Source organism: Pristis pectinata, chromosome 13, assembly GCF_009764475.1.
Source record: "Pristis pectinata isolate sPriPec2 chromosome 13, sPriPec2.1.pri, whole genome shotgun sequence".
Taxonomy (NCBI): Eukaryota; Metazoa; Chordata; class Chondrichthyes; order Rhinopristiformes; family Pristidae; genus Pristis; species Pristis pectinata.
The window spans coordinates 10326949-10471127 of record NC_067417.1 but is presented as its reverse complement, the minus strand read 5'-3'; positions in this window follow the sequence as shown (position 1 = coordinate 10471127).

Here is a 144179-nt window from a genome sequence, read left to right as displayed (position 1 = left end):
CTGCCCTGCTGAGTGTTCCCTGCAGTTTTTTGTATTTGCATTTAAAGTGAAATTGAAGTACCCAGCAACATCTGTGGTAAGAAAGAAGTTCAGTCAAGTCAAGTTGAGTTTATTGTCATGTGCACAAGTACGTTGAGGTGCAGTACAATGAAAAACTTGCTTGCAGCAGCATCACAGGCACGTAGGTACAGACAACACCACAGAATATAAATTATACATGAATTATACAAGACAGTGAAGATAGAGAGAAAAAGTCTGTGCAAAAACAATACAGTGCAAAAAAGAGACACAATCAGAGACAAGTCCACAGTAGTGCAAAAGGTGGTCTGTAGTGTTCCATTCCTGAGGTAGGATTAGGGCTGTGAAGGTCAGTTTAAGATCCTGATGGTTGTAGGAAAGTAACTGTTCTTGAACCTGTTGGTGTGAGACTTCAGGCTTCTGTACCTCCTGCAAGATGGTAGCAGCCAGAAGAGGGCATGACCTGGATGGTGGGGATCCTTGATGATAGATACCGCCTTCTTGAGGCAGTGGCACCTGTAGATGCTGTCAATGGTGGGGAGGGCTGTGCCCGTGTCGGACCTGGTTGTGTCCACTGCTCTCTGCAGCCAGAGAAGTTAGAGTGGGAATGGGAGAGAGAATTAAAATGACAGGTGACTGAAAGCTTAGTCTTTCTTTTGCAAACTGAATGAAGGTTTTCTTCAAAGCGGTCACCCAATCTGCATTTGACTTCAGCAGTGTGGGGGCGACCACATCATAAACATCAAGTATAACTGTGGGAGTCTGGAGATAACAACAGATGTTGGTTGATAACCCATCCCCTGAGATGGAGATATTAAAAAAGGGAATGGAAGAATCAGATATGGACCCCATGTGAAAGTGAGAGTAAAATGGAAGTTAGCAGCATTGAGTTTAGCATGAGAGCAGGAAGCAGTACCTATGTTGTCACTGATGTAACAGAAAGAGAGTTGAGGCTGAGATAAGGAGACTGAGTAGGACTGAAATAAGGAGCTTTCAGGGATCCAGTGAAGAAAAAGACAAAAGCCTGGGCCCATGCGAGATTCACTAGCTACACCTTTGACTTAGGAAAAGAAAGTGGGGTCACTCTTTTTCTGCAACTTTCTCTCAGTTCGAAGGGTCATCGATCTGAAAGGTTGCTTCTGTTTCTCTCTCCACAGATGCTGGCTGACCCAAAGAGTGTTCCTGACTTTTTCTGTTTCAGGACATAGAACATTACAGCTCAGTACAGACCCTTCGGCCCAGGATGTGCCGACATTTTATCCTGCTCTGATATCTATCTAACCCTTCCCTCCCACATAGACCTTCATTTTTCTGTCATTCATGTGGTTATCGAAGAGTCTCTTAAATGTCCCTAATGTATCTTCTCCCACAACTTTGGCCTGCAGTGTGTTCCACATACCCACCACTCTCTGTGTAAAAAACTTACCTCTGATATCTCCCTTATACTTTCCTCCAATCACCTTAAAATTATGCCTCCTCATGTTAGCCATTTTCGTCCTGGGAAAAGTCTCTTACTGTCCATTCGATCTATGTCTCTTAGCATCTTGTACACCTCTATCAAGTCACCTCTCATCCTCCTTCTCTCCAAAGAGAAAATCTCTAGCTCACTCAACCTATCCTCATAAGACATGCTCTCCCAATCCAGGCAGCATCCTGGTAAATCTCCTCCGCACCCTCTCAAAAGCTTCCACATCCTTCCTATAATGAGGCAACTAGAACTGAACACAATATTCCAAGTGTGGTCTAACCAGAGTTTTATAGAGCTACAACATTATCTTGCGGCTCTTGAACTTAATACCCCAACTAATGAAGGCCAAAACACCATATGCCTTCTTAACAACCATATCGACCTGCATGGCAACCTTGAGGGATCTATGGACATGGACCCCAAGATCCCTCTGTTCCTCCACACTGCTAAGAGTCCTACCATTAAACTTGTATTCTGCCTTCAAATTTGATCTCCCGAAGTGTATCACTTCACACTTTTCCGGGTTGAACTCCATCTGTCACTTCTCAGCCCAGCTCTGCATCCTATCAAAGTCCTGTTGTAATCTGCAGCAACCTTCTACACTATCCACCACACCACCAAGCTTCGTGTCATCAGCAAACTTCCTAACCCACCCTTCCACATGCTCATCCAAGTCATTTATAAAAATCACAAATATAAAAACCACATCCATTTGCCTTGGATTTCCAGTATCTGCAGTACTTTTTTGCTCCAATAACATTTCATGTCACTCACCAGTCAGTTCAGATGGATGGCTGTCACCCTAAGGTGTTAACTCTGTTTTTCTTTCTCTGTTTTATTTTGCATTTTCAGCATTTGAAGTATTTTGGTTTTGGAGACCAAGTATTTATTTTGTCATGTTGCCATTTAGTGGGTTTATAAGATAGGCTCTCAAATTCCCCACTTTTACTGAGGTGAAAAGCCGGATGAAGGAATTTCATGAAACAAAGAAGCGCTCCCAAACCTGGAAGTGGGGACTGCAGTATGCTCCTGTTCATTGTGTTGCAAACAGCATGTTAAATAGGTGTGGCCTACTGTTTGACAGGAAAGATGATGTACCCAATGCTACCCATCACTTCATTGATTGGAGCCACCAACAAACCTTGGCAACAGTTAAAGACAGCCCTCAGTTTTTAATGGAGGAGAAATTCTGCTGCAAGGAATGGTAGGAGTCCTTTATGATGTGAGTCAGTGCTCTGAGAGATTGAAAGGTTTGAGGGTTTTGTAGAAATGCATGGGGGCGCTTCCAGTCCCACATCTTCATCTTCTATTCCTTTTTGCATTTCCTTTTCCTCCTTCTCCTCAACTTCCTCCTGCTCAGTCTCATTCCCTCACTCCTCAACGTCTGATCCCTCACATTAGCTGGCATTTACAGCATTCAGAACACCACCATCAATCTTGTAACCGCTCCACCAAGGACTGCAAGTGCCCTGCCAGAGGAGTCCAGGCAGCAGATGCTGTTGCAACATTATATTCTGCATTTACAATGCCACATTCTGCATTGCAATACTATGTTCTGCATTTACAATGCTATATTCTGCATTGCAACACTATGTTCTGCATTGCAACACTACATTCTGCATTTGCAACACCATGTTCTGCATTGCAACACTATATTCTGCATTTACAATGCTGTATTCTGCACTGCAGCACTATGTTCCACATTTGCAACACTACATTCTGCACTTGCAACACCATGTTCTGCATTGTAACACTATATTCTGCATTTACAATGTTACATTCTGCATTATGTTTCCTTTTTATTACCTCAATATAATTATGCATGGCATGATCTGTCCGCAAAACAAAAGCTTTTCACTGTATCTTTGTACACGTGACAATTATAAACCAATGCAATCCTTCTGCCATTTACACTGGCCTCCTGATGCTCCTTACATGCAGGCAATCAATGCTGCCCAAAATGCTCCTTCTCTTTTTAAGAGCAGTAACGTGCCAGGATTCCCACATGTTTGGTGGGGCTGTTACACTTTTTCAAGGAGGCTTTGAGAACATGCGGTATTACAAGGAAGTAAAAAACAAGGATTCTGACGTCATGCAATGAGATACTGGTAAAGGTCACATACTTTAACTTCTCCTTCCACAATCTTAATGGAAGCAGCCATCTACTGATGTGTTAATACCGAAGTAAGAAATTCTACACAAGGGTATTCAACCTTCAAATCAGGAAAATTCTGCCATTATATAGCACCATGCAGAGAGAGTATACAATATAGAACATAGAACAGTACAGCACAGGAAAAGGCCCTTCGGCCCACGAGGTCTGTACCAACTATGACACCAGATTGAATTAATCCTATCTGCCCACACATGGTCTATATCCCTCCATTCCCTGCGTGTTCATGTGCCTGCCTTAATGCCTCTTAAACTCCACTATCATTCCTATATTTTTCTTCAAGAACACTTAACTTCAACCTTTGAATATCCATGTGTATCAGACTGATCTTTCTCCGTTACTCTCCATAAACACCTTGTGATTTGAGTCAGTTAGCCAGTCTCTGTACATGGCCTGGTGTTGTATCTTTGGACAATTACTCCGTACACTGTTCCAATAAGATCGCGTCCCACCACACCAGTTTTAAATTTAATAAATAAATCTGGAATTTAAACAAAAAACTTGCATCAGGACTGAAAACAGTAAAACAGCCAGATTGTTCTAAAAACCCAGCTGGAACAACAGGAGGAGTGTTCGTGTTTTTATTCTGAGTCTTTCTAAATGCTGATCTCATTATTCACCGTGTAACCAATAACATTGTGCCCATGACGTTGGTGGATGATCGTGAGGAGAAGATGTAGTTCACTACTGTCCTTCATGGAAGGAAATCTGCTATCCTTGCTCAGTCATAGTCACATAGTTATACAGTATGGAAACAGGCCCTTTAGCCCAACTCGCCCATGCCGACCAAGATGTCAGAATCTGAATCAGGATCAAGTTTATTATCACTGACATATGTCGTGAAAGGTGTTGTTTTGTGGCAGCAGTACAGTGCAAGACATAAAGATTTATGTAAAAATTACTATAAGTTACAGAAATAAATAGAGGAATAATGAGGTCGTGTTCATGGGTTCATGGACCATTCAGAAATCTGATGGCGGAGGGGAAGAAGCTGTTCCTGAAATGTTGAATGTGGGTCTTCAGGCTCCTGTACCTCCTCCTCCTCCAGATGTCTCCAGCAGACCCATTTGCCTGCATTTGGCCCATATCCCTCTAGGCATTTTCTATCAATGTACCTGTCCAAATGTCTTTTCAACATTGTAATTGTACCCGCCTCTACCACCATGGTTCCACATACCCACTACCCTCAGTGTGAAAAGGTTGCCCTTCAGATCCCTTTTAAATTTCTTTCCTCTCACCATCATCTATACCTTCTAGTTTTAGACTCCCTTACACTGGGAAAAATACTGTGACCATTCACACTATCTGTGCCCCTCATTATTTTATATACTGCTTTCAGATCACCCCTCAGCCTCCTACATCCAGGAAAAAGAACAGCCTATTTAGCCTTATAACTCAAGCCTTCCAGTCCTGGTAACATCTCGTGTATCTTTTCTGCATCCTTTCCAGCTTAATGACATTCTGTCTGCAGCTGGGCAACCAGAACTGCACACAGTTTGTGTTCTATTTGATTCAAATGCCAGAGCAATGTGGTTGGGTCTTGGAATCTGAAATAGCCTATCAGGCCACTCAGTTCAAGAGGTGAATAGGCTAAAAGTGATGTTGACACCCTGTGAACAAGGGAACATTCAGAATTTTAAACTCTTGCTCAACAAGATCTGAGCTGAGACTGCCACAAACGTCAGTTTTAGAAACATAATGCATAAAATTGAGATAAAGCAAGTAAAGAGGAGATTTTAAATACTCTCTGTTCCATCACACATGGGTTCCTGCTCAATGTCTCTATATAAAGGGGTTGTGGTCATTTTGAAAAAAGCAACAGATAAAAAAATAGCAAACACTGGTCCGCTTTGGCCTAAATACTATTTATTTTAAGGGTGAGTGACAGGACATTTATAAACAGGCTTAACTTACTTTCCCAGATTTGGTCTCAGCTGCCTGACAGAAAGCAAACACCCAGTTATCTGAGAGATGTTTAGAGAGTGGGGGAGGAGCTAAAGATGCCTGAACATACGAGATTCACACCAGTAATGGGATAGGGAGGAACAGTTCCAGCACTAGTATTGATGTTGAATAATATTTTGTCATATAATATAATTTTATCTAGGAGCATCTATCAAAACACTTGCTGTGTGTACTCAAAGAGCTGAACAGTTACCATATAATGAACATTCTGTATTTGTGGGGAATAATGAAGTACATATCCTGGTGAGTGGTGTGCTCTGACATCCAAAATAAATCTTCAACAACAAAAAATTTTAAATAAAGTTATTCTACATTTAATTACCTTCATGTGAATTGGATGAGATGAAAAGAGTGCAGATTTTGGACAGCATTAATTTGACAACTCTTTGTGCCTGGGCTAGCAAGTAGCAAACAACATTTAATATGGATGAAATTTAAAATGGACTACATTTAATATGGTCAATATGGGAAGACACGGTAGTGTAGCAGTTAGCGTAACGCTTTACAGCGCCAGTGACCCGTGTTCAATTCTGGCCACTGTCTGCAAGGAGTTTGTATGTTCTCCCCGTGCCTGTGTGATTTTCCTCTGGGTGCTCTGGTTTCCTCCCACATTCCAAAGACGTACGGGTTAGGAAGTTGCGGGCATGCTATGTTGGCGCCAGAAGTGTGGCGACACTTGCGGGCTGCCCCCCCAGAAGATGCATTTCACTGTGTGTTTTGATGTACATGTGACTAATAAAGATATCTTATCTTATCTATCTTATAAATCTATTCCACCTTAAAAACAGATGTCATGTGTATTCAATGGGTGGGATAGAATAAAGGGAGCTCTCCATATTCAGACAGTAATAGGTATACCTTCAGGATGGCGAAGTGGTATTTCTAATTCAATGTCTAAACTCTCACAAAGGCTAGAGCTGGAAAGATGTGAGGTCACACATGGGCTCCTGGGTCATAAATGAGCTACCTAGGGTCTACAGCTGACATAAAATAGAAGTAACCAACAAGATGTACAGGTCCATGGATTCCTGAAAGTGGCAGCACAGGTAGATAGGGTGGTAAAGAAGATTTACAGGATGCTTGCCTTTATTCGCTGGGATATAACAACAGGGAGATCTTGGTACAACTTTATAAAACATTGGTTAGGTCACAGGTGGAATATTGTGTGCAGTTCTGGTCACCACACTGTCGGAAGGATGTGATTGCACTGGACGGGGTATAGAGGAGATTCACCAAGCTGTTGCCTGGGGTGCAACGTTTGAGAAGAGACTCGGTTTGTTTTCCTTGGGGCAGATGCTGAGGAGGGGATCTGATGGAGGTATACAAAATTATAACTGGCATAGAAAGGGTAGATAGTAAAAACTTTTCCCTATGTCAGGGGTTTTTAAGATGAGAGGGCATGTTTGAGGTTTGAGGAATAAGAGGTTTAGAGGGGATCTGAGGAAGAAGGTTTTCACTCAGAGGACAGTTGAATTCTGGAATGCACTGCCTGAGAAGATAACGGAGGCAGGTACTCACACAACACTTAAGAAGCACTTGAATTGCTAAGCTATTGTAGGCTATGGCCAAGTGTTGATAAATGCGATTAGTACAGACAATCCCATGGTCAGCATAGACATGGTGGGTTGAAGGGTCTGCTGTATGTCTCTATGACTCTTTAACAAGGACTTATATTTATGCAGCAATTTTAAAGTAATAAAATATACCACAAAGCTTCACAGAAGCATTATCAAACCCAACTTGGCACTGAATTACATGAGGGAGGTATTAGGATAGATGGCCAGAAGCTTGCTTATAGGTTATGTTTTAAGAAGCTTCTTTGGGGAGGAAGGTGAAGAGATTTAGGAAGGAAATTCTACGGCTTACAGCCAAGGCAGCTGAAGCCACAAATGATCATGGAACAACAAAAATCAGGGGTGCACTGGAGGTAGGATGTGAAAAAGCACGGACACCTTGGAAAGTTGTGGGTCTGAAGGAGGGTGGACAGAGGGCGGAGCAAGTCCTTGGAGAGATTTAAAGGACTGACACACTGCCAGACCAAGATACAGAAGCTGACTCCAAGTGTGAGATTGACAGTAGCGCTTCATGTTTTATTTGGAAGAGATGAAAGCTGCGAGTGTTATCATCTGTTGAGCGGCAGGAGCGTTAAACTGCATCAGGCAATCTACACAGAAGATTGCAGATTGCTATCAGGCTTTTTATAGCATTTTTACATGTTAGTTTTAGCCTAAGAGTTGCGATACAAAAAAAGGAATCCAGGAATAGACAGCAAAAAGCTTTTTTTTTTATTATGGGATTGGAAGAATCAGATTGCATGAATCACAATCTTTAAATTGATTTATTTTCCCACTGTGCATACTTCTCTCATCCTCAATCTTTGTAGGATGATGTTGCGGTTCAGACACATGTTCAGGAGTAAAAGGGAAAGAAAGAGAAGCAAAGCATCTCGTTATAGCAAAATGATCCATTACACAGCCAGACAACATTAATATCTGGTTTCCCTGACCCTACCTACCCACATTTTGGAAAAAAGATACATCCGTCAAGAATGAACTTGAATTTCATACAATCCAGATAAAATGGCTCAGGCCATATCCGTGGATAGAGTTATTTTTATTTATTTATGCCAAGATTTATTTTAAGAGTTGGACTATTTTTAACACAAAAATCGCTATCTGACCAGCGAATAGATTAATGGGAAAACGCTCCATTGAAATATCTCCAGTCTATACCAGGAAAATTGATCTATGAAGCTCTGAAGGAATATAGCAATTAAATTCTATCATAAAAAAGGCTCAGTGAGTTGCTGTGTACAGAGCTACTTGGCTGCCTTGTGACCTCTACTGGGCTAAAAATAATTTTCACTCAGTTCGTCTTGCCTGTCCCTCTGCATCTCCTGTTACTCCTCTCCTCTCTGTCAGTTGCTCTCCATCTTTATCACATTGCTATTTGTGGGATCTTGCTGTGCACTGATCCACTGCTGTGTTTCCCACAATACAACCATGAGCACAAGTACTTCATTGGTTATAAAACATCCCAAGGTGCATTAAGGCTGTGAAAGATGCTACGTAAGTGTGTCTTTCTTTCTTCTTCCACCTCTCTTTTTCCCAGCTTCCTCCTCCGATCTCCTTCCCCTTCTTCAAACTGTGAGTAAACTCAAATTCATCGTCCAAGGCCATAGCTCCCTGAAAGTGGCTTCACAATTTGCTAGGGTAGGAAAGAAGACGTATGGCATGCTTGCCTTTATTAGCAGAGGCATTGAGTTCAACAGTCAGGAATTCATGTTGCAGTTTTATAAAACACTGGTTAGGCCGCATCTGGAGCATTGCATTCAGTTCTGGTTGCCCCATTTATAGGAGGGATGTGGAGGCTTTGGAGAGGGTGAAAAAGAGGTTTACGAGGGTGCTGCCTGGATTAGAGGGCATGTGCTGTGAGGAAAGGTTGACATAATTGGGTTGTTTTCTCTGGACTGGAGGAGGCTGAGGGGAGACCTGATAGAAGTTTATAAGATTATGAGAGGCATAGACAGAGTAGACAGCCGGTATCTTTTTCCCACAGTTAAAATGTCTAATACTAGAGGGTATGCATTTAAGGTGAGAGGGAGTAAGTTCAGAGGAGATGTGCGAGGCAAGTTTTTTACACAGAGTGTGTGGAATGTGCTGCCAGGGATGGTAGTGGAGGCAAGTAGGATAGAGGTATTTAAGAAGCTTTTTGATAGGCACATGAATATGCAGAGAATGGAGGCGTATGGACTTGTGTAGACAGAAGGGACTAGTTTAGTTAGGCTTTTAATTACCAGATTAATTAGTTCAGCACAACATTGTGGGCCATAGGCCTGTTCCTGTGCTGTACTGTTCTATGTTCTATTCAAAGCCTTGTCAAATATAACTGCAGCTTCCCACTTGCCTCTGCTGCTAGATGTGGACTGGGTTCCCTATATGCCATCAGCTTATATTAGCTTCTATCAGTTTATATACAATATCAAATTGACCTCATACCTGTCAGGTGAATGAGAGAGATAACAGCCAAGCTCTACTGCATCAGAAATCTATGGATTTAATGCCTCCTGGAAAAACAGCCAACTATCTTAACCTAACACAGAGAGACAGCAGATTCTGGAAACCTGGGGCAATGCACATAAAATGCTGGAGGAACTCAGCAAGTCAGGCAGCGTCTATGGAGGGAAATGAACAGACGATGTTTTGGGATAAGACCCTTCATCAGGACTGGGAAGGAAGAGGGCAGAAGGCAGAATAAAAGGGTTGGGGGAGGAGCACGAGCTGGCAGGTGATAGTTAAGTCCAGATGAGGGTGGGGAGGTAAATAGGTGGGGGAGGGAGGGTAAAAGGGAATGATGTGAGAAGCTGGTGATAGGTGGAAGAGGCAAAGGGCTGAAGCAGAAGGAATCTGATAGGAGAGGACAGTAGACCATGGAATAAAGGGAAGAAGATGGGCAGGTCATAAGGGTGGGGGAGGGGAAAGAGAAGGGGTGAAGGGGCCACAGGAATGAGGGAAAACAAAAGTTGGGGGGGGGGGGAGGAAGGAAAACACAGGGGAGGGGTTACCAGAAGTTAGAGATATCGATGTGGATGCCGTCAGGTCGGAAACTCCCAAGATGGAATATGAGGTGTTGTTCCTCCAACTTGCGTCTGGCCTCAACATGGCAGCAGAGGAGGCCATGGACAGGCACGCCAGCGTGGGAGTGGGAAGTGGAATTAAAATGCTGGCCACTGGGTTTCAATTCCAATCCTCAGGATGCTTGAATATTGGGTTTATGTATCTAACTGACTCAATATCAGTACACTCCAAACGGCCAGTCCGCATCATGAAATAGGCCACAATTTTAAAAATACCTCTTCTTTTCAAGTCATCTCCAGTGAGGACACTTTTTCTCCTCTTCTTTGAACTAGGACCACGGAATATTCTGTACTCATTCAAGGCCATTGAACTTCACACCCAATAAACGACACCTTCAACAACACTTTGCCCCCTCAGCCCTGGAATTTATTCGAATGAGAGGTGAACCCGCTGCCACACTGGCAAGTAAGTCATAGTTAATTCCATAAACAAAATGTTGTCTTTATTTTGAGGAAATAAACTACAGAGCATCAGTGTGCCTTAGGAAATCTATTATCAAGTGGCATTGGAAGCACTACTGCCTTGGGTAAGGATGAATGTTCTTTTAAGAAAACTGATGCTTGCCAGTGCAAAACTCAGTGAGCATTATTAGTAGTCCCCTCGCTGTGTGGTTTTGATTGGTTAATTCCAAAGGTGATGATTAATTTCATACAAGTGTCACATTCTTTTTCCCAGCCAGGTAAGAATTGATGGGATCCAGTAAGATGATCCATCACTCGAGGCAGATAGCACTGTATTGGAATTTTCGAGAACTACTCCCCACCACACCTCCTACAGGATGACTCGCTAATGACTCCTGTTCACAATGTAATACCAGAAATCAATGCTCTATTTTCAAGGTCAACTTTTGGTTGGAGAACTCATCAGGATCAAACGGACATATTGTGTTTGTTAGAAGTAAGTATGAGGAGTGAATGACAGCTCATTGTCCCTGTATCTGGAGCAACAATTAAATACGATTCTTTTCAACAGAGCAAAGCATTAGTACTACAAAACAAACAAAAAAAGATACTATTGAAATCCTTACTGATCTCTCTTTTCTCTTGAAACCTTTTCATTCATCAAATTCCTATGGGAAAATCCCTGATTGTATCAAGTTCCCTGTCACTGCCACAGAACTTTTTTAATATTATTTTATAATAATGAGTTTGTGAATTCCCTTTCCTTCAAAGTGCTGGGCACTCTTTCCCACTATAGACCCTCAATCCTGTATCCAATATTCTCTGATAGGTATTATCACTGAAAGTGTCAAAGTAAAACTAACCTCTGTTCCCAACCAGGTTTCCTAATCTTCACTAAAAAGCAAAATAAAACTGCAGATTCTGGAAATCTGAAATAAAATCAGAAAATGTCAGGGCTACTCAGCAGGTCAGGCAGCAGCTGTCCCAGTGCGAAAAATTTTTCTTTACTTACTCCATCTGTGTCCGTCACAAATTTGAATACGTTGATAAGATCCTTTCACAACCTTTGCTATTCTCGGGAAAATAACCTAAGCTTCTCCAGTCTATCCACATTTCTTATCTCTGGAACCAGTTTGGTAATACTTTACTCCACCCACTCTAAAGCTTTCATTTCTTCCCAAAAGTATAATGTCCAGAAATGTATACAGTACTCCAACTGTGGCCAAACCAATGTGTTCTAAAGGTTCATAGGACTTCCTTACTCTATGCCTCCATACACAAAGTCTGGAATTTCGAATCAGTTTTTAACTATTTTGCCTGCCCAGCCTCCTTCAATGAATGATGTAACATATCCCCAGATGTCTCTGTTCTTGCTGCCCCTGTAGAACTCTCTCTCGTTTGCATGTGTTCTTCTCATTCTTCCTACCAAATTATAACATTTTTCATTTCTTCGCATTAAATTTCACCTACCACTTACCTGCCCATTTCACCATCCTGTTAATCACTCCTTGAACCCTTTCACTACCCTCCTTATAGTTCACTATACTTCCAATTTTTGTGTCATTGGCACAGCTGGAAATTATTCGCTGTCTACCCAAATCCATATCATTAATATAAATAAAAAACTGTGGCCCTAGTACTGATCACTGAGGAAACACGAATGTCCACTTCCCTATACTCTAGTGTAGCAGTTAGCATAACGTTATTACAGCGCCAGCGACCCGGGTTCAATTCTGGCCACTGTCTGTAAGGAGTTTGTATGTTGTGTCTGCGTGGGTTTCTGCCGGGTGTTTCAGCTTCCTCCCACATTCCAAAGGTTAGGAAGTTGTGGACATGCTATGTTGGTGCCGGAAGCGTGCTGACACTTGCGGGCTGCCCCCAGAACACTCTATGCAAAAGGTGCATTTCACTGTGTGTTTCGATGTACATGTGACTAATAAAGATAGCTTAATCATTATTGGTATTGGTATTGGCTTATTTTTGTCACAATGTACTGAGATACAGTGAAACACTTTTTGTTTTCGTGCCGTCCAGATAGATCATGCCACGCATAATTACATCGAGGTAGTAGAAAGGAAACAGAATGCAGAAGAACGTGTTACAGTTACAGAGAGATTACAGTACAAGTAGAAAAATAAAGTGCAAAGTCAAAGTCAAAGTCAAATTTATTGTCATATGCACAAGTACATGTATGCACAAGTGCAATGAAAATTTACAGCAGCATCACAGGCACATAAGCAGCATTCACAAGAAAAACATAAATTAAACATAAATTATACACAATTTTTACAAGAAAATAAACACAATTAGAACAAAAGAAAACAAAGTCCATTTTACTGTAAAGTGATCAGAGTGGACGTAGTGTTCTTAAACTGTCGTGGTGATTAGAGTTTTGCTGGTTGGTTCAAGAACAGAATGGTTGAAGGGAAGTAGCTGTTGATGAACCTGGTGGTGTGAGACTTCAGGCTTCAGTACCTCCTGTCTGACGGTAGCTGTGAGAAGATAGCATGGCCCGGATGGTGGGATCTTTGATGATAGATGTTGCCTTCTTAAGGCGACATCTCCTGTAGATACTACCAATGAGGGATGTATCCGTGATATATTCCAGTCTACAATGAGGTAGGTTGAGAGATCAATAGTTCAAGAGTACATCCTTTAGCATACGAGAGGTCTCTTCAAGAGCCTAAAAGGAAGCTGTCCTTGAGTCTGGTGGTTTGTGCTCTGAAGCTTCTTTATCTTCTGCCTGATGGGAGAGGGGAGAAGAGAGAATGACTGAGCTGGGAGGCGTCCTTGATTATATTGTCTGCTTTTCTGAGGCAGCAGGAAGTGAGGACAAAGTCAATGGAGAGGAGGATGGAGATTACCACTCTCTTTCCTGTTACTGAGCTAATTTCCTGCCCATGTTGTTTCAGCCTCTTTCATCCACAGCCTTCAAGCCTGTTTTGTGATGTCTTATCAAAAGCCTTCTAGATGTCCCTTACTATTATGTTATCAAAAAATTTAGCTTGACGTGATTGACAAATTCATGATGTCCTTCTGTAAGCAATCCACACTTTTTCAAGTGACTTGCTAATTATTTCCTTGATTATTGTTTCTAGAACCTTCCCCACCATAAAACAAAACCAACAGCTCTGTGTTTTATTTTGTTCATTCAAGGGATGCAGGCAGCATTCAATTGCCCGTCCCTAGTTGCCCTTGAGAAGGTGGTGGTGAACTGCCTCTTGAAACACTGCAGCCTTGAGGTGTGGGTGTCCCCACACTGCTGTTAAGGAGAGAGTTCCAGGACTTTGACCCAGCGATGGTGAAGGAACGGCGATGTATTTCCAAGTCAGGATGGTGTGTGACTTGGAGGGCAACTTCCAGGTGGTGGTGTGCCCCATGCTTTTGTGGCCCTTGTCCTTCCAGCAGGTAGAGGTGGTGGGTTTGGAAGGTGCTGTTTAAGGAGCCTTGGACAATTGCTGCAGTGCATCCTATAGATGGTACAAACTGTTGCTGCTGAGCATCGGTGGTGGAGTGAGTGAATGGTTATGTATTGGGTGCCTATCTAGCGGGGTGCTGTCCTATATGGTGTCGAGCTTCTTGAGTGTTGAAGCTGCACTCGTCCAGGCAAGTGGAGAGTGTTCCATCACACTCTTGGCTTGAGCCTTGTAGATGGTGGACAGGCTTTGGGGAGTTAGTGAGTTACTCACTGCAGGATTCCTCCAAACAGCTCTTGTAGCCACATCGTGTTGCTGAGTTTATCCCGACACTCTCTTTGGAACAGAAGTGTAACATTTTCAAGTTTCCAGTCCTGAGGCACCATTCCTGAATCTTCAGGTGTCCAGTAATTTTTAGGCAAGTCCTCTGCTATTTTTCTCTCAACTTCTCTCAGCAACCTAGGATGCATTCCATTTAGGACAAATAACTTATCCTCTACCAAGCCTTTTAAATACTTTAAATACCTCCCCTTTCATCAATTTCTAGCCAGCTAGAACCTCAAATATGCGTTCCTTTGCAGCAGGATCTTCTTCCTTACTAAAAAAGATACAAAGTGGCCAGAGAGACATGGAGTCATAGAACATAGAACATCGAACAGTACAGCACAGAACTGGCCCTTCGGCCCACAATGTTGTGCCGACATAGCTATTCCCTCCTAACTACAGAATGCCCATATCCCTCTATTCTCCTCTCATTCATGTGCTTATCCAAGCCCCTCTTAAAAGCCCCCAATGAATTTACCTCCACCACCCTATCAGGCAACGCATTCCAGGCATCCACCAATCTCTCAGTAAAAAACGTACCCCTCACGTCTGTTCTGAACTTACCCCGTCTCACCTTAAATGCATGCCCTCTCAATAATGGGAAAAAGATATTGCTTGTCCACCCTATCTTTCCCCCTCATAATTTTATACACTTCCAACAGATCACCCCTCAGCTTCCACTGCTCCAGAGAAAAGATCCCAAGTTTGTCCAGCCTCTCCTGATAGCACATGCCCTCTAATCCAGGCAGCATCCTGGTAAACCTCCTCTGCATCTTCTCTAAAGCCTCGACATCCTTCCTACAGTAAAGTGACCAGAACTGCATACAATACTCTAAATGCGGCCTAACCAGAGTTCTATAGAGATACATCATAACTTCTTGACTCCTATACTCAATGCCCTGATTAATAAATGCAAGCATTCCATAAGCCTTCTGAACCACCCTGTCTACCTGTGTAGCCACTTTCAATGAGTCATGGACTTGCACCCCAAGGTCTCTCTGCTCTTCAACACTGTTAAGGGTCTTGCCCTTTAGAGTGTACGGCCTTCTGACATTTGTCCTACCAAGGTGTAACACCTCACATTAATCCTGGTTAAACTCCAGGAGTCACAGATTTATACAGCACCGAAACAGGCTCTTCGGCCCACCCTGCCCATGCCGACCAAGATGCCCATCTAAGCTGGTCCCATTTTCCAGCATTTGGACCATAACCCTCTAAACCTTTCCTATCCATGTACCTGTCCTAATGCTCTTTAAATGTTGTTATTGTACCTGCCTCAACCACTTCCTCTGGCAGCTCGTTCCATATACGTACCACCCTCTGTGTGAAAAAGTTGCACCTTAGGTTCCTATTAAATTTTTTCCCTCTCACCTTAAATCTATGCCTTCTAGTTCTTGATTCCCCAACCCTGGGAAAAAGTTCTTTCAGTTTGACTGACTGAAGACTTATAGTTGCTCACAGATGTCACAGGTCCTCTGCAGAGGTTAGACATAGGAGCAGGGAAAATCTCTACTAACAAGCTACAGAAAAGTTTTCAGAAAATTAAATGCTAATTGAAAGGTAGATGTTAGTCCGTTTTAAACACTCTTCTGTCACTCCTTCATTTCCCCTACAGTCCTGATCTTCCCTCTACCCCACTCTCTGTTCTGGTTATGTCTTGACAACATCCAAAGAGTGTGAAATTGACTTTGCAGCACAGTTATTTACTCAGTCTCCTGCTTTTAAATAAACCTGAAAATATTTGTAAAGTTTTTAGGTTAGATTAGATTAGATTAGTTTATTGTCATATACATCAGGGTGCAATGAAATTCCTTGCTTGTGTGAAGCTCACAGGGTAAACAGTATACACAGTAATAATAAATACTACAATAAATACAGTGACAACTGCAAAACAACAGAATGGTGCAAAGATTGTAGTACAATCAGAAGTAGTGCAAAAAGTGACAATAACGGAAAAACCGAGAGGTAGAATCAATAGTCTGAGAATGTGGTAGCATCACTGGGAAGGGGATGTGAAAGAGGTGATTTGGTTCAGAAGTCTGACAGCAGTGCGGAAGAAGCTGTTCTTGAATCTGGTCATCTGGGCTTTCAAGCTCCTGTATCTTCTCCCAGAAGGTAGGAGAGAGAAAAGGGAATGACCAGGGTGGCAGGCGTCCTTGATGATACTATTAGCCTTCCTGAGGCAATGCATGGTGAAGATGGTCTGGACAAGCCTGTGATGGACTGTGCAGTGTTTACCACTCTCTGACCTGGTTAATAATATGAGGATCCTAGATAAAATAAGAAAGAAGTAACCATTTCCACAAGCTAAGGTGTCAAATACCAGGGAGCATTGTTTTAATGTAATTGATAGGAGCTTTAGAGGGACATGAGGAAAAATATTTTCACTTAAGGGTCTGAAACTCACTGCCTGAAAGGGTGATTGAGACAGAAATCCTCACCACATTTGGACATGTAGTTGAAGACCTGTGACATGCAAGGTGACAGATCAAGTGCTGGCAGGTAGGATTAAGATGGGTTGCTATTTTACAGCTGGAACAGATATGATGAGCTGAATGGGATCTTTCCAGTTGTATATTTTCCATGAATCTATGATTCCAACTGTTTCCTTTCAAAGGACAAAGTAATAATTTCCAAGCAATAAAAGAAGTTTCAGCAAAATAGGTGAACCTTAAACAATGAGACAGGTGTCCGGGGGAAAATAAACATCTATAATATATCAAAGAGTAAGTTATCCCAATCCCTGTGTGTTTAACTGTTCATTTTGAAATCCAAGCTTATACTAGCCTCAGGCAACACCAATTAATCACACTTTTGTATTAGCTGGTTATTTTGCTTCAATAGCCCTTACCGATTAAATGAAACATCCAATTTACTCAACAAAATTAAATCAAATTAAGAAACATAACATTAGCCAGTCTCAACACCCCAACATTTTTGAATTTCTTGCTTTACCTGTGGAAAGAAATTTTGATGTTTAAATAAAATAGGCCTGTGATCAGTTTGTACAGCTTTCAGTGCAAACCTGTCAACTGTGGTCATGTCTCAATTTAATTCAACAGATATTACATATATAAGATTGTTGTCCATACTATTCCATGAAATGAAGCCCCCTCCATTGGTATTTGATTACATCACCACATAATTTACATAATTTCACATTTAGACTTCCACTTAAATTGGTAATTAGTTCAGTGGACTCTGCCCAGTACCTCACGAATACATCCCTCCCCACCATCAGTAGCATCTACAGGAGGCGCTGCCTCAAGAAGGCAACATCTATCATCAAAGATCCCCACCATCCGGGCCATGCCATCTTCTCGCAGCTACCATCGGGCAGGAGGTACAGAAGCCTGAAGTCCCACACCACCAGGTTCAAGAAGAGCTACTTCCCTTCAACCATTCGGTCCTTGAACCAACCGACAAAACCCTAATCACTACAGTTTAGCAACACTATGACCACTTTGATCACTTTGCACTAAAAAGGACTTTGTCTTTTTTTTTGTTTGAATTGTGTTCTTTCTTGTAAAAATTGTATAAAATTTATGTTTAATTTCTGTTTTTCTTGTGAATGCTGCTTATAAGATGTTATGTACCTGTGATGTTGCTGCAAATAAGTCTTTCATTGCATCTGTGCACACATGGACTTGTACGTATGACAATAAACTCAACTTTGATGTTTCGCATGCCATTTAGACAGATCATAAGTACAACAAGAAAGTACAAAGAGAAAAGCAATAACAGAATTCAGACTATAGTGTTACAGTTACAGAGAAAGTTCAGTGGAGGTGGACAATAAGGTGCAAGGGCCATGATGAGGAAGACTGTGAGATCAAGAGTTCATCCTTATTGCACAAGAGGTCCATTCAAGTGTCTTATAAAAGCAGGATAGAAGCTGTCCTTGAGCCTATTGGTGTGTGTTTTCCAGTTTTTGTATCTTTTGCCCAATGGACCAATGGAAGGGGTGAGAAGAGAGAATGACCGGGGTGGTGGGGTATGTTGGCTGCTTCCCCAAGGCAGCAGGAAGTGTAGACCAGTTTTCCTGATAGACCAGGCTGTGTTTACAGCTCTCTGAAATTTCTTATGGTTTTAGGCAGAACAGTTGCCATACCAAGCTGTGATGCATCCAGATAGAATGGTCTCTATTGTGCATCTATAAAATCAAAATTCTAACAGGCAAAGTATCTAAATAGGCAAGGCATAGAAGAATACCATCCTAATGCAAGCAAATGGGATTAGTGTAGATGGGCAAAAGGTTGGCATGGACATGGTGGCTGAAGGACCCATTTCTGTGCTGTACAACTCTATGACTCTATAATCTATGAGGAACTTTGTCATGTGTCCAGAGCAGTTTTGCCTCTGAGTTTGGCATCAAGTTGCCACACTGGAAGATTGAGGTCTACATCAACTTCACAAGGTGGGAAGGTCTCAACTACTTTTTGACAGAACAAACCAGGAGGCAGAGGAGGAGAATGTTTTATATAGGGCGCATTGTTGTGATGTGGAAACCATTGCGAATAGGGTGGTGGAAGGAGATAGGCATCTAAGAATACAAGAATGTAAAAAATAATGAGGTAGAGTAGGCTGCAAAGCTCCTTGAGCTTGCTCCACTATTTCAAATCATCATGGCTAATCTGATAGTTAGTCTCAACTTTACTTTGTTGCTCAGTTTCCAAAGCCTTTGATTCCTCTGAAACCCAAAAATCTTACCCAACCTCTGCAGCTCCCTGGACTAGAGATTTCAAAAGATTCTCAAGCCTCTGAGAGAAGAAACTTCTCCTCATCTCTGCCCCAACAGATTAATCCCTTATCTGAGATTAGGCCTCAAGTAAACATCCTCTCAGCAACTGTCCTCTCAACTCCCTCAGATCATGCACATTTCAAGGAAATCACTTCTTTCTTCTAAACTCCAGAGAGTACAGGAAAGATCTGTCCAATGTTTCCTCAGAAGACAATTACCCCTTCCTTGGAATCCCAGGTTCAACAGTAACTTCATAAGGGTATTGGAACATGGAGAACTGCAGGCCGATGGGGAATCCAGTCGAGCGGCACAAATTAGACAACTCTCAAAGGCCCAGCGTGGGTTGAATGACTTATTGTTGATTCTATAATTCAATGGAAAATAATGTCACAGGTTTGCAGAGAAATGAACTGAAAATGATGAAGGGACAAGATATCCATAAATGGTGTTTAAAAGAGATTATGCACATCCAATAGACTTTTTTAGTGATGTAATGAATGATAAAGTCACCACATACTGCACTTTCTACACAGACCGTATGAATAGCCAAGCTGCCCCACAACGCTCTTTACTTTGGATAGAACAGAGCATTGTTACAGTTCAACTCGTAAGAAGGTAACCCAACTCACTGCCTTATTCTTATTCTTATTCTTTTCAGGCAGTTCCCTGGCTTTGAGGAAGCTTACTTCCATTCTGGTCCTGTGGCTTCCAAGGTGACTGATGAGGTCCATGTGGGACTTGCAGTCTCTGTCATGGGGGAAGGCAGGAAGTGCCTGATGGGTGGATAGTATGGGTGATGGTGCACTCCATCTGCTGTTTCCACAGGGAGGCTGTGTGCCCCCAACAAAGCTCTTAATGCCATTCTGATTGGCACTTCTCCAATTTGAGTGGTCATGTGCCAATGATTCACATTGGGATCTGCTTAAAGGAGAATACCCTCAAATCGATTCCTCTGTTCTCATGGTGCCGTGCCCACTGAGTCGGCTGAGCAACTGCAACCTCGATGGTGTTGATATCAGCCTAGGAGAAATTGCTGACATCTGTATGCTTATCCTGCCAGTGGATTTTCAGGAGACAGCTATTAGCACTGCCTCTACAGTGTGTGCTGTGGGTGGTCCATGTCTCTGAAGCATGATGGAGTGTGGGATCACTGCTTGCCTGGTAGACCATATGGTTTGAGGTCCTAACCTTCAAACACTTTTTTTCTCAGATGGCCAAGGGCTGTCGTGGCACACTGAAGGTAATTGTGAAAATGGTGAACTTTGGCATTGGTGGATCCACAACAGACCCACTCTCAGTGGATGCTGGCAAATAGGCTGTGGTGCTTGTTTTCCAGAGTCCTGCCATAGGACCTTTACTGTTAAAGATCCAGTGTTATGCACTGGAGACAGGTTAGTAGAGGACCTTTGATTAACAGATTACGTGCAAGGTCTTTCTGCTCCGACGCTTCATTGAATGAATAGATGATAACTTCAGCTCAGCCTCTGAACATGCACAAATCCAAATATTGACACGGCTTGTAGTAACTTTGGTTCTGGAGTTAAAGTGATTCAGGTTGAATAGTTTCTAATTTGTCCTGTAGATTATCTACAGTTCAGTGGGAGGCTTTCTGGGGTTGAGGTGCAGTATCACCATGAAAAGGACAGAGAAAAGTGTTGGGGTGATGATGCGGACTTCTTTGATCCCAGTCTGCACTAAGGTTGGATCTGCAGTGAATAAATTGGTTAAAATTATGGCTTCTATGCCATTATGCAGTAGGTGTGGCATGGAGACTTATCACTAATGGGATCCAGATTTGAGAAGGATAGTCCACGGTTCCTCTCCATCAAAGGCTTTAGTCAGGTCACAAAAGGACATGTATAATGATTGATGCTGCACCCTGCTTTTCTTTTGCTGTGGAAAAACTCAATTCATTATGCCTCTAGATTGATGGAATCCACACTGCAGTTAGGGGAGCAACTATCCAGGTATTGGGAAGAAGTGGTTGAAGAGGACCTTGGTGAGGACCTTCCTGCAGTGATTGTAACCACTGTAGTTACTGTAACTGGATTTTTCTCCTTTCTTGAAGACAGTCACAATGATGGTGTCTCTGGAATCCCTGAGCATGTCCTCCTCTCCACAGATGTGGGAAATGTGGCTGTGAATGTGTGCCTGGAGCTCCTTTCAGCCAGGCTTTAGTCAAAGTCGAGTTTATTGTCATATGCACAAGTACATGTGTGCACAGGTGCAATGAAAAACTTACTTGCAGCAGCATCACAGGCACAGAGCATCAGATAAGCAGCATTTACAAGAAAAACATCAATTAAACATGAACTATACACAATTTTTGCAAGAAAGAACACAACTAGAACAGGAAGAAACAAAGTCCATAGGATTTCATTACCCTGCTCCTGAAGCCTTCCTGTTTTCATAGAACATAGAACATTGCAGCACAGTACAGGCCCTTTGGCCCAAGATGTCGTGCCGACATTTTATCCTGCCCTAAGATCTATCTGACCCTTCCCTCCCACATAGCCCTCCATTTCTCTATCATTCATGTGTCTATCTAAGTCTCTTAAATGTCCCTAATGTATCTGCCCCCACAACCTCTGCCAGCAGTGCGTTCCACGAACCCACTACTGTCTGTGTAAAAAACTTACCTCCGACATCCCCCGTACACCTTCCTCCAATCACCTTAATTTATGGCACCCCCTCATGTTAGCCATTTTCGCCCTGATAAATAGTCTCTGACTGTCCACTCGATCTATGCCTCTTATCATCTTGTCCACCTCTATCAAGTCACCTCTCATCCTCCTTCTCTCCAAAGAGAAAAGCCCTTAATCACTCAACCTATCATTTGATAAATGGCCTTCTCAACATCTGGGGTAATAGTGAGGCTGTAACAGTGGGTTGAAGTCAAGGACACTTGTGTCAAAGACAAAATTAGGATCAAGGAGTTTTTCATTGTATTCCTTCCAGTGGCTCTGACTGCTTCTCTATCCCCGATAAGCTCACCTCTGCTCTTGGCTCTCAGCGAGGTGGGCCTCTGAGTGTTTGGACTGTAGATAACTTTGGCAGCGCTGAAAAATCTGCACATGTCAGAGAGTTACTGGACCTCTGGTGCTTTTCCCACCCACCATCTGTTCATTAGGTCACATGTTCTCTGTTGGATTATGGCTGTCTGGTGCCTGGAGAGCTGATTCCTTCAGCTTGAGTCCGTGGTGAAGTTTCCAATCCCAGAATGCCTTGAATTTGCAGGTTACTAGGTTCTTGGATCTCTTGATCAAATCAGTCCTGGTGTTTTCTGGTTTAGAAGCCAAAGATGCCAATAATGGTGGACTTCTGAAGAGTCTAAACACTGCAAACAATCTCCAGCTCCTGTTAGTTAGAGAGTGTCAGGTTGTTCTGATATGGTGTCTGAGAAGACCTATTGTTACAGGGTATTCGAGACATGGAATTTCTTGCAGCAAAGCTTCCACTAAAACTGTTGATCTGAGGCCAGGCTGATGGAGATAACAAAACAGGTCAGACAGTCCAATAGTTTTCACTGCCTGTCATTGCACTGGTAACGCAAACATGCTTGTAGTCCCTTGTTTGGACGATGATCTAACAGTGATGCTGGATCAGGGGATATTTGCTATGAGGCCTTATACTTGTCCCTCTCTGATGAAACGAGTGTTGACAATGGAAAGACTTGTTCCGAACATTTTGTCAAGAGGAGAATTCTACTAGAGTTTTATGACCTTGCATCTTATATCTACCTGCATTGCACCATCTCTGTAGCTGTGACATTTATTCTGCATTCTGTATTGTTTTACTTTGTACTACCTCAATGTACTGTGTAATGAATTGATCTGTATGAATGGTATGCAAGACAAGTTTTCCACTGTACCTCAGTACAGGTGACGATAATAAACCAATTCCAATTCCAATCCCTCCTCTTTCCTTGCCAATCACAGCTTTCCAGAGGACTATATCCTTCCCAATCCTGACATCAAACCCCCCCCCCCCCCCCAGAGGATCGGTTTGCCTCCTTCTAGGACATTGGGTTGGGATCTTTCAAGGTCAGTGCAGACTCTGACATCATCTGTAGTTTGAGGAATGAAGTGTATATGCTAATGACTGTACTGTGCTGAATCCAGGTTAGAGTGAGTTAGAGAGTCAGTAGGTGCTCACAAAGACAGTGGGAGTTGCTGAGATGACAGACGAGCTCATTCTAGATGGGGAAACCCAGCTCAGCAAGACAACCTTCCTCTTTAAGTTTGCTTTCCAGCAAAATGCTTTGTTCTTTGACTTGGCCATTTCTTATACGTTTGGTCTCACTTAAGGCAATGAGTTCACTCTCAGGGTGTCTGGCTTTCTGGGCAATGATAATAGAGTAGCGTTCAGGTTGTTCATTGTTGGGGGCTATCCTCCCTTCCATGCCTTGAATTTGGTATCAGGCAGTCAAAGCTGCCTATGTGTCACTTCTTCTAAGCTGGGATGGCTGTGGTACACCAACTACCATGAAGGCTTGACAGAGTGAGGTCTTGATCCATTGGCAAGAGGGTCCCAGATGACTGGAGGGCAGGATATTAGTGAACACCCATATAAGTAAGTATCTGTTGGCGTGTGCGCGCGCCCACACACACACACACACACACACACACACACACACACACACACACACACACACACACACACACACACACACACACACACACACACACACACACACACACACAGGCCTCAGGCACAGACATACTTGTCCACTGCTTCTTCCTTGCCACTGCCCTTTACCAACCCTCCCCTTGACCCTCTCACCCTGATCCTCCCTGTCCTGTATTGGCAAATATTTACTGACATCTCAGAATGCAAAATAAATCAACAGCTGCATCAACTAGCCATCAGCAAGACAGTCCATCCACTATCAGTTATTCCAGATATTTCAGGATCTCTTCATCCTTTGATCTTGCTCATATATCACTCACATTCTAGAACATAGAACATAGAACATTTCAACAGAGTACAGGCCCTTTGGCCCACAATGTTGTCCCAACATTTTATCCTGCTCTAAGATCTATCTAATCCTTCCCTCCCACATAGCCCCCCATTTCTCTATCATTCATGTGTCTATCTAAGAGTCTCTTAAATGTCCCTAATGTATCTACCCCCACAACCTCTGCAGGCAGTGCGTTCCACGCACCCACCACTCTCTGTGTAAAAAACTTACCTCTGACATCCCCCTTATACCTTCCTCCAATTGCCTTAAAATTATGCCCCCTCGTGTTAGCCATTTTCGCCCTGGGAAAAAGTCTCTGACTGTCCATTCGATCTATGCCTCTTATCATCTTGTACAACTCTATCAAGTCACCGCTCATCCTCCTTCTCTCCAAAGAGAAAAGCCCGAGCTCACTCAACCTATCCTCATAAGACATGCTCTCCAATCCAGGCAGCATCCTGGTAAATCTCCTCTGCACCCTCTCTAAAGCTTCCACATCTTTCCTATAATGAGGCGACCAGCACTGAACACAGTTCTCTCTATCTTCCTGCCTGCTTGCCAAGAAGCATAGCATGCCTTCTCCCACTTCAGCACTTTCCATCCACTATGTCCCTCAGTCTCTTGGAACCCATATTCACTGCCAACTGAGCATAACATCTTGTCTCATAAGATCACAAGATCACAAGACAAGGGAACAGAAGCAGGCTGTTCGGCCCATCGAGTCTGCTCCAGGAAAAGGGAAAAAATGAGAAATGAAAAATGGGGGGGGGGGGAAGAAGGAAAAAAAAACATTCTATTCGCAATTTCAGGACTTATCCCCATATCCCTTGATACCCCAACTATTTAGATATCTATCTATCTCTTCCTTGAACGCCCCCACTGATCTGGCCTCCACTGCTGTACCTGGCAAGGAATTCCACAATTTAACCACCCTCTGGCTAAAGAAATTTCTCCTCATCTCTGTTTTGAAACTGTACCCTCTAATACTAAGATTGTGTCCTCTGGTCCTGGACATCCTCTCTTCATCCTCTCTCCTCCTCTGGTCTGTGCAATGAGTTCTGACCCTGAATAACTGGGGATTGCTACCTTATTTTGTTACTTTATACTGAAAAATCAAGAAAGTAAATAAATCTTATAGCAGTAGGAGGTCACAGTGGATATTCTGATTTGATATTGAATCCAAAGTTTCTGATTACTTATCAAAGTTTTTCGATTCATCAAACTAATAAACAGGCAGTTTGGAATGTTTCTAACATCTTCAATGATTCACCTGCTCACACCATTTTAATGTTATAACAATATGTGAAGATTCATTTGCAGAGTGCACTGTGCTGATTGAGTGTTGTTTGTAGTTTGCAGATGAGACATCAAAATCTATTCCTAACTCTACAGCTTTCTGCTGCTCTGCGTAAAATCAGCCACTGTAGTGCTCTCCTAAGATGGCTTCCTATGGATACTCACACTCAATCTCTTCACTGAATCTTGACTCTGGAACTGCTTCTTTCCATTTCTTGGCCAAGCTCCCTCATTTTACAGGTCCTCTCCTATTCCTTGATTTTTTTTCTTTCTGTTTGGTAACATGCTGGTTCTGTGTAAGGACGTGCAGAATTTTTTTAACACTTTAAAAAGCAGCATAGAAATTCATGCAATTAAAATGGCGAAGAAAATAATGTCAGCACAATCTCAGAACAGAGTGACTGACAGAAGAAGAGAACACTTTGCCTTATTGTCATCTATCTTCAATCCTTTTAACAAGGATTATTAATCAAGAAACACTTTCAATTATATCAAGCATTTTTCACTAAATAAAACATTTCTCGGAATGCTGAAAGCTGAGTTGAAAATGAGAAATGCTCGAGAAGAATTTCTCACCGTTTGTCGGCACAACATGGTGGGCATAAGGGCCTGTATTGTGCTGTATTGTTCTATGGTTCTATAGTTAAGAATACTTTAAAAGAATTTGAAAGATTGGAGAAAGGGAAAAGAAAGATTTTCATTCATTCAGCACCTTCCTCAAGGTTCCCAAATAGTTGACAGCTAATTAAGTACTTCTGAAGTGGAGAATTGTTATAATCTCAATTTATTCCAAAAGCAATGAGGTAAATAACCAGCTATTTTGTTTAAACAGAGCAGAATGAAAAACAGCTTAGGAGGAGAGCTGGTCCATGGTGGGTGAAGGGGTTTCTGACATTAGCAAAGCCTTGGGAAGATGGGTTAAGCAGAGAGCATGACCTGAAGAGCAAAATGTATTCTTAAGCCTACAGAGATGTTTGGAGAGAGAGAAAAAAACAGAATGCTCGAAGAACACATTGGGTCAAGCCGCATCTGCGGAGGCAGAAGGTGCAAATTGATGTTGTAGGTTGAGTCCCTACATGAGGACTGAGAAGGAAGAGGACAGATTGCCAGTGTATAGCCGTACACAGGGGAAGGGTGTAGTAGTAATTGTGGGATGGATGCTGGTAGGTGATGAGTAGAACCAGATGAGGAGGGGATAATGGAATATTTGGAAGTGATGCATGGAGAGGACAAGGAGCTTGCTGGGTCAGGTGATGGATCAGAGAATGTCTAGTAAATCCATAAATTGAAAGTATGAGCTACAATGGTTATCATGGATATATCATCCAGCTAAAACTGATTCTACCCTTGGAACGACAACAATAACTTGCATTTATGTAGTGGTTTTAATGTAGGCAAACGACCCAAGTCACTTCTCAGGCGCATTCCCAATAGGAAATTGATACTGAGCCACATCAGGATATGTTAAAGAGGTCCATGTTACTGGAAAGAGAAAGAGAGAGGTGGAAAGATTTAAGGAGGGAATTGCAGAGCTTAGCATCCAGAGAATTGAAGGAATGGTCACCAAAGGTGGAATGATGAAAACCTGGGATTATAAAGAATTGGGGGAGGGTAGAGATCTTGGAAGGCAGTCAGACTGGAGGAGATTAATTAGAGAGATCCCAACTGTATAAGTGCAAGGTGAAGTATAATTGCTTGAAGCATGACTATGATTGTAAGAGAATCTAAATTTGCCACAAGAAACAAGATATATTGCTTGTCCATTAAATCTGACAGGATTTCATGCTCAGCTGGTTATAGACCTGTTATGCTTTTTTTATGGCAGGTGCTCTGCAGATGTTTAGACCTTTCTTGTATTCCTGCGTTAAACATCGATTGACAGCAGGATTGGTGACATGAATTGTGGCGGGGCTGGCAGGGGTTGTGGGGAAGGAGGGGAGGAGATGTTCAGGAATGACATTTCCTATCCGAGTACGCAGAGGCAGTCCACGATGGCACGGCTGCTGTCTCAGAGCTCCAGGGACCCGGGTTCGATCCTAATCTTCGGTTCTGTCTGTGTAGAGTTGATACGTTCTCCCTGGCTGGCTTTCACCCAGTTACTTCCCTTTCCTCCCACATCTCAAGCATGTGCTGGTACGTTAATGAACCACTGTAAATTACCCCTTCATGGAAGTAGTTGGCAAGAGAGTTTGGGGAGGGGTGGGCGAGGGGAGTTGTTTCGAGCGAAGGAAAATATGTGGGGGAAAGAGAACTGTTGGGAATGCTTTGAGATCCAGCATTGTCTTGATGGAACAAATGGCCTCCTTCTATATGGCCTGGGGAAATAAGATAAGATATCTTTATTAGTCACATGTACATCAAAACACACAGCGAAATACATCTTTTGTGTAGAGTGTTCTGGGGGCAGCCCACAAGTGTCGCCACGCTTCCGGCACCAACATAGCGTGCCCACAACTCCTAACCAGTACGTCTTTGGAATGTGGGAGGAAACCGGAGCACCCAGAGGAAACCCATGCAGACACAGGGAGAACGTACAAACTCCTTAAAGACAGTGGCCGGAATTGAACCCAGGTCGCTGGCGATGTAGTAACGTTATGCTAACCGCTACACTACTGTGAAATATGACAAGCAACCAAAAGCTTTCATCAGCCTAGTCGCTAAAGGGTGAGTGTATCTCTCTTCCTGGGAGGCAGATGAGAAAATATGGGACGTCCTTGGTCCTCAGTGCAGTGGCAGGTCCTGGTCACAGTTGTTGGACCCTTTTACTGTTTTCAGCACCTTTAGGCCCTGAAGAGAATTAAACAAAGTATCTGCGTCTGTCTCCTGATGCGGGTAAATTATAGGTCAACAGAGACCAATAATCCACCAACATTCACTTGCAGACTCAAGTGTCTGGGGCCTGCCAACATCACAGCTCAATTTGAATTAACATCTTCCAGAGAAGAGAGGAGAGAATATTCAAGGGCAGCAAAGAAGCAAGCAACAGGAGTGCCATGATCTCTTGTCTACTCCTCACTATCATGTTGCGCTGTTTATTCAGCAAGAATGTCCACTCGGATAAATGGCTTCATTTATTTCACTCTCAATGAGAGGGTCATTAAACAACCTGATATGTAATTTAATGAGATATATTGTGACTCCTCTGACATCCAAAACAGTACCGTAGGGTGTTCCCAGCAGCACCAGTCACTTTGACACTCCCTTGGAACCTGTGAGCTAGTTTAAATGTCACTTCATTTTAGCGTTTATTTCTTTATTCTCTGCAGCCATCTCTGTCGCTTCAACTGATACAGCTGGACCTGATTGTATCCACGGATCAGTTTAAATTTAAAATGACCCCCTTTATCTTCGGATTCAGAGACCATCAATCTCTGGCTCCATCCCAGGCTGGGATTAAATTCCGATAAAGCACGTCGTACTAATGGCACTGTGGTTAATTCGAGATTTATTTGTTGTCATGAGCGCTGATGTTGTCCATGGCCAATATATGCCCAATGTTATTTCAAACCAGAGAGACACGAGAGACTGCAGATGTTGGAACCTGAAGCAACAAACAACCTGCTGGAGAAACTCAGTAGGTTGAGCAGCATCTGTGGGGGGAAAGGAATGGTCGACATTTAGGTCCTGATGAAGGGTTTCAATGCGAAACGTCGACAATCCCACAGATGCTGCTTGACCCACTGAGTTCCTCTAGCAGAGTTTCTGTTGCTATTTCAAAGCACAAAGAGGGAGACGGAGATAATTTAGGCTTCTTTAAAATTACATTAAAGAGAAATTTGGAAGTACTAAAGGTTTGGCTTATTCTGACTTTCACTCTTTACTTATTCTTTTCTTCAGGATCTGAGAGTCATCCATCTGTGATATTAACTCACTTGTTCTTTCTCCGTTAGACCACATTGATGTGCTGGGCATATCCTACAGCCCTGCTAATAGCAACATAAAACACAGACAAAGAAGTGTAATCATCATTTAACTGCCCCATTAATCCATTTGACTGGATGACTCATTCCCCACAGCATCCTTGGGCTCACCGTATCACAGATAATCCCTTTGTCCTGCCCATCTCTCCCGCCACCTTCATGATCTTTCCTATCTCTCTTTCCCAGTTCTGACAGAGTCTCAGATCTGAAACATTAACTCAGTTTCTCTTTCCACAATGCTGCCTGACCTGCTAAGTGTTTCCAGTATTAAGTTCTTCGTGCAAAATAACATGCACAGCCCAAACTTTTAGATGATGCACATATTTTAATTAATGTCTGGTCATTATGAGTATCTGCATAATGTGAAACTTCACAAGACATGGATGCATCTACATCATTCAGCTGACCAGGTGCACTGACTCATGTTGATGTCTGGATCGCTGGTAGCAGTGTCTGTCTGCAACACACTGGTGCAGCAAGATGGCTAGCTGCCACGGCTATTCAAATTGAATCATTGTTGTTGGCATAGCCAAAGCTCACTGAGCGTGTTCTTCAAGCAGCACAAAAACACCACACCCAACGGATGCACATCCACACCATAGACATAGAAAACAGTGCGCGCGTATGTGCGCGCGCGCACACACACACACACACACACACACACACAAACACACACACAAATGTACAGCTGCAAATCCACAGCCCACTGAAAGTGGCCATGCAAGTAGATAAGGTGCTAAAGAAGGTACACGGCATGCTGACCTTTATCAGCTTTATTGGTCAGGACATTGAGTACGAGAGTCAGGAAGTCATGTTGCAGATGTATAAAACTTTGGTTAGGCTGCACTTGGGATATTGAGTGCAATTCTGGTCGTCTTATTACAGGAAGGATGTGGAGGCTTTGGAAAGGGTGCAGAAGATGTTTACTAGGATGCTGCTTAGATTAGAGAATATGAGCTATAAAGAGAGTTTGGACAAACTTGGGTTGTTTTCTACGGAGCGTCGAAGGCTGAGGGAAGACTTGATAGAAGTTTATAAGATGAGAGGTATAGATAGAGTAGACAGCTAGAATCTTTTTCCCAGGGTAGAAATGTCTATTACTAAAGGACATGCATCTAAGGTGAGAGGGGGAAAGTTTAAAGGAGATGTGCGGGGCTAGTTTTTTTACACAGAAAGTTGTACGTGCCTGGAATGGGCTGCCAGAGGTAATTTTTACTTGTCACTTGGTCAGGGGAACTCTGAGCATTTTTAGTAATTCCTCTGTGGCTCAGATCAATGACCTCTTCCATCCTACTGTGCATTCTACATCACAATAGTCCCAACAGGAGAGTAAATCAACTGAACATTCTCAGAGAAGGAAGTCAGGACAGTGACCTGAACAATGTTCTCCCTTAACTAACACATCAAAAACTGGTTAATGGTCAAGTTTAATCAGGAATATTTATCTTATAGAAGAGAGAATAGTAGTTTTAAGTGAATCAAATTTTTGGAATCAGCCTTAAAGATTTATTTTATGAGTTTGTTTACTCAACATTTTTACATCATTTTAAAAATTAGTTTAATGAATAATGCAATTTTAACAAATTCAGATTTATAATTAGGAAAACAGAATAATGAAATCTGCACTTAGATTCATCTGGTTCTTTTGATCAATATTTCCAACTTCATAAGTTGTTTAATTTAAGTTTCTCCTGCACTCTGTAATGTAGCGTATTGGGATGCAAGGTGCTGATAAGAACAAGGGGAGACTAACTGGATGGGGACCGGTTACAATTACATTGAAGACATAGTTATCAGAAAATGAAGAAAAAACATGAAGTTCAAAAATAAACCAGATGCTGGAAATCTGAAACAAAAATCAGAAAATGCTGGAAATACTCAAGAGGTTAGGCAGCATCCGGGGAAAGAAAACAAAACAGGGTTAATGTTTCAGGTCCCAGATCCTTTAACTTGCAACCTTCACTCTACTTCTCTTTCCAAAGATTGTCTGACCTGGCCACGTTTGCAACATTTTCTATTTTAATTGTATTCATGTGGAAACTTTCACAACTTCCAACACTTCATAGCCAATGAAAGAGTTTCTAAAGTGTAGCTACTTCTGCATTTTTGGAAACCAGTTTGCACACTGCAAGATCATCACAAACAGCAAAGTGATAATCGTTAAATATGTTGTTTGTGGTATAAATATTGACGTGGACATCGGAGAGAACTACCCTGTTCTTCTTTTAAATGGTGCCATGAGATACTTTTTACCTCAAATCTTTGGGCAGCAATAGTCTAAAAAAATGCGTCCATTAGTATCGCACCTACCAAGCATACAAAACACTCCCCAGCAAATGAGGTATTTTGATCAGTGTTTTAATGGAACTGGCATGGCAGGTAATGTAGACATAACAAGTTCTCTCAACAGCAATGTGATATTGAGTGCACAACCTGTTCTTTAGCAACGTTGATTGAGAGATGTATATTGGCCAGGACAGCAGGGAGAACATTTCTTCTCTTCTTCAAAGTTGTCCCAATGGAACTTTTAAGTAGCTTCAGAGAGAAGATAGGATCTCATTTTAATCTTTCTTCTGAAAGACGGCACTGCCGACAGTGCAAGCTTGGATTTCTGCACTCAAATCCTGGCAGTAGGACTTAAATCCACAGGTCTCTGACTCAGAGGTGAGAGTGCCACCCCAGGAGTCACAATTTAAAGTGGGCACTAATTAGAATAAGTGGTGTTTGCAACATCCAGTAAAGGGTGGGAGGGAGCAATGATCACTTTGTACAGCTGAGGAAGGCTAGATTGCTGTACCAAGTATTCCTTCCAGATTTGAATGAGACATGACATGTGGAGGGGCAGTGAGTAACACTCTCATCTATGAGATAGAGTATAATGATTCAAATCCCTTTCCAGACACTTAACCCATTGTGGACAGAGCAGGGCCAGTGAAGTGCTGCCTTTCAGATGAGATATTAAACTGTGGTTGCGTTTCTCTCTCAGATGAATATGGAACATACTATTTTCAAGGAGATCAGGACAGCTCTGCAGTGCGCCGGACAACATATCAGGTGATTGTCCATTTAATAAATATTGTTGCAAACTTGCTGTGTGTAAATTTGCTTATTACATTTAATGAAATACACATTTCAAAGATATCTGAGTGGCTCCGAAACACTTTGGGATGTCCCAAGGTCACAAACAGTGAGATGTAAATGCAATGGAAGCAGAAAATACCAGAAATGTTCAGTAGGTCAGGCACCATCTGTGGGGAGAAAAACAATTTATGTTTTGGGTCCGGGATCCTTCTTTCATAAATGAAAGCTCTCCTTTGTTGTAGATAGAAACACTTGCGCTCAAAGACATCATGGCAACAAGGGGTAAGGAAACAAAACCAGCAAAGGCATGAAATGCTCGGCACACCGAGTTGTATCTGTGGAGAGAGGAAGAGAAGCCTTATGTTTAATCTCAATGACCTTTCATCAGAACGGTTCTGATTAAAAGTCACTGATCTGAAACGTTAACCCTGTTTCCTGCTCCCAAGACACTCTGTGACCTGCCGAGCATTTTACTTCAGATTTCCAGCAGCTGCATTCTTTTATTTTTGTGCTTTGCTTTGGTAAGAATGGCTTTTGTCGCATTAAATTGACCTCTGGTAATGGTGACAATTTAATAGATATTAAACGGGAAGCAAATTTCCTGCGGATAATATTTGTGTCATGAGGAACAATTGAGGTTAATATTCGCTTTGTTCTTAATTAGCAATCTCAAACTCCAGCACTCAGCATTTAAGTGAAATAATTGTTGACAAAATGGGTTCTTGGCAGGCTGCAATTCAAAGTATTTGAAGAATCATGTCAAAAAAGGCATTTCCTTGTGATATTTTTCTAAAAATTAATTTTGCCTTGGTTCTACAGTCAAATTTCAAACCATTCAAGTAGATAAGATTTTAGTCACGCTTCCCTGAAATAAGGTCATCATTTTTTTTAATATCTGCATTCATTTATCAATTCATCAAGTTCTGCCTGTGAGACTTAGCATTACCAGATGCTATCAGCCTTCAGAAACATGCAGATAGATGAGAGAGCAAAACCATACTCAGTCATTACTTACCACTAGAGTGTGGGTGGTGCGGTTAGTGTTTTGTGGTCACCAGTTGGACTCTACAGCTGATTTATGGGATTGAAGACTTAGCTGTGTGCCAGTTTTATCCTCAGTGAAATGAATTAAGAGGGTTTCAACACAATTTCTTTTGGATACAAGGTCACACAGCTAAACAAAGAAAGGAGGTTACATTCAGGTCCTGCTGAGTGTGCACTGCTCTGTTAGAATTGGTGTCTTTCAACTGAGACATTAAACTGAGCCCTGTCTGCCCTGGCAGGTGGGCATAAAGGTACATGCGACTGTTTCAAAGAGGAGCAAGGAAGATATCTCTAGTGCCTTAGAAAACACTTCATCTTCAATCAATATTTCTGAAACAGATTATCTGGTCATTTCTAGACTGTTGTTTGTGGAAGCTTGCTCTACCCAATCATATATGGTGGAGCAAATTCATTTCTGCTAAAGTCCATTGGCACACCAGATGGGGTTTTGCAGAGAGTGGCAGTTTTCAGGAAAATGCTATTCAGGAAATCTGAATTCAAATTTCCCAGTTGTCATCATGGGATTTAACTCAGATCATCATTATTAGCAAGGCATATGGTATCCAAGGTCATCTCTGAATGTATGCTTCTCACATTGCACAGATAACTGCATCTAACAATTTACACATTGAATGATCAGTTAAAATGAATGTATGGATGCTCATTGAATGAGAAATATTAGGCAAGGTACTGTGTTGTTTAGGTAATACTATTGTATCTGAAACAAGAGATAAGACCAGGAGCTAATCCAAAAACATGGCTCCTCCAATAATGGAGCTCCAATGTAGCAACATTTAGCACTGAATGGATTATTTTTATTGGTTGCCTACTACCTGTGATTACTATGGAGGTATATGTACATTTGTTAGAAAAAGCCATATTATTCTGCATGTGCAGAAAGGTCAGTTAAGAGATCTATTGCTCTTGACATTCATCAAGTAAGTTATTGTCCAGAGCTGCCATTTCAGAAATATGCGCTGATGCACTTTGCGGTCCACCAGAAATATCTCTCGGGGTTCAGTGGGAGAAGAAGGTAGCATACATTAGGTATAAGCAGCAAGGTTCAGACAGGGCCCATGAGGAATATAGAGTAGCGAGGAAGGAACTTAAGAAAGGGCTGAGGAGAGCTAGAAGGGGACATGAAAAGGCGTTGGCTAGTAGGGTTAAGGAAAATCCCAAGGCCTTTTTCATGTACATGAAGGGTAGGAGGATGGCTAGGGTAAAGGTAGGTCTGATTAAAGACAAAGGTGGGAGAATGTGCTTAGAGGTGGAGGAAGTGGGAGAAGTTCTCAATGAATACTTCTCTTCGGTATTCACCAAGGGGAAGGGTCTTGATGACGCGGAAGGGAGTGCCGGTAAGGGTAATGTTCTCGAGGTTGTAGATATCAAGAGAGAGGATGTGTTGAAGTTGTTAAATAATATCAAGACAGATAAATCTCTGGGGCCTGACGGGATATCCCCCAGGCTGCTTCGAGAGGCGAGGGAGGAGATTGTTGAACCACTGGTAAGGACCTTCGGGTCCTCATTGTCCACGGGGATAGTGCCAGAGGATTAGAGGGTGACGAATGTTGTCCCCTTGTTCAAAAAAGGTAGTAGGGATAGTCCAGGGAATTACAGACCAGTGAGTCTCATGTCTGTGGTGGGTAGGCTGTTAGAAAGGATTCTAAGGGATAGGATCTATGAACACCTAGAGAATCATGGACTGATTAGGGACAGCCAGCATGGCTTTGTGAAGGGAAGTTCTTTCCTCACAAGCCTGATAGAGTTCTTTGAGGAGGTGACGAGGAAGATTGATGAGGGTAGTGCGGTGGATGTGGTCTATATGGATTTTAGTAAGGAGTTTGATAAGGTTCCTCATGGTAGGCTTCTTCAGAAGGTCAGAGGCCAAGGGATCCAGGGAAGCTTGGCTGTGTGGATTAGGAATTGGCTTGCCTATAGAAAGCGGAGGGTTGTGGTGGAAGGAGTGCCCTTAGATTGGAGGGCAGTGACTAGTGGTGTCTGGCAGGGATCGGTCCTGGGACCTCTACTTTTTGTGATATTTATAGATGACTTAGATGAGGGGGTGGAAGGCTGGGTTAGTAAGTTTGCGGATGACACTAAGATCGGCGGTGTTGTGGATAGTGTGAAGGGCTGTCGGAGCTTACAGAGGGATATTGATAGGATGCAGATCTGGGCTGACAAGTGGCAGATGGAGTTCAATCCGGAGGAGTGTGAGGTGGTACGCTTTGGAAGGACAAACTCCTGGGCAGAGTACAGGGTAAATGGGAAGGTAATTGGCAGTGTAGAGGAGCAGAGGGATCTGGGGGTTCATATTCACAGTTCACTGAAAGTTGCCTCACAGGTGGATAGAGCAGCTAAGGAGGCCTATGGGATGTTAGCTTTCATAAATCGTGGGATTGAGTTTAAGAGCCGCGAAGTGATGATGCAGCTTTACAAAACTCTAGTTAGACCACACTTAGAGTACTGTGTTCAGTTCTGGTCGCGGCATTATAGGAAGGATGTGGAGGCGTTGGAGAGGGTGCAGAGGAGATTTACCAGGATGCTGCCTGGATTAGAGCATATGGAATATGAGGAGAGGCTTAAGGTGCTAGGGCTTTCCTCACTGGAAAGGAGGAGGATGAGAAGAGACATGATAGAGGTATTATAAAATATTGAGAGGAATAGACAGAGTAGACAGTCAGCACCTCCTTCCCAGGGCTCCAATGCTCAAGACAAGAGGGCATGGCTTTAAGGTTATGTGTGGGAAGTTCAGGGGAGATGTCAGTGGGAGGTCTTTCACCCAGAGAGTGGTTGGTGCATGGAATGCACTGCCTGGGGTGGTGGTGGAGGCAGATACATTGGACAGGTTCAAGAGTTTGTTGTTTAGGCAAATGGAGGAACGTGAGATAGAGGGATATGCGGGAGGTAAGGGTTAGACAGTGTGAGGGTGGTTTGATGGACAGCACAACATGGTGGGCCGAAGGGCCTGTTTTGTGCTGTATGTTTCTATGGTTCTATGGTTCTATGGTTGTTTGCAAGTTGCAAGTTACTGAATGACCATTTCCATTTTCTGATGCAGATAATTAATGTTTCGAAGTGACTCTGACCTCATCTTTGTCCTTTGACCATGCTGATACAATGCCTGCAACTGATTGTGTGCATTTAATAGGGACATCATTCTTTGGTGATGCTGAAGGGAATGGGTAAAATATCACTTATCATCATTCCTAGTATTACAATTGATTCAGTTCATGGCTTATAATGGATGGAGTCAGGCGTGCGATTGGTACAAAAGCACATAAACTCATCTGGTCCCATAGGCAAGCAACATATCTGCAAACCAGGAGACTCAAAGTCAGCCCGTAATCCTGCAGTACTAAGCAAGAGTGGGAACAGTAGGTATACCAAACTATGAGGGACATAAATAGAGTAGACAGTAAAAAAAAACTGTTCCCCATGAAAGAAGTGCCGAAGACCAGAGAGTAATGGTTAAGTTGAGGGGTAGGAGGTTTAGAGGGTATCTGAGGAAGAATGCTTTCACGCAGAGGGTGGTTAGAATCTTAACTGCACTGCCAGAGGACGTGGTGAAGGGTTAGGGTTAACCTTCATAACATTTAAGAAGCATCTGGGCAAACACTTGAATCACCAATAGAAGGCTGCAGACAAATTCTAGGAAATGGAATTGGTATAGATAGGTCCTCGAAGGTCGGCATGGACATGGTGGGCTGAAGGGCCACTGTTTGTGCTATGATGAGGGTGTAGGAACAGGATGCAATTGTGAAGTGAGGGAAGAATACCAGTCTGACAGTGTTATAATAACACATTCTATTGAAGTGCACCCTCAATTAATATCCATTGACTGTCTTGCTCATTGCTGCTCAGTTGGTTTTAAGGAGATATAAGGAGTGTAAACTGGTTGAATCTTACTTGCCTCCTCAGATCAGGGGCAATTAAGGATGAACAATAAATACTAGCCTTTCCAGCAACGTCTTTATACTATTTAATTAAATAAATAAATTGAATCTGTCAAAAAAAAACACGATGATGCTGGAGGAACTCAGCAGGCCAGGCAGCATCTGTGGAGAAAAGCAGGTGGCCAATGTTTCAGGTCAGGACCTTAGTGTTTTTCATCTAGATTCAAGCATTTGCAGTCCTTTGTTTCTCTAATAAAATCTGTCAACTTGGCAATGAAGGACATCAGTATCATAGCCTTCCACTCAGTGCAATTTTGAGGAGGACATTTTAGCTTACAGAACCCTCCCATTTGCCTCTTAATTTTCCTTGTAGCCCATTCTTCCCATGTTCCCATAAACTCTCGCCCAGATTTCACCACTTACCTTCTAACCAGTGTCAATTTACAGTGGCCAATTAGCCCTCTCTGCAACTGCAGCACTATATTCTGCATTTGGTTTTCTTTTCACTATCTCAATGTACGGCATGTTCTGTCTGGATGGCACGCAAACAAAAGCTTTGAACTGTATCTTGATACTTGTGATAGTAATATACCAATACCAATACCAAAACTAATACCAATACCAATATCAACCCACATATCTTCTGGATGTATGAGAAACTCTAGCACCTGGAGGAAACCCACACAGTCACAGGATAATGTGAGAACTCCACACAGATAGTAGCAGAGACCAGGATTGAATCCGGGACTCCAGAGTTGTCTGCCAGCAGCTCTGCTTGCTGTGGCAATGTACCACCCCCTAGTGATGTGGGATACCATTCACTGAAATTGGGACTCACAGTGTAATCTCATTTCACCTCAGACGGCCAAGTTCTGGGGCCACAAGAAGCAGCAACGTAAGTATGGTGCAGTGAAGTGCATACCCACTTCCCTCCTCTTCTAACTCCTTGCAATGTTCTTCATTGATGTAACGTGTAGGGAGTTAAGAGAGGAGGGACGGACACCATGTCATTTGTCAATCTATTTATCTGGTGCCTGGGAGAAAAGAGACGAAGAGTCACAAACATTTGATGCCATGAAGATTATTTGAAAAAGTAATCTAATGTAACATTTGGAAGTGAGAATGTGTTGTCACCCTTTTCCTCTGCTTTCACTGCCATGATTGAAGATGGATCATCAGGCAGAGGAGGGAGCATCAGTCTTAATCCCAGATAGCAATCTTAAATGCCTCAAATGGTTTGGATGTCAACAATCGAGCAGAATCATTTTTTCATCCATGCTGCAATGTTAACAGAAGCCACATATTTATTATCCTCCATGTCAGGAGATACAGACATTTTTATGAATTACCAGCAGCTTCCTGGAGCAGTGCCATTGGCACACAAGCTGGTAGACAACCAATCTGCTGACATGAGTAATTAAGAGTTCCAATGTTAGGGGGTGATTAGCACCCTTACTGACCCTTGTTTCTGGATATGAATATTAAAAAGGACTGGAATACAAAAGGTAATGCTATTGGGACTTATTTTTATTGACCATGGAACTGGTACTAGAACCATTTAGGATACCCAATGCCATATATTGGTAGGATGGCTTACTTCCATCAGAGCGACCCACAACAGAAGTCTCCCCGCAAGCCTTGGAAATTGGTGAAAGTTGCTTCAAATCAAAATAGAGAGGAACGCATTGAACAACATGATAAGGCAAGAACAATATAAGCCCTCTATGTCCAAGTATGATATTCATAATTAAGCTTTGTTATTCACACAGAGACTGTCTCAAAGCAACTTGACCTTCCCTGTATTGGGCCAGATTGAGAGGGGACAGAAGGAAGGAATCAAGTTTCTCAGCAGTGGGAAATTAATGTACAAATGGGATTGTTCTGTCATCTGGCATAAATTCAAAGGGCAAAATGGCTTTCCCCCATCCCATAAGTAATATGGAAATATGAAATAGCATATCTGAGAAAACAACCTACTCAAAATGGCATTAAGTGAACACATAGTGGTGGATCTGAGCTAGCCTTTGGAAGGTTGGAGTTAGGGTGCAGACAGATTTGGAGATAAGGGTTGAACCAATTTTTGGGTCAGGGTTTAGGGTCATGGTTGAGCTGGGGGCATGGGAGAACCATTGGAAAGGGCAATAACTGTGGAAGGTTTTCAGTGCTGGATCATGTGATCTGAAGGAAGAAAACTTCACGTCGCTTGAGAAGACCTGGTTCTGCAGTGAGTGGTCTGTGCCACCCATGGATCAGGCAGCTGTGCTGAACATCATGGTGTGTGCTGCACACTACTGGAGCTAGTGCTCAGGTCCTGGTCCTCTGTGCGTTGGGCCATCAGATAAATCACAGTGTTCTTGATCCATGTGTTAGGTCCACAATATTCTGTACAATAGCTTTTCATTGAAATTGTATCACATTGTGCACAAGTGATCGAGTTTCCAGGCCACGTTTCTCAGTTTAACCTCTTATTCTTTGGCCAGTATTTATCTATCAAACAAAAACACTAAAAAGAGATTCACTGGTCACTAACATATTGCCACTTGTGGGAGCTTACTCTGATCTGCCACATTTTCCACATGACTATAAGATCATGCTTTAAAAGTTCCATAGTGGCTGTAAAATACTTAAGGGCATCTTGAAAGGTCGTGACCATCTATGCCTTTTAGATGTAGTTATCCCTTAATTTACAAACATTCAATGTTCAAATTATTTTCTGGAGCACAAGAGACTCTCTACAGTATGTAGCTTCAGTTTACAAAATTATTTTTCACTGTAGTGATAAGGCACAGTTTTCCATGCTTTGGGATAGATTATCCCCAAATTCACATAATGCATTTCATTCATCCTTTCTGATTTACAAATTTTCCTTAAGAAGACATTGTCCAGGTACACCACCCTTTTGTAAATCTAGGAATGGCTGTATATATAATGGTTGAGGATCTGTTATTCTCTGGAGTGGAGAAATCAACCTGTTGCCTAATAGATATCAGTTGCAAAGAAGCAATCTAATCACGGGGACAAGATGGGTTCATTCAGGTTAATCATGAGCTGAAGTTAACTCTAGAGCATTCACATTCTTCTGCTGTTTTTCCAGACTAGTTCTGATAGCATTGGTGGCATGATTTGATTCCATTTTGGCTTCTTAATCATTGTCAATTGAGTGTGCATCATGCTGGACACCAATGGGGTGGATGTGTAATGATGCTTACAGTGAGGGATTAATGATTGTAAAACAACCATTGCAAATTTATCAAGTGATAATCAATAACTTATTAAGGTGAAATATTGCAGCATAATGTACAACAAATTAACAATCAGTAAATGGTGTGTTTAACAGAAGAGAAAGCACAGATGCTTGATTTGGAGGCAGCAACCATGAAATAAAGTGATCAATTGGAGGTGCCTATACATCTGTGAAGTGAGGAAAATTTATCCTTCAATATGGTTCAAAGGTTGACTATTCAGAATGACTCCAAATCTCTGTCTCCTCAATCTTCCTAATTTGCCTATCTCAAATAGATTAGACACATAGTGAATCTAATCTTTTCATAAATATGTTCAAGACCGTAAATGAATCTCCCAAAGGATTGTGTTTTGTTGGAACCACAGTCATATATATGATTTTCTTTTCAACATTAATGTAACTGGAGCAAAATTGGGACTATTTTCTTTAGAGAAGAGAATGCTGAGGGGGATATGATAGGATTATATTAAACAATGAGGGGACTGGACAGAATGGATAGTGGGAGAATGCTCCCTTTTATGGAGGTTTCAAGACCAAAGGTCACAGGGAAAAAAATAAAGGGGAAGGTAATTTAAAGTGACATGGAGAAAAACCTTTTACACATTCCATATTCCAGTGTTTTATCCATTCCAGACACCACTGCTTGCAGATGTGGTGGAGACAGGTTCCACTCTGGACTTCAAAGAGGGAAAATTGTGAAGTAAACTTTGCAAGGCTGTGGAACTAGTGAGTTGCTCTGTTTAAAAAGCTGATGTGCATGTGAATGGCTTACATTTGTTTTGTGACCATTCTATGATTCCTTGAAAAGCTAGCAGGGTTTTAAACACTAATTACACTTGAAGCAGATAAAGTTTTGCACTGGTTCAAAACACACCTCACTGGAAGTACATCCCACTCACAGTCTGGCTCCACCCATAGGGTAAATTAATTACCAACAGGGGCTTCCACTAATTAAGATCATGTGCAGAATGTTAATAGGCAGGCTCTGAAAATTAAGCTGGAACTTTGAGGTGCAAAGAACTAATAGGTGTGTTTTTTTAAAGGTTCTGAATATAAATTTTGAAACATTTAAAAAATGAGCATTGTGACCAATGAAAGTTCCACAGGTGTACAGTTCATTAAAATCAGGCAATTCAAAGGTGGTGGGGCGATACTAATTAAATGCCTTTTTTGGTGATAATTCCATTTTCAGTTGTGTGGATCAAACTGTACCCAGTTACTTATCTTAAATTGTATCAGGGAATACATTTTACAGTTAATCTTTTTTTTTAATAAGTTGTGTGTTAGAACATTGCCAGCTTGCATTGATTTATGGCAGGTTTCACACTTTCTGATGGGCAATTCAGTTTGAATGGAAATTAAAAGGACAAAACTGCTTTCTGAAAACAGACACCATTTTCAGACCTCACTTATTTAGATGGTTGATTGCACCTGATATAGATACAAATTCTGAGTGCTCTCCAAGTCTGTTATAACACAGAGATATCACAACTAAGAATCAATCCACTGGCTTTCCTCTGAACCATTTTCAGGACCTCTATATCATGTACCATGTGGACAGAATAGGACACAGTATCTAGAAAAGACCTAACCAAGCCTTACACAACAACATTGCTCTGCTGTAGGAAGGACCTGTTGCACTGGAGATTCACCAGGATGCTGTCTAGGATGGAGTGTTTTAGTTATGAGGAGAGACTGGATAGTCTGCGTTTGTTTTCCCTGGTGTGAAGGAAGTTGAGGGGAGATCAGATAAATGTATAATGAGGGTCTAAAATAGCATAGCAGAGGTGTCTAAAACTAGAGGGCATATGTTTAGGTTAAAGGGTAATAACTTCAGAGGAGATCTAGGGAAGAACCTTGTCACCTGAAGGGTGGTTGGGATCTGGAATGGACTGTCTCAGTGCCTGGTGGAGACAGAGGATCTCACAACACTTAGACAAGTACTTGAACTGCCAAGGCATAGAATGATTTGAACCAAGTGCTGGTAAATAGACTTAATATTGACAAGGATCCCGACCATCGAGGACACGCACTCTTCTCGCTGTTACCATCAGGCAGGAGGTACAGAAGCCCGAAGTCCCACACCACCAGGTTCAGGAACAGCTACTTTCCAACAACCATGAGGTTCCAGAACCGACCTGCACAGCCCTAATCCTGCCTCGGCAACGGAACACTACGGGCCACCACTTGCACTGCCATGGACTTGTCTCTGATTGTGTCTTTTCTTTTGCACTAATGTCTTGTTTTTGCACAGTCTTTTTTTCCCTCTCTTCACTGTCTTGTATAATTTATGTATAATTCATGTATAATTTATATTCTGTGTGCAGTTTGTATCTAGGTGCCTATGATGCTACAGCAAGCAAGATTTTCATTGTATCTGTACCTCACCATACTTGTGCACATGACAGTAAACTCGACCTGTACTTGAACTATTTCAAGTGTGGCCATGGTGGGCTAGATGGCTTGTTTCTCTACTCTGTGACTCTGTCTCTATAAGTCTGTAACATGATGATGCATTCTGTTGGGCTGAAAGATTCAATTGCTCATTAAGGTGGAAGCTGCCATTTGGTGAACGATCATGGTCTATAAACTGGCAGGCAAAACACGTTACACTTTGAGAAACAAACTGCTCTTTCTCCATTACACTCTATGAAGTCATACGACTCTCTGTGATCCTACATGTTGTCCCTACCTAGCTTGTATACACAAGCAAGGAGAACTCAAGAAGACCAGTTGACTCCGCCTAGTACAGGTCCCCTCTGGTGATCCGATAGTCCAGCATTATTTTGCTCAAAATTATGAAATCATGAGTGCTGAAAATAGAAGCTATAGTAATAAAAGCAAGAGAGACACAAGAAACTGTGCGTGCTGGAATCTGGACCAAAAAACAAACTGCTGGAGGAACTTATCAGGTCAGGCAGCATCTGTGGAGGGAAACGGACAATCAATGTTTCAGGTCGAGACTGGGATGAAAGGTTTCGACCCAAAACGTCAACTGTCCATTTCCCTTTACAGATGCTGCCTAGCGCACTGAGTTACTCCAGCAGTTTGTTTTTTCAGTATTGAAAGCAGCCTGATTTCTGCAGTACTATCTTAATATAATTGCAGCTACAAGCAATTTGTAATCTGTGCAACTACCTGGGAGATTGGTTGAATTTACTTTGTATAGTAGAGGCAGTAGGGGTGGTCTATTGCTTGACAGAGGTTGTCAGTGACTTACTTCATGTATGACCTCTGCCCACCAGGTCTCAGCCTCTTTTTTCACAGCTATCAAGGAAAGGTGGTATCTGTCATGAGTCCTTCTGCTGAGGTAAATTCGACCTTGGGTCAGGATAGATAAGGTTTAGTATTTTACAGTAGAATTGCTTTACACTTGTGTTCCTTGTCTGAAAGAGTCACGTATTGCTTGATAACCAAGTGTTTGCAGTTAAAGAATAAAATATCAGACTTCTTGTGATCAATGAGACACTTAAGAGAAAGAATCTGTACACACCATGATATTCTCAGCCCTTCTATTTTTTAGCTATTTAGCTAAAGTTCACACCATCCATTAAATAAAACAGCCTCTTTTAAATTCTCCACATGGGCCCCAATCTTCAGAGGAAAAAAATGTATTAATTTCCAGCAAGTTGCTAATGTGACATTTGAAGAATTGAAACTCTAACTGCTTTTAATACTGATAAAAATTACTCTTTATAAAGGAAGTCATTTTACCAATTAAAACCACCCATGCATGAAACAACTCATTTTGTTTCATTGTATGTTTGAGTGCATGTGGGCTGTGACCAGTCTTTGTGAGAGATTCAATATCAGCAATTAGTCATGCCATTTCTTTTTCTTCTTCTTTCCTCTTGTTGTTCTTGGTTGCAAGAAGCTGCAGGCAATATCATACCAGTTGTTTGGGTTAGGGAGGTCTTGTAACCTTCAGCTTTAGGTCAGGCATCTTTGACAGAGCCAAATCTTTCTGATGAAGGGTCATGGACCTGAAGTGGTAACTTAGTTTTTCTCTCTACAGATGCTGCCTGTCCTGCTGAATATTTTTTTTAAGATATCTTTTATTAGTCACATGTATATTGAAACACAGTGAAATACATCTCTTGCGTAGAGTGTTCTGGGGGCAGCCCGCAAGTGTCGTCGCGCTTCCGGCGCCAACATAGCATGTCCACAACTTCCTAACCCGTACGTCTTTGGAATGTGGGAGAAACCGGAGCACCTAGAGGAAACCCACATAGTGACAGGGAGAACATACAAACTCCTTACAGACAGTGGCTGGAATTGAACCCAGGTCGCTGGCGCTGTAAAGCGTTACGCTAACTGCTTCCTTGCTTTTAGTTCATGATAAACTGTGCATAACTGTTAAATAAATGTTATCAATTAATTTGGTATTGGTATTGGTTTATTATTGTCACGAGTATTGAGATACAGTGAAAAGCTTTTCTTTGTATGCCATCTAGACAGATCATGCCATACATAAGTACTTTGAGGTAGTAAAAAGAAAAACAGAATGCAGAATATAGTGTTGCAGTTACTGAAAAGGTGCAGAGCAGGTAGACAAATAAAGCGCAAGGACCATGATGAGGGAGATTGGGAGATGAAGAATTCATCTTTAGCATATGAGAGATCAGTTCAAGAATTTGATAACAGTAGGATAGAGGCTGTCCTTGAGACTGGTGGACAAAATTAAAAGGACAAAATTAACTTCAGGTTATAGTGTCAGAAGTGAAACTACTGTAGCATAAATTTATCTGATTCACTGATGGCTTTTGTTAAGACAATCTGCTGTCCTTATTTGGTCCTACCAATATGGATGGCACAGAGTCACAGCTAGTAAAGCTGCTGCCTCACAGATCCAGTGACCTGAGTTCAATCCTGACCACCACCGCTGCCTGTGTGGAGTTTGCACGTTCTCTCTGTGAGTGCTTGGGTGCTCCGGTTTCCTCTCACATCTCAAAGGTGCACAAGTTGGTAGGTTAATTGCCATTGTAAATGACTCCTAAGCGTAAATGGGTTGGCAGAATCTGGCGGAAATTGATGGGAATGTGAGGAGAATAAAATGCGATGAATGTAGGATTAATGAGAATGGATGCTTGATGGTTGGCATGGGTTTGGTGGACTGAAGGGTCTGTTTCCATGCTGTATGACTCTAGTATGCGACTATAGACTCAACTCAATATGGCTGACACAGCATTCCCTGAAATGAACAAGCAAGCTACCTAAATGTACCAAATTCTCCTGTGGTTCAAGAGTTGGTAATTGGTTTATTATTGTCACATGTATTGAAGTACAGTGAAAAGCTTTGTTTGCATGCCATCCAGGCAGAACATTCCATTCATAAGTACACCGAAGTAGTACAAAAGGAAAACAATACAGAATGCAGAATACAGTGTTATATTTGTAGAGAAGGTGCAGTGCAGGTAGACAAATAAGGTGCAAGGACCATGACGAGGTAGACTGAGACATCAAGAGTTCATCCTTATTGTATAAGAGGGGGATAGAAGCTATCCTAATGCCTTTCCTTCATCCCCCTTAAATCAATTAGGGATGGACATTAAGTGTTGACCCTCCTAGCAAAACCCACACTTCAGTGAATAATGGAAGTGCAAGTTTAAAAGGGTAAGTAAAAGGAATCTGCATTTACTTCGTATCTTTGTGACCTCATATTGCTTCACAGCCAATAATGATCTATCAAAGCATAGTCATTATTCCAATTCCAAGAAATTAGGAAAATGGCCTGTGCACAGCAAGTTATTATAGTAATAAGAAGCTGATAAGATCATCTGTCTCAGTGGTATTTGTTGCATGATTCATGCTGGCTTGGAGACCAGGAAAGAGGTCTGTGGGAACTTCTAGGCCTACATGAAGGGTAGATGGAACTGTGGTTGAATGTCCCATACAGGAGGTACCAAATCTGACAGTCCAGCACTCCCTCAAAATTCCACAGGGATAGTCAGCTTGGACTTTGAGCTTGGAATGGGACAGATCCCGCAACATTTAGACTTAGATGTGAGCATGCTGCAGCTGGATTAACCTGCTGAGGACATTACTCTTGCATGAACAAGCGACAGATTTGGATTTAATGTGCATCCACTTCCAGGAATTCTCACAATAGGAAAGGGGGAGGAGATAACAGCAAACCTGAAACAGTTACACAGAGAAACATCACAGGTTTCATAAAAGCAATGCAGCATTTTTGTGTGTAGGAGAATCAGAGGCAGCATATTAATTGCTGAATAGCAACTCTTTTATCCCACAGAGGTTGTACATTCACATTGCTGGACATAAAACACAGAACCAAATACTGCTGAAAACTTGAAATGCTTGAAATACTCAGCAGATCAGGCAGCACCTGTGGAGGGAGAAAGAGTTAATGTTTCATATGAATTAACTCTCATGTGAATTGATCTGATGATATTCATTGGTCTGAAACATTACCTCTGGATCTCTCTCTACAGATTATGCCTGATCTACTGAATTCTTCAAGTATAGCCCGCATGATTTTTTTGTTTATTAAAGGAAAGTATAAACAGTAAATTATTGACATAAAAATAGATTTTCATTCAGATTCCCCAAACTCTTTTGGTTTATGGAGATACAAGGGACTGCAGATGCTGGAATCTGGAGCCAAAAATGATGCAGGGTTTTGACCCAAAACGTTGACCTTCACTCTGATTCCACAGATCCTGATTGACACCCTGAGTTCTTCCAGCTGTTTGTTATATGCTCTTTTGGCATATGTTCTTTCCCCCCTTCATTCCTTTCTGAAAGCAAGATATTGAACGGATAATATCATGAGTTTTTCATTCACAGAATGTCATGTCAATGACTGAAAAAGTGGCACAGACCCAAACTCAGCACAGTCCAAACCCAGGACTATTGATTGAACAATCCAGATTATGCTCAGAAGATATTTAAAACATCCAAAATCAAATTATTCTACTTACATCTAACATTGCTAGATTTACATTGTTTAGTTAAGACAAGTCAGCAGTCTAATCCAAGAGACCTGGCCTTGATTTCAAATTTTGATATTAACTATTGCTGCTGACTCTGAATTTCTTTGGTAGTGTAAAGCAGGTCAGCAGCTCATCTTCAAAACTTGTTATACTTTTAGAAGGGTGTGTTAGCCTTCTGGTAGCATAATTGGTTATTGTCTCAGAAAGCTGGTAGTGGGGAATCAGCTGAAGCCACCCCACCTCTCAAAAGAGGGCTCCCTACGGGCATTGAACATGGTGCTGGAGTAAGACTGCGGAGTCATAAGGTTGGACAGCAAGGAAACAGGCCCTCAAGTTCACATAAACCATCAATTACACTAAACCAATACTAATTCCATTGTTATACTCTCCACGTTCCCATCTATTCCCTCTAGATTCTACCACTCAACTATAGACAATTTTCTGTGACCAATTAACTTACCAACCTGCATACTCTGGGATGTGATGAAAACCAAAGCAGCAGGGAAAAACCCACATGGTCACAGGGGGAGCGTGCAAACTCCACACAGAGATCAGGCTTGAACCCAGGTCACTGGAGCAGGGAGGCAGTAGCTCTACTAGTTGCACTACTGTGCCACCCTAAGATTAGAATACGTTAGTTTATTGTCATATACAACAGGGTGCAATGAAGTTCCTCGTTCCCAAGAAGCTTACAGATTAAGTAGTATACATAATAATAAATACAGCGATGAGTGTTAAACAGCAAAATGGTGCAAAGATTGGAGTGCAGTCTGAAGTAGTGCAAAAAGAAATGTTAGAGTAGTCTCTGTCTATACCTCTCGCTGCCTTGGTGAAGCACCCAGCATAATCAAAGACCCCACCCACCCTGGTCATTCTCTCTTCTCTCCTCTTCCATCAGGTAGAAGATACAGGAGCTTGAGGGCACATACCACCGTAAGGACAGCTTCTATCCCACTATGATAGGACTATTGAACGGTTCCCTTATTCAATGAGATGGACTCTGACCTCATGATCTACCTTGTTGTGACCTTGCACCAGCACTGTGTAATGAATTGACCTGTACTATCCGTATGCAAGACAAGTTTTTCACTGTACCTCAGTACAAGTAACAATAATAAACCAATACCAATAACGGAATAACTGAGCAAGGTAGAGTTGGGTCTGAGAATGTGACAGCACCACTGAGAAGGGGTGTGAAAGAGGTGATTGGTTCAGAAGTTTGATAGCAGTGGGGGAGAAGCATTGCCAGGGTTTCTCAACAACAGAAGTTACAGAGTCATTGGATCATACAGCATGGAAACAGTAAACAGGCCCTTTGGTCCAGCAAGTTAATGCTGACTATCAATTATCCATCTACACTAATTCCATTTTATTCTCCCCAGAGTCCCCTCAACTCTTCCCGGATTCAACCACTCACCTACACATTAGAAGCAATTTACAATGGCCAATTAACCTACCGATGTGCATGTCTTCGGGATGTGGAGGGAACTGGAGTACCTGGAGGAAACCAATGCAGTCACATGGGGGCAAGTACATACTCCACAAAGACAGCACTCGAGATCGGGACTGAACCGAGGTGACTGGATCTATGAGGCAGCAGCTTCACTCGCTGTGTTGCAGTGCTGCACAATTTGACCAAATTTGCATCATTGAGTTACGTTCATCATTTGTGAAACTTTCATTTGAAGGAATGATGTTGACACACTGGGGAGTTTTGACCAAGGACAATTCTTGGAATAGTGGCTGAACACTTATCTTAGATTTGACTATGATTAGGAGTTAAAATTACATTTGAAGAGCCAAATTGAGGCAGTTTTTGACAATAGATTTGCAGTGCTTTGTATATCATTACTCAGTATTCTATGGCTAAACATCCTGTTTACAAAACTTTGCCCTTGAAAGGGCAATTTTAAATCCTGTACAGACTTTCTTATCAATTAACTTCCACTACTAGATTTAATGAATAAATTGTTGGACTTACGAGCCAGTTTTTTTTTTAAAAGTTCTAAATCACCAGGCATCTTTTCAGCCATTGTCAAGTTACACATTAAATCCTCAATTCCAGATCAGAATTGTGTAATTCAAGGACCTGAAATTCTTTGCACACCACAGCATTTTAATTTAAAACCCACTCACTAAACACAATCGGGACCTTTGTGCATAGTCGCGGCTTCCAAAGTTTTTCCATGTTTCTCTATGTGCAGGTCAAACACACACACGCCAAAGGTGCCTTAGCTGGGCAGTGACTTCAAACATGTCTTGCTGTCATTTCTGCAAAATGGTGCAACCCACTCACACAGAAGTAGTCAAAGACAAGGGAGATGGGGCTCTCTTCTGCATAACTTAAATGGGTCCCACATTACCAGGTCCATTGCCAGGTAATCCAACGTTTGAAACTTCTGTCAAATTCTGAGAAAGAAATAATCCAGTGTAGGTTTTCTCAACTTCCTTCACTACCAATCACACCCATATGTTTGTCCATGACCCAACTCCAGTTTACAGGATTCAACCCTGTGAAACTATATCTGTATCAAGCCCTGAGGTACTAGAAGATAAGTGGTGAGTTAAACTAACAAAGTGCATTATTCAACAGAAGAACTTGCATAGAGAGACACAAGAGACTACTGATCCTGGAATCTGGAGCAACAAACAATCTGCTTGAGGAACTCAGCGGGTCAAGCAGCATGTGTAGGAAAAGGAATTGTCAAGATTTTGGGTCAAAACCCTGCATCAGGACATAGAAAGTACAGCACAGGAACAGGCCCTTCAGCCCACAATATTATGCCGAACTAATTAAACTAGTAATTAAATGCCAAACTAAACGAATCCCTTCTGTTTACACAATGTCCAAGGACCTTACATAGAGACATGCTTTATTTCTCCACTGAGTGACCACTAAGCACAGACAAACAAGTGAAACAAAAGACTGCAGCAGGCACATTGTGTTCAACAGGCATTCTAAGTCTGACCCTGTGTCTGTCTCAACTCATTTCATGTCATCCATTCCATGGATTTTTCATTTTGAACCATTTGTGAAAATCACTTTTCCATGCACAAGCTCTTCCTCATGCACAGGGCTCACCTGTTCAGCTGCTAATTTGCCAACCACAACATATACAACATCTAGAAACATAGAAACATGGAAAAACTACAGCACAATTCAGGCCCTTCGGCCCACAAAGCTGTGCCGAATATGTCCCTACCCTAGAAATTACTAGGCTTACCCATAGCCCTCTATTTTACTCAGCTCCATGTACCTATCTAACAGTCTCTTGAAAGACCCTATCGTATCCACCTCCACCACCATTTCTGACAGCCCATTCCACGCACTCACCACTCCCTGAGTAAAAAACTTATCCCGACATCTCCTCTATATCTACTCGCCACCATAGCGGTCCTTTCCCTGTTCTTTCTTTTGTATTGTTCTTTGCTGTGTGTACTTCCTTCTGATGGCCAGGCTTTGACACGTTCCACAACTTGGCACATCCATATATCCTAGAAATAACTCTCTCCCTCATGTTGTGGCTGGTTCCTCAGGCTGGACCTCTGGACACCACAGACAATCCAGTCTCTGATGAACACTGCAAAGCCGCATATAGCTGCTAACAGAAAATGCTGGAAACAAGGAGCAACTGTGGAAAGAAACAGATTTAACATTTCAGGCCAAAGATGAGCGGCCTTCAACCTGAAATATTGACTATGCTTTTCTTTCCACAGATGCTACCTGACTTGCTGAATGTTGTTTGCATTTTTTGTTTGAATTTCAGAACTTCAGCATCTGCAATTTTTTGATTTTCTATAACTGCAAACAATTTTGGTTCAATTAAAGTTCGATAAAGGATTATGTTGGCTCTGACTGAAGGAAAAGAACAAGTGAGAGTCAACTCTAGGCAGATTCCAATGTGCTGTAATACATCCAACGCGATCTCCAGGGTCTCCTTTGAAAGTTTTACAATGCAATTCTCTGTCCTTGTGACCAATGTAACATATATGCTTTTTGTTCTGTTTTATTCTGCAAAGCTGGCTCTATAAATCATGTAAAGTTTTCTCTTCCTTTGTCTTTAAGGTAGGTTATGTGCCTGAACATCCAGTAGCTTGGATGTTTTTAGTTGTTCCTACCTCACAGTTTCACAGACAATATCTGCGTGTATATAATTGCGAGCAATCTTACCCAAGGTTCTGACACAATGACTACATTTTACAGTTTCATTGCCCAGGACCATGGCACCAAGAATCAGAGACACTGAGATACTGGAGGATAGACAGTATGTTAATCTAACCCACTACCTTATTGAACAAATGAGTTTACTTATCTGTGGATTTGTTTGGTATGGCTGCAAGCACTATCACTAACACTAAACAGAACTAACAAAAGTACATCTTTTATTGCAGGTAATCATTTTGAACTGAATGACATCTGTCTGGTATAACACTGGACCAATGTCAAACTACTTAATACTTAAAGGTACACTTACACAAAGGTACACTGCAAGAACTTACAGTGAGACAAAGAGACAATCCTTAAAGGGGTACACACCCAATAGTACATAGGGCAGGCACAGTAGTGTAGCTGTTAGCGTAATGCTTTTACAGCACCAGCGACCTAGGTTCAATTCCGGCAGCTGTCTGTAAGGAGTTTGTACGTTCTCCCCATGTCTGTGTGGGTTTCCTCCGTGTGCTCCGGTTTCGTCCCACGTTCCAAAGACGTACGGGCTAGAACGTTGTGGGCATGCTATGTTGGTGCCGGAAGCGTGGTGACACTTGTGGGCTGCCCCAGAACACTCTACGCAAAGGTGCATTTCACTGTACATGTGACCAATAAAGATATCTTATTTTATAACCCACAAATGTTATTGAATACACATCCTTCCAACCAATGATGTCTTTGACCTTAGATAAACCAACCCCCGACACCCCAACCCTCAAAGGTCAAAACCTGCCAGACCCCAAGTCCAAATGTCGTTACAACTTCATCTGTGGTTCTATGTCAGATTGCCAGCTAATTTGGTTTGACCAATCGACATGTGGATTAAGGTGACCCATGATTGGAGTTGTCTTTTGGCGTGCATCTCCAATTTTTGCTGGATTCTACTTCTTACATCACCACTACTCTCCGCGGGCTTATAGATTATCCCACTAAGCTACACCCATATAGTTTCCACTTCACGATTTTCCAGTCCAATATCCTTCCTCACCATTGTATTGATTTCCTCCATTGAGAACAGCAGCACCCTCCTTCCTTTCCCTTTTGGCTTTCCTTCCTAAACATAAAATACAATGGATGTTCAGAGCCCATCCTTGGTCACCATGCAACTTTGTCTCCATAGTAGCAACAAGAACATTACTGCATACATCTGCAGGCCATCCCCAGGTTGTGAACACCCGACTTATGGACACATAAGAATAAGCTCCCATAATATTAATACATTCAAATGTCTTACGTACGTCTATGCTTTTGTTCCTACATCTTTTTGTAATTGTTCTTTCTTATCAGTCTTATGTGCTTTTGATACCATTCATCACAATGCTGTGGAGGTATGGTTACCATATCGTGACTTTTGTGCATTTTCTGACTTATGGACAAAATTGACTTATGGATGTCTGTAAAAACAGAATCTGGGGACAGCCTGTAGTTGTGCTGTTAATTCATCTACTTTGTTGCAAATGCACAATGACTTTAGATTTGTCTTCTTAAGATTAAAGCCCATCTAGATTTTTTTTGCAGTCTTTACCTCTCTACCTTGTACTTTTGCTTCTTCCTTTTCTGTTTCATTTCTCTCCTCATCTATCCTTCCTCTATCTCCCTGCACAGGTTCCTATCCCCTGCCATTCTAATGTAAGCTCTTCTGAATAGACTGAGCAAGCAAACCCTTGAGGACATTGTCCAGGCCTTGCCCAGAAGTAACTCAACCAGATTGTCCCCTCTTCCCCAGAACCTCTCAATGTCCCAGGAATCAGAATCACTCCCCCGCCCCATCTCTCCAGCTGTTATAAATATTCATCCGTTGTATCTTCCTGTTTCTACTCTAGCTAGCAGAGCAGGGTGTAATCCTGAGATTATTATCTTTGTTGTCCTACCTCTTAATTCACCTCCTAACTCCCTATATTCAGCTTGTAATATCTCATCCTTCTTTTACCTATACTCTTGTTGCCAATACACTTCAAGATAAGATGTCTTTATTAGTGACATGTTCATTGAAACACACAGTGAAATGCATCTTTTGTGTAGTGTTCTGGGGACAGCCTGCAAGTGTCGCCACACTTCCGGCACCAACATAGCATGCCCACAACTTCCTAACCCGTACATCTTTGGAATGTGGGAGGAAACCGGAGCACCCAGTGAAACTCACGCAGACACGGGGAGAATGTACAAACTCCTTACAGACAGCAGCTGGATTTGAACCCAGGTCGCTGGTGCTGTAAAGTGTTACGCTAACAGCTACACTACTGTGCCTGCTTTAACCTGATTGATGTAAATAAAATTATGAGAGGCATCGATAGGGCAGAATAATCAGAATCTTTTAGCCAGGATGGGAAATGTCAAATACTAGAGAGCATAGGTTTAAGGTGAGATGGGGAAAGTTTAACGGAGATGTGTGGAGCAAGTTTTTTTACACAGAGAGTGGTGGGTGCCTGGAACATGCTGCCAGGGGAAATGGTGGAAGCAGATACGATAGCAATGTTTAAGAGGCACTTATATAGACACATGAACAGGCAGGGAATTGAGGGATATAGACCATGCACTGGCAGATGTGGAGTTTATGATGGGCACTGACATCGTGGGCTGAAGGGCCTGTTCCTGTGCTGTACTGTTCTATGTACTAACATGTACCACAACTAGTGGTTATTCACCCTCCTGCACAGAACATCCTGCAACTGCCCTGAGACACCCTTTCCCCTAGCCCCAGAATGGCAGAGTTCCTTTGCCACATTGCCATTCCTCTAAAGATTTTTTCATGTGAATAACTTCTTGTGTTGCAAGAGGATTTGTTGAGGAATGTCCCAGGAGGGAGGTTGGAAAGAATCTTTGTTGATAGTCTAAAGTACTAACTATTTCCACTGTCTCAGAGAGTGAATAAGGGGGATACCGAGACATGGTGTCATGTGCATGGGTTCACAAAATCATGCAATTCAGATGCCAAGCCTGAAATGGATTACTAATGTCAGGCAAGATCGCTTCCTCCAAACTAAGGTAACATGTGGATGTCCACTGAGAGAGCATAGTCTATGTGATTCAATTAAGAGAGAGCACTTTGAAACAACCAAGGATTCTGAGTGATTGGTAAGTAACCAGTCTAAAAAATGGAAGGAGGGAAAGGAAGAGTTTACACTGTATGCTATGCTGGCTGTGGCCATAAACCAGAGCACATGAAAGTAACCACATTGCTCAATGTGGGGCAGCTCTGTTTGATGATGTAATGAACTGCCAACTCCAAGAAGGTAAAGTTTCTTTTTAATTTATTCATTTTTTAGACATCACTGACGAGGTAAGAATTTATTGACCATCCCTAATTCATGATAACTGAATGTCTGGTTAGGCCATTTCAGAAGGTATTTTAGAGCCAAACTCATGGGATGAATCTGGAATCAGACATCGGTAAGAATGGCAGATTTCTTCCCTCGAAAGTCATTAGTGAACCAGATGGGTATTTACAACAGGTTTTGTGGTCATCATTTCCAAGACTAGCTGTTGCTCCAAATTATTAAACTGAAATTAAATTTCACACTGGCAAGGTGGGATTTATACTCAGATCACTTGACTACCAGGCAGCTAACTTGGTTGCTGCACTACCACTAGTGTATAGCTTCATTTATTCAACTGCAAACTAAGAGAATGACAGCTGGGCATATACTTAAAAGTGAAACACAATCCAATACACCATCCATTATAGGAAGGATGTGGAAGCTTTACAGAGGGTGCAGAGGAGATTTACCAGGATGTTGCCTGGATTGGAGAGCATGTCTCATGAGGATAGGTTGAGTGAGCTAGGGCTTTTCTCTTTGGAGAGAAGGATGAGAGTTGACTTGATGATAAGAGGCGTAGATTGAGTGGACAGTCAGAGACTTTTTCCCAGGGTGAAAATGGATAACATGAGGGGGCATAATTTTAAGGTAATTGGAGGAAGGTATAAGGGGGATGTCAGAGGTAAGTTTTTTACACAGAAAGTGGTGGGTGTATGGAACACACTGCCGGCAGAGGGTGTGGGGGCAGATGCATTAGGGGCATTTAAGAAACTCTTAGATAACCACATGAATGATAGAGGAATGGGGGACTATGTGGGAGGGAAGGGTTAGATAGGTCTTAGAGCAGGATAAAATGTCAGCACAACATCGTGGGCTGAAGGGCCTGTACTGCGCTGTAATGTTCTAACCACCATAGATGAAAAGATTAGGGTATAATGCAAAATAAAGGATAGAACATAGAACATGCAGCGCAGGAATAGGCCTTTCAGCCCATGGTGTTGTGCCAAACTCATTAAGCTAATGACACCTAGTCCCTTCTGCCTGAACATGGTCCATATCCCTCTATTCTCTGCATACTCCTGTGCATATCTAAGAGCCTATTAAACACCTCGATCATACCTGCCTCCACCACCACCCTTGTCAGTGCATTCCAGGCACCCACCACTGTCTTTGTAAAAAACTTGCCCTGCACGTCTCCCTTGAACTTTCCCCCTCTCACCTTAAATGCATGCCCTATAGTATGAAATATTTCGACCCCTCAGATAAAGATATTGACTATCTACTCTAACTATGCCTCTTGTAATTTTATAAATTTCTATCCGATCTCCCTTCAGCCTCCTCCGCTCCAGAGAAAATAACACCAGTTTGTCCAGCCTCTCCTCATAGCACATGCCCTCTAATCCAGGCAGCATCCTGGTAAACCTCTTCTGCACCCTCTCTGTAGCCTTCACATCCTTTCTATAATGGGGAGACCAGAAATGAATGCAAAGGCCAGAATTGAATGGATGAACCAGTGTCTGGATGTCAACAAGCCTAAGCCGGAAGATACTGGAGACCGCGGAAAGAAAAATAACCTTGTGATATTAGTATTCCCAGCTCTGAGGTCTGAGAAATGAACAAGGTAGAACAGGAGGTTGTGTTATTGGTCAATATAATGTAAAAGTACTACAGTACTAAGAAGTTAATAACAACAGCTTTGACAGTGCGTCATTTACTCTGCCGGTCATAGTGATATAGACCAGAGAACAGCTTTGCCATCACTCAGAACTGCTACCCTATAATCTTCCAAGCCCATATATTGAAAGTTGACCAGAAAGACTCACATCAGAAATATTGAGCATTTCTGAGTCATTTTAAACTTAATGATACTTCTGGCAGACTATGTGTAGATGTTAGAAGATGATCCCTGTTATTTTATAGTAAGGCAGAGCCCTTTAAGCACAGCACATGGATCATGTTAAGAGTTACATACAAGAAGCAATAAACAATCTGTTGGTTGTTTATTGCTTGAGGAACTCAGCAGGTTGAGCAGCATCTGTGGAGGGAAAGGAACTATCGTTGTTTTGGGGCAAGATCCTGCATCAAGACTGAGAGTGGAGGTTGAAGATAGCCAGTATAAAGTGGGGGGGGGGGGAGGGGGTAAGATGGGGGCCTGAAGGTGATTGGTGGATTGAGGAGGGTGAAAGATGGGCAGATCGAGCCAGGTGTAGGAGATGGAGGGGTGGAGTTGGGAGACAGGTGGGTGATAGGTGAAAGCAGACAGAAAAAAGGGGCAGATGGAGGCAGCTGCTGGCCCTTGTCTCACTCCTCCCCATCTTCTCTTTATACCAGCTATCTTCTACCTCCACTCTCAGTCCTGATGCAGGGTCTCAACCCAAAACATTGACAATTCCTTCCCACCCCCCCCCCCCCACCCCCACCCCCCACATATGCTGCTCGACCCGCTGAGTTCCTCCAGCAAAATGTTTGTTGCTCTAGATTCCAGCATCTGCAGATTCGGTTTCAGATTAGTTTATTGTCATATATACCAGGGTGCAATGAAGTTCCTTGCTCGCGTGAAGTTCACAGAGTAAACAATATGCATAGTGATAATGAATGCAACAATAAATACAATAACAAACGTAAAACAACAGAATGGTTCAAAGATTGTAGTACAAACTGAAGCGCTCAAAAAGAAATGCAGAAGTGACAATAACAGATAACTGAGAGAGGTAGGATTAGAGCCTGAGAACGTGGCAGCACCACTGGGAAGAGGATGTGAAGGAGGTGATTGGTCAGAAGTCTGACAGCGGTGTGGAGGAGGAAGCAGTTCTTAGTCTGGTGGTCGGGGCTTTCAAGCTCCTGTATCTTCTCCCAGAAGGTAGAGAGAGAAGAGGGAGTGGCCAGGGTGGCAGGCGTCCTTGATGATGTCATTAGCCTTACTGAAGCAGCGCACAGTGAAGAGGACTGGATGGAATGAACTGATGAGCCTGGTGACGGACTGGGCAGTGTTTACTGCTCTCTGCAGGTTCTGTCGGTCCAGAGCAGAGCAGTTACCATACAGGCTGAGATGCAACCTGTCAGGGTACTTGCTACAGCTTGTCTCCATTACATAGAAGTAGCTCGCTTTCCCATGATCCAAAATAACTTCACAAGGTTTTGTGTTTACACGTAGAAGGGTCATGTATTATTTGTCTTTCTCATGATTACAACATGATAAAGTTTTTGAAATAGATCAATCATTTTCAGATATAACTTTGTCCTTTGTAATGTTTTTGTCTCTGAATCTCTTACTGACCAAAACAATGTTGCAATAGGAGCAGCAAAATAACGTCATTTTATTGTGTTTTTCAGCTGTGCATCAGTGGTTTCAGTGCATAACCTGTACTGTAATTCTTGTGCTGCAGTATTCAACAACCTTCAATGTGAATTATTAACCCAGGGGCACATTTGCCTGTTTGGAAACAATGCCTTCATTGCGACCCCAAGATCTGTAATTCCTTCCCTAAACCTCTCCGTCTCTCTTTTCTCCTTTAAGACGCTCCTTTAAACCTGCCTCTCTCACATCTACCCTAATACTCTGTTATGTGGCTTAGCGTCAAACTTTACTTGATAACTCTCCTGTGAAGTGCTTCTGAATGTTTTACTATATTAATGGTGTTATATAAATGCAAGTTATTGTTGATGCAGATACTTAATCTTTCATGGTGCCGTTTGAAGAATGGCTGGTAGATCTCACATTGTCCTGGACAAGAGCACCTGATTTCTGGTTAGCTATTCTGAATTTACAACAGACAGCACCCTGTTGGTAGATTGTATTGTTACAAGAGAGGCTGAAATTCATTTTCAGCTCACCCAAGGGAGAGGAGGTATGGAATTCATTATGTTTCTGAAGCCTTCCAATTGCCTGCACCATGCCAAATATTTCAATAAAATTAAACAATCCAACACTGCGGCAGACACACTCCTACCCAGAATAAAAACAAACAAAACCAGGAATTGTATATAACTAATGTTTCTTTTATAAAAATCTTTCTTCTCTGTGTGAGTTCCATTTGTTTTTTGTTATTATCTCAATAATATAAAGGAAAATCTGGCAGAAGATTGAGGTTAGTTCGCTGACGGAATGTAAATTCTGTGGAAAAATTGACTAAGAGTGTGGCCATCACCAGAAGTCGATTGTTATTGGCTGTTCCACACCTTGTAATCATTTTGAGACATGGAAATATCCATCTCAGCCATGTCTTGGCACCAGTCCTGAATACAGATCTGTCATTACTTTTTTCATCAGATACTAATCAACAAAGAAAAGAAGGGTGGAAGAGAATACTTCCATAGCTGAGTTTTGGCTTTAATTGTACAGACCATTAAAAGTCTGGGTTAGTCTCAAGTCTGTGCCGCAATAGATGTTGCAGCTGTGGTAGCGCTATTGCATAGAATTACACAAAGTACACAGCTCACAACACACATCTCATCTAATCTATGCTGATGTTCGTACTCCTTGCAAGCCTTACCTCAACCTTTCACCATTTTTCTCTATTTCATCAATTCATCTACTTTCACACTTCCGTGAAAACAAGTTGTCTCTTCGAGCCAGTCACATTTTGCCCAACAATATATCAGTAAGTATCTTGTTTGCTAGTCCCCTGGTTTTGGATTCTCTACAATTAGAAATATTCTCACCACACCCATCCTGTCCAAATGACTTATCATTTTAAAGACTTCAAAAAGGCCACCTCGAAGCCTGTTCTTTTTAAAAAAGAAAAGTCCTGACCCTTGCAATCAGTAGTTGGTTAAATGCCCTCAGTGTCCCTATGAAGAAGGGGACAAATTATTTATTACTGGGGACAAATTATTTATTGATTACTGGTGTTGATAATTATACAGGAAAGAAAGAAAGGGGTGCATTTACATGGTACCTTTCACAATCCTTTCAGGACCTCTCAAAGATCATTGCAGCTATTGAAGTTCTTTTAGAAGTGTAGCCAATGTTGTACTGTGGGAAATGCTGTGGACAATATGTACATTGCAAGTTACAATGTGATAGTGACTGATCCATTTTAGTAAAGTTGAATGAGGGTTTAAAAAGGATAATTTCCCTCCTTTTCCTTGAAATACTGCTGGGGATTTTTTCACAATCCACTTGAGAGAGCAGAGGGGAACTTCATTTAATGACTCATTTAAAAATATATCAACTTCAACAACACAGCTCCTCTTCACTGCTACACTTGACTGTCAGCCTAGACTACATAATCAAATCACTGGAGAGGGATTTGAACCCGCAACTTAATAACTCAGGGGTGAGAGTGCCAAAACATCCCCTTTAGTAAGTATTTGCAGAATGCATGGATCATTGAGGTCTTGTGATGTTTGGTACTACAGTGTGATTACTGCTTATTTTTATTCTACGAATTATTAAATAACATTGAATCTAGAACAGTACAGCACAGGAACAGGCCCTTTGACCTACGATGTTGTGTCAAACCAATTAAACTGGTAATTAAATACCTAACTTAACTAATCCCTTCCACCTACACGATGTCAATATCCCTCCATTCTCTGCACATTCACGTGCCTATCTAAAAGCCTCTTGAATGCCTCTATCATATCTGCCTTCACCTCTATCCTTGGCAGCTCATTCAAGGCACCCACTGCTCTCTGTGTAAAAAACACGCCCTGCACATCTGCTTTGAACTTTCCACCCTCACCTTAAATGCATGCCCTTTAAGTATTAGGTATCTCAACCCTGGGAAAAATGTACCTGCTGTCTATCTACGCCTCTCATAATCTCCTAAACTTCTATCAGGCTTCCCCTCAACCTCCACCACTCCAGAGAAAACAACCCATGTTTGTCCAACCTCTCCTTATAGCACGAGCCCTCTATTCCAGGCAGCATCCTGGTAAACCTCTTCTGCACCCTTTCCAAAGCCTCTACATTCTTCCTATAATGGGGCGACTAGAACTGAATGCAATACTCCAGAAGCAGCCTAACTAGAGTTTTATAAAGCTGCTACATAACTTCCTGACTCTTGAACTCACTATCTCGACCAATAAAGGCAAACATGCCATATGCCTTCTTTACCACCCTATCATCCTATGTAGCCACTCTCAGGGAGCTATGGACTTGGATCCCCAGATCCCTCTGTACATAACACTGTTAAGGGTCTCTTTACATTTAATCTCTCAAAGTGCAACACCTCACATTTGGCTGGACTAAATTCCATCTGCCATTTCTCTGCCCATATCTGCATCTGATCTATATCCTGCTGTATCTTTTGGCAACCTTTACACTAAAGAGCAGAGATTAAGGCCATTTGGCCCAACTTGCCAATACCTGCTCTTTGATAGGGTTATCATTCAGGCCCACGACCTGGCGTTCTTTATCCTGGCATATCTCCACAGATAGACTACCCCTTTCCCTTTTATCCATAAAGGAATGCACTCTTTCTCAAGGCACCCTCAAGCTCCTAATATAGAATGTTTTGGGATTCTCTGACCTGCTGAGGGTATTTCATGACCTCTTTTTTGCCCTCCTAATTTCTTTCTTATATGCTCTCCTACATCTTCTGTATTCCTCAAGAGATTCCTTCGATCCCAATTGCCTATATCTGCCAAATGTTTCCTTTCTTGTCATCCCAGATTCCCTAATCTTTCCATTCTTGCTTTTCACCCACTGAGCCAGTCTCCCTCATAACTGAAAACATCCCAGTGAATCTCCTCTGCATCCTCTTCAGCAGAATCACATCCTTCCTAAGATTCTGACTATAATTCCCACTAGAGTGACAATTCTGACCAGTTTTCTCACTATAAGTCTGTAAGAAAAAGCTTGCAATGATGCATCCAGTAACTTATTGTCTAGCAAAAGGAAACGCAGAACAATGTATATGGGAAGATTGTGGAGATGATTGTAACTCAGTTCCAACACCTTTTGCTTAGCAGGAATAGTGCTTGCCAGAAATTAAAATTTAAAAATTTTACCTTGCTGTCCTCTTGGCAGTTTTAAAGATTTTGCTATCACAGGTCAGGCTGTCCACGAGGATCATATCAAAAACAGGACAGATGCTGGTTGACTTTCCAAAGTCGCAGGTTGACAGGATAATTGAGAAGACTGTTACTCCACACTGTGACCTAGAATTAATCTAATACTGCAGCTGTGGGTTTGGAGACGGTGTAAGTGTTCCTTACTGTCATGTTTTGGCAGGAGAATTGAGGTGGGAGACTTTAATCTTCTGTACTTTCAGTTGCTCTTGAACTTCCCACAGTGAACCCCTCCCTTAACATCTTGATGAACTCAAAAACCTCCTAACTTCCTCTATCCCTCACCCCCGCAGCACAGACCTTCCAACGTTTTTCGAGAAAACATTTCCAAGGGTTTCCAGCCTGAATTTATAGCCTTGCTCCACCAGTCAATCAGGTTGGCAAAGTATTAATGAAGTGACTCAAACAAGTTTTTTTTTGCCTTAGATGATGCTCTGCTGCATCCAATGTTACAAATGACAAATTTAACCTCAGACAAATTTACTTGTTAAAGCAAGCATGAACAATCATTTGGTGAGATCATGCATATATGACCATTTTAGTAGGATCAACACACATGAAATGCTGGAAGAACTCAACAGGTCAGGCAGCATCTGTGGAGGGAAATGAACAGTTGACATTTCAGGTTGAGACTCTTCATCAGGACTAGAGAGGAAGAGAGCAGAAGCTAGAATAAGAAGATCGCGGGAGGAGTACAGACTGGCAAGTGATAGGTGAGTCCAGGTGAGAGAGGGAAGGTAGGTGGCTGGGGGAGGGGGGATGAAAGGGAGTGATGTAAGAAGATGAGAGATGATAGGAAGAAGAGGCAAAGGGCTGAATAAGGAAACAGGTAGGAGAGGATAGGAGACCATGGAACATAGGGAAGGAGGTAAGGATCATGTCTGAATTTACATCAATTCCATTTTCCTATTTGATCCCCATTTTTCTTGATTCCTTTGATGTTTGTAAACACGTAGATGTGAATTTTGAGTATGCTCAGTGACTCAGCACCATCGCGCGTTGATGGTAGAGAATTCCAAAGATTGGCAACCTTCGGAAGGAAGCAATTTTGCATCTCATCCCTATGAGGTTGACCCCTTATCCTTAGGTTGACGCTTTATCCTTAGAAAACTCCCTTTGGTTCTAGACTCATCAGCCAGAGAAAATGGCTTTACAGTGTTCACCCAAATAATTGGATCGCATACACTTTTCCAAACTCCAGAGAATAAAGGCATATTCTATTCAAATCTCTTAACAGGTCAGTCCTCTAATCCCAGGATCAATCCATTGACTCTTTATTGCGTTCCTGCTAAGGCATACTTACCTTTCTTAAGTATGAAGAGCAAAGGTTTACACGGTACTAAAGGTGTGCACTTGTAAAGCCCCGTATTTCGCACCTAGACTTCCTTATTCTTATAGCACCCTTGCAAAAATACCATTTGCCTTCTTAGTTGCTTGCTGAACATGCAAGTTGACTGTCCTTGATTTGCATGCAAGGACATATGAGTTTCTCTGTCTTCATCTTTCAAATGTGTTCAGCCCTACATATTTTTTACAATATTGAATTATTTAACACTTCCCCACGTAATATTTGATGCATCACCATCTCACCTACTCACTGAATCAGTCTGTTTCCTAGACATTCATCCCCAGACATATTATACAGAAGTTTCTGTGTGTTCAACTGTTTTTCTGAAACTCAGTTGTTTTTTCACTTCAATGGACCAAAATTCAGGAAATTATTAGAAAATACTGTCAGCGCACAATAGCATGCATCACAACCCACCAATGATGAATATCTAGGTATCTCCCTCTTTGCCTTCTCTTTCTGGTGGTTCATTTTCACTCCTGACATTGAATCTTCAACAAACATGGACATACTGTATCCCACGCGGTCATTTATAGAGAAGTGTCTGAGGCTTAAGCACTGATCCTCATGACAACCCAACAGTTGCCCCCTCCTCTCCTGACAATGGCTCATTCATTCCCTCTCTCTCTCTCCCATCCATTTGCTGATCCTCAATTTGAATTAATAGGTTACCATCTCCTGGATCTTTCATATCCTACACATTCAGAAAACTCCAATAGAACCTTAATGATTTCCTTTCCCATAAAACATCTTAGCTCTGTTTCATCATGTTATGATTTTCCAATGCACCCTGCCATGTTTTTAATTATACTATTTTGCATTTTTTCCAACTTTTATTGTCAAAGTAGTTGGTCTGCTTCTTTTTTCTTCCTTTCTTAGAATATTTTCTTCCTTCCTCTCCTTTGGGACGGTACAAAAATCTGGGAATTCTGTAAGATGAAAACCAATGCGTCCACTGTGATCCACTGGATCCCCTGTCCCATCTGGTTCCATGTCCCCGTCATCTCTCCCTCAATGATTCCCACATTCCTTACTTATCAGATTACAGCACTGGTAGCCTCTGTGTCCCTGCTTATCACCCCCCATATTCACCCTCTCCTCCTTCTATCTGGCTCCATCAGCCTTTTTTTTCCTTGTCAGCTTCCACCTATCACCCACTTGCCTGTCTCCTAAATCTACCGTGTAACCATCACCATCCCCCCTGACCCCCCCCCCCCAGCCCAACACGGCTCCATCTGCCCCTCAGCCCGCACCCCTGCTCAGTTCATCAGTATCGGTCCACCTATCACTTACTGGCCCCTGTCTCACCCCTTCCCCTCTCCTTTCTATAATGGCTATCTTTGCCTCTCCACTCTCAGTCTTGATGCAGAATCTCAACCCAAAATGTTGACAATTCCTTTCCCCCCCACAGATGCTGCTCGACCCGCTGAGGTCCTCCAGCAGTTTGTTTTTGCATCCACAGTAACTCCAGATACTTCCTTTAAAACCTGAAGATGTAGTCCTTAAGGCATTTGGGATTTGTTAGCTTATAATTTTTAAAAATTTTAATATTTATTTGTCCCATGTACATCGAAACACACACTGAAACACACGCACAGTGAAATTCGTCTTTTTCCGTTAACAACCAACACAGTCTGGGAATGTGCTGGGGGCAGCCTACAAGTGTCGCTACACTTCCGGCGTCAGCATAGCATGCCCACAACTTTTTTTTTGTGGGAGGAAACCGGAGCACCTGGAGGAAACCTACGCAGTCATGGGGAGAACATACAGCGGCGGAAATGAACTCAGGTCACTAGTGCTGTAATAGCGTTATGCTAACCGCTACACTACCGTACTCAGTGTTTTATCTTTACCAATATTAATTACTTTAAGTTCCTTACTTTCATTGGAGCCTCACAATTATAAGTTTCACAGAAAGAAACCTCTTTAAAATGTAAGCATTATTTTTGATAAGCTGTAAAGGAGACAGTTCAGTAGAAGGCCATTGTGGTGTCTAATCCATGAGAACTCCTTTAATCAACGAGACTTGCTTCTGACATTAAAGCTTAAGCAAGTCTTTCTTTGAGTGATTGTGACACTGCTGTTCGGGAAGATGAAGACATCCTGCATCTCTCATGTGTGACACTCTGTCTGGTGCTGTTAAATCTGTAGAGTACTCCCTTTACTTTGAGTACAATAATGATTTGAGCGTGAAGTGGCAAATAAAGAGATTCACTCTGATGTTCTTTTCACATCGATAGTGGGGGATAATTTATTCTGTGGTGACTTCATGTGATCTATGATTTAGGAGACTTTGAAGTAAACTGCAAAAAAAGTGATGTAGATTCCTCCATAATGTTGGCATTCTGTGCTCGAAGATCATAACATTTATTGATGTGACCATCTCTAATTTGGCCCGAGATTGCATTATGTGGAAGGAAAGACCCCACAGCTAAACTTTGGTCCCTGTTGGATTTTTTTCAGGAGGTCGGAGGAGAATTCTTCAGGATAATCCCCCAACTCTCCCCTTCACATCCCTGGTATTTTCATGTTTTTTTTATTTTCCCTGGAGATTACACAGCTGTAGGACATTACAGTGGAGCTTTTGGGCTTGGATGTAGGGGAAGAAGTGTGGTCTCATCAAGATGCTTTAACCGTTATGGTGTAGGTGGCAGGCCTGATGGATTCATTGGCCTTTCTCACCTGTCAATTGCATACATTAATATATTTTAATACTTATCTTGTGACTATGGTGAGCACAATCATACACTTCCAGTCATGTATTTGAATAAAATTTCTGCATTGAGGAATTACTTCCAAATGTATTCTACTCTAGGATTATTGAATTAGACAGCTTCTTTCTCACATATTCGATGAGGTTATTCCTTCCATTTGATTGGATTTTGGCTCTCAAATCTCAAGCCGTTCCTTCAACATTCTTGAGACTGCAGCAAGCTCCAGAGGCAACAAAACTGAAAAGAACAAAGATAAATTGGACAGATGTAAACATCTTTTTCTTATGTGCATACACGTTAACATGGTGTCTTATGTATATCACTCATAAGCATACCTGGGGACAGTTGTTGGTAATTGGTAATTGGTTTATTATTGTCACATGTACCAAGATACAGTGAAAAGCTTTTGTTTGCATGCCATCCAGACAGCTCATTCTATACATAAATACATCAAGGTAGTACAAGAGGAAAATAATAACAACATGCAGGATATTGTGTTAGTTCCAGAGAAAGTGCAGTGCATGCAGATAAATAAGGTGCAGGACTATAACGAGGTAGATCGAGAGATCACAAGTTAATCTTTATTGCATAAAAAGGTCCATTCAAGAGTCTTATAACAGTGGGATAGAAGGTGTCCTTGAGCCTGGTGGTACCTGTTCTCAAGCTTTTGTATCTTCTGCCTAGTGGAAGTGGGGAGAAGAGAGAATGGCTGGGGTGGGAGAGATCTTTGATTATGTTGGCTGCTTTCTTGAGGCAGTGGGAAGTGTGGATAGAGTCAATGGAGGGGAGGCAGGTTTTCGTTCTCACTCGGCAATAATGGTACATCAGCCTTGGATGTATTTGAGACCTTTCATATCCCTTTTAGGGTGTTCCAGACTGCCTTACAACCAGTAGAGCATGGTTACTCTTGTAATCTAGATAATATTTTATGTATTTGTATATTTGCAATATTTATCTGTGTCTGTAGTGTGCACAATCATGCACTGCCAATATTGTTTCTGTATAACATTTTTTTATATATTTTAAAATGACCTGTCAATATTCTGTTGATTCATTCAGAGGATGTGGGTGTCACAGACCAAGCTGACATTTCTTTCCCTTCCTTAACTGTCCCTGAACTAAATAACTACAGGGCTTCTTCAAAGGTGGTGCAAAAACAACAGGCTTATTTCAGCCAGGCTGCCTAAGGAGGACAAATTTCCTTCTCTAATGGATACTAGTGAATTGGAAAGGTTTTAACAACAAGCCAGCAGCTTTGTGTCACCATTGTTGACTCTAATTTTTAATTCTAGACTTATTTGATCAATTGAGTTTAAATTCCCCTCTTGCCTTGTGTCACCTAGTTCATTCTTCTAGATCATTCATCCAGAAGAGAGAGGAAGTCTAGTAATAAAACCAATGCGGAGAACTATTCTAAAGACCAGAATTCTGTCTATAAGTTGAAATCTTAGTGAGTTTAATCTGGAAACGAATACACTTCTGGATTCTACTCTTTGTAGACACAAGCGACTGCAGATGTTGGAATCTGGATCTTTTCCCTTCTTTTCTCTGCTCCACCCATTTCACCTGCCCATTACCCACACACTCCATCCACCAGGTCCCTTCTCCCTACTGTTCCCATCTGCCCTCCCCACCTCCCTTATTTGTTTCCATGCTCCACCTTCCTCTCCAATCAGATGCCATCATCTGAAGCCCTTAGTTGCCACCACCTATCATCTTCCAGCCTCTGTCGCAATCTCCATCTGCCTATCACCCTCCTCACCTGGATCCACCTATTACTTGCCAGCTCTTGCCCACACTTCCCTTCGCCTTTTTATGCTAGCTATCTCCCCTCTATCTTTCAGTTCAGATGAAGAGTCTTGATCCAAAACATCGACTATCAATTTCCCTCCACAGATACTACCTGACCCATTGAGTTCCTCCAGCATTTTGTAGTTTTCTCTGTATTCTTTGTAGTTTAGTTGCTCTGTCATTCAAACCAGCCCACATAACTTACAGCAAATAGTCATATAGTCATAGAGCAATAGAACACAAATACAGGCCCTTCGGCCCAACCAGTCCATGTCGACCACATTGTCCACCCAGATAGTCGCTATTTCCTGTGTTTAGCCCATATCCCTCCAAGCTCCGCCCCTCCATGTACCTGTCCAAGTGCTTCTTAAATGATACTATTGTACCTGCCTCAACCACTTCCTCTGGCAGCTCGTTCCATATACTCACCACCCTCTGCGTGAAAAGTTGCCCCTCAGGTCTCTTTTAAATTTTTCCCCTCACTGCCTAAATCTATACCCCATAGTCTTAGACTCACATACCATGGGGAAAAGACTGTTATCATCCACTTTATCTGTGCCATTCATAACTTTAAACACTTCTGTAAGGTTGTCCCTCATTCTCCTGTGTTTCAAGGAATAAAAACCTAAAACTCAGGCCCTCTAGTCCTGGCAACATCCTCGTAAATCTTTTCTGTGCTCTTTCCAGTTTAACTACATCTTTCTAATAACAGGGTGAGCAAAACTGTGTACAGTACTCCAAGTGCAGCCTCACCAACGACTTATAAGCAACATAATGCAACATAATGTTCCAACTCCTGCACTCAGTGCCCTGACTGATGAAGGCTAGCGTGCTAAATGCCTTTTTCACCACCCTGTCTATCTGTGATACCACTTCCAACAAACTATACACTTGTACTCCTAGGTCCCTCTGTTCCATGACACTCCCTAGGGCCCTATCATTCATAGTAGAAGTCCTATGCTGGTTTGACTTTCCAAAATACATCACTTCACACTTATCTGTATTGAAATCCATTTGTCATTCCTTGGTCCACTTCCCTAACTGATCAAGATCCCCTTATAATCTACGTTAAACTTCTTCACTGTCAACAACACCTCCTAATTTCGTGTCTACTGACCAACCCTTGCGCATTCACATCCAAATCATTTACATAAATAAATAATTAGGGTCCCAACACCGACCCCTGCGGCACACCACTAGGCACTGGCCTCCATTTCGAGAAACAACTTCAACCTCCACCCTGCTCCCTACCTCTGAGCCAATTTTGAATCCACCTAACTAGTTCTCCCTGGATTCCATGGGACCTACCTTTCCAGACCAGCCTGCCATGTTGGACCTTGTCAAAGGCCTTGCTAAAGTACATACAGACAACATCCACTGCCTGACCCTCATCTACCCTTTTGGTTACCTCTTCAAAAAGCTCTAAAAGATTCATCAAACATGACTTCCCATGTGCACCTGAGATCTGCCAGTTTGTCAAAGTGTCATCAGATCAAAGAAACAAAAATGTTTTACACTTCTCATACCTTCAGATAAATCAGGGCACCTCAGTGGCCCAGCTGATAGGGCCACTGTCTCACAGTGCCAACGGTTCAGTCCTGAACTCAAATGTTGTCTCTGTGGAGTTTGCTTGTTCTGCCTGTGACTGTGTGGCTTTCTTCTGGTTTCCTCCCACATCCCAAAGATGTTTGGGTTGGTAGGTTAATGGGCCACTGTAACTTGCCCTGAGTGTGGAGGTGAGTTGATGAAAAGGTGGGGAAAATTAAAAAGATAGAATTAATGCAGGATTCATGTAAAATGGGTGGTTGATGTCAGAACGGACTTGGAGGGCCAAAGGCCTGTGCTGTGTCATTCTATGAGTCAGTGATTAAATCAACATGCTCTATAACCAGTGAAATCTTTCAGAGAAAGAAACCTACTGTCCCAACCCAGTCTAGTCTCGGTATGTGACTTCCAGACCCATCAGTGTGATTAATGTTGAAATGTCTCCTCATTTCAGGGCCAATTAAGGTTGGACAATAGCCACACGTGCATCCAATGAGTACATTTTTGTAAGGTTACTGTAAGTGCAGTTACTGATAAGATAAGATTTCTTTATTAGTCACATGTACATCGTACATCACAAAATGTTCTGGGCAGCCTGCAAGTGTCGCCACATTTCCAGTGCCAACATAACATGCCCACAACTTCCTAACCCGTACGTCTTTGGAATGTGGGAGGAAATCAGGGCACCTGGAGGAAACCCACGCAGACACAGGGAGAACGTACAAACTCTTTACAGACAGCGGCCGGAATTGAACCTGGGTCGCTGGCGCCATAATAGCGTTGCGCTAACCACTACACTACCGTGCCTGCCCCTAGAATGACAGTGTGATGAGGCCTGGGTAAATATCAAATGCCACAAAATGGTGACCCCTTAGAGATGACAGTGTGAGAGTACAAAAGAATTGAAAGCAAAACAGACATTTCCTGTTGTTGTTTTTTCTGTCTGTAAGAGATGGTGCCCTTCCAAAGGCAGGAATTGAGAATTTATAAGACCCTAAGGATCTGCCTACTTCTATCAGTCACCATGGAGAGGAAGAAAGGATCTGAGCAGCAGTCTTTGAAATGACAAAGGAGAACATCGAAACATTGCAGCTGTGCCCAAAATCTCAGACTACTGATGAGCGACGCCAAGCGATGTCAGCTAGGTAAATGCAAACATATCCCACACACAAAAAAAATCAATATATTAATTGGTAGATCTGGAAGGCGGTTTATCCATAAATAGTTACCTCATAACTTTAGTCTCTGTCTCACGTTCAGTTAAACCTGGACTCAGATACATCGTTAACATAGATCCATAGAAAATGGGAGCAGGAGGAGGTTTTGGTTCTTGAGCCCGTTCCCTCATTCAACATGTTCTTGGCTGGTCATTTACTTCTGTATCCTGTTTCTACTGTCTCCCTGTCTTCCTTGATCCCTTTAGCATTAAGAAATATATTTCCCTCCTTCCTGACTTTAGTTAATGCTTTTGCCTGCACTACCCTCTGTGCTTGAGAATTCCACAGGTTCACTACCCTCTGGATAAAGAAAGTTTTCCTCATCTCAGTTCCAAATAGCAGACTCCACATCATGAGGCTGTATCCCACCTGGTTCTTGGCTCCCCACCCATCAGGAACAGCCACTCTGCATCTAGTCTGTCTTGCCCTGTTAGAATGTTACAGCTTCTGTTGAACTCCCTCCTCGTTCTTCTAGACTCCAGTGAGCATAAGTCTAATTGACCCAATTTATCCTCCTACATCAGCCCTGCCATCTGAGGAATCAGCCTGGTAAGTCTCTGTTGCATTCCCTCCACAGTGAAAACTTCCTTCCTCGGATAAGTACTGCCCATGAAACTTCAGGCAGGGTCTCACTAAGGTCCTGTAAAGCTACAGGAAGACAGCCTTGATCTCGTGAAAGAAAATCACAGAACTTCAAGTGCTGGAAATGTGGAACAAAGACAGTAAATTATGGAAACATTAAGGAGGTCTTATGTGGAACCTTATCAAAAACCTTCTGAAAGTCCAGACAGACAGCAACCACCTGTTCTCGGCGATCTATCCATTGTCAAAGACTCCAATATTTAAGGAAGGATATATGGGCCTTGGAGGAGGTCCACTTGGCTAATTCTTGGAGTGAGAGGGATATCCTATCATGAGCAGCTGTAGAAATTAGATTTCTTTTTTGGAATTTAGAAAAATGAGGGGTGATCTTATTGAAACATATAAGATCCAGAGGGGGCATGACTGAGTAGATATTGAGATATTTCCATGAGTAGGAGAATCTCAGATGAGGGGACTTAGTTACTAGAGTAAGAGATGATCCATTAAAGCTGATGTGTGCGGGAACTTCTTCCCACAGAAAGTGGTGAATCTTTGGAATTCTCTCCCCTGTGGGGTTATGGAGGCTGGATCACTGGGGGTGTTTAAAGAGGATGTGGGTATATTTTTGAAAGATCAAGGAATTAAGGGCAATGGAGAACTGAGACAGAAGAGGAAATGAGGCCTGGGACAGATCAGCCATATAAGATTGGATGGTGGGGGCAGGTTTGAGAGGCCAAATGGTGTCCTCCTGGTCCTATGTTTTTATGTTCCCATCCTTGGTCACCCTACAACCATGTCTCTGTAATAACAACAATATCATAACCATTTATATTGATTTGTGCTGTTACATTTGGTTCTGGTCCTGTGCAGATGAAACTTACTTCTCTGGTCCCAATGTCCCAGGAATCCAAATCCCTCTTCCTCTACTAGCTCTCCAGTCACATCTTCATCCGATATATCTTGTCTCACTCACATGTGGCACTGGGTGTAATCGTGAGATTGCTACCCTTGATGTCCTACCATTCAATTTACTTGCTAACTCCCTATACTCTGATTGTAGGACCTCATCTGATTTTTTCACCCTGTGTTCTTTGTACCAATATGTACCGTGACACCCAACTTTCCATTCTTTCTCTCCAGAATGTGCTCCAAAGTACTCAGAGATCTGTAAGGTAAGTAATGTCAGTCTCAAGTATGATGTATAATTTGAGGAAAGAAAGATTTAATAGGTTTGCAACAATTTATACTTGCCCCTAAATGTTCTTACTTGCGGTTTCCTTGTTTGTGTACTCTCCAAAGGGGAACTCCAGAATGAGTCAGTTTAAGACTAAGTGAAGCCAACTCCTTTGATGTTGCAAATCCACTCAACAAATTGATGACTATTGTCCAAACTGCTGTGATTTTTCTTAAATGTTTTCTATGAAGATGACCAAGAAGTGACTGACTTCTTGAAAACAGAACTCCACTGGCAAATGTTTCCAATGAAACAATCCGATGATGCCAAGTTTGGATTGAAGCTTTGCCATATCAGCCATCAGAGAGTTAAATTTGCGACAGTCAAAATCCTTCCCTTTCTCAATTTTGTGTTGACCCTTTGATCTGCAATTCTGTGTCCAATTTTGTCGGACAATCCTCTTATGAAGACCCCAGTTATTCAATACAAAGAGAGATATCCGTGCCAAGAAATTCAACTGCACCGTTATTTTTCAGCATTACGTGAGTGAAAATACACTTTTTCCAAAGTGAATCAAGATAACAAATTCACAACTCATTTCGTGTTATTCACGCAAATCTGAGTGTGAGTCATCTGGTGCAACCCTGATACCATCAGGCAAAGAGATGATCTGGGAGTGACAGACATTGAGCGTTTCCAGGTTAGCATTGCTTTAGAAATGCACTACTGGATTGGAACACCTGTAAATTGAGTCCCTCAATTACCTTTGGTCCTCCATTCACCCCCTCCCCCCCCCAAAACCACGCTGACTGCCATCAACCTCTGGTCCCCTGAAACTCTGACCGTCCGATCCTCTTGAGCCTCTTCTAGGTCTCTCTGATCCTCCCATTACCCTGATGCTTCATGGTTACCAATGGAAACCCCAATCTCCACCACACCAGCACAATTGCTTCCCCAAATTATACTTGCAGATTACAGCTATACCCAACCCTGACTGTGGCCTTTCCAGAGAACACTTCCTTCACTGCTCGCCCAACTATCCATCCTGATAGCATTTCAGGTAATATATTTTCTAATATGAACATTTGCTTCACAGTTGTGCCCGAAACTCAGGGTCAATAGCACAGGTGAAAACTGAAGCATGAAGCCTATGAATGGAAGAGTCGTTTGCCCCCTCTTGCAATACCAGTCTACAGTATCCACTAAGCTGCATGAGAATTTTTAGACTATGGATCCTCTCAACATTGGAAGAGGTTGGTTGGGCCAAATGGCTTGCGCTCTTCCTGTTTCCCAGTAATGAATGAAGTTTCACTGTATGAGGTGCTAAATGAAGACTCACCCACTAATTCCAAACAGACTTCACTTTAAGGCACACGAGAGGTCAATTGGCCTTGTGGAAGGCACAAACTTGTTGAGAATTATGGTATACATTAGGATAGACCATTGTTGAGCAGTTAAAATTACACATGATGGAAATTGGAATGGAAACACAAAAGATCAGTGAGCTTTCATTGGAACACAGCAGAATATTTCAACAGTGACTTGAAATGTTTACTCAGTTTTTCTCTCCATAGATGCTGCCAGGTTGAGTATTTCCAGCACTTCCAATTTGCATCAACTGTTAGAGAAATAAAGGATTGCAGATGCTGCATTCTAGATGAAAAACACTATGATGCTGGAGGAACTCAGCAGGCCAGGCAGAGTCCGTGGAGAAAAGCAGGCAGTCAATACTTTGGGTCAGGACTCTTCAGGACACGTTTTGGGTCAGGACCCTTCTTCAGGATGAAAGAAGGGTCCTGACCTGAAACGTTGACCACCTGCTTTTCTCTACGGATGCTGCCTGGCCTGCTGAGTACCTCCAGCATCGTAGTGTTTTGCATCAACTGTTAGTTTTGTTGTCTGAGATAAACTTGGAACTAAAACTTGTCTGTCTGATATGTTATAGAGTCATGGAGTCACAGAGCTACACAGCATGGAAACATGCCCTTAGGCCTAACTTGTCCACATTGATCAAGTTGCCTAAATGAGTCAGTCCCACTTGCCTGCATTTAGCCAATATCCCTCTGAACCTTTCTTACCCATGAACCTGTCCAACTTTTATTTCAATTCCACTTATTTAACAAAAAACTGGTTTATTCAATAGGATATTCTAAATCTATTGTAACAATAGTCCACTCTCCATTTTGCTGGTTTGCTTTTCCTGGTGCATTGAGTTCCATCCTTATCTTAATCAACAAGATGAAGTTTCTTTTCAAATAACTGTTTAGCGCTGTAGGACCCCATAAAACCCAATTACAAGACAAGATTGGGAGGCAAATTTAAGTGTAGCTGTCTCTTTGCATGTAGTGATAAGGCTAACGTGACAATTCAACACAGAATGCTTCACCTTTAACTTTTGTCTGACTTAAGGTTAACAATTGGATCAATTGATAGCAAACTTGAATGCTTTCGATGAAGGATGAACCAGGCGCAGTAAGTTCACATCATCGTATATTATCAGCAAGGTGAAGGATCACATTGCAACCGACTCCAAACACCTTTAAGTGGTTATTAATCTCGCACCTCTGCTGAGCTGCACACTTCTGAGAGAAAAAAAATAGCCCTTCACCTATTTAGGAAAAAAGTGAACACGTTTCCTTCAATGACTTGGTTGGTAGAAGCTGAAGTAACACTCTAAGCTGGATTGAGTCAGTTGATGCCACAGTATCCCTCTTTCTTATCTTTGCATTAGGAAAGGATAATCAGCCAGGGCTCCCAGTCCTCATATATGTCTGAAATCTTGGGTTGGACTGATATGTGAGGGCCAAGGAATAGGAAATACCTATGCTCCCTGCCTTACATTGTCCTCATGAAACAAAACACCTCAATTTTAAAATTAAAGTCATACAGCACAGAAACAGGTGCTTTAGCTCAACTCATTCATGCCAACCAAGATGCCCATCTCAGCTAGTCCCATTGGCCTATGTTTGGCCCATATCCCTCTAAACCCTTCCTATTCATTTATCTGTCCAAGTGTCTCTTAAATGTTGTTGTTGTACCTGCTTCAACTACTTCATCTGGCAGTTCGTTCCATATGCGCACCACCCTCTGCATGAAGAAGTTGTCCCTCAGATCCCTTTTAAATCTTTCTCCTCTCACCTTCAACCTATGGCCTCTAGTTTTTGAGTTATTTTGCTTCTTTGTGTATTCCACCATTATTCTGGGAACTCCCACAACCTTCTAAGACTTCTGTACCCCTTCAGTCCTGGCCCTACATTCCAAATTGCCATTGATCCACTACTGGTGGCCTTGCCTTCAGCTGCTGATGTGCTAAACTCTGAAATTCTTTCCTTGAACCATCCACTGTTCGTCTTTCCTCCTTTAAGCATCTCTTTAATTCCTGTGTTGCTTTTAGTCATCAATCCTTGTACGTCCTTGAAGGTTTACACTTAGGCGAACCATGCAGTGAAAGCAAATTTAATATAGAACATAGAATAGTACAACACAGGAACAGGCCCTTCGGCCTACAATGCCTGTGCTGAGTATGACGTCAAATTAAGCTAATCCCTTTTGCCTGCACATGATACATATCCTTCCATTCCCTGCATATTCATATACCTATCTAAAAGCCTGTTTAATGCCACTATAGAATCTGCTTCCATCACCACCCTTGGCAGCACGTTCCAGGCACTTACCACTCTCTATGTAAATAATTTGCCTCACATATCTCCTTTAAACTTTTCCCCTCTTGCTTTTGTCCTTGAGTATTTGACATTTCTATACTGGGAAAAAGATTCTGGTTTTCTACCCTATCAATGCCTTGCATAATTTTATAAACTTCCAACAGGTCACCCATCAAGCCTCCATCGATCCAAGTCTGTCCATCATCTCCTTATAGCTGATACTCTTTAATCCAGGCAGCACCCTGGTGAACTCTGCACCCTCTCCAAAGCCTCCACGTCCTTCCAGTATTGGGGAGACCAGAACTGAAGACAATACTCCAAATAGATAGATAGATAGATATCTTTACTAGTCACATGTACATCAAAACACACAGTGAAATACATCTTTTGCGTAGAATGTTCTGGGGGCAGCCCACAAGTGTCGCCATGCTTCCGGTGCCAACATAGCATGCCCACAACTTCCTAAACCGTCTATTTTTGGAATGTGGGAGGAAACCGGAGCACCTGGAGGAAACACATGCAGACACAGGGAGGACGTACAAAATCCTTACAGACAGTGGCTGGAATTGAACCCGGGTCTCTGGCGCTGTATAGCGTTACTCTAATCACTACACTACAGTGCCTGCCTTCCTGTGGCCAAACTTTAGTTTTAAACAGCTGCAACATGACCGCCTGACTCTTGTACTCAATGCCCCAACCAATGAAGGCAAGCATGTCTATCTACTTGCATTGCCAGTTTCAGGGGGCAATTGACTTCAACCTCAAGATCCCTATGTACATCAATTCTGTTAAGTGTTCTGCCATTAACTGTGTACTTTCCCCTTACATATAACCTCCCAAAGTGCAATGCCTCACACTTGCCTGGTTTAAACTCCATCTGCCATTTCTCTGTCCATCACTGTAACTGATCTGTATCCTCCTCTATCCTTTGACAATCTTCTTCACTGTTCACAACTCCACCAGTATATTTCCTTATGACATGGAAGGAGGTCATTTTGGCCCATCAAGTCTCTACCAGCTCACAGGGCAATCCCATCCTCCCACAAATTTTCCCTATAACCTAATCTCTCCATATTCCCATCAACTCTCTCCAGATTCTACACTCAGCTCCACACCATAAAACCAGAGTAACCAGGGGAAACCCACACGGTCACAGGGAGAACATACAATCTCCACACATTTAGCACTAGAGATCAGGATCAAACCCAGGTCACTGGAGATATGAGGCAGCAACTCTGGTAGCTGTGCCATTGTGCCTGGGTCCATTTTAACTTCTGTGGTCAGAAGGAAAGTAGAAAATACCTCTTCTCCTTAATTATGAGATTTGAGCGACCTTGCCGAAGCAGCAGTGAACAGTAGGTTATGAGATGGGGCAGATATCAGCAGCAGTCTGCAATGATCCTGAGGCTAGGACGCGGAGATTCTTATGACCCTGACCTCAACAACAAATCAGTCAATGCACACGTGAAGCTGTATTTGAAGTCACGGGAGATCACATATCTCACCAATGACAAAGAATGCAGGCTCATATTTAGCCCCTTAAATAACAGAGTCAGTGCATGGGTTGGTAAAGCCATTGTTGTTCTGGGAGTGAAGAAGAGCTATTATTCTTCAAACATTGAACATAATTCTTCTTCTAACTTACTTTGTCTATTGACTGTTTGCCAAAGTAAAAAGTTAGTAATTGCTAGTCACAAATTTTAAATATCTTTTATCTGTTTAAAAATGTGTTTTCACAGGTGGTGAGCTGATTAAAATGTCTATTTCTTGGCTTAAAATTCCGCCGAGTCAACTCTGTTGAATGCAAGTAGGAAAAATTAAATTAAATTGGTAAATTGATTTATTATTATCATGTGTTCCGAGTGCAGTGAAAAACTTCGTTTTGCTTGCCGTCCATACCGATTATTTCATCACATCAATGCATTGAGGTTGTACAAGGAAAAAGCAATAACAGAGTGCAGAATAAAGTGTTACAGCTACAGAGAAAGTGCAGTGCAGGCAGACAATAAGGTGCAAGGCCTTGACAAGGTAGATTGTGAGGACAAGACACATGGTAGACCCTTTACTCCTCTCTCCAGAGATGCTGCACAGCCTGCTGAGCATTTCCAGCATTTTCTATGTGTTTTTGTACACACTTCTTAAAAAAAATTACTTAAAGAATGTTCATGGACTCTGTCTACACTTCTCACTGCCTCGATAAGGCAGGCAACATAATCAAAGACCCCTCCCACCCTGGACGTTCTCTCTTCTAACCCCTTCCATCAGGCAGAAGATACAAAAGCCTGAAAGCACGTACCACCAGGCTCAAGGACAGCTTCTATGCCGCTGTTATAAGACTCTTAGACTGACCTCTTGTACATTAAAGATGAACTGTTGACCTCACAATCTACGGGTAATTAACAGTCAGCTTGAACTCGATGGGCTGAAGGTCCTTCTTCTGTGCTGTGTGCCTCAATGATTCTAGAACACGATACCTGGTGTCCTTGACAATATTTATAACCCAATCAACACCTTAAAACAGACTGACTGGTCTTTATTGCATGCTCTTTGCGGGAGCTTTCCATGCATAAATTTGCTGCTCTGTTTTCCATGTTACGATAATGATTGTTTTAAAAGTACTTCATCAGCTGTAAAATACCTTGGCACTTTTAGGTGCCCTGGGATTATGAAGGCAGTACCTAAATGCAAGTCTTTTCTTCTGGCAAGAATTTTCTAGCAGAAGCTCCAATGGATTGAATAGCCTTTGTTACAACATCAGTGCAGTAACGCCAACTGACTGCAACACTGTCTGAAGCAGGAGGAACAGTTTTTGTTTGGCTAAGCAAAACTCTTCTTTGCTGAAGAAATCTAGTTTTGAGCCTGCTCTGAGTTCAGGTTGTTCCGTGCATCTTAACTCCTGGCAGTAGGCCGTGAGTTTGGGCAAGAGTGCAAAATGGGTTTCTATCTTCATCTCTCCCAGTTTCTTTATTTCCACTTAATAGAAGTTAATTGGATGAAGAATTAGCTTTGGAATTGCGTAAAACAGCAGCAAGTTTTACAAGATCATACAAACCCAAGATCTATCCTTGGGTTTTGTGAAGTCTGCTATCTCTACGATGACTACCCATGGAACTTCTCTACCTCATGTGGCCTCAGCTCATCTAGTATTTGAGGTAAAGCTGTGAAGAAATGGTGCTTTGCTCCGTGGGCAATAATATTAAAGGAAAATGTCTTATCCTGTTGTAAAAAAAATCAGTTTATTCTGGCATAATCACTGCCTCTAGATGAAAGACTAATCATGTCAAACAAATCAATTAAAATATCAAATACAGATTTTAATATTATCTGCGCATATTGTTAAGTAGAGGAGATTCAGAGAAGTGTAGTGTTGTTGAGAGCTGAATTACGGTCAGGGGATTCATGCCTGTTAAGGGATTTGGAGCAGTGTCGCCTGGGGAGTTTTTCAACCAGGTTTAGTTCCCAGAACAGCTGTTCCAAAAGCCCAGCTGCGGTACCTACAATGTTCATGGTGGCAGATACTGCATCTACCGGAAATGCAAACTCTTTCGATGTGGTTTTCTCAGGTTTTAGCAGAACCAATAACTAGATATGTGACAGGAGCCAGAGGCGCTCAGAAAATATAAACCACAGAGCTTGTTGGGCCCACACGTCACCGGGTGATTTATTGGTTAAACCTATCTTGCACTGTCACCTCTATCTGTTACAATAAAAAATGCCAAGGTCAAAAGAAGAAAAAATCTGTCAATGGTAAGTAGATTCTTCTCTCACCTCTCGTTCCAATCTGGTATCCTTCCTAGAATTTAACCATTTTTATTAGCTCTAATGTAATTTCCTAAACCTCATATGTGTTCTGTCAAGTGTTTTCCTTCTTGCTACATCTTCACTCAACTGAAACCTAGGCTTATACTGTATGTCCAGAAATTCATCCCCGATCACTAACACTAACCATGTCACATGGTAACAATGGTTGTTGTTCATCATTAACAATCCTTTTGTTCAAATTACTTCTGAGTTCCAAGCTACCATCGTTGGCCCTTTGGTCAGCTCACAACTCTCAGTGAGTATGCAGTGACACAGCCGGGGATTCAGTCAGGGCATACCATTGCCTGGGTATTGCCCAGACTACTATGTCTTGTAAGATTGAGATATCATGTGACTGTGGACAGAGATTGTGGGCAAAGTCATGTCAGGTCAAGTCGCATTTACCATCATGTGCACAAGTAGGCTGAGGTACAGGTGCAATGAAAAACCTACCTGCAGCATCATTACAGGCATGTATATTCAGACAACACACAGAACATAAATTCTACATAAATTACACAAGATAGTGAAGGAAAAGACTGTGCAAAACAAGGCATTAGTGCAAAAAAACCACAATCAGAGACAAGTCCACGGTAGTGCAAGAGGTGCATAGTGTTCCGTTGCAGAGGTAGGGCTAGGGTTGTAAAAGTCAGTTTCAAGAACCTGTTGGTTGTAGGAAAGTAGCTGTTCCTGAACCTGGTGGTGTGGGACTTCAGGCTTTTGTACCTCCTGCCTGATGGTAGCAGCGAGAAGAGGGCATGGCCCGGATGGAGGGGACTCTTGATGATAGATTTCTTCAGCAGGGTGGTGAATCTGTGGAATTTGTTGCTATAGACACCTATGGAGGCCAAGTCATTGGGTGTACTTAAGGCAGAGATTGATAGGTTCTTGATTGCTAAAGGGGGTTAAATGGGGTTAAAAAAAACAGTCATCATTGAATGGCGGAGTAGGCTCGATGGACTGAATGGCCTATTTCTGCTCCTATATCTTATGGTCTTATGGTGAAAAAGAGGTAGGGGGGAAAAAGAATGGTTTCGGATGTGAATTTCATTAATGGAGGAGTCTTTAAATTTGGGGATGACCAATCCAGAACTGAGGGAGTGCTGGAGAATATCTCAGGGAGCTCCAGACCCCAGAGATTACAGAGGAAGTGCGAGACCTAGGATGGATTTGAAACTAAGGGTGATAATTTAAAGACTATGCATTGTTTACCTGGCAGCTGAGTTACTTCAACAATGACAAGGATGATGGAGAACAGAAGTTGATGTGAGTTCCGACACACACTGTGGGATTTTGGATAACATCAAGTTAATGGAAAGTAGAATAAGGGAGGATATCTGATAGTGCATTTAAGTTATCAGGTCTAGAGGAAGATGGTTTTAAAGACATTTGAGCTGAGATGGGGATGGTCCTGGGTTGCGCAACAGAGGAGGAAGGAGGTGATTTTAATGAAAGCATGAATACGTGGTTCAAAGCTCAGTACAGGCCAGAGATGATAGGTGGCACACAGCCCAGTTCAGACACTTGCAGGGGAAACTTGTGGTGGAAGGTTTTGTTTCAACATTTCCAATACTTACCCACAGGGATTTTCTGCTTAACCAATGTTCAATCTCAGACGAACACTGTGGAATTTGGAGGTGGCAGCAAGCCAGGAGAGGTGGTGGGGGCTGGGTATCCTGGGTGTAGGTGTAGAAAACTTCGGCAGTGTTTTAGGTAGTTGAGAAATAGAAATGGACCAAGGGTATACTCAAGAAAAGAGAAGCCCATTTTATTTTTCCTGCCCTTGCAACTTAACACTTTTAGCCCCAGCACCATTCTAGAGAATCTTCACCATTTGTTTGTTAAGGTCGAAGGAACTAAATTTCATAAGCAAAGTACAGGTGCCTGAAAATTAAATCCTACCTCTTACAGTCTGATTGGAAACATTGCAGGCCCCTGCTGGGCTAATGAAGTAAGAAGTCTCTGATTTTGGGAGATTATTTGCCTCTCTGTAATAGTCTTGGCTTCTTGTTGAGTTACGAGTCCTCTGAGAAGATACCACTATTAACTATCTGTATGCCTTTCTGAGCAAAAGGAGATTGCAAAGGAGATAGAAAATATTAGTTGGCTTAAATTGATAAGTACATAGGAAAGAGAAGCAGGAACTGGAGATATTGGCTGATCAAGCCTGCTTTTGCCATTCAATAAAATCCTAACTAATCTTGTACCCCAAGATGGGTTTCCCATATAAGAGAAAGAAGTAACCCACTTGGCTCCTCAATCCTGCTCAACTACTTAACAAGATCATGGTTAATCTGATTATAATTTCAACTCCACATTCTGATCTACCTCTGGTCACTTGTCATGCTCTTTCTTATTAAAAATATATATTTACTTTTGCCAAAATATATTCAAAGATATTGCTTCTACCTGCCTATGAGGAAAAGTTCCAAAGGCTCACAACCCTTTGAGAGAGAAAAAGGTCACAACATCTCTGCCATAAATGAGTGAACCCTTATTTTTGAACCATTAGCCCTAATTCCAGATTCTCCCACAAGAGGAAACAACCCCTCCATATCCACCCCTAAGAACCTTCAGGCCATTGGTATTGGTATTGGTTTATTATTATCACTTGTACTGAGGTACTGTGAAAAACTTGTCTTGCATACCGATCGTACAGGTCAATTCATTACACAGTGTAGTTGCATTGAGTTAGTGCAGAGTGCATTGAGGTAGTACAGGTAAAAACAATAACAGTACAGAGTAAAGAGTCACAGCTACAGAGAAAGTGCAGTGCAATAAGGTGCAAGGTCACAACAAGGTAGATCGTAAGGTCAGAGTCCTTCTCATCATATAAGGGAACCGTTCAATAGTCTTATCACAGTGGGATAGAAGCTGTCCTCAAGTCTGGTGGTATGTGCTCTCAGGCTCCTGTATCTTCTACCTGATGGAAGAGGAGAGAAGAGAGAATGACCAGGGTGGGTGGGGTCTTTGATTATGCTGGCTGCTTCGCCAAGGCAGCGAGAGGTAAAGACAGAGTCCAAGGAGGGGAGGCTGGTTTCCGCGATGCTCTGGGCTGTGTCCACAACTCTCTGCAGTTTCTTGCGGTCCTGGGCAGAGCAGTTGCTGTACTAAGCTGTGATGCATCCAGATAGGATGCTTTCTATGGTGCATCGATAAAAGTTGGTGAGTGTCACAGGGGACATACTGAATTTCTTTAGCCTCCTGAGGAAGTAGAGACGCTGTTGAGCTTTCTTGGCTGTGGCATCTATGTGATTTGACCAGGACAGGCTATTGTTGATGTTCAGTCCCAGGAACTTGAAGCATTTAATGTTTCATTGGGTCACTATATCCTCTGATTAAGAATATTTTGATCCTAGTCTTGAATATATTCAATGACTGAACAAGTATCCCACTCAGTGCTACTTCAGGGAATGTGGAAGACACCAGAAAAGCCAACAGCATTTTTCATCTGTAACTGCCTTTGGAAAGTGGTCGGTGATAATGTTTCTCCTTGAAGTGGTCCCACTTGTGAAGATACTCCCAAAGCTCAAGGACTTGGACACAATGACAATGAAAAGAAGGCAACATATATACAGATAGGATGGTGTGTGATTTTGAGGGAAACTCACAACAGGTGGAACTCACAATTCACAACTGGCGATCATAGAATTACAGAGTCATAGAATTAGTCAGTGCAGCCAGTTACCTGCATTTAGTCCATAGCCTCCTATGTCTTGGCAATTCAAATTATCTAAATGCTTCTTAAATGTCGTGAGAGAATCTGCCTCCATCACTTCATCAGGCAGTGTGTTCCAGACGCCAATCACTCTCTGTGTGAAGATCGTCTCCTTCAGATCCCTTCTGACCTTTCTATCTCTCACCTTATACCATGCCCTTTTGCTTTAGACACACAAGGTAAAAAGATTCGTACTATCTACTCTATCTACCCCTTTCACAATTTTTTTAAACTTTATTTTAAAAGCTTTATTGATACAGCACAGTAACAGGCTCTTCCGGCCCAATGAGCCCACGCCGCCCAATTACACCCAAGTTAACCTACTAACCCTTATGTCTTTGGAAGGTGGGGGGGAAACCGGCGCACCCGGAGGAAACCCATGGTTTACTTCAGTCAGGTCACCTCTCAGGTTCCTCAAATCCAGGAAAAATAAATCCACCCCATCCAATCTCTTTTTATAACTGAAATGGTGAATCTCCTCCAGCACAATCACATCCTTCCGGTCATGTTGCAAGCAGAACTGCGCACAATTCTCCAGGTGTGGCCTAACCAATGTTTTAAATTGTAATTATGAAGTCCCAGCTCTTATATTCTGTGCCATGCTTAATGAAGCCAATGAACCCATATGCTTCCTTCACCACCCTATCTACCAAAGCTGGTACTTTCAGGGATCTATGGACTTGTACCCAAGGGTCCTTCTCTTCATCAACACTCCCTAGGGCCCTGCTATTTACTGTGTATGTCCTACCCTCATTTGACCTTCGATACTGCAGTTGTCAGGATTAAATTCCATCTGCCATTGCTCTGCCTATCTTTGCAGTTGATCAATATCATGCTGCAGTCTTAAACAATCTTCCTCACTACCTACAACACCATCAATTTCCTTATCATCTGCAAACTTGCTAATCTTACCTTGTATATTCACATTCAGGTCATTAATGTAGAGTAACAAACATCAAGGGTCCCAGCACCAATCCTTGTGGTATACCACTAGTCTCAGACTTCTAATCAGAAAAGCATTTTCTGCCATTGTCCTGCCTCAGTGTGTATTATGCTCTTGTCCTTCAAGAAGGTTAAGGTCATGAAGTTATTACGACTACAGAGAAGGATTTGGTGGGTTGCTGCAGTGCATCGTATTGATGGTACATATTGCAGCCCAAGGTGAGGCAGTATGTGGATGCAATGTCAATCCACATACTGCGCCCTGGATACGGTCAAGGTTCTTAAATGTTGTTGGAGCTGCTGACATTCAGGAAAGGATTGGTATTCCTTCATATTGCTGACAAGTGGGAAGGTTTTTAGGAAGTCAAAAAGTGAGCCACCTGCCACCAAACACCCAAACCTTGACCTGTTCTGGTGGACACAGTGTTTCTGTACTTGGTTTAGTTAAGTTTCTGGTGAACAGTGATGAGCCAGGATGTTGATGTTGAGGGACTTCAGTAACGGCGATGTCATTGGACAGTGGTTAAGTGTTCTCTTATTGGCTACATGTAATGAGAATACAAATAGTTTTGAAATTATACTTCTTAAATTCCCGTATTCCCAACCTTACTATTAATTAATACAGAAGTTCATCTTGGTATTAGAGCAGTAAAGGTTATTTTCTACAATTTACATATTGTACAAAATGGTTTCATTGTACCTCATGCTGACAGGACAGTGAATTGATTGTTGATGATGGGGCATATAGATTTTTCAGAATGCACTTGCATACTCCACGAGAAGAGTGTAGATTGTTTCACCTGTAGCTCAGTTGGTAGTGTTCTGGCCTGTGAGTCAGAAATGCTCTTGATTCAAGTCAATTTTCAGACTGTCCCTATAGTATTGTACTGCTGGAGGTTCTGATGTTAGGGCAGGAGATTAAATTGGACCTCTGTCTGCTTCCTCAGGTAGATGTTAAAAAAAAATCTCATTCCACAATTCAATGAAGACTGGGAAAATTATCCCTGGCTCTCTGGCCAATATTTACAGCTTAACCAATACCACTGAAATAGATTATCTGATCACTATCACCTGACTGTTTGTGAGAGCTTGCTGTATGCAATTTGGTTGTTGCATTTCATTGGTAATGCATTAAGAAAGGTGTTAAAAAATACAAACCTTTCTTTTAAATTGGCTGTACTGGCACACACCTGATTTTAATTTGCGCAACAATCTGCTGGAGAAGCTCAGTGGGTCAAGCAGCATCTGTAGGTGGAATGGAATTGTTGACATTTTGGATTTAAACCCTGTATAAGGATTGCGATTCAGAAACGCTGGCAATTCTTTTCCTCCCACAGATGCTGCTCAACCCGTTGAGTTCTTCCAGAAGATTGATTGTTACTCCAGATTCCGGCATCTGCGGTCTCTTGTGTCTTGATTTCAATGGGATTTTGGTTGAATCGATCGAACGCTTTTGTGCAATGGCAATATTGCTGGATTACGTTGGAACCCCCTGTGTGAACTGGCAGGAAAGGAGCACTGCAAAGTAGTTCTCGGCAGTGCATGATAGGGCCTCCCAGCCTTCATCAGTCAAGGTACAAATAGGTCAACAGTAAATGGGTTCTCAAGATAACAGTTGCACCAATTTTAATCTGTCCATTTGAAGTAAAGTTAATCCAAATATAAAACTTATGAGCAGAATCTTGTTAATCAAAAACAAGGGTCAATCTTGTCTGGGGTAATGAGCAGTACATGAAACAGCCTTTGACCTGTGTGCTGTTGGAACAGAGCAGACTTGAATGCTGAAAGGCTCAAGGCCAAATTTCTCTTTATTGCTTCATTGATGATGTGAGTAATTTCTTTTTTACCATTTTGCAAGCTGTGGCCCAGATGCATTTTAAACCCATGTGCTCCCTTTGAATTTGCCAGAGTAAAGTTCTGACCATTTGAAGAGCATCAAGATGACTTGAACTCAGATTAAATTCATTTCTTCTCCCTCTGCTGCAACCTGATGGTGAACGAAAATGTTGTTACCTTTTCTCTGACTTCAGGATGTTTCAAAGAACCATGTCACCACTGAAAAACTTTGTGTAATAACCTTGGGAACGTAGGAATTGCGGTGGTTGTTTTTCTCACTGTAAGATGATGCATATCTCAATGTGTTAATGAACAGATAATTTGCTTTAGAATTTTTGGTTGTGGGATAAATATTAGTCGAGGCACCAAGAATGACTCCATTGTCCAATGTTGCTCTGAGTGCCTTGGGATCATATAAATCCACCTGAGAGAACAGTAAGGAGCTTGATTAGTGACTCATGTGAGATATACACCAAAGAAATATTCTCAAATTTGCATCTTGATCAGTTTACATTTTGTTTATTTGCCCATTAAGTAGAACAGCAGCAACATGTACTTATATAATGCTTTTAACCAGAGTGTAATCAAATTAAATTGTATATCAAGCATTGCATTGGGATTGATAACTAAAGGTTCAGCGACAGGTGTAGATTTCAAGGAACATCTCAGAGAAGGAGAGGGAGGAAGAGAAATCAGAGACGTTTAGAGAGAGAATTCCTAGGTTCTGCATCTGGAAAGCCTCCTTAGGAATGCTCTGACAACTTCTCATCCTGAGCAACAATTTACATTTGGGCAGAGGAGGGTTAGGCCTAGGCAGAGATAAACTTCTGCATGTAACCTTGGGCTTTACTATGAAACATTTTGGGCTGAATTTTGTGGGGAAGTTCCAGTAGGCTTAGGTTTCCTTAAGAGTACGTGAAGGCAGAAGTCCTGAATTTTATGGGAGCCACTCACTGCCTATTTTATGACTACATTCCGCCATTAGGGAGTTCTGAGATTTAAACTTAGTGATGATGAAGGAAATCAATGAGGATCAAAGTTAGAGCCAACAATGGATGCTGAGTCTATCTCTTAATCCCTTCAAACAAAGGAAACCATGAACCAGGAGAAATAGTAAACAAATCATTGATCTGACATCACTCATTTTACACTATTCCTGAGGTCTTAAAAGTGTCCCCCAATTATGTGTGACCTGAAGCTGAAAATCTGATTGGGTGCCAAGGAATGTGTCCAAAAGACTCCTCCTATGCAACTAGAGGGCCATTCACAAAAATATTGCAAGGTGACATTTCGTGTTAGGAGAGCTTAGTGTTGGATTTCTTTCCAAGACAGTGAAGTGATCTTGACCACTGATTCAGAATTGTTAAAAGCGCAAAAAGAGAGAGACAGGTTTCCATTTCTGAAATACCTTTTATAATCTCTGGATCTCCTAAGATACCTTACACCCAATGTAAAACGTTTTAAATTGAGTCACTGTTGCAATAATGGAAATGGACAGCTATTCTGTATGCAACAAGCTCCCAGAAACAGCATTGATACAATATATTTTCATGATACTGATTGATGGATAAATATTGATTGAGAAATTTTTCCAAACTTGAATAATGTTATGTGATCTTTTATGCCCAACCTTAGAGAAGGGAGGGTCTTAAGTTCATATTTAATGACACCCCCAATAGTGCTGCAGTCCTTCAGGATGGCACTGAAGAGTCAGCCAAGGTATTTCAGTGATGACTCTATGATCTTAGAAGCAAGAGTACCACAATACTGAGCCAGCTCTGACACCCATTGATCATATCACAACTCTGTTGCAGAATTTGCAATAGTATCACATCATTGATAACCAGGAAGTGATATCACATTCCAAGCTAATACACAATAATATTGCATCGTTAATTATTATGTGTTGATATCACACCATTAGTTAACTAAAAGACTTGCAATGATTTTACCCTGCGAGTTAACTTCATCATGTGTGGAATATGCAGTCAAGATGCCAACATAACAGTCTAACAGATGACATACATGGAATAGTAGATCCCTGAATGTAATCATAGGGTTCAGGCAATCTAGATGTTGCAGAATGGATACTTGAGATGGTTTGTAAGCAGGAATCTGAACAGGGAGTGGTAAAAATCAACTTATTCCTGCAGAACCTGGAAATCTAAAATTTAAATGAAAAATATTTAAAATATTCTGCTAGTCACACTGCATCTGGGGAGAGAAAGACCATTCACATATCAGCTCAATGTTCTGTCATCAGGACACAATAAAACATATCAAAACTATTTCTTTACTGTATTGTAGTTAATTTCAGTTATGGCAAATAAAAATAGTTAAAAAGCAAGTCAAATACATTTGAACGGCTCTCATTTTTGATGCATAGTTCAGAGAAGATGAGTCGTGAGACAGATGCTAAGATTGAATTTCCACAGGAATTGCCTGATCAACTGATATAAATTTAATAGAAAATACAAAACTTTGGAAGAGAAGTGAACACTGGCTGAGATTATTTCTTGAAAGTGGAAAGAAAACTTCACCAAAGTAACACTGAAAGATTGATGGAGTCCATGTAAAAAAATCAACACCTGTGGGTTTTACATTTGTGTTAAATCAAAAGCTATCTTTGAATTTGAGAGAAATATTTTAATTTAACATAGCACAACAACAGGCCCTTCGACCCACAATGTTGTGCTGAACTAATTTATCCTAGAAATCCTAGGCTTTTTGTTACAAATGTGAACATTCTGTGAAATCATCCAACATGATCATATAAAATTAACAGACAGCAAAAGGCCAACATTTCCATCAAACCTGCCCCATATCATTCCTGATGGTCCATTATGGCTAAACACTTTATTCCATGAGTCTTATGAGGATAGGTTGAGTGAGCTAGGGCTTTTCTCTTTGGAGAGAAGGAGGATGAGAGGTGACTTGATAGAGGTGGACAAGATGATAAGAGGCATAGATCAAATGGACAGTCAGAGACTTTTTCCCAGGGCGAAAATAGTTAATACAAGGGGCCATAATTTTAAGGTGATTGGAGGAAGGTATGGGGGAAATGTCAGAGGTAAGTTTTTCACACAGAGAGTGGTGGGTGCATGGAACTCACTTCCGACAGAGATTGTGGGGGCTGTTACATTAGGGATATTTAAGAGACTCTTAGATAGCCACATGAATGATAGAAAAATGGAGGGCTGTGTGATAGGGAAGGGTTAAATAGATCTTAGAGCAGGATAAAATGTCAGCACAACATTGTGGGCCGAAGGGCCTGTACTGTGCTGTAGTGTTCTATCTTTTATAATCACCTCCCTCCACCCATGTCACTGTCAACTCACCCTTCCAACCATGTAATCACCTGTGATAAAGAGGCCAGAAAGAGCATGTGGATGGGTAGAGAAAGAATTGTTGCATTAGGTTAATATTTATATTGCAATTTAGATTAGTTGACTCATCAGTTTGTTACTTTTTTACCAACTCTATGGGGAATAGTTAAGCCTGTAAAGATTGTTATATCTGCAGTATGCTCACTTATCCTGTTACAGTTTAGTGAATTTATTTTGGTATTTAGACATGGTCTACTGACATGTTTGTTCCACCAATTTCTAAATGCAAGGAGGATCTGCTGAGTCCATACGAGCTAAGGAGAGAGTCTAAGAGAAAGTAATGGGGGTCTTCTGGCTTAATCCAGGATGCTGGACTGATAAAGGGAAATAGAAACCGAGACAGTGTTTCAATGCAACTCCTCTGCCCACTGAGAATTCTGGCCTCCTACTTAATTTTACATCACATTGGTAGTCCCGCAGTGCCACTTTTATCCCTCCAGACCCTATGTTCTCAAATTCCTTCCCTAAACCTCCATCTCTCCATCTGTCCCACCTTCATTTAACCCAATGTTTTGACAAAAAAGAATGAGCTGCTGGAGGAACTCAATGGGTCAGGCAGCATCTGTGGCAGCAGTGGGAGAGTTGATATTGTGGGTCGAGACCCTGCATCAGGATTGTTTTGATCAAACTTTTTGAACTTATCTTCATGAATCTTTGGCTTTGTCGTAACTTTTCTCTGAGTTCCCCACATGAGGCTCCCTGGGATGTTTAGCACAATTCCATTTTGGTGGGCAACAGTACGGAAAGAGGCACTTTGGCCCAATGAGTCTGTGTGGGCCATCACACGCTTTGTTGTGTGTTGTGTCTACAATGTTGCTTCATTACAAAACTTCAAAAGTACCTCAATTGGAAGGCAGCTGTAGAGCATTTGTGAACTTCTGAAATGGACATGAAAGGTGCTGTATAAATGCAGATGTTTTCCTTTTACAATTTTAAGTGTGTTATTTAATTGCAAGTTTTGTTGTTATAGTGTCAAAGTCAAAGGCGAGTTTATTGTCACATGCAGAAGTACATGTATGCACAGGTGCAATGAAAAACTTACTTGCAGCAGCACCACAGGCACACGGCATCATATAGGCAGCATTCACAAGAAAAACATAAACACCATCTTACAAGAAATGTAATATCAAGTGATATTACATGATTAGTTTGCAGAAGCAGATCTGGGTAATTCTACTTGTAAGGCCCTGAGTTAGTTAGGCAAATGACTTTGTTATCTGGGTCAGTTCTGATGCCGACATAGCCAGGAGAGCCGTAGCAGGTGGATCAGCCACGGCTGAGTTCAGAAGCTATCAGGTATTTGAACTGTAACAAAGTTTAGGAAAAGAATAGATATCTAAGACTAAGTTATATGGGGAGTTATAATCAGATAATGAAGTACACAGTGCTGGCTACTTGGGAATGAAACACAGACTATAATTTGATCAAGGGGTTGGAGATGACGTCATAAAGAGCAGAGTTCGAGTGCTTTAGGGCTGTGATACTGGCCCTGAGATTAGATTACTGTTCTGCGATTGCTGTGTGAGTTACTGATATCTTTTAATATTTATGATACATTCTGTTCTAATTTGATATGCACTTCTATTTTGTTTCTTTCCTCTGTTTGATGCAGCAATGGCAGACGTGGCTGGTGATAATTGTCCTTGTACTCCATGCCCTCGATGTGCAATGAGTTTTAACCATTGTGACCTCCGAACCACAGGTCCAATAATCTGAAACACCCCCTTGAGAAACTCTATGTGCAGCACATCGGGTTTATTTCTCCTATCCCATGAACTCTTGTCTGCCTGGATCACTATACTGGTTCCACAGCCACCATGTGGGTTTGCACATTTTCCCTTCTTGACTTAAACATCGAGTAGGTTCTCCACCATGGATGAGCCATGTCTATTTCCAGCTGTAGATCACACTGCACAGAAGGAGTGCATTCTATTCATTGCCCCCATGCTGGCTATTTAATTACTCCTGTCCAATTTTAGTCCCATTCCCCTGCTTCATTCCTATCTCCCTGCATTTGTTTCCCCTTCAAGTAATTACGCAATTTAAGCAGCAATTATACTTAATAAGGATGCATTCCTTGGAAATGGAAAGTCCAAGGGTGATGTAATGAAAGTTCTCAAGGTAATAAGAGAAACTAAGAGAAAGAAAATGTCCCTGTTGGTTGGAGAGCCAGGAATTAGGATGAATAGTCTAATAATTAGAGCCTGGTATTTCAGAAGTGAGATTCAGAAACAATATAAACAACATTTAAAAGACACTTGAGCAGGTACATGGAGAGGAAAGGTTTAGATGGATATGGGCAAAACATGGGCAAATAGAGCTAGCTTAGATGGGCGTCTTAGTTGGCATGGAATAGATGGGCTGAAGGGCCTGTTTCTATGCTGTATGTCTCTGTGGCTCTACGACCTGTACCTGCAAAGTATGGTAGAAATTTGTAATTGTCTTCTGCAAATGACAAATGATGCTGTGTCAGTTGGTAATTTTAAAAATTGAGTCATGGAGTCATATAGCATAGAAACAGGCTCTTTGACCAAATGAGTCTGCACCGAACATCAAGCGCCCATTTACACAAACCCCATTTTATTCTCCCCACAACGTCGTCAACTCCCCCCGGGTTCTACCCCTCACCTACACAACAGGGGCACCTTACAGTGACCAATGAACCAACCAGCCTGGCTGTCTTTGTGATGTGGGAGGAAACAGGACCATCGAGGTGAAACCCACAGGGTCACAAGGAGACATGCAAACTCCACACAGATAACACTGGAGGTCAGAACTGAACCTGCTCTACCTACTACACAACCACACTGCCTCAGATGGATAGAGGTTTGTTAATCAGAGTTTTGAAGGGATAGGAGAATGACGTGTAACTGTTCAGCCATATTCTCATTAAATGACGGAGCAGATTTGAGGGGTTAAGCAACCTCCCTCTATTTACCCTTTGGAAGTTATTGTTTAAAAGTACTTTCACTGAAACATTCTGAACTACAACAACTTCCAACAAAAGAGTTATACTCTCATTATTGGCTTTGTTATCTTGAATCTCTGTTTAAAACACTTTTGCCAATCAGAACAGTATTTTTTTCCATAACACAATCCTTCATATGGGACAGTAATATAGCAATTAGATACTGGACTGGAGTCCAGAGGCCTGAACCACTGATTGAGCAAAATGAGTTTGAATCCCACCACAGCAGCTGAGGAATTTATATCAAAGTAATTAAATAAATCTGGAATAAGAAAAATACTACTTTGTAGAAAATAAGTGTAAAACACCATTTCATTAACATACTGTAGGGCTGCCCTTGCCTTATGTTGATCAAATGTGATCCTTGACACACTTATGTGGTTGATTCTTAAGTACCCCCTCAGTTCAAGGACAATTAGGAATGAAGAACAAATGTTGACATGGCCAGTGATGTCTACATCTGTGAAGGAATAGATAAAACGATTCATTAAAACCTTCTTCACACCACAGAACATCCCCTCACGTTATCCAAGAGCTTCGAACCACTCTTAACTGTACTTTTTTTTAATCACAATATTGACAAAATGAGAGCAGATACATGATTGAAGTTGGAACCTTTGGCTCATTCGGTCACACCAGTTGCCACCAAGCCCAAAGCTTCAAGTTCGTCTCAAATGACTGAAGCAAAAAAAATGCAACATTGAAACAGCACCGCTTGCATTACCACCTTTCAGATAAGCCATTAAACTAAAGCTGTTATGTGAAAGTATAATATTCCATGGCAATATTTCACATTGTGTCTTGGCTAATATTTATTCTGCACTACTGAAAAAACAAACAGATGTTTTTGGACAATGCCACATTTTTTGTGGGAACTTACTGTGTTGAAATGGGCTGGCAGCGCAACAGGGAATATGCAAGATATTTCCTGTCTATAAGTAGCTATTGGACATCCTGAAAGGAATAAAAAAGACATTACATAATTGCAAGTCTTCCGTCAAAGACTTACTTGATCAGTTGGGGTCCCACACCATTTGTCCATTATTGCAAAAGAAAACTGTTAAGGGAATTCCTTGATTTATTTTACCCTAATTAACAGTACACAAAGTCATACATTCAAAGAGTGTTTTTTTTTTCTGAGAATACCTGTCTTTTAATGATCTAAAAAGGCACAGTTGTCCTGTCAGTGACATCTCAATGACCTGGCTGCTGCCTGGATTTATAATGTGAGGAAAGTCAATGACGAAAGACGCCAGCAAAACCAAACTGCAAAACGCTGAATCAGCACTTTTTGTCTTTCAACGTTCATGTATTCGATGAAAAGGGCACCCTAAACTGAAAGAAAATAGACATTCCTCATTCTAACTCTTCCTTTAGATGCCCTGGCTTATACAACCACTCATCATGGGGAAGGCAAATGGTAGAGGTGTATTCTGTTGGATAAATGAAGAGAAGCAATATAAACTGAACTAGATAATTAAGGACAGTGCAGGGACAAGGAGGACTGGGACTTTATGTTTATCGATCCTCGAAGGTGGTAAGACAAATTAAGGCTATTGAAAAGTATATGGAACCATTGCTTTATGAACAGCAACTTCGGCTAAACAACAGGCCTCGCCTAGGCTATTGTTTTTAATTCTGGACCTAGGACATGAGGAAGAACAGCAAGATCTTAGAAGGGGTGCAGTAAAGAGGTACTGGAACACTAACAGGGTGGTGGATTTGAGACACTGGAGAAACTGTGGGCTCTCCACTTCGCAGAGAAGTTTAGGAGGAAGTTTTAAAGAGAGGAGTCAAAGCAGACAGAGGCAGACTGTCGAGTTAAGTTTCCTTATTCAAGTCTGATAGAACTCAATTATATGAATCGGGTATTGGTATTGGTACAGGGGTGGGTGAGGTATATATTCTGATGAAAAATTTTTGTTTCGTTCAAGTTGGGCTGTGATAGCTCAGCTCAATACTTCATCCAGATCGGGGTGATTTGTTTGGTATTACCAAATGGCCTCTATTCATTCACAACAATGCTTGTGAAATGCTTCTTGAAGTTTTTATTTCTGCTTTTCTGCAAATGCTTCAAGATTGATTGGTTCAAGAATGGCATAAAATATTTTTTAAAAATTTCCATGGGTTCAGACTGGCTGTGATCAGGTGAGGTTTAGATCAGATTTTAATTTTAAGCCCAAGTAGACCTCTGAACTATTGGATGTATCTCTTCCTTGGCTGAGAGGTGGAATGCAGAAGTGGGGAGGTTATGTTAGAGCAGAGAGCTGCGTTCTGGTGGCTTCATTGCGGGAGCGTGTGAGAGTGCTGGTGAGGACTCAGACCAGATTTGACAGACATTGTGCAGAAATTTAGTTATGAGTAAAGTTTATTTCTTCTGGGGTTGTTTTTATGGAAAATGGGAGGCAAAATATAAGAATATGAGAAGCTGAGGTAGAAGGAAGACCTGATAGAAATTTATAAGATTATGAGAGGCATGGACAGAGTAAACAGCCGGTACCTTTTTCCCAGGGTTGAAATGTCTAATACTAGAAGACATGCATTTAAGGTGAGAGGGGGTAAATTCAAAGGAGATGTGTGGCGCAAGTTGTTTACACAGAGAGTGATGGGTGCCTGGAATGCACTGCCAGGGGTGGTGGTGGAGGTAGATATGATAGAGGTGTTTAAGAGGCACATGAATCTGCAGAGAATGGAAGAACATGGATCTTGGGTAGGCAGAAGGGATTAGTTTAATTTTCGTTTAATTACCAGTTTAATTGGTTTGGCGCAGCATCGTGGGTCCCAAAGGGCCTGTTCCTGTGCTGTACTGTTCTATGTTCTATGAGGGTAGATTTAACTGAGGCACATGAAATATTCGATCTTCGAACAGAGTGGATAGGAAGGACCCACTTCTGCTAAAGGACAGGTCAATAAGTGGAGCACATTCATTCAAAACTATAAGTAGAAAGATTTACCAAGAGAAGTGGGTTGTGGAACTCAAGTTCCTGAAAGGGTGATGGGTGCTGTGGTGCAGCTGTGGCTGAACTACTGAACCAGTAATCCAGTGGCCTGCATGAAAAACCAGATACACAAGATCAAATGACCCACAGGAATGTGTTAGAAATGGCCAAGCTAGCCATTCAGTTGTAATGTGACTGCTGTGTTAAAATAGATTAAGGCACTGTGCCATGTGATAAACTCAGAACAAATCTGCCAGCTCTAAACTTGGTATCCCGCGATCAGAACCAGAATCAGGTTTATTAGCACTGATATATGTCGTGAAATTGGTTTAATTTGCGGCAACAATACAGTGCAAAGACATAAGATGCTTTGCATGTATACGTACAAGCCATGTTTAACATCAGACCACAAAAGGAGGTAGAGTCACAGGCTTTATACAGCGCAGAAACAGGCCCTTCGGCCCAGCGTGTCCAAGTTGTCTATCTGAACCAATCCCATTTGGCCCATATCCCTCTAAACCTTTCCTATTTATTTACCTGTCTAAATGTCTTTAAAATGTTGCAGTTGTACCCACCCTCACAGTTTCCTCCGATAGCTTGTTCCACATACCCACCACCCTCTGTGTGAACAACTTGCCCCTCTGGTCCCTTTTAAATCTTTTCCCCTCTCACCCGATATTTGAATGGCGACTAACATTTTGATTAAATGGGTCTTAAATGAGTGAGATAGGTTTGTGCTGGAGTGGAGAATTCCAGCTCTTGGGACCCAACCAGCCAAAGGCAATTCTGCCAGGATGGAGTGACAGAGGTAGAAATTAGAATTGGAAGAGCACAGCTTGTGTGGAAGGGCTGGTACGTAGAACATAGAACACTACAGCACAGTACAGGCCCTTCAGCCCACAATGTTGTGCTGACATTTTATCCTGCTCTAAGATCTATCTAACCCTTCCCTCCCACATAGCCCCTGTACTTGCATGTAAAAGGAGGGATGTCCAAGGAGAGTTTGGACAGGTGGCCATTGGTCTTTCTAATGGGTGATCTGTTTAGAATTAATGGGCAATAAACTTTGTGCATATACTGTGATTCACCGCAAGTAGGAGGAGGAGAAGGCCATATTTTCCCCTTCAAACCTACTCAACTTTTTGATAAAATCATAACAGATGTGATAATTGGCCTCAGCTCCAGTTTACTTCTTGATCCCCATTCAATGTACTCTCCATAGCTAATTCATGAGCCTCCAGGGAGAGTAGATTCCTAAACATTTGGGAGATTGTATGTAAAATTATAAGAGGCATAGATAGGGTAGATAGACAAAGTCTTTTCCCATGGTAGGGATATCAAAAACAAGAGAGCATAGGTTTAAGGTAAGAGGAAGATTTTTTAAAGAGATTTGAGAGGAAAGTTTTTTTTACATAGAGAGTGCTTGACATCTGGAATTTGCTGCCAGAGGAGGTTGGTGGAATCTGATACAAGGACTATGTTTAAGAGATTTAGACAGGAACTTGAATAGGCAAGGCGATGGTCCTGATGCAGGCAATTGGAATTAATGTAGATGGGCATAAAGGTTGGCATGGATATGATGGGCCAAAGGACCATTTCTGTGCTGTACAACTCTGTGACTCCAACGTTCTTCCCGTGTCTGCGTGGGTTTCCTCCGGGTGCTCCGGTTTCCTTCACATTCCAAGGACGTACAGGTTAGGAAGTTGTGGACATGCTATGTTGGCGCTGGAAACGTGGAGACACTTGTGGGCTGTCCCCAGAACACTCTACGCAAAAGATGCATTTCACTGTGTGTTTTGATGTACATGTGACTAATAAAGATATCTTTTCTTCATTTCCATCTCAAGTGGGGAGCCCCTTATTCTGAAACTGTGCCCCCTGGTTCTAGATCACTCACTAGAGGGACCATCCTCTCAGTGTCATACATGTTTCACTAAGATCACCACTTATTCTGCTAAACTCCAATGAATTCAAACTGTGAGAGATCTGTGCATTCTTGCTGTAGCTTCCTGTACATAAATACTTGGCATGCCAACATTTTATTGCTGGTCCTTGAGATTCTTTTCACTATACTCAGGCAATGTGCCACCGACCCACATATCTGAGGAAATTTCTGGTGAAGTTGTTTTGTTTGGCACAGTTTCGTCAAGTGTCCAGTGTAAATAATGAGGACATAAAGCCATCCCTCGGGTTAGACAGTGTCTCTTTTGGGAACCTTAATGTTGGCTGAGAATTTATATCAACTAAAGAAAGATATATCTTGCTTGGATAGCCAGATGTAATCCATCATGATTTTTGAGTACGGTTTCCTCAAGTGACTCCAGACAAGCATAAGTCTTCTGATGATTTCTGGATGCCCTCTTGAAAACCTTCAATGATAATATGTTGGATTTGTAACAGTGCCATCATTGCAATCACTGAAGTTTACACTGAAGCTTATCACGAAATGTGGCTACACCCTCAGAGATATGAGGTCACTAAAACTGTTGCAACAAACTTATCACAATACATTTTGCCCCCAGTGTCCTGCAGCAGAGATTCATTGGGTTGCCTTTAATACATCTCTTCAAGTCTGCCTGCAGTTACACTGTCTTTTAAATCCATTCCTTCCCTGGTTTCTGCTGCGGGGCTATCCACATTCCGCTCCCGTTCCATTGTCTCAGGCACTGGCACATGTGCTGCCCGTGCGCATGTACCTTCTACCACAGGCTTGGCCTTCCAACCCTCTGTGCATTTCAAGCACTCTCCTTGATAAAATACCACGCGGGGTGACTCTGGTTATCCCCCATGTTGCCACTGGTTCTGGCACTGGTCATAGCCTTCAGTGTCACTTGGGTGAAGCTTGTAGTTGTAGGCAGGAATGGCCTTAAGGATTAAAAATGGGTCGTTCATGGATGAAGTCAGGGAGCAATTGCTCACCAAAAGTGTAGTGGAAATTTAGAACCTCCTCCCACACATCAATTAGAAACCTGGAATTGACAGCTCACCCCTTCCTTTGCTGACAAGTAGGTTCACATTAGCTCTGATATTAGTATTGGTTTATTATTGTCACATGTACTGTGGTACAATGGAAAGCTTAGTTTTGCATACCATCTGTACAGATCATTTCATCATAAGTACTTTGATGTAGTACAAGGGAAAAGTAATAACAGAATGCAGAATATAGTGTTATAGTTACAGAGAAAGTGCAGTGCAGGTAGACAATAAGGTGTAAGGGCCATGATGAGATAGATTGTGAGGACAAGAGTTCATCTTTAACGTACAAGAAGTCCATTCAAGATTCTTATCACAACGGGATAGAAGCTGTCCTTCAGCTTGGTGGTGCATGTTTTCAAGCTTTTTTATCTTCTGCCTGATGGAAGGGGTGAAGAAGAGAGAATGTCCGGGGAGGATGGGGTCTTTGATTGTGCTGGTTGCTTTTCCGAGGCAATGAGAAGTGTAGACAGAGCTCATGGAGGGGAGGCCGTCAAGTGTCAGGGTCTATCCCTGATCACCTAAGCCACTGCTTCAGAGTGCCAGCTGGAGAGATAGCTCCATACACATTGCAATCAGGGGAAGTGTAGAGCAAACAATTAATATCCCAACCCATAACTGGACTTCATCCTCCAGTTTGTATACCAGATCCCTGATGCAGGGTTTCAACCTGAAACACCAACAATTCCTTTCCTCCCACAAATGCTGCTCGACCCGCTGAGTTCCTCCAGCAGATTGTTTGTTGCTCCATGTTCCAGCATCTACAGTCTCTTGTGTCTCCACTCAGAGGAAGTAGCTTGATTGTCCATCATTTTTTCTATGATTCTGATGCTCAAAAGATCAAACTAATTGGCTTCTTGATTGAAAAACAACAAGTGCTGGAAATTTTCAGTCAGTCAGGCAGTGTCCTTAGAAATGGAAACAGAATAAACATTTCAGGTCAAAGAGCTTTCATTACTGTCCTTCTCAACCTGCCTGCCTCAGAGTCTTTTGCTCTGAGTCAAACAGCTATGATCCATAAATAATCACCTTCAAGATCTGATATCTTTAGGGATCAAATTATTTTGAGAGACAGTTGGCAGTTCTAAAGAGATTCACCAGCTGTCAGTCATTCACACCGAAGGAAGACTTGGACTTCTGTGTATCTGCAGTCAAACATGGAAGTGCGAGATGAGGAAGTCTGAGGTGCTGGCCCACTTTTAGAAATTCAAGGCAACAAACTCAGCCTATCTTGTGTGTGCCAGATAAAAATGGAGATAATGCTAATCCCACTTCCCCACCCTTGCTCTTTAGCCCTGTAGTATATGGCTCTTTAAGTACTCATCCAGGTATATTTTTTAGGATGTGTTGAGGGTTTCTGCCTCCATCATCCTTCAGACAAGTTCTAGGCTTCCACCACAAAGTAAAATATATACCTTTTCCTCAATTCCCCTCAAACCTTTCTAAAAATGCTCAAGGAATCAAACTAATTGGCTTCTTGATTGAAAAAAAACATAAAATGCTGGAAACTTTTGCAAGTCAGTTAGATGCAAGCAGAATAAAACTTTTAGGTCAAAGTCCCTTCACTGAGTAAAATAATTTTTTCTCTCAACTTTGCTGTAGTGTTTCAATTAATTAACTTTAATGTACAACAAACAATCTGCTGGAGGAACTCAGCAGGTCGAACAGCACCTGTGGGAGGAAAGAAATTGTCGACGTTTCGGGTCAAAACCCTGCATCAAGACTCTGATGAACTTTAATGTACATGCAATGTTACTGGCCACTGAAGAGATTGTTTACCCAGATTAGGCCTTTCATAGTTTCATACAAGTCAATCGCCTCTGCCTCCGCTCAACTTTGGCTCAGACAGAGTCTCCTCAGAATTATAATTTGCCAACTCTGGCAGCATCCTCATCAATCTCTTCTACAGAGTGAGAGAGGCTCCAAAGGCACATTACGGCCAGACATCACCTTTACACTGAGAAGGTTGGTGCAGGAGATAACCACTTGGAAATAGGTAAGTAAAGATAATGGTTTCACTTCCCTTACTTAATAGAGTCATAGAGACATACTACACAAAAATGAGCTCTTTGGCCCATTAAGTCTGCTCGAAAGATCAACCACTCATTTACACTAATCCTCCATTCCTCCCATTATTTTTATTCTCCCCACATTCTCTTTAACTCTCTCCATATTCTACCATTTACCAGCCAGTTTACAGTGGCCAATTAACCTACCAGTTTACAGGTTTTATGAGGAGAGGTTGAGCGAGCTAGGACTTCTCTCTTTGGAGAGAAGGAGGATGAGAGGTGACTTGATAGAGGTGGACAAGATGATAAGAGGCACAGATCGAGTGGGCAGTCAGAGACTTTTTCCCAGGGCGACAATGGCTAACATGAGGGGGCATAATTTTACGGTGACTGGAGGAAGTTATAAGGGAGATGTCAGGGGTAAGTTTTTTTACACAGAGTGGTGGGTGTGTGGAATGCACTACCTGCAGAGGCTGTGGGGGCAGATACATTAGGGAAACTTAAGAGACTCTTAGATAGACACATGAATGATAGAGAAATGGGGGGCTATGAGGGAGGGAAGGGTTAGATAGATCTTGCAGAAGGATAAAATGTCGGCACAACATTGTGGGCTGAAGGGCCTGTACTGTGCTGTAGTGTTCTATGTTCTGTCTTTGGGATGTCGGAGTAAACTCCTGCAGAAAATCCACATAGTTGCAGGGAGAACGTACAAACTCCACACAATCGACTCCACTCCAACACTCGAGGCTGGGATTGAACCCAGCTCTCTGGGGGTGGTAAGAAAGTGGCTCTTCAAGCTGCACCATTGTGCCGCCCCAATTATTTGTTAGTTCTTTCAGGTGTTTTAAATTAATTTTCTTCTCTTTGTATTTTAATTAATTTTACATATTTTTAAAAATGTTTCTTTCATTTAAACGTTTAAAAACATTTGGAAATAAAAGCCTTTAAGTATACTTGAAGTGTTAAAAGCCTTATGCAGCCAGCAAGTTGTCAAAGGCACTCAGTTTATTCCAAGAGATAGGGCTTAGGATTCATCCAAATGGTAATTGGTTTATTATTGTCACATGTACTGGGACACAGTGAAAAGCTTTTGTTTGCATGCCATCCAGACAGATCATTCCATGTATAAGTACATTGAGACAGTACAAAGGGAAAAAAAAATGCAGAATATAGTGTTACAGTTACAGTGAAAGTACAGTGCTGGTAGACATTAAAGTGCAAGAGCCACGTCAAGGTAGATTGAGAGATCAAGAGTTCACCTTTAGCGTGAAAGAGCTCCGTTCAATAGTACTATAATAGTGGGATAGAAACTTTGAGCCTGGTGGTACATATTCTCAGGCTTTTGTATCTTCTGCTGGATGGAAGAGGGGAGAAGAGAGAATGACCGGGGCGGGAGGGGTCCTTGATTATGTTGGCTGCTTAATGAGGCAGTGGGAAGTGTAGACAGAGTCAATGGAGGGGAGGCTGGTTTGTGTGATGGACTGAGCTTCACAACTCTCTGCAATTTCTTGCAGTCTTGGAGAGAGCAGTTGCCATACCAAGCTGTGCTGCATCTGGATAGGATGCTTTCTGTGGGGCATCTGTAAAAATTGGTGAGGGTCATCAGGATAATCGGTGACCTATTCCACCTCAGGGCCTGTAACTTAGCTGAGAAGGTCAGCGTGTTTGGGTATTTACGTCCAGAAGAAAGGAACAGTGAGATGGCACAGATCACAGACAGTGAGTCTGAGCAGTGGGCTAGGCCCAGTTGGAACTCCACAACAACTGGTTGCTTTCTCCATTGTCAATCACACAGTTTAAACATTTGAACATCCACAGATACTAAGGATGAATCAAAGGCCGTGTTCATGAGGTCACCACATGGATAGTGCTGTGAAAAAAATTGCCACAAATATGTCTTTAAAACAATGTGAACAAAATTCATTCCAATGATAGTGAAACAGTAGGAAGGAAAAACTGTTCCTCCCACTCTGTCCACACAAAGCAGACAACTAAATGGAAACAGGTTAAAACACTTAAAAAATGATATTGCCAAGTGAAAAGTACATCATTAAATCTCAGTTTGACGCATGTATTGCTGACAGATGTCAAAAATCATTACTTTTAAACAATACACAATTCTGTCGATAGATGAATTCAAAACAAAGTAGAATGCAAAAGGAAGGAAGTGAAGGATATTGTTCTTAGACAGAGATGAAGTAAAGTGAGAGGAGGATAGAGCAACTAACAATCTGCTGGAGGAACTCAGCAGGGTGAGCAGCTTCTGTAGGAGGAATGGAATTGTCGACAATTCAGGTCAAAACCCTTCCTTTTCTCCCATGGATGCTGCTCGACCTGCTGAGTTCCTCCAGCACTTTGTTGCTTTAGATTCCAGCATCTGCAGTCTCATGTGTCGCCTGATGGGAGGAATAGTGTGGATCAAAAGTAACAGCACCAGTTTGGCAAAATGGTCTGGCTTTTGTGCTGAAAATTCCTTATAATCCTCTTCCTTTGACTCATTCAGGGAACCTTCCAGGACTTTTGAAGTTTTGTTTTTCCACTTGTTCTAAGACGAATGAACTTGGTCAGGAATGATCGCATTAGCAGTTGACATTCCTCCCTCGCAGTTCCAGGGAGCTGGGTTTGCTCCTGTCCTCTGGTGCTGTCAGTATGGAGTTTGTACATTCTCCTCAGTGATTTTGTGGACTTCCATCCCCTCCCTCCACCACCCATCCTCCACCCCACCTACCAGGTGTTCTGGTTTCTGGCCAGACCCCAGAGATACTTGACTGTAGGGGAATAAGAGGAAGACCGCTTTTAGAGGATTGTTCTGCTGGGAGTTGGCATGGGTCTGATGGGCCAAAGGGCCTCTTTCTGTGTTACAACTAAGAATCATCCTCTGACCAGCTTCATTGCAGTTCCTGCAGTTTATACATTGATAACTGTGATATAGCTTTCTTCTTGTTTCTTCCCACATCTTTAAGCCCTTCAAGATACTTTTAAATATTGCATCTTATTTCAATTTAAAAATCATCTTGTTGGGCTGCTCACAATATCCATGTTCCACAGTGGCCAATAATGTCAAACTTCTTACCAGATGTTTTCCTTTATGTTTAAAACAAAGGTTAGAACAGCAAAGTTTTCTCAAAAAATTGTATTGTGACATGGAACACGGCTTCACAGAAGGGTAACAGCATGGAAGGAGGCCATTTGCCCCATCAAATCTGTCCCGGTGCTATGCAAAACAATCCAGCTTTTCCGCTTCAAATTCCTTCCTTTCAGAAACTTTTCCAACTTCCTTTTGAATGCAGAAATTGAATCTGCCTCCACTGCTTCCTTTGGCAATGTATTCTGCATCCTAAACACTCATTTCTTTTAAAATTAATGTTTTACCTCATGTCACTTTTGTTGTTTTGCCAATTATTTTTGTTCTCTGTACTTTAGTTCTTGACTTCTCTGTTAATGGGAACAGTTGCTCTCGATCTACCCTGTACCTTCCATGATTTTAATATATCTCTATTAGATCGCCTCACAACCTCCTCTGCTTCCATCGTCACCGCAGGCATTCCAGGCAACCTCTGTAGGACTTTCACATCTTCTGTGAAGTGTGATGTCGAGAACTGGACACATTACTCCAGTTGAGGCTAAACCACTTTCTTATAAACTGTCCTCTTAACTTCTTTGCCCTTGTATCCAATGCCTCTATAAAGTCATGGATCCTGTGTGGATTTTTAATTGCCTTCTCAGTCTGCTCTGCCACTTCCAAAGATTAATGCACACATACCCTCCTATCTTTCTATATCTCTACCCCTTTTAGGATTGTACGACTCGTTTATATTGTTTGTTCAGCATAATCCTGCATTTTCTTACCAAAATGCAACACTTAATATTTTTCTGTGTTAAAATTTAATCTGCCATATGTCTGCCTATTCATTCAACCAGTCTATATTCTCTTGATGCCTTTCACTGTCCTTCTTGTGGCTTAGGTTCTGATGTTTGTGTTATCTGCCAATTTGGAAACTGTGTCCTGTGAACTGAAGCCATTAACATGAAAGAAATAACACCGTGATCTTAGTATTAATGGGGAACTCCACTGTTCCCTTCCCTCCAGTCTGATGAACAACCATTGACTACTACTTGATGTTTTCTTTCTCTTAGCCAGTTTTCTATTCATACCGAGACCTGGCAATTTTATTGCATGTGCTTCAACCTTGATAACAAGCCTGTTATGGGGCATCTTATTAAGCACCTTTTGAAAGTCCATATACACCATATTAATCTCATTTCCCCCATCAGTTGCTTCTGTTAACTTATCAAAAATCTATTGGATTAATTTAACATGGCTTGTCTTTACAAGTGGCTTTGCCTATTCAATTTACATTTGTCTAAGTGACTGCTGATTCTATTACTGATTATTGTTTCTAAAAACTTCCCCACTGCTGAGGTTAATCTGATGGTCTGAAGTTACTGATGGTTTATCTTTACACCCTTTTAAACAAGAGTGTAACATTTGCAACTCTGCAACCCACAGCCATCAACCCCTTATCTACAGGTGTGAGTATAAGCTCTGGGTTCCTTACATAACCATGTGAATGAGGAACTGAACAGACTCACAAACTGAAAAACAGCAGGCACAGCATGACTGTTTATTCCCGGCGGGTTCTCCAGACAGGTGTGGCAAGTAAGTACACCATATGGCTTCCACTTTAGCAAGACAGAAACACTTTATTTACATATAGACAGTGCCAGTGCTGTTCAGAATTTCTCATGGGTTTCCTGATGGCAACTCCACTGCAGCTTTTACAGTCTCACTCTAACACATTCTTGAAATCATGACCGAACCAACATTCTCCCATTTTCCTCTCTCTTTCTCTTAAATAATTGCCTTTGTCTAAGTTTAGCCTGAATTCCACGTTTGCGGTCAAACTCGAAACTGGTGATTCATGTCCAACTACTAAAGACATCAAAAGGCATCCTCATTCACCTTATCCACAGAGTATTTTGAAGGACGATATGGGCAGGTGGGTGGACAATGTGTCCCTTTTCAATGTTGCTTGCTTTCTCTACTTGGGTTCACCTCATCTCTCCGTGGGTCAAGCACAGTCGAGTTTAGTTTCACATTCATGCATTTCTACATCTTCCACCCTCATTTCAAAAGGTTTTGCATCTTCTTCAGATGCGTGGTCCTGGAGATCAAACATCTGTGAGCATCTAGCACCCTTGCCTCTCCTGCTTCTGGTCCGCTTGTCTTGTTCAACAGTTTCCTTGAGAGCTTTATCAGTCATGTCAGTGGAAAGATCACCCCCAGTGACAGTTGTTCTTGACCCGCTTCAGCTCTTTGCCTCTGACTCAGAAATCTGACCATCAGTGCTCTCCCATGAACTTAAGTATTGCTGTAGCTCTGCAGAGTTTCTTTGACCTCCCCAATAGATTGATATTGGACAATTGCAAGTCTTCTTTGTTTACTATCCTTGATCATTTGGTCTACGATGTCTATTCAAGAATATTCCGAAGAGATATTTATGAGAATGTGGCAGTTTGTTTAACACACAATTACTGGAGCTGTGTTGTTTTGGTCCCATTTTGCATTGACTGGATCTTTGTAGCCAGTGAGATCGACTATAATGGGCTGACCATTGACAACAGTACTCTGGTACTGTTTCTGTAGCCTCTTTGCTTTCAAATTCAACATATTCATTGGTCAGTCTTCTTAAACTACCAAAAATGACAGGAATTGTGATGCTACTATCATCAACATTTTCTTTGAGACTCTCCTGTTATTTGGTATGGATGGTTGTTGGCAAACCATGTTCTGTGGTATCTTTGTCTTATGTTACCTGGATGTGTGCATTGCTGAAAGTTTTGTCAAGTTTGATCGTATCGTCTAATAATTTGTTTAGATTGAGCTCCAATGCCGGTTCAGTTATTTCTCATTTTCGAAGTCCACCAAATTTCTTATTGGGCCTAAGTCGATGATCAACAGATGTGAACTCATTCACTGCCTTCTTCATTTCTTCAAAATTTCTTTCTTGAGTTCAGGTTTCCCACAAATCAGGACGGCACTGTATCGCTACCCTTGGCCTGAGTAGTTGTTTCCTGCTCTGCTTCCTCCCAAGCTCTCCTTGCCCAATGTCTTTGGTATCTCACCTGAGTATGTGTGCGGCACTGTGTTGTGGGTAGTGAATGAGGCTCAGCTGATCCTTTTCCCATGACTGAACATTTTGCAGTGGTATCTACGTTCACCTGTGTATGTTGCTCATTTGAGCTATATAGTATATTGGTGGCAGATATACCAAGTAAAACACATTCCCCATTCAGAGCCAGAATTATACAGCACAGACACCAGCCTTTGGTCCATTGAATGCACACCAACTATCAAGCATCCATTTTATTCTCTTCAATTTCCCAATCAACTTCCAATCATTCCAGGGGAAATTTACAGTGGCCAATCAATCTACCAACCCTTGGGAGGGAACCAGAGCACCCAAAGGAAACCCTCAGGGTCAAAAGGAGAATGTGCAAACTCCATGTAGATAGTGCCAGAAATCAGGATGGAATCCAGGTCACTGGAGACAGCAGGTCTACTGGTTGCACCATAGTGCTGCCCAACTTATACAGAGTATCTCTCCGCCTTTGTTTGTTCCCTTGGTATCTGGACAGTTGGTCATAACTACTTTCCATGCATGAAACCCTGTGCCTGTTCTTGCATGTGACTGTTTTGTGTCCTTTGTTTCAGTGTAAACATCAGACTGTTCTAAATAGAGCTGAATGGTCGCCCTGACAACAAAGCAGGCTTTTTCCGCAAAGCGCACTCTTTTTAGTCACGTGACCGTAGCTCACTGAAGAAGGTGCCACCGTTGCATCAGTCTACTTGCTGTATGAACAAACAACCTGCTGAAGGAATTCAGTGGATCGAGCAGCTCCTGTGGGGGGGGGGGGGGGGGGGGGGAGGGGGTGGTGCAGAGTTCTTGTCAACATTTTAGGTCGAAACCCTGCATCAGGACTGAGAGTGGAGAGGGAAGGTATAGTGGGAGTGATGAGACAGGGGCCAGAGGTGATTGGTGGACACAGGGGGTGGGTGAAGGGGTGACGGGTGGATCGAGACATGTAGGGGAGAGCGAAGGGTGGAGCTGGGAGACAGAGGCAGGTGGATAGACGAAAGCAGACAGAATAAGAGTGGATAATGGAGGCAGGAGTGGGGAGGGGACGGTGAAGGTGGAGACAGCTGCTGGAGGGTGATAAATGGTGGAGGGCATATGAGGTGTCCTGGCTGTTGCTGGGAAATGACCAGACAAAGGGAGACAGGATAGAGTCAAGGTATGAGGAGATAAGTTCAGTGGGGCAAGAACAGGCAGAAACAATGGGCCTACCAGGACAGTCCTCTTTGTGGGTCTTGGGAAGAGATTGCTATATTATTCTGCCTCCTGTATTGAACAAAGTATCCTCATGTTTTCTGATGCTATTTCCATGGCTCCAGCGCACTTACACACCTTTTCGAATGTGAGCTCTGATGTACTTGAGCTTAGACTGAATATGCTCATTGGCAAGGCTACATACAAATCAATCACATAACTCACAGTCTAAAAACGTGCCAAAGTTACAATGCCACAGCAATTTTTTTAACTCTACCATGAATTCATTCACTGTCCCTTGGACTTTTGCTGTGAGCTCCAAATTTATAACTTCCAGAAATTTCTGAAGGCACTGGGTTAAAGTATCTTCACCATACTCCAGCAACATCATTCATCTGCCATTGACAAGGCTGTGAGTTATGACTAGAATAGTGGTTAAGTTACTGGACTTGCAGCCAGTTCCAGACCATTGATTCAGTGACATGAGTTTGAATCCCACTTTGTTAACTGGAAAATTTAAGCACAAGTAATTAAATAAATCTGGAATTTGAAATATAAAGCCAGTTTCAGGAATAGTGACCACAAAACCACTGGCTGTCGTGAAAACCCTTCTGGTTCACTAATATCATTCTGGGAAGGAAATCTGTCATCTTTACCCAGACAGGTCTATATATAACACCAGGACCACCGACATGGTTGACTCGTAGAAAATGGATACCAGGCTGTCCACATCACATGAACAAATAACATAAATGTGGACAATTGTACGGACCTATTTCCATCGGGACAATAGCCTTTTTCTGCTCCCAGACAGCTTCATTAACACCATCACTACCTCTTATTACCTTTGCAATACTATTGGCACTGAACTATACTCCAAGTAGGTACCGAGAGCTTCCTGTCATACTCTTTGAGTATCCTGATGCATGCAGCTTGTGTTTGGCCTGTCACTTCACATGATTTTACATGGGATCCTCTGCACATTTTTGGAATTTCCACAATTGGCTGCAATATTCTCAGACTAAAGGAAGCCTCGCTTCCTTTAGTCTGTTCGTTCTGTAGCCTTGCACACTTATTGACACAGTAAAATCTGGATTTATTATTGCTGAGGAACTGAACAGATTCACAAACTCAGAAGCTACAGACCTGGCACGAGTGTTTATACAACAGAGATGAACTCTTGACTCCCAGTCTACCTTGTCGTAGCCCTTGCACCTTATTTGTCTACCTGCACTGCACTTTTTCTGTAACTGTAACACTACATCCTGTATACAGTTATTGTTTTCCTTTTGTATTACCTCAATATACTTGTGTATGGAATGATCTGTCTGGATGGCATGCAAACAAAAGCTTTTCACTGTATCTTGGTACCTGTGACAATAATAAACCATTTACTAATATTCCAAAAGGCTGGAACTAAACTTGTTTGGCAGACCTCAAGCTACAACTGCTACAGCCAGAGGACAGTCAGTAACACAACTTCACAAAGCAGAGCCTTGAAGGCCCCAACACATTTTACCAGGAATCGAGGGCTTGAGTTATAGGGAGAGGTTGGGTAGGTCAGGACTTTATTCATTGGAACGTAGGAGATTGAGGGATGAACTTGTAGAGGTGTATAAAATCATGAGGGCCATAGATAGGGTGAATACACACTGTCTTTTTCCCAGGGAGAGGGAATCAAAAGCTTGAGGGCATAGGTTTAAGGTGAAAGGGGAAAATTTTAAAAGGGACCCAAAGGGCAACTTCTTCTCGCAGAGGGTGTGAGTATATGGAATGAGCTGCCAGAGGAAGTGATTGAGGCAGGTACAATAACAACATTTAAAACTTGGGCAGACACATGAGTAGGAAAAGTTTAGAGGGATATGGGCCAAACACAAGCAAGTCAGACCAGCTTAGTTGGGAATCTTGGTCGGTATGGATGAGTTGGGCTGAAGGGCCTATTTCCGTGCTGCATTGTTCTGTGACTCTATGACTCTAAAGTCAATCAACCTGTCAAGTCAATAATTGGCTGACGAGTTGTTGAAACTCTTGACAAGCCTATAGGTGGTGAATTTTCAGGTGCTTGCCCACAAATCCTTTTTACCTACATCTGTGATCCTAGTTTGTGATTTTTCTGTTGAGGGAGATTGGTTCTTTGTGTTTACCCCATTGAACCCTTTCATTCTTTTATGCACTTCCACTAAATCTCCTCTTCTAAAGAAAACAAAATGAGAACAGCCATTCTTTTTTCATAACCAAATCTTCATGCCTGCCATCATCCTCATAATTCTCCTCAGTGTCATCACATCCTTCGTGTAATGTGGAGGACAGAACTGTGCACAATATTTTAGCTGTGCTTAACTAGAGTTTTATCCAGTTCTGTCATGTTCTGGCTGCTCTTGTATTCTATTATGTTGGCCAATAAACAAAAGGAAAGGAAAAGCTCTTGGTTGTCTGAGCTGCAAGTTAAAGCTGATGGAGTGATCACGATTGGAGGTACCTAGGCTTTTCTTTCTACAGAATCTGCAATTCCACTCATTATCTATTATATTTCACTCTGATACCTCATTAACTGGAACATCAGGAACAGAGTATTTATTGAAGATGCTGCATTAGCCTGGGTTTGAGATGGGCTGGATCATATGACTTGCATCACACACTAAAGCAACTTTTCCTAGTAGAAGCAGGGTAAAGTCTCCAGAAAAAAATGTAATATATGAAGGACAGGGACATACAAATTATGAATATAAAATCAGTCTCAGATACTTACCACAGTAACCAAGCTTGATAAACAGGAAAATTACTTAGTTGCCTCCACACCAGGCGGCTGCTGTGTTATCAGGGATGTCCTCAATGCTCTTTGTGCATTACAGCTTTTATTACTGAAAAATAATTGGTCGTTAATGCAGACAACCAGATATAGAGGCTGATGGAAATGCAGGTGAGGAGGGGAAAGGAGAGTACAATTCTTCTTTAGCCTAGATTATGCTGAGTGGAATGTTCAGCACACTTAGTGACTTGGACCATTGCTAACACTCACAAGGTATAGGCATTAACCAGTCAACAGCTGTGAGTCCTGATAGAGGATGATTAGTTTGGGACAGATAGTGGATATAAGTCAGTGCAGAAATGTATAAAATAGATAATTTGTTTTGTCTTCAGAGGGTTTCTCTGTGGTGAAAGGACTGAGGGGTATTTATTCCAGATGCTAACACGTAGAGTGTTGCCTATTCGTTGAAATACTAGACACCTAAGAAAACATATTACATTAAAAAAAGACAAAATTACAATAAGACTGTACTTTTCATAAACTTGGAATGTTCCAAAGCATTTAACAGCTAATGAAGTACTTTTGACTTGCAGTCACTGATGTACCAGAGGAAACATGGCAGGCAATTTGTACACAGTAAGGTTGTGCAAGCAGAAAAGCGGTAATAACCATATAATCTGTTCTACGTAGATGTTGATGAAGGTATACGTTTTGGCCAGGACATACATGTTCTCTTTGAAATTGTTGCAATTATACATCAGCTGAGAGAGCAGATTGGGTCTCGATTTGAAGATAGTGCAGCACTTCCTCTGTACCTTATGGAAGGTCAGCCTCAGGTTTGTTTGCATTCAAATCTCTGGAGTGGACTTCAGCGGAATTGAATATTGCACACCCTAACATGTTGTGCATTCAGAACATGTGACTGGGGATGAATTTCAATGCCAATGTCTTTCATTGACATTGATTTAAGGATAAATATTCTCCCTTCGGAGAATTCCCAATCTCTTTCTCAATGCCACCTCAGAACGAACATCTTATCTGAGAGAAGCCACCTCTATCTGAGCAGAGTTCCCAGGAATGAGAATAATACTCCTTGACCATGTTATTGCAGTGAAGTTGCCAAAATATGCATGAAGGAGGGTAGAAAATCAGAAAAAGAAATCTGTCAGAATCAGAATCAGAATCAGGGTTATTATTATATGTCGTGAGATTTGTTGTGTTGCAGCAACAGTACAATGCAAGACGTAAAAATGACTCTAAGTTACAAAAATAAATAATAGTGCAAAAGAGGAATAACGAGGTAGTGTTCATGGACCATTCAGAAATCTGACGGTGGAGGGGAAGAAGCTGTTCCTAAAACATTGAGTGCGGGTGTTCAGCCTCCTGTACCTTCTCCCTGATGGTGGTAACAGGGGCATGCCTCGGATGGGGAGGGTCTTTAACGATGATGCTGCCTTTTTGAGGCACCATCTCTTGAAGATGTCCTTGATGGTGGTGAGGGTTGTGCCTGTGATAGAGCTGGCTGAGTCTACAACCCTCTGCAGCCTCTTTCGATCCTGCGCATTGGAGACTCCATACCAGGCAGTGATGCAACCAGTCAGGATCTGTGTGTAATATTCCATTCAATCTTACTGACCACGGGCTTCAAGGTCTGCACTGATAGGGAAATTAGGGCCAAATCTCAGTACGTTGTTACCTTGAGATGAAACTGAGATAAATCAGTGCAAGGTGAGGCCTAAATGCATTAAAAAGCCTCCCCTTGATTACAGTAATTTCTGCAAACAGGTCAATAGCTTGGGCCACGTTTAGCAACAAAATGTGGTGATAAATAAACTACATAGCAGCCTGTTAAAACATTAATCTCTTACTGCTTCAGAGAGATTAGCAAGGTAGTGAAAAATATTCTCTCAATTATTACCCGTAATAAAACTGTGAAAAATTAATAGGGGTAGATATTGTCTTTGTGATTACAGCAGAGATTCCAGTGTTCAGTTATGAATTTGTATTGAGCCTTTGTCATTATCTATTAACTTCTGATAAGAAGGACAGAAAATACTGAGATTAATATGTTATTGCGGCATTGTGGCAGCAGAATTGGTAACCAATTAAGGAAAGGGGGTACAGTGTATTAAACATGTCTTTTCCCTGTCGGAGTTCAGTATGATTCCAGCCCAGGTTACAGCAGGTCAATGCCTTTCCTCTAGGGAGACTATGAAAGTGTCAGGCGAATGAACTAGGCACACTCCTCAACATGCATAGGCCGACAGATCACGTTGTGATGGAGAGCCATAAACTCTTTCAAAATCAATGCAGTGAATAACATTTACATAATAATACGTGCAGCTGAACGGAGCCTTCTAAAGCAAGACATGGAATCAATGAGTGGTGAAGGAGGCTCTTCAGCCCATCTCCTTAAAAGTTCCCATTCACCTTCTCTGCAAATCCTTCCTTTGAAATATCAAGGCTCTTAACAATTTTAATTGCAATATGCAAAAACAAAAGGTTGTCAATAAGTGTCATGTAGGGATCATTTTGCAGCCATGAGTTAAAGCTTCTTGCAGACAACAGCTGGACCAGTCCTCTAACTACTGGAACTGTCAAATGGGTGACCTGCAAAGAGTAAATTATCCTGATTCCCAAGGAGTCCTTAAATATCCACCCCTCCTACAGGCATGTCCCTATTGACCCCCACCAATTTTTATAGATGCACCATAAAAAGCATCCTATCCAGATGCATCACAACTTGGTGTGGCAACTGCTCTGCCCAAGATTGTAAGAAATTGCAGAGAGTTGTGAATGCAGCCCAGTCCATCACGTAAACCATCCTCTCCTCCATGGACTCTGTCCACACTTCCCTCTGCCTTGGGAAAGCAGCCAACATCATCAAAGACCTCACCCACCCCTTCCATTCTCTCTTCTCCCCTTTCCCATCAGGCAGAAGATACAAGAGCTTGAAAGCATGCACCACCAGGTTTAAGGACAGCTTCTATCCCACTGTTGTAAGACTTCTGAATGGACCTCTTGTATGATAAAAATGAACTCTTGATATCACAATCTATCTTGACATGGCCTTGCACCTCATTGCTACCTGCACTGCTCTTTCTCTGTAACTGTAACTGTAACAATATATTCTACATTCTGTTATTGCTTTTGCATTGTACTAACGTACTTATGTTTTGAAATGATCTATTTGGATGGCATGCAAAACAAAGTTTTTCACTGTTTCTCAGTATACTGTATGTGACAATAATAATCCAATTACAACTGGTGCACCATGGCTACAGGCAGTAATGTCTACAAAAGGCACTGCATCAATTTGCCAAATCTTCATCAACAAGACTCTCCAAACTCTGTTGATTGAGGTAGCAAGGAGAACCCCCTTCTGATTTTTGTAATAATGCCTTGGGACCTTATCTCCATCTGGGGCAGCTGAGAGTACCCACAGCTTTGACAGATGATACCTCCAAAAGAGCTGCCTTGATTGATAAACGTTGGAGTATGTATCTGAAATTATTTGCTCAGGTTCCTGGAGCAGAGCTTGAACCCAGAACCATTTGACTGAGAAGCCACTAGTTCTATGGAGAGTTAACACTCCCCTGATACTTTTGTCCTACCATGGAATGAGGTGAGCTGAGACAGAGATTTCTTGAACTATGTGGTGCAGGAGATGGGAATTGAATGTTGGGGATTGCTCAGGGGTAGTAACTAAGCACCATGTGGTTTCAGTGTCAAATACTATGAGCTTGGCTCCAAACTTCTATTCCACTGACTTCAGAGCAGTGAGATGCAGTACATAGGCTCGCTTCAGGCTTTCCTGATTCAGAGCCAGCTTCTTAGCCCTTTGATTGGTTTCCAGAGCTGGTGGAAATCACAGGAACCATGAGCTTAGCTACTCCCTGATTTCCTCACCAACCCCTCTCTATTCCTCTGCTTTACTCCATGTGGCAAAAGAGACAAAGGAGGGAATATGAATCACTCGTGCTAAACATCTGCAAGAGTATCAGCCACTGTCTGTACTCACTTCCAGACATGAAGCTCCAAACTGAAACAGATGTGCAGAGGTAAGAACAACTGGCGGGCAATACTACACATGTGTAAACACTAGTGACCCTGGAAGATTTCTCTGAGCTTTGCCAATTGTTAGCTTGTCAATCTACTTATTGAAAGGTTCATCCAGCATATTTTTAAGAAATAACCTATGATACACCAAATGTAGCAAACTGTACTTCTGCTGCATAGAGTTATACAGCACAGAAACAGGCCCTTCAGCCCAACTGGTCCATGCTGACCAAGATTACCATCTAAGTTCTTCCCATTTGCCTGCATTTGGCCCATATTCCTCAAAACCTTTCCTATCCATGTACCTGTCCAAGTACCTTTTAAATGTTGTTAGCATATGAAACTCAACCACTTCCTCTGGCAGCTCATTCCATGGACTGACCACCCTCTGGGTGAGAAAGTTGCCCCTTGGGTTCCTATTAAATCTTTCCCCTCTCACCTTAAACCTACGCCCTCAATTCTTGATTCCCCAACCCTGGGAAGAAGACTGTGTGCATTCACCCTATCCATGACCCTCATAATTTTATTCACCTCTATAAGATGAGCTCCCTCATAGAGTCATAGAGTCTTACAGCACAGAAACAGGCCCTATGACCCATCCCATCCGTGCTAACCCTTTTGCCCACCAACTCTAATCCCATTTGCCCGCAGTAAGACTGTATCCTTCTATGTCTTGCCTATTTAAGTGTCTGTCTAAATGCCTTTTAAACATAGTAACGTAGTAAATGTTGTGAGGAAAGGTGCAAAAGGGTTGAAAAACACAATGATCCTGGAGGAACTCGGCAGGCCAGGCAGCATCCGTGGAGAAAAGCAGGCGGTCGACGTTTCGGGTCAGGACCCTTCTACAGAAAAGGGGCTGCTGAGTGTTCCTTCACACAATGAAGACCCACCTGAGCCCTGGATATATAGTTCAATGAGACCTCCAGCTTCAGTGAGGCAGCTGACATAGAAGTATTGCCTCCCACAGACCTTGTCTACTCACTACACCTGCTGGCTGCCAAGAAATTCATGAATAATGGCACTGAGAGCCTGGGGAACAGACAGGCCTGTAATTTCTGTTCACACACAGTAATTAAATCTACCTTGTAACCATAATAATTTAGTAATGGAAACTCAATGCACACACTAGGACATGGTTAGAGGTGAGTTGCATAAATCTGACTTTTGCAAGTTGGCATTTTGTCCACACTGTATCAAGAGACAATGTAAATAAATAACTCACGACTCAATTACAGTCAACAGCCCACAAGATCACTTTGGATCGCAGGTGTTCAAAGTCTGTTATTGTTATTAGCCGTATTGATTTGTGAAAGCAGCAGCTTAAACTGGCATGAGGTGCAACAAATCTCTGATTCACCATCCTAACTTGAGCTCCTTCAGTGTTCTGTTGTGGTCTCATTTCCAGTGGAGCACCTTCACATCATCAAACGATTTTATTGTTGCTGGAGTCCGAGGATTATTATAATGATCTCACTGATGGGGAGGGAGCGGTAACTCTGCAGTGAAGTTGTTGGATGTTGCGGCTAAAAGATCAACTCTAATTATGACACCTTGCAAATATCACTTCAATTAAATAAATAAGGAGACATCAATAAAAAAATCGTGAGCAAGAAATTAACATCTTGTTGAAAAAAGGAAATTGAAAATGCTGGACACACTCAGCAGGTCAGGCAGCAACTGTGGAAGGAGAATTAGCTTTGGGTCCAGGATCATTTGACAGAACTGGGATAACAAGATATACAAGTTAGTTTTCAGTGGGAGAGAAGGTGGAGGATGAATGTGTCGAATGAAAGGGAATATCTCTGATAGCATGTCCAAAAGGTGGCATTAAGCTTCTTTGTCTGTGTAATGTGTTATAAATAGTGAGGCTGTTGTATATATAAGATAAGATATCTTTATTAGTCACATGTACATCGAAACACACAGTGAAATGCATCTTTTTTGTGTAGAGTGTTCTGGGGGCAGCCCGCAACTGTCTTGATGCCAACATAGCATGCCCACAACCTTCTAACCCGTACATCTTTGGAATGTGGGAGGAAATTGGAGCACCCGGAGGAAACCCACGCAGACACAGGAAGAATGTACAAACTCCTTACAGGCAGCGGCGGGAATTGAACCCGGGTTGCTGGTGCTGTAATAACATTACACTAACCGCTACACTACCGTGCCTGCCCGGCAGACCGGAATATACAAATAGAATAAGAAAAACTGAGACAACACAATGACGGGCAGAAGTGGCCAGTTCTATACGGACACAAAGAGTGAATTATCTAAAGCTGGAGTTCAGAAGTCCATGACATGACTGGATAGAAGATGAGGTGCTGTTCCTCAAGCTTGCATGGATGCTCATTGTAACTGTGCTGGAGACCACAGACAGAAATTCATGTTCAATTTAGGTTTTTCTTGTGAATGCTGCTTACATGATGCTATGTGCCTGTGATGCTACTGCAAGTAAGTTTTTCATTGCACCTGTGCATACACGTACTTGTGAAGCTGACAATAAAGTCCACTTTGACTTGAGGACTCAATATTGAATTCCCCAACCTCAGTAGCTCATTCTTTCTTTCCAAGTCTCCTGTTGAAAATCGATTCCTTTTCCCAGTTCTGACAAAGGGCCCTTGACCCGAAACATTAGTTGTTTCTCCTTCCATAGATGCTGCCTGACCTGCTGAGTGTTTCCAGCATTTTCTGTTTTGTTTCACATTACCAGCATCTGCATGTTTTGTTTTGATCTTCCTGTCGTGAAAATGTCCTTTCATAGAAAGAAATCTGCCGTCCTTAATTGATCTGGACTATTTGTAATTCCAGACCAGTTGTGTGTTGGTTGACTCTTAACTTGCCCTGTGATGTGGATGAATGAGCATCGCTCAGTTTTCAGCATGGTAGCTTACAACAACCATCCTCGATAGCCATCAGTGCTGCTAGTAAGTGCTGGTCTCATCATTGAAGCATTCCTTGTTTGACTCACATGGCAGGAACAAGTTTTGAAGAGGTTTCACTGTGTAATAATGAAAATCTTGCCTCCAAAGATCAATTTCATTGATCCCAGGACAGTAATGTATATTCCCTGGTAAGCTTCTGGATTTAATACTTTGGGATCAGCTCTGTGACTGCTGCGCACCCCACCCTCCCCACCCCCCCAGGCAGCACACACACACACACACACACACACACACACACACACACACACACACACACACACACACACACACACACACACACACACACACACACACACACACACGCATTCAGCATTCAGCAGCAGCAAGGACATTTCAGAGGGGAATAATTCAAGCCTGAAAGTTTTGGACAAGGGGAGTGCTGGGTCTGGGGATTAGGCAGCAAAATGGCATTAAGGCTGAGATAAGATCAGCCTTTTGTTTCATCTTATTTCCAAAGCCCCGTTTCTTAACTGCACTTTAAAACTCAAATTTAAGGCTTACTTAAATTATATTTTCAAATTTTAGACCACGTGCTAACAGGAAACAAAATGTGTTTTCCACACAGAATAAAATGCATTAATGAGTGATGAGTAACTGTAACTACAAATGGTACACTTGCACCTTTAACAATATAGATCCCTATTCATTCATGCAATGAGACAATCTTGAACAGAGTCAAATGAAAATTAAAACAAAAACTCTACAGGCTGGAAATCTGAAATTAGAACAGGAACTGCTGGACACACTGAGGTAAGGGAGTATCTGTGGAAAGAGAAACAAAGCCAATGTTTCAGGTCTGAGATCATTGGTCATTTCTGTCAAAGCATCTTCATTGTAGTCATCCTTTTCTGTGATGAGAGGGTTCATTATGTATTGATGTCTTGCTCGTAAGTTCTGTTGCTGTGGAAGTTACACTTGATGTTGCTAGTATTATTGCTGATGATATCTTACGAGTTTTCCTGTAGGCTGGATTTGGATTCTGTTCCATCACATCTGATGACTCACCTCCATTCCAATGATGTGTGACATTGGGGTAACAACTTTATTGGTAACTTTAGCTGAGTTCTAATTTTTTATAACTTGTTCCTGTGTATATTACTGCTTGTCCTCTCAACAACTTGGGTAATGATTTAGCATGGTTGTTGGAGAGTTGGCTTCATTTCACGTGTGCATCAGCAAACAGCTAGCGAGGTCAAGGGTGATGTGATCTTCAAAGTCCTTGAACCATCCAACCATGGGATTAAAACATTCACAGCATTTTTGGATTAGGCCTGTTTTTGTTGGAGGACAATTTCCATTCAGTATGCTGCCTTCACTTCTCAGGGTTGCCTCCATCTTGTGGCTCAGTGGGGTCAACTGTAGTTCCTCGCAACTTTGACCTGATCTGACCTGGCAGTTCTTACCTTTTCTGTGGCACTGAACATGCATTTCTCACTATTTATACATGTCTCTAATACTTGTTGGGGAATTTTACCTCTCCCAAACACCATCGGTGGGATATTGCTCCATTTTAAGACATTTGCCTGCAGATTCCCATCTTCTTTTAGGTTTTCTATAAAGATCTTTTGGTGTAACCTCAGGGGTGTGGTGTTACATTGCTTTCTTTTATCCAGATTTAATTTGAAGTTGTTGGTTCATTGTCCTTTTTCTAACCTGAATGGTAATGTGGATTTCATTTTTCTGGAAACAGCTGCATCTAGTCACTCCATGCAGATGTGGGGGGTCCTCCAACTCTCCATTGAGGAGATGGGGATGATGATGATAAGCAATGTGCATCATTGCATGTGACAGTCACAACAACATCTCAGGCACAGGCAACTCAAGGAATGAACAGATTAGGTTAGGAGGATGTGTGTTCCAGGGAGGTACACCAGGCACTAGTGGGGTGCAGTCTGGCTTTCAGCTCCAGTGGTACAGATGGAAATGGACATTGCACAACTACTTACCTCTATAGAGGCATACCTGTTGCGAGGAATAGGTTGGGTGCACGAACATGGCCGATGAGTGGAAGTGCCAGATTTCATCTGGAAATGATTTCTCCCAAACTCTCTTCAGGGTAAAATCAAAATGGGATTGCACAACATTGAAACAATAGGAACAATGCAACCATTTTCTAGGCTCTGGTGCACCAGTGACTAATGCAATACAATCAGTACTAATAGTAATCCCCCTTCATCTTTGCAGTGCCATAATAGTCATGATCTCAGAACCAACAATCAGAATCAGGGTTATTATCACTGACAAATGTCATAAAATTTGTTGTTTTGCAGCAGTACAATGCAAGACATAAAGACATAAAAATTACTATCAGTTACAAAAATAAATAAATAGTGCAAAAGATGAATAACGAGGTAGTGCTCATGGGTTCATGGATCGTTCAGAAATCTGATGGCTGAGGGGAAGAAGCTGTTCCTGAAAGAGTGTGGGTCTTCAGGTTCCTGTACCTCCTCCCCGATGGTAGTAACGTGAAGAGGGCATGTACTGGGTGGTGAGGGTTCTTAATGATGGATGCTGCCTTCTTGAGGGACCACCTCTTGAAGATGTCCTCAATGGCAGGGAGGGTTGTGCCCGTGATGGAGCCGGCTGAGTCCAAAACCCTCTGCAGCCTCTTTCGATCCTACACATTGGAGCCTCCATACCAGGCGATGATGCAACCAGTCTGGATGATCTTCACCGTACATCTGTAGAAATTTGCAAGAGTCTTTGGTGACATACCAAATCTCCTCAAACTCCTGATGAAATAGAGCCCCTGGCGTGCCTTCTTCATGATTGCATCAATGTGTTGGGTCACAGGATCGATCCTCTGAGATGTTAACGCCCAGGAGCTTGAAGCTGCTCACTCTTTCCACCACTGATCCCTCAATGAGGACTGGTGTGTGTTCTCCTGACTTCCCCTTCCTGAAGTCCACAATCAATTCCTTGGTCTTGCTGATGCTGAGTGTAAGGTTGTTGTTGCGACACCACTCAACCAGCTGCTCTATCTCACTCCTGTCCGCCTCCTCATCGCCATCTGAGATTCTGCCAACAACGGTGGTGTCATCGGTGAATTTATAGATGGTCTTATTGAATGACAGAGCAAGCTCAAAGGGCTGACTAGCCTATTCCTGTTCCTATTTCTTATCAGATCTATTTGATTTCTTTATTAGGATCATAATCAGAATTAAGTTTATTATCACTGTCTTATACGACGTGAAATTTGTTGTTTTGCAGTACAGTGCAAAGACATAAAATTACTATAAACTACAAAATAAATAAGTAATGCAAAAAATAAGGAAGAATGAGGTGGTGTTCATGGATCATTCAGAAACCTGATGGCAGAGAGGAAGAAGCTGTTGCTGAATCATTGAGTGCAGGTCTTCAGGCTCCTGTACCTCCTCCTTCATGGTAGTAACAAGAAGAGGGCATGTCCCAGATGGTGAGGGTCCTTAATGATGGATGCTGCTTTCTTGAGGCACCGCCTCTTGAAGACGTCCTTAATGGTGGGGAGGGTTATGCCCATGATGGAGCTAGCTGAGTCTACAACCCTCTGCAGCCTCTTGAAACTCTGAAGTTTTCTATGTGGGAAAAGGGGCAAGGTGGGTAGGCTAAACTGGATCATGATAGGAAATTGAGTGCGGGGATCATGCTGTACATGCAACCCATGATCATTGGGATAGGGCAGGCTGCAAGCTAAAGATAGGTCCCCTGATCATTATTAGTGACATAGTGTGCAGCTGGTAGAGCTGCTGCCTCACAACTTTAGAGACCTGGGTTCAATTCTGTTCTCGGGCACTGTTGGTGGGAAGTTTGCATGTGACTGCATGGGTTTTCTCTGGGTGCTCTGGTTTCCTCCGACATTCCAAAAGGCATGTGAGTTGGAAGGTTGATTGGCCAGAATAAATTGCTCCTAATGTGTAGGTGAGGAATAGAATCTGCGGGGGAGCTGACGGAAATGAATAGGAAAAAGGGGCTTAATGTAGAGTTAGGCTAAATGGGTGGTTGGTGGTCGGAACTGAAGAACCTGTTTCCATGCTGTCTCTCTTTGTGACTCCAGGACTCTGTCATACTTGTGGCACTGACTGCACAGTATGTTATCAGCATGCATCCCGCTCTCATGAGTTGGCTGGCACCAGTTAATGCTGATTAAAATCAACCTGGATCTCTTAAAGGGAAGGGTATTAATGGCTGGAGCCGGTGGTGGAAGTTATTCTGGAAGTCTTAGTAACTAACTGGAGGTCAAGGCTGAACATGGCCAACAATGGGCATCCAGATCTTCAGATGTAGCATAGGAGGCCATGGTGGAAGATCCTAAGGGACGGAGGCACGCCTCGATCCATAGGGACAGTGTGGAGTGTAACTTATAGCTCCATGGGTAGCATGCCTGCCCTCAGTCAGAAGGTTATGAGTTTGGGTCTCACTCCAGGGTCTGAAGCAGAAAAATCCTGGCTTAGCACAATGCTGAGGGAGTGGTGCACTCTCGTTTGGATAAGGTGTTAAACCAAATTTTCGTCTGCCACATTTGTGGATGTAAAAGAGCCCAGGACACTGTTCTGAAAAAGAGAAATGTATCCTGGTTGATACTTGTCTCTGAATTACCACTTAAAGTAAATTATGTGGTAAGTATCACATTGCTATTTGTGAAGCTTGCTCTGCACAAATGAGAGGTCTTGTTCCCTGCAATACAATGGTCAGACTTCAAAGGTACTTTACTATCTGTCTTTTTTTTGCAGTGGTTGATGATCCCTTTAACTGGAATGGTTGGTGAGTGGGAGGTGGGGGAAGGGACCTTCCTGCAGCTAAGTATTCAGATACCTGTCTGAGATAAGCAAATGGCTTCAGCTGCATTGTTCAGTTCCAATTTGGCAAAGCTGGCACTAAGTCAGCAATGCACACAGATTGGCGTCATGATCTGTCTACTTTGCATAATTCCATTGTGTGCAAACATCTCATGCACCACTGCCCTTCCAACTGTGGATAATATTCCCAGAGGCACAATTAGTCTGACACAACAGTAAATCTGCATCCATTGTGCCCAAGTAATTGGCACTACGCAACCAAATATTACAACCAATGACTTTTGCCAATGACTATCTGGATTCTAACAAGGTTGCTGCTTGCTTGGCTTTCAAATGGGCAACTTGGATTTTCATAAATCTGTCTTTTGTTTCACTATGTTGGATTATACAAAGATGGATTTTAAACGTAAAGTCTGTTTTTCCATTTTCTTTAGTGTCTCAATGAGGTAAAATTCCAATTAGTATAATTAATATCAAAACCCATAATACTGCGAGAACAAGTCTCACCTGACAAGGCTTCATATCATAAACTGTATTTACTACACCTTAACTTTTAGTCTGGTTTGGACGTAACAACCCTCATTCTCGATTGGAATGTCATGTTTCCAGAGAGGAAGTAGATCACACAGCCATCACTTTGTGTAAACTTGTCTCATACAGCTAGTGATTGAAGATTGACCTTCCACTCAGCCAGTTACAGACCCCAGAGTTGCTATTTTTCATCCTTTGCGCTCAACCAGACAAGTGTTGACAAATTTACTACATTGGTAACAATGTCAGAAGAGAAGCAATCTGTCTCACTCCTCAGATCACTGGATTAGCTCATGGCAGTACTGTGTATAAACAAAAAAAATCTGTATGTCTTGAAAAAGCTGCAGATGCTGAACATCTGACGAAGAGTTATTGACCTAAAATGTTAACTGTATTTCTTTCTTTATTGGTGCTGCCTGACCTGTTGAATATTTCCAATACCTTCTGTATTTAGTTCTGTATCCTTTGACTCCTTACCTTAATTCAAATACATTATTAATTTAATTTTTGCCAATCATTATTGGCTTAACTTTCTCAGCTTCTTGGAGGAAGTGAGTTCCACTGTTTTTCTTGATTTTATTCCAAAATGCAGCGGGCTAATTTTGAGGCCAATCGCTCACAAGTTTTGATCCTCAATCAATAAAAAAAATTGTTTATCTTTCCTGTCCAGTCCTTTCATCACATTAAACATCTGATCTGGTTGTTCCTCAGTCTTTAAAACTTATAACTTTATAGTCTGCCATAATAATTTTGCTGAGCCCTGGCAACATTCTGCACTGTATCCAATTAATGCCAAGATATTTTCCCTGACAGTGATGCATGTAAGGCTTTGTGTGGTAAGTGTTGATACTTCTGGTAAACTCAGATCTCTTCTTGGATAATCACAGAAGAGGCTGTAAGGAAGTCAATGCATTAGTAGAAGCACAGATGGAGATTAATAACGAGAGGGTGAAGAAGATGAGCTGGAAGTGGGATAAAATATCAAAGAATGCAAATGCAGTCTATTCCAATCATTGAAGGTCATTTTCTTGCAATAAATATTGAAATATCCAATAATTTAAATTAAGTAACATAAATAACAAGTGTTAATTTAGTGCTAATAAAAGTAATCGAATTATCAACTTGGATTAAGTGGCTTTAAATTAAGAGCGGCCAACTGAAGCATGATTTCAGAGGGTTTTTTCAGTAGGCTGTTTGGGGAAAGACTTGATTGATTGATCGATCAATCGACTGCCTCCCTCTAAATGCCGGCAGCTGTGACCTATCTATGTGATCAGATTGCAGGCTGCTTGGTGTTATTACAGTGGCGATATTAAAAGACCAATTATTGAGCTGGGCCCTTTTTGCAATAATGTGACCTGTGCTAATTATTTGCAAGTCAGCACAGATGCTCAGGTTGGGCTCTGGCTTGTATCGATAGATTGTGCATTCAGTTCCAGGGCAGTCCAACGGGACCTCAGCCCAACTACTTTACCCATTTCTGTCCATGTGCAGATTCGGTTCTGAGATATTCATAAACCATGATGGTTTTGAAAACAATGTTGCATTGCTTTGAATCAGGAACCTTATTGTAATTACAAACACCGTCATAGGGGAGCAATTCTGTTATTCATATATATTATACTTTTCCCTTCTTTTATGTTAACATAGAATATAGAACAGTAAAGCACAGGAACAGGCCCTTCGGCCCACAGTGTCTGTGCTGAGCATGATCCCATAGTAAACTAATCCCTTCTGCCTGCACATAACCCCTCCATTCCCTGCACGTTCATGCTATTCTAAAATGCACAGTTGCTCTTTTGTTATGATGAAGATAATTGCGATGATGTGGCAGTCAGTTCTGGCTCGATGAGTGGAGGTCCCTCCTCGGAATCAGCGAATGTATTCCTGAGACTTGAGCACTTGATCCAGGTCAGTGCAGAACACTGTAGTGGCATGGACGGAGCATTACACCACTGTAGAACAGAGAACATTACAGCACAGTACAGGCCCTTCAGCCCACCATGTTGTGCCGACATTTTATCCTGCTTGAATATCTACTTAACCCTTCCCTCCCACGTAGCCCTCCATTTCTCTGTCATTCATATGGCTATCTAAGAGTCTCTTAAATGTATCTGCCCCTAAAACCTCTGCCGGCAGTGTGTTTCATTCACCTACCACTCTCTGCGTAAAAAACATACCTCTGACATCCCCATTATACCTTCCTCCAATCTTCCTCTCTAAAGCTTCCATATCCTTCCTATAATGAGGCAACCAGAACTGAATACAATACTCCAAGTGTGGTCTAACCAGAGTTCTATAGAGCTTCAACATTACCTGGTGGCTCTTGAACTCAATACCAAGACTAACACACCATACGACTTCTTAACAACCCTATCGACCTGCGTGGCAACCTTGAGGGATCTATGGATATGGACCCCAAGATCTCTCTGTTCCTCCACTGTCCCTCATTGATTACTCATCAATTCTCTCTAATCTTGCTAGAGCTAGGTGGAAAGGTATATTGTGCATTGCTTTTTAACGATAACATGGCTCTGTTTCCTCCAGTCCATGGCTGAGAGTTATTAAATCAAGGCATGGAATAATTATCACATCTATGATGTTGCAACACCAACTTGGATTGTGGTCGACTGTTGGAATGAAAGTTCATTTGAAGACTGAATCTTGCCTTCATTAAATATTCTGCATTTAGGTTAAATCAAAACCATGTTCCTGCACCCATTTTTGTAGCAAATTCATCTGTTTTTGATCTGGCCCAATGTGTCAGGCGACAGTTCAACACACGGCAGTGTGAGGAGTGCTGTATTAGTATGCAATGTGTTGCGTGGGAGACCAACATTTCCAGAGTCCAACACAGGAAGAAAGAGAAAAATGGTCAACCAAAATTTTAATGCCAAGGATAAAAAATACATTCCGTTACCACCTCAATGTTGTTACAATTACTTATCGAGCTACTCATGCAAAAGAATTTATATTTAAAAATCCACTCAAAAACAAGTTGTTGAATGGAACATGAAAGCAGGAAGGATTGGCAAATGGGAACTTTCTTTGGAAAGTAAAGTAAGAAGTAGATTTTCATCTGAGAATTTTGAAACAAGGAACAGTTTGTCCCTTTGCCAACACAATTAAGTTTAGGCTTTAGCCTAACTCTAATTTGTAGCACATAGTTTGATGCAGATGTTTCCCTTAACTTGTGAACTCACACCATAAAATCTGAAGCTGGGAGGAGGGCATTTGCATGTATTGTTCTTAAAAACCTGCCTGCTGCTCACTTATTTTGCCTTCCAACAAATGGCATGCATCTCCTGATAGAAGCATTGGATTAGGCTGATGGAACACTGAACAGATTCTTCACCCAACTTGTTTACAAAACAAGAACAAACTTGCATGACCTCTTTCATGTCCCCTAAATGCTTCAATCCCAATGAAGTACTTAAGAAGTATGATCTTTGTTGTAACATAAGGAAACACGGCAGCCAATTAATGCACAGCAAGCTCTCACTGTCAGTAGAGATGCAAATGACCGAAAATTGAGATGTTAGATATTTGTTCCACAGTTCTAGCAACCCTGATTTATTCCTGACCTAGGGTGCTGTCCGCGTGGAGTTTGTAAGTTATCCCTGTGTCTGCGTGGGTTTCCTCCGGTTGCTCTGTTTTCCTCTCACATCCCAAAACTGTACACCTTGATGGGTTAATTGGCCACTTCAAATTGTCCCTAGAGAGCAAATGAATGATTGAATCAAGGGAGAGCAAATGGGAATGTGAAGTGAATAAAATGGACTAGGATATGGGTGTAATTGGGCGACTCAGGCTCATTGGGCTGGAAGGGCCTGTTACCGTGCCGTATAAATAAAGTTTGGGGTGGCACGGTAGCATAGCGGTTAGCGTAACGCTATTACAGTGACAGCGATCGGGGTTCAATTCCACCCACTGTCTGTAAGGAGTTTGTACGTTCTCCCCGTGTCTGCGTAGGTTTCCTCCGGGTGCTCTGGTTTCCTCCCACATTCCAAAGACATAGGGGTTAGTAGGTCAACATGGGTGTAATTGGGCATGTGAGCTCATTGGGCCTGTTACCGTGCCGTATAAATAAAGTTTTAATAAAGTTTTAAAGACAGAACTGATGTAAAAATGGTTTCTGTGTGAATGGTCTGTGACTCGTGGGTCAATGGGCCTGATTCCCTATCTTATCTCACTATATTCACTGAAGGAATGTTGTCAAGAACATCAGGAAAGTGGGATCTCTGGCATACACCTGGAAACGGACTGGATCTTAGATTAAGGTGTAATCCGAGGAGAGACCTCTACAGTAGAGACTTCCATAGGTTGAGTGAGCTTGGGCTTTTCTCTTCGGAGAGAAGGAGGATGAGAGGTGACTTGATAGAGGTGTACAGGATGATAAGAGGCATAGATCGAGTGGACAGTCAGAGACTTTTTCCCTGGGCAAAAATGGCTAACACAAGGGGGCATAATTTTGAGATGATTGGAGGAAGGTATAAAGGAGGATGTGAGAGGTAAGTTTTTTTACACAGAGAGTGGTGGGTGTGTGGAACGTACTGCCAGCAGTGGTTGTGGGGGCAGATACATTAGGGACATTTAAGAGACTACTAGATAGCCACATGAATGATAGAGAAATGGAGGGCTATGTGGGAGGGAAGGGTTAGGTAGATATTAGAGCAGGATGAAATGTCGGCACAACATCATTGGCCGAAGGGCCTGTACTGTGCTGTAGTGTTCTATGTTCTATGTTCTAATTATAATCTGATTATATTGCTGCTTGTGCATTCATTGAATAACTGGAATATTTTGATCGAACAGGGCAAATGATTGACAAGTAGTTTCACCAACCTGTGAGTGACAGCAGTTCTACCATTGGTTTGAAACTAACTTTTTAGACTTGATAGTTTTAATGGAAACCCAAAACAAAATATTCCAGATGCTGGAAGACTGAAATAAAATAGAAAGTGCTAGGAATGGTTTGGAGGCCAGGCAGCATCTTTGGAGAGAAGAAGGGAGTCAATGTTTCAGGTTGATGACATTTTGCCACAACTGAGACTGTACAATGAACGATGACCTCCTGATTGGTGATCCATGTAAACTGGAGGTCATCTAAAAGAGATTCCCTCTTCTCTAAGTCCCACATATGCCAAGTTTGACTAAGGAAATATTACTCAACTGACACTGTTTGAATGCTTTTCCCCTTGTCTGGTGGAACACTGATTGTGCATCCTGCTGGTGGAAGAGAACTTCTCAAAAGTTCTTTATGGTACTTTGGTCCGAGGATGTTAATCTTACAAAGGAGTAAGTACAGCTTTGGTGCAGTTCAGAAGTCAATCTGTCAGATCATCTAAAAAGGTACTGAATATTACAAACAGGGAGCAGAATGAAGAATAGACCAATAAACAGATTGTTGTACATCAGGATAAATGGTGCACATACATCATAAAACATCCCGTCCATCAGGGGCATGGAACTAATGTTTGTAGAATTTTTGGAGTCCAGTTCAGGTAGGATGAACAGCTCATCACTTGTTGGTATTAAGACCATATTCCAAGTTGGCACTCCAATCCAGCAACTGGGTGGGTGCTGGCTTCGATGAAGGTGATGATTCACAGACAAGGCTTTGAATATTGGTGTTGGTATTGGTATTGGTTTATTATTGTCACTTGTACCGAGGTACAGTGAAAAACTTGTCTTGCATACCATTCGTACAGATCAATTCATTACACGGTGCATCGAGGTAGTACAGGGTAAAAAAAAACAGAATACAGAGTAAAGTGTCACAGCTACAGGGAAGTGCATTGCAGGTAGACAATAAGGTGCAATGTCAAACAAGGTAGATTATGAGGTCAAGAATCCATCTCGTTGTATAAGGGAAACATTCAATAATTTTATCACCGTGGGATAGAAGCTGTCCTTGAGCCTGGTGGTATGTGCTCTCAGGCTCCTATATCTTCTGCCTGTTGGGAGAGGGGAGAAGAGAGAATGACCTGGGTGGGTGGGGTCTTTGATTATGCTGGCTGCTTCACCAAGGCAGTGAGACTCCATGGAGGGGAGGCTGGTGTCCGTGATGCGCTGGGCTGTGTCCACAACTCTCTGCGGGTTATTGCAGTCCTGGGCAGAGCAATTGCCATACTAAGCTGTGATGCATCCAGATGAGATGTTTCCTATGGTGCATCAATAAAAATTAGTGAGCTTCAAAGAGGACATACCAAATTTCTTTAGCCTCCTGAGGAAGTAGAGGTGCTGGTGAGCATTCTTGGCCATGGCATCCATGCGGTTGGACCAGGACAGGCTATTGGTGATGTTCACTCCTAGGAACTTGAAGCTCTCAACTCTCTCGACCTCAGCACCATTGATGTAGACAGGTGCATGTGCACTGCCCCCTTTCCTGAAGTCAATATTGCTCCAATTAGACTGCTGTGGTAAAAATTATATGTCCTATGGCATGGTTCAAAGACGAGCAGAGATTTCCCACAACAGTCATTCCCACCTCAGCCAAGTTTACAAGCAACATGATTCCATTCGTCCTGGTTGTTGGGGTGCATGTCATGTGGACTAGCTGGCAGGTGTTTGGTCACAGTGGTAGGTTTTAAGCGGTGTCTCAAAAGATAAGAGGGAGATAGGAAAGCAGAAAGGTTCAGAGAGGGAATTCCATAGCTAAAAGTGCAGCCACAAGCAACAGAGCAAATAAATTCAGGACGAGCAAGAGTCCAGAATTGGAGGAATGCACACATACACAGAGAGATGGTGGGTATGACTCCAAGAAGTGAATTTTCAGAAGATTGTTGCGGACAGTAAAAGGAAATCATATTTCAAAGCAATGTGTTCAGGGATATGATATCATTGCAGGAAAATTACTGGCACCCACCACTCTCTGTGTAAAAAACTTACCCCTGACATCCCCCTTAAACCTTCCTCCAATCACCTCAAAATTATGTCCCCTCGTGTTAGCCATTGTCGCCCTGGGAAAAAGTCTCTGACTGTCCACTCGATCTATGCCTCTTATCATCTTGTACACCTCTATCAAGTCACCTCTCATCCTCCTTCTCTCCAAAGAGAAAAGCCCTAGCTCGCTCAACCTATCCTCATAAAACATCTCTCCAATCCTGGCAACATCCTGGTAAATCTCCTCTGCACCCTCTCTAAAGCTTCCCACATCCTTTATATAATGAGGCAACCAGAACTGAACACAATACTCCAAGTGTGGTCTGACCAGAGTTCTATAGAGCTGCAACATCACCTCGCAGCTCTTGAACTCAATACCCGACTAATGAAGGCCAACACACCATACGCCTTCTCAACAACCCTATCGACCTGCATGGCAACCTTGAGGGATCTATGGACATGGACCCCAAGATCCCTCTGTTCCTCCACACTGCTAAGAGTCCTGCCATTAACCTTGTATTCTGCCTTCGAATTTGATCTCCCGAAGTGTATCACTTCACACTTTTCCGGGTTGAACTCCATCTGCCACTTCTCAGCCCAGCTCTGCATCCTATCAATATCCTGTTGTAATCTACAGCAACCTTCTACACTATCCACAACACCAACGAGTTGAACTGAAGGGCCTGTTTCTGTGCTGTATTAATCTATGACTCTATAACTAATAAGCAGAATGGCTTCTTTTCTGGACCTAAGACTCATGGGCATCATGAGAAATGGCCAATATCCCTCTGTTTTGGATGTAACAGATAGCGGTTGTATCTGAGGCAGTCCAGAAAGGAAACACAGATTCCCGAAGTGAAGCAAATGTGCAGGGAGATGGGGCCACCTGGGAATGAAGAGCTTTGGATCTGAACAACACAAGTGTTACTGCCACTGTTAATAGGTAGGAAAAGACAGATTTGTCTTCTGGAAAGTACAAAAAGAAAATCATTGCAGTGCAGGTTATAGCATTGGAATCATTCTATCTAAAATTGTAATTAAATAAAGCACAATTCAAGTTCTAAAAGAATAATTGTTGCACTCATAATATGGAGCATTGCTAACCAATGAGTCCTATCATAAACCCATGAAAGACGACTCAAAATCTTTCTATCAATTTTACTGCCTCTGCAGCTTGTTAGAATGAGTTGTTAGAATAAATTGTTCTGAGTATTGAATAATCGCTAAAATCGCAAGAGAATTCATTACCTTGTGCTCGCGCCTCCCCCCCCCCAAAACACCCCTTGGGAAGTAAAAGAAAAACTCCCTCACATACATGTGGAAATTGTTGGCTAAGCAGTTAAACACATGAAAGTTAAATAAAAAGAAAACTCTGAATCTCTTGCATGAAATGTCCGTCAGAAAACCCACCTTGAAAATCCTCATCTGAGCCCACTGTAGACTTTGAACTTAAGGCTCCCCACCCTGTTAATGAGTGAAGAGGGAGCTATATTCTTCACACTGCTTTGAGTCTATTTTTCAAGCAGGCAATAAACAGACATGTCATGGCTGGTCACGCAGAACATCGTGCCAGATAGAAAGCTGTTCTGGAGCAGTTGTAAAGAGCCCGTAAAGAGAGCAATTATCAGACTTAGCCCCCGCTTTCATGTTCAATTGTTAATGATTGACTGATTTAAATCTGAGTTACAGTTTGATGGAGTCACAAGCAGATAACCTGAGCTGATAATCAGAACTGACAGGAGCGTGGAAAAACAATTTTTTCTTGTGAACTGTGAAGAAACCTGGAGTTCACATCAAACAACATCTTTAAACGCAGTCTGATGTGTCAGCCACGGGTCAGTGGCCAGCACTCTCACCTCTGGGTCAGAAGTCTTCAGCTCAAGTCCCACTCCAAAGACTTGAGCACAAAATATAGCCTGATACTTCAGTGCAAAACAGAGGGAGAGCTGTTATCTCATGAGTGAATCATTAAACCAGGGATCTGTCTGCTCTCTCAGAAGGACATACATGATCCCCTGGCACTATTCCAGAGAGTTCTCCCCAAGTTGCAGGCCAATATTTATACCTCAATCAAAAGCATTAAATGATTCATTTGGTTTTTGTTGTTTATGAGATCTTGTTATGCACAGCTGTTGTCTCCATTGCAACAGTATTCCACTGGCTATGAAGTTTGTCAGGACATCTTGTGGTCCAAAAGAAAAACAAGTTCTATTTCTCAGCTTGCAATCTTTCTGGCTAGCTTTAGTTTCCATAGCCAGACGTCACTGCTTTAATATCAAAGGGGAACATTTCCGCAATGCTAGAGAAACAAAGGACTGCAGATACTGGAATCTAGATGAAAAACACAATGGTGCTGGAGGAACTCAGCAGGCTAGGCAGCATCCGTGGAGAAAAGCAGGCCACAATGCTGAGTTATTTTCTTTCCCATTCAATATCCAAGACCGCAGAACTGAGCATCTAAAATAGGCCAGTCATGGCAAACAAACGTCTTGCACTAATTATAAACACTATAAACCAGGCTCAAGGACAGCTTCTGTCCCGCTGTTATAAGACTCTTGAATGGACCTCTTGTAAGACGAAGACGAAGACGAAAACTTGACCTGACAATCTACCTCATTGTGGCCCTTGCACCTTATTGTCTCCCTGCACTGCACTTTCTTTGTAACTGTAACTAAAACACTAAATTCTGCATTCTGTTATTGCTTTTCCTTTCGTACTACCTCGATGTACTTATGTTCTGAAATGATCTGTATGGCTGGCATGCAAAACAATGTTTTTTCATTGTATCTTGGTACGTGTGACAATATTAAACCAATGACCAATTACATGCTGTGATAAATCTGATGCTACTCTCCCTGTTGATAGAAGTATCATCAGTAAGTTGATGCTTTCTAGTACAATGTAAATACAGTATCATGCTCACCATAGGCCAATCATTCCACTGTAAACAAAAGACATCTACACATGCTTGAAAAGAATATATTAATGAGATGTATGAACGAACGTTCCTGTCCAGTTGAGCAAGTTCAGAATTTTGCTCTTTATCTAAACTGCCCTGATGATAATCGAACATTCCCTGTGGGGATATTTGTCATTCATTTTTTTAACCAGTGAACTCAGCTTGACTGATAGTGCCTTCCATCACTGCTGGATTACTGCTGGGACCTGTACGTTCTGTCCCTGCTGAGTCACTGGGGACTGTACCTTCTGTCTTTGCTGAATTACTGTATTGCCTGTCCCTGCTGATTTAAAATGGATGGTATTTACAATCCCTGCTCGGTTGTTGGAAACTGTACTCCCTTTCCTTGCTAGTTTGTTCAAGACAACACTGCCCTCGTTGCTGGGTTTTGAAAACTCTACCTTCTGTTGCGATTGGTTTACTGAAGACTGTATCTAAGATTTCTTTATTAGTCACATGTACGTCGAAATACACAGTGAAATACATCTTTTTGCATAGTGATTTGGGGGGGCAGCCCGCAAGTGTCGCCACGCTTCCGGCGCCAACATAGCATGCCCACAACTTCTTAACCCGTGCGTCTTTCAGAATGTGGGAGGAAAACGGAGCACCTGGAGGAAACCCACACAGACACGGGGAGAACGTACAAACTCCTTACAGACAGTGGCCGGATTTGAACCCGGGTCGCTGGTGCTGTAAAGCGTTATGTTAACCACTATGCTACCATGCCTGCCATCCCTGAAGGGGTCATTGAGTCACACAGCATGGAAACAGGCCCTTTGGTCCAACTGGTCCATGCCGACCAAGGTTTCCATCTAAGCTCGTCCCATTTGCCTGTGGGAATTGGGATCTATACCTGTAGGGTATGTAAACATGTGCAACATCTGTCTGGCAGATCTGATCATGTATGTAATGTGTGTTTGTGACTGCAGTCTGAGAAGAACCTTGAATAAACCCGACCCAACTGTGAGAACTCTCGTGTCTCCTGCATGTCACTATCTTCTTTGGATGTTGTCTCACTAGAAACCAGGAACCCCCTGTGGCAGACGCAGATATTGACAACAAGAATGGAATGGAAAAAATTGAAGCTGCCCAAGGTAATGAAGTCACTGGACGCATTTAGAATTCCTGTACTTCTGGAGGTGGGGTGAGTCTGAAAACTCAGGATTAGCCACAGTAACTTCAATATGTGGACTTGAGGCAACAGAACAGAACAGACAGGCAACAGAAATACAAGGTTAATGGCAGGACTCTTAGCAGTGTGGAGGAACAGAGGGATCTTGGGGTCCATGTCCATAGATCCCTCAGGTCGATAGGGTTGTTAAGAAGGCATATGATGTGTTGGCCTTCATTAGCCAGGGTACTGAGTTCAAGAGCCACGAGGTAATGTTGCAGCTCTATAAAACTCTGGTTAGACCACACTTGGAGTATTGTGTTCAGTTCTGGTCACCTCATTATAGGAAGGATGTGGAAGCTTTAGAGATGGTGCAGAGGAGATTTACCAGAATACTGCCTGGATTGGAGAGCATGTCTTATGAGGATAGGTCGAGCGAGCTAGGGCTTTTCTCTTTGTAGAGAAGGAGGATGAGAGGTGACTTGATAGAGGTGTACAAGATGATAAGAGCATAGATCGAGTGGACAGTCAGAGACTTTTTCCCAGGGCAACAATGGCTAACACAAGGGGACATAATTTTAAGGTGATTGGAGGAAGGTATAAGGGGGATGTCAGAGGTAAGTTTTTTGTTTACACAGAGAGAGTGGTGGGTGCATGGAATGCACTGCTGACAGAGGTGGTGGGGGTAGATATATTAGGGACATTTAAGAGGCACATGAATGATAGAGAAATGGAGGGCTATGTGGGAGGAAAGAGTTAGATAGATCTTAGAGCAAGATAAAATGTAGACACAACATTGTGGGCTAAAGGGCCTGTACTGTGCTGTTGTGTTCTATGTTCTATGTAACTCAAGTTCAGACATGAGCACAGGAGAAGTAAAGGGTAATGTTTGCCGATTGCAGAGAATAAGCCTTGGAACATAGGAATGGTGGAGGCTGGCTGTTCAGACTTGATCAAGCCTTCTCAGATGAAGCCTTCTGAAGAACAGATGGAGAGTCTAGTAAATTGATACATTGGTTTATTATTATCACATGTACCAAGATACAGTGAAAAGCTTTATTTTGCATGGCATCCATACACATCATTTCACTACAACAGTGATTTGAGGTCGTACAAGAGAAAACAATAACAGAATGCATAATGAAGTGCTACAGTTAGAGAGAAAGTGCAGTGCAGGCAGACAATAAGGTACAAGGCCATAATGCGGTAGAGTCTTGTACAATATTGAGGCTGTTGAGCAGCAAGAAGACTGAAGCTTCAGTGGTACCAATATTGGAAAATGCATCAATTTTAAAATTAAAGTGAACATCAGTGATCGTCTTTTCTTACAAATATCAGTGAAGCTGCTGATTGCTCAATTGCAGACAGAGGTAGGCACATCAGGAAGTTCATCAAAGTGCCCTTAAGGAAGGATCTGAGGGCGTGTTCTGATATGAAACCGAAAACCCTTGGTCAGATAGGAGGGTGTAGTTTCTCACTAAAGGTCAAAATGTGAAGATACCAGTCATGGTCATTGGCTATACAAAGAGACTGACTTTGTTACTAAAAGAATGGCTGAAGGAATTTAGTGATTGAACACAGAACATGGAGCAGCAGGTACAGCACAGGAACAGACCCTTCAGCCCACTATGTCTGTGCCAATCACAATGCCACATTAAAATAAATCTCTTCTGCCTGTACATGATCCATATTCCTCCATTCCCTGCATATTCATGTGTCAATCTGAAAGCCTCTTAAACACCACTATCGTACCTGCTTCCACCATCATCTCTGGTAGCCCATTCCAGGCATTTACCGCTCTTCATGTAAAAAACCTGCCCCATACATTTCCTTTAAACTTTCCCGCTCTCACCGTATCCTCTGGTATTTGACTTTTCTACCCTGGGAAAAAGATTGTATTTTGGAAGGATTTATTTTGTGTGTGCTCTTTGTGACTATGTCTGGTTAAGCTTCTAGAGGAATATGCAAATATATTCAACATTTAGCATAACACACAGGAGCACAGAGCCCACATACACAATAAACTAGGTGGTAAGTCATTTTACTTCAGGCCTGCACTGAAGATGCAAATTGAGGAGGAATTGAAGGAGCTCAAATGACATTGTGTGTTGGCCAATTCTGTCTGACTTTGCTGGAATTGTAATATAACCCTCAACCAAGCCATAAATAATGATTGGTACCTATTGCCTGTCTGTCAGGATGTTGATGCTGTATTGGCAGGGTCTAAGCTCTTCACAAAGCTGGACATATGCACAATTAAATGTGCATAAAGAAAGCCAGCACTATCTAACAATCAACACATATAAAGGTGATTTTCAGATACCAAGTTGACTTACATTGAGCAATCTTCAGCCAAAGTATTACAGGCAGCCAGGGACAAGGTGCTGAAGGTGGTCCACTGCTCTCCATACAACCAAGGTGATGCTTTGATCATTGTATCCACAGACAAAGAAAAATCTCTAGATTATTGAATGGGTATTTAAGAGGCTTCATGTACATACTGGAGAAGTAAGAGACTGCAGATGCTGGAATCTGGAGCAACAAACAATCTGCTGGAAGAACTCAGCGGCTCGAGCAGCATCTGTGGGAGGAAAGGAACTGTCGACGTTTCAGGTTGAAACCCTGCATCAAGACACAGTTGCTTCATGAACATAACGTTGTGCTGGAAGGATAAATGCATCTCTCCAGAGAAAGAAACGTATTGTTTGGGCTTGAGCGTGAGCACAAATGGCTAAAGGAAAGGTTGTAAAAGAAGGATATACCACGTTCATAAGGATAGGAACAGAGAAGTTGAGTGCATCTGGTGCCCTGTGACACCACCCAGACAACAAAGCTCCAGTTATGGATCTGGGGCAGTTGTCAAGCACATTGTGGACAGCCTCCATGGAGAACTCATTGCTTTATAAGCCAACAAAGAAGAAGTAGGCCCAGACAGAGGAGGAGGCATTACAATCATTTTTGGACCATAATGTTCTACCACTACTTGTTAGTCAGGCCATTTATTCTGTTTACTGACCACAAACCCTTATTAGTCATTCTTGGACCCAAATCTATCATTCCTGCAATAGTAATGTCAAGAATGCAGCAGTATGCTGTCCTACTGTTTTAGTAAGGTTATGATATTGAATACCAAGCATCAAAGCAGAATGCTACAAATCAGGGCAGCTTCAGATGGGACTTCAGAGTTGTTATTCACAAAGGACTATTGAGCAGAATTATGGAATTTCACTTGGAGCATTAGGCATGGTTTAACATAAACAATGTTAAACCCCACTTGGAGTACTGTGCTCAGTTCTGGTCGCCTCACTACAGGAAGGATGTGGAAGCCATAGAAAGGGTGCAGAGGAGATTTGCAAGGATGTTGCCTGGATTGGAGAGCATGCCTTATGAAGACAGGTTAAGTGAACTCGGCCTTTTCTCCTTGGAGCGACGGAGGATGAGAGGTGACCTGATAGAGGTGTATAAGATGATGAGAAGCATTGATCGTGTGGATAGTCAGAGGCTTTTTCCCAGGGCTGAACTGGTGGCCACAAGAGGACACAGGTTTAAGGTACTGGGGAGTAGGTACAGAGGAGATGTCAGGGGTAAGTTTTTTACTCAGAGAGTGGTGAGTGCGTGGAATGTGCTGCCGGCAACAGTAGTGGAAGTGGATATGATAGGGTCTTTTAAGAGACTTTTGGATAGGTACATGGAGCTGAGAAAAATAGAGGGCTATGGGTAAGCCTAGTAATTTCTAAGGTAGAGACATGTTCGGCACAGCTTTGTGGGCTGACGGGCCTGCATTGTGCTGTAGGTTTTCTATGTTTCTATGTTTCATTAAACATAGTAGATCATGGACAAGGATCTGGAAGAGTTAGACGGAAAGGTGCATAGTCTGCCAAGACTGCAGATCACTGCCGAGGAGAGCACCATGTGGAAGTGGCCTGTGAGACCACAGAATGACACAGTGGCGCAGCCAGTAGAGCCACTCGCAGTTCCAGGCACCTGGGTTCAATCCTGACCTCCGATGTTGTTGAGATCACAGGATCAATGCAAGTAATACTGATGCAGTTGTAAAGATCAAGGAGAATTTGTGATCCAGTGAGTCAGTTAAATATGTCAATTCGTAAATGTTGTAAACAGTCAGTTCTGGTTGCCCCATTATAGAAAGGATGTGGAAGCTTTAGAGAGGGTGCAGAGGAGATTTACCAGGATGTTGCCTGGATTGGAGAGCATGTCTTATGAGGATAGGTTGAGCAAGCTAGGGCTTTTCTCTTTGGAGAGAAGGAGGATGAGAGGTGACTCGATAGAGGTGTACAAGATGATAAGAAGAATAGATCAAGTGGACAGTCAGAGACTTTTTCCCAGGGCCACAATGGCTAATACAAAGGGCCATAATTTTAAGGTGATTGGAGGAAGGTATAACGGGGATGTCAGGGGTAAATTTTTTACACAGAGTGGTGGGTTCGTGGAACACGCTGCCGGCAGAGGTTGTGGGGGCAGATACATCAGGGACATCTAAGAGACTCTTAGACAGACACATGAATGATAGAAAAATAGGGGGCTATGTGAGACGGAAGGGTTAAATAGATCTCAGAGCAGGACAAAATGTCGGCACAACATTGTGGGCCATAGGTCCTGTACTGTGTTGTAGTGTTCTATGTTCTAATTTGGGCACAGCAGGGTAGTATGTAAGTTAGGAGTCACTGTATGATGTACTTGGCCATGTGACAATGATTGTGTACATGTGCACAGTGTGAGAAGGACTTTGAATAAACCACACATTTCACAGTTCTCCATGTTTCATGCATGTTATACTGAATGCTCTGCATGCTACCAGGAACCCTCAGGGATGTACGTATCACATTACCAGCAGCCCCTTCTGACTGACTGAAGTTAATTCCTCTAAACCTGCAGACTTACTGGCATGTCCCAGTGCCTTGCTGATTATTGGACTCTGACTCCCCTGTACTCATGGTATCTGCTCACCCAATAGGATGCCACCCCCAACCCTTGCTCACCTCTCAAGGTTTACATCACAATCCCCAATGAAAAACGTGGACACATTGGGATAGAGTGCATCAGGACCCCAACAGTACATAAGGAAAGCCATGTCATTCTCAGAGAGTCACAGAGTCATACAGCTCAGAAAACAGACCATTTGGCCCATCACATCCATACTGACCAGTGGGCATCCATTCATGTTAATCCCATCTTCCAGCACCTGGCCCCAGGCTTTTCAAGTGCTTAGCCAGACACTTCATAAATGTCCTCAGTGACTCTGCTGCTCTCAGGCAGTGCATTCTGGGTACTCACCACTCTCTGGGTGAAAGAGGTCCCCTTTGAATTGCCTCCAGATCTCTTAACCCTTATCGTAAATCTATGTCCTCTAGTCTTATCTATCTCTGATAAAGGGAAAAGATTCCTGCATTCTACCCTACCTCATAATTTTATCTACCTCAATCATGTCCCTTCTCAACCAGGGAAAACAGACCCAGCCTCTCCAATCTCATAACTGAAATGCTAATCTGATCTAAAGTGACAGCGTATGATTGTCAGGTGGCTTTGGAATGGTAATGCATGGTGAATATTTGTACAACTTGCATGGCTTTGGTCTTCAACATCTGGCTGACTTACATTTCGGTCCTTTTACAAGTGAAGTCTCTGAATACTGAACACTCGCTATTCTGGTCATTTATGAACAGGGTGTGTTACTGAATACTGGTGTGACCTTTCCAGAGTGAAACAAAAGATGTGCATTTCTGTTATGCTCTCCCCCTTCCTTATCCCAAAATACTTCTCTGCTGACGAAACTTTTCTGAAATGCGGTCTACTTTGTTAAATAGGAAACACGGCAAACATTTTGTGTGCAACGAGCTCCCACAACTAGCAATGTAATAATCATCAGGTAATCTGTCTGGCGATGGCCGTTGAGAGGAAGTATTTGCCTGAATTCTGGGAAGGACTTCCCTCCTCACCACTGAATTTATGCTGTGGGTTCTTTAGTAGCCAGCTGAGGGAGCAGATGGTTATTTTACTTAATCTCTCAGCTGAAACACAGAACAGAGACACAAGAGCCTGAAGACGTTGGAATCTGGAGCAAAAAAACAGACTGCTGGAGGAACTCAGCAGGTTGAGCAGCATCTGTGTGGGGGGGGGGGGGGGAAGGAATTGTCGATGATTCAGGTTGAGACCCTGCATCAGGACACAGAAGAGTTGAATACCGGCACTAATGCGAAGGTTTAAGATAAGCACAGTTGAATCATCTCAATGGTACTCCTGAACTTGTTTTCCAAGAAATTGTTTTGGGACAGTGCCTTGAGGGAGAGACGTACTGTCAGAGGTTCTGCCTTCTAAATGGTACAACAAAGCAGGAGACCTAATTGCCTTTTTGGGTGAACATAAAAGATCTTGATCCATTATTGAAAGATGAGCAGAGGAGTTTTGCTGGCAAAATTCAGGCTTAAACCAACTATGGATTTGAGGTCCATTGTTGTGCATTTTTCCATGCAAAACTGCCTTGAGACGCTGAAGATATTGAACCTTTGGGTGAGAACGCCATTCCACACTGATGTCACGATGCATGTTGCCATGGTTCCCCCAACCTACAAAAATTCCCTTAAGTGCGAAGCAGAAACTAAAGTATGCAGAACATAATCTACATGAATGTGCAGGGGAGATCTCAACCTTTCCTCCCTGGCATTCTGGTCTATATAATGAAATCTTGCAAGGAAAATGAACATGTTTTGTTCAACCATCTGAACCCCCAGGAGCTAAATACAGCCTTGAACCCACTTCTAAACATCCTTTATTTATAACACAGTGAAAAGCAAGGCACAATACACAAGCAACTCGAAAGGAAAATCTGACAGAATTTAATCCATGCAGCTGAAACCAGTGAAGAGTTATATTAGATCTCCGACGATCCTTGTAGCTGGTTTAAAATATTCTCTCAGGGTATATTTCTGTTTGGAAAATCTAACAAAAATGTTTGTACAATTCTGTCTGTCTGCTATAAATTAAGGATATTCACTCAACCAATCATATAGCACCACAGGAGGCCATCTGTCCCATCAGACCTGGGCAGGCTCGTTGAAAGAGTTCTCCCTGTTTGTTTCCCCAAAGTCCTTTAATTTTTTTTTTGCCTTCCAAGTATTTATCTAATTTCTTTTTGTAAGTGTAATATTGTTGCTTTAAGGCCGCTACTTCTTTACGGATTTTGTCATGCTGCTCTTTGGCCTGCAATGATGCTTCACAGAAAGTTCTGGAGAGGCTACCTGTGGGTACCCCTTGAATGAAGAGGACACACCTTGTTTGGAGTTTTCTTGCACCTTGTGTTTCTGTCTGCATGCTCCGCAAATGGACTTTGTTGGAGGAACCCCACACAGCCCACAGAAAGTTAATATCAATCTGCTTCTCTCCTTCTTGCACCCCAAGTCAGAGCAACCCACTGAACAAAATAAATTCTCCTCACCTTCCCTCTTTATCTTTTGCCAATAGAGCTTTATCTGCCAGGGGAGACATTCTCTCCCCATAAGTTCCATCATAATCCATGTGGTAGTTAAGAATTCCTCCACCAAACTTGCTCCCAATTTTCTCTGGTCTCTGCCCAGGAGCTTTTAGGAATATCAGGAAAGATTAATCATCTCCTCTCCTTCCTTCATTCCCACCATCACCCCGAAACTGATAAATTAATTACTGAAGGTAGTTGAAGTGTTTCAGGCCTGTCGTGAGTTCCTGTGCAGGACACGGTTAACTGGTGTGGATCTATTTCTAAAACAAATTCACGTGGATCTGTTGATCTTAGGCAGTAGGTCGCAAGGTTTAACTCAATTCACTTTCCTCCCACAAGGGTTCAGAGATCCCAGTGGAGTGATCTAGAATATCCTGTCTATTCATACATGCAAGATCTCCCACTGGACATCCCACGAGTCGGCTGAAGAGCAGGGAGAGTGAATGAGACTTGAACCCACAGCTTCCTGCTTCCAAGGTATGAGTGCTTGGAGCAATGAACTGCAGATGCTGGAAATCCAATCACCAGTTCTTAATGATTGCATTCCTTCCCTTGTATTGAACATAATTTGCAAAGGTTTCGGTGGGAAGATACATTTGTTTATCTGGTCCTGTGTTTCTTAATGTTTCTTTCTCTATAATAAACCACCTACCATTGAAATATATAATTTTACAAAATAATGTGTTTTACTATGATTTCATTAGCAGATTGTTAAATATGTATAAATGTGATCACTCTCTTCACTTTATTGAATAGGAAACTTAAACGATGGCGAGGAAGGTAGCTTGGTTTTGTGCTGCATGTACTACACCTGAGGCATCTTGTGGCCTCTCACCTTCCCTTCACTTGTAAGCTGTAGAGAACCTGGTTCTTCATGTGACCTGTACTGCCGTTCACTGCTGGACCAGCTCTGGGATCTCAGCAGATCCACAATCCATTGCTGTTTGCTCTCTACAATTACTGTCCAATGTGGGAAAGGAAAATGCAATGAGAAAGAAAGACAGAAAATGCCAGAAGCACTCAGAAGGTCAGTCAGCATCTGTGAGGAGAGGAATGGAGTAAACATTTCAAGGACCCTCAGTTAGAACTGGAAAAGTGAGAGAACAAGTTATGTTGTAGAGAAGGGACGAGGTGGAGAGGACCTGTCTGTTTCGGTGTGCAGACCAAAGCTGTCAAGTCAACAATTACTTTTAAAAAATGCCAGTTGGAAACAGAAAAGAGAAAAGAAGCAGCTTGAAACAGGAAACAACAGCCACACCCATGGTGGGAGAAATCAAAAGCAGAGGTAACCTGACATTATTAAGTCCCAGGAGCTTCAATGTACCCAGACGGAAGATGAGGTGCTGTTCCTTAAGCTTATATTGGGTATCCTTGCATCAATGTAGGAGGCCCACGTCAGAGTGGGACAGAGAATTAAAGTGATAGGGGTCGCTCTTGTGCGATGTGTGGAGGTGATCTACAAACCAGTCACCCAAAATCTGTGTTTGGTTTCTCCACTGTAGAGGAATCCACTGTAGTAAGCACTGTGATTAGATTAGAAGAAGTGCAAGTGAAATGGAGACACAGGAGACTGCAGATGCTGGAATCTGGAGCAACAGACAATCTGCCGGAGGAACTCTGCAGTCAAGCAGCATCTGTGGGAGGAAAGGAATTGTCAACGTTTTGGGTCGAAGCCAGGACAAATGCAAGCGAAATGCTATTTCAACTGGAAGGGTTATTTTCATACCAATGTGTGAGTGAAACTAATGAGCACTAATTGTAAGTGCTTAAAGATTGCTATTGTGTTTAGAGCCAGCATAAAATGCAAATGAAATCTTGCAATAACCAACTTGAAATGTTTTCTTTTAAGGTTGCCATTGTCCATTGAATGCTGTGAGCTTATGGTAAAAGTATTCTGATGGAGATGGGCTTTATTTTTCAATGTTTTAGTGAAAGACTCTGCCAAGGTATATCTGCTGCATGTGTTCTCTATTAAAGCAATGGCACACTTGAGAAAGTTTCACTGATTGCATTATAATAAAATATAATCCAGCATGAACCACACATGGGCCTGAGCCACGATAATGGAAGTCACACTACTGAGGTGCAAAGCATGTAAAAAATTGTTTGTGTTGGCTGAGGGAGGCTGCTTTTTGCCATCTGTGTCCTCCTACACTTGAGAATGTGCTTAATGAAACTCTCAGACTGCAGTCCTGGTATATTATTGCACACCGCACACACATGAACATAGACTGAGACACAACTCACCAATTATACTTCACCACCTGAGAACCAAGCATATAACACAAGTTGGCACATATAGATTTTCATTTGAATTAACACTCACTCTTTTCCATCCATTAAGTCAGTGACTGCTTACCTTCTGAATGAAAGCCTCATTTGTTTACCCTCAGTCACATACACGACCCTTCCATTAAACCTTGATGACATGAGGGTCCATTCCTTCTAATGCATTGAGGCTATTCTGGGAATTCCTGGGGACTTGAGCAGCCCCACAGCTGAAGCAGCTGGTGTGCAGAATATATTTTTATTTACTTTTACATTTTTTGTGAGTTTTTTAAAATAAATTTTAATTATTAAAGCTCCATGGACTTTCAGTAATCTTTGGTGTTTCACTCAGGGGGTCTCACACCCAAGGCTGTGAACCATTGAGGAACTTTGTGCCCCCCGTGTCTGGGTTTGACCAGCTTTTAAAGCAACAGTGTTGGTACCTGTAATATTGTTT